Below are 144179 nucleotides of genomic sequence, written 5' to 3'. Positions count from 1 at the left end.
GAATAATAACAACACAATTATGTGAAAAATTTGAAGTTGGGGGAAGGGAAAAGAAAGTGGGGAAAGGTTATTGATTCCAAACCAAATAATCTATTTCCATCAGTATCAAAGCATCAGAAGATGCAAATACATTCACATGCTTTCCTTCTCAACTGTCACTGGTGATAGTCACACTATAATTTATGGATCTACAAATAGTATGCTAGGGCTATAATTGTGAAAGCTGTATTTTCTAAGCTATAAATTGGGATACACCTTGAGGGTATCTGGCAGCAGAAGATACTTGATGCCAACCTCAGTAAATTCAAAAGTAACTAAAGCAGTCTTTCCAAAAGTACTCCTTAATGGTCATTCAGACCAGGTAGCCCTTGAGGGTTTTCTTGTTCCTACTACTGGAATTTTTAATGCATCTCAGATCAGGGAAGAACATCTGAATCCTGATACCAAAAAATGTTTAGAGAGAAAGAGAGAGAGAGAGAGAGAGAGAGAGAGAGAGAGAGAGAGAAACTACTCAGGAAAAAGGAAAGAGTTAAAACAGTGTTTATACCATAATCTTTCCATTTATTGACTGTGTGGAAATGAAAATTTTTCTTTCTTTACAGAATTGCTTTCTCATCTATAAATTGAGAATAATCCTGATTTGTCAGCACTGTTAGGAGAATCAGATGATGTACCAAAGAAATATGTATGAAAATGTAGTTCCTATCATAATAATTATAGTTGTTGTTAAGAATAAAAATTATATTCCATGCTTCTTCAAAAGTGCATGAACATTTTGCTGATTTCTTTGCAAAGAACCTTATTCATAAGTCTAAAATCTTCCACTAGTAGTTAATTGTTGGTGTAAATATAGATTACCACTTTCGTAGCTAATCCACTGATGAGATGATGCCCCAGAAATGTAACAGAAAGCATTACTTTCTGAAAAATAAAGGAGAGCTAACAAGATGTTTTCACCTGTTTTAAGCTAATTTTTTAAATACTTACGTGCCACAGCAGGATCGTTTCACTTCCAACAGCTCTTCAGATGCAACTACCAGCCAGGTTAAGAGTTTAGTGCATAGTTATTATGACATGATTTTTTGACAAGAGCAATCAGCTATTGTTAGCAAGTGAAAGTTGAAATGATTGGATTGGTCAAATAATAGCACTTTAGGCCAGGAATGCAATTGAGAAAAGGCAATAGTCAAAACACTGCCAGGGTGATTCATGATGTTGGAATGTCATCTGGATTGGGTCAGAGGAAATGGAGTGGTGTCTTGGTTTACAGCTCAACTTCAAATATAGATTCTGATAACCTCTTGGCTTAGAATTGTGATCAGAGTCAGTCTTCCCATCCCTGTTCCCCCATGTTTGACCTTGTCCTACTCTCAATAGGGAAATAAGATTGCAATGTGGACACCAACCCAGTCTTCCACATGAAGGACCCCTGCTTTCATGAAGCTCAGAGATGTGGGACATAGAAAAGAGAAACTTCTGGATTAGCCCACCAAAGGCAGGTCTTTTGTCCTAACCCAGATGTGATTTCCTTGTGTGTAGGAAAAAAGGAAGCCACACATATTCTGCCTGGCTAGAATATGTGTGGCTTCCTTTGATTTGATTGAAACAAATCAAACAGAGCCAGAAGGGCTAGAACAGACTTGTTCATGGCTGTTTACCACTCCATCTGGAAGGAAAAGGGATTAAATTCATTCTTTCCACTGCTATCTCCTCCTGATAAGCAAAGAGGAAGAAAAGAAAGTTTCCCCCTCCTTCTTTCTGTGCAAATGTCAAGAATGGGTTTGTAAGCATATCTTAACAATAATTTGGTTGGTTTGACGAACAGGATTGTATGAAGAATATGACAAGAAAAGTGTTGGTAGATATTCTAAATAGGAAATGAAAGCATCCAAAACTGGAGCATAGGACATGAAGAAGGATGGAAGCTAAGAAAGGGAAGAAGGAGAGGGCTCTGAGCATGGAAGACTAAGCAGATTCTCACATTCATGGTTCATAGCCTCAGGGATTTGGATTCAGCATGCTTGAAACAGCAGGGGCATGGGCATCATGGGATCTACTGGTTTAATGTTCCAGATAATGACCATGTAATTCTGATCTCTAAACCCTCAGTCAAAATCCTCCGGCTTCTGCGTGATGAGGAAACTCTAAAGAATTTAAAGCAAATTTAGAAGCAAGCATATAAAGCAAGGATTACAGTGGAAGAGAAAAGAACCTAATGCCACCCTCATTGTATCCTGCAAATTGAGGAACAACATCTTCATTTAGAAGTTTCCCTGAAACACATGATTGAGTACTGCACAGGAGGAAAATGGGCACTGATGGAGTTCATAAAATCTATGGGTGAGTTTCCCACTTGGTGCAGAGGAAGCACACAAGACCAACACTTACAGTGGTACAAATGAGACAGACTACACACAAGCACCCAAAGGAAAAAACATATAGAAACTGAAGTTCAGCCTCACTTTGCCCCTCCCTGGCATGATACTACCTCCAGAGTGGTGCCTCTTTCTTATTTGTCCATAGTTACATCTGGCCTAGAGGTGGCCCTTAGACCACCAGGCATCCAGGTGAGCCTCATTTACTGTTTAGGGCTTTACTCATTCTGGAACCTATCTTACATAAAAATAATTACATTGATAGAAAATTGCTTTCATTTAGTCTTCAGCACCCAGTTCTGTTAGATCAACAGTTTGGGGATAACGAGGAGGCATTCACTATTTTTTGCTACAGATAAGTAAAAGATGGTTTTGTCATTAAAGGAGTTTATAATCTAGCAGATTAGAAAAGGGGCACACAAATAACTAATCAAGACAGTGAACTTAAGGAAGCACAAAGTCTTTCATAAAAACTAGAAGGAGATTCCTTCTGATAGAGAAAACTAAAATAATCCAGGAAATAGTAATATTTAAGCAGCTGTTGCAAGGTGGACAGAATTTTAACAGCAGATGAGAGAGCTCTGTATATACCACAAACTCAGCCCAGAGGCAAGATGGTCAGCAAGCATGGAGACAGAGGGAAATCATTGTGCTTTCAGGGAGAGTGGAAAATTTTCAAGAAGAATGAGTAAAAGCAATGAGAAATAATACTGTCAAGCTATAATTAAAGGAGAAGGGCTATGTACTTCACACAATGTAGTCTTTTACGGAACTGGCTGCATGTCCACTCTGGCCTTTTCCAGTGAATGAACTCCACATTTATCTGTTTTACATAATCATGTCAGAAGCTAAAAAGAAATGTAAAATGAAGTCCACTCATCTAATATAACTTCATTATTCAGATGAAAAAATGATGCCAAGAAAGACACAGAAGGCCCAGCCAGCATCACAAAACAAATTAATGGCAGGCCTGAAATAGAACCCAAGGCTTTCACTCTTTACCAGCTCCTCATACTGGAATGCTAGTATACCCAGATACATAGGATGGCATACTAGAACATAAGTGCAGCTACAGAGTTAGCGTGGTACTAATCTTAGGACATGGATTTAATTCAATAGTGAGCAAGTGAAAGTATTTTCTTCTATAAAAATGAAATACACAAATTTTTAAACGTGCAAGCTATTACATTAGGTATTCCAGATTCCTGGAATATAGCATGACTCTTGCTGGCAATAGAGGTATTTGGATGGAACATTTTAAGAAGCACTTCATTATAATGAGCCTGGAAAAGGAGGTTGTTGCCAAATTTGGAGGTCCTTAAACATCACTTTCAGCAGTTGGATTCAATTCAATGGGCAGTGCATAACTCCCTAACTTTTTAAACTGTGGAAGAAAATTATTTGACCTAATTTATGTTTTAATTGCCTTACTTTAATGTTCCTATTGTTTGTGTCTTTTAACTGGCATGCAAGATTTCTCTTTGTCTTTGTGATTGATACTGTATACATGGAGCCAAATTGTCAGTTTAGGTAGCTGGCTTGGTTCTATTTTGCTTCGCGTGTTTTCCTAATTTATAGGTCCTTTGAAATTCTTTGGGAATTGATCTGAGACACAAGCACTAGAGCAGCACAGAACCTCCAAAGATTTCACCCCACCGAGTATAAAAAATAGAAAATATGATGGCTGAAGAAGGCACTCCTGTTGAACAGGTCTTTTGATTCCAGTTCTTATACTAGGGGTGGTTTACAGAATCAAGAATCCCTGAGAATAAATGAACCTGACTTGCCTTAGAAGGTTTAATAATGGTACATGGTACATGGTCCAGCACAGTGTATCTCACATTGGAATTTAAATTTAAAAAGTTTTTTAAGTCTCTGTTGCTGTTTCTAAGGAAACTTCCAAGTCCATGGTCTTCTTTACTTCAAAAAGCTAGATCAAAAAATTTTAAAATATCAGTCAGTTTTCTGTTTATAAGTCAGCAATGTCAGAATGCACACTAGAGCAAAGAAGTCAACACTACCTTTATTGCAGTTACGTAGCCCTTTGTTCTCCTGGATTATCTACCTTGTATATTTTCTCTCAGAAGCAAGGACAAAACCAAGAAACCCTAGCTGGAATTGAAAGTGATTTTTTAAATTCTTTTTAAAAGAAAACTTTACATATATATATATATATATATATATATATATTTTTTTTTTTTTTTTTTTTTTTTTTTTTTAAATATACCACAGTTTTAGTCAGCTTTTTCATCACTGTGACAAAAATACCTGACAAGAACAACTCAGAAGAGAGAAAGTTTATTGGGGGCTTATTGGTCCAGAAGTTTCAGGCAATAGATGACTAACTTTATTGCTCTGGGCCCAAGGTGATGCAGCACATCATGGGGGAAAGACCCAGCAGAGGAAAGCTTCTCCCCTCATGGCAACCAAAACACAGGGAAAGACAGAGAGAAAGATAAAAGAAGGGGCCACAGGAAGAACAACCTCTCCAAGAAACTCCCCCAGAGGCCCATTCCTCCAAACATATCCCACCTGCCTACAGTTACCACCCAGTCATTCCATTCAAACTCATGTTGACAGATTGGATTATAGCTCTCATAATATAATCATTCTACCTCCAAACATTCCTGCATTAACAGGAGTTTTGTAGAACACCTCATCTCTAAACCATAACAATCATAGTATGTACATTAGGACTGTGAACAGCAAGAAGTAACTTTTAGGGTTAGGTCATTGTTCAACATTAAATATTGTGTGATTGCAAGGAAATATAAGTTTAACTTACTTTATGAAATGCTTACAGTCTAAAATGTTTAAAATTTCTGGGAATCCATACAAATGGAATGCAAAGTTTGTTATTACAGTGCCAAAATCCAAAAGTCCTTTTACTCCATGAATTGTTTTTGAAAATACAGCATCTACTTTACAAAGCATGTTCTATTGCATCACTCAGGGTCACTTTCAACCAATGGATTTTTTTAAACATTATTAAAAACTCTAAATTTTTATTTCTCTTACTTTTCAAATGCCATTCATATTTGTGGTGCTTCTTTATTAATGCTATTGTTTTAAAATGAGGTCCAGAGACTCCTGATCTCAGCAAATAACTTGGTGAATATACTGTTGCTTTGGGGCAAGAATAACTTAATATTCATAACCCTTGGAATTGAAGAAGCAGAAAGTGAAAAGAATCATTGTGATTCCCAAGCTTTAGGTATTGGGGCTAAATAGCTGATGTGAACAACTTATCAGGGGATTGGCAACATTATTAAAGTATCATGTAAAAGCCAAGATCACTCTGAGTTTCAAAAATCTAGGGAAGGAAAAACTCCAGTACTAGTTGACATTTCAATAAAATGTGGCTAAGAAGAAAATGCCTCGTATCAAGAGATCTTGATGGGCTAGCTTTGAGCAAAACAATAAAGCAGAGACAAAGTAGTAATATACAAATATATCCTCATGATAACACACAAAATCTGAAAATCAATTAAGGCCATTTCAAAATAATATAGAATTAAGCAATTTTATGAGAAATTTAAATGAGAACCAAGTCAGTGAAATGGCTGTGTGTGCTAGTACTCTGCTAGCAGAGATGTACTGCTCTCTATTCACAGCATTACAAATGTCATTTCAAGCCCCTCAAAATGTTCAAACTTAATTTTTCTATTTCATGCAATTAATATTATATAGAATACATTCCAGTGTGTAGCAAAAGTAGAAAGTATAAAGAACTGTTAGATTTTTAGGGATATGAGTAATTTTATTTTTCTGGAGAAATCCAAAATTTTCCCTACTTTTAAGTAAGAATGTTTCACTGAAATCAAGAAATATAAAATGATATCATATATGTGATATCATATGTGTGTTTTTTGCTTCTATTCATTTATTGGTTTTGGTTCTTCCTTTTTTTGCATTTTAGGTAATATCCAATGGTTGAGTACCACTCTAAAAATTTATTCATATGCTATTTGTAAATTTATACACATACTATTTGTAAATTGCATATCAAAAATGTGACAAATAAATAGATGGGTTATGCTGGAAAACTGAATTCTGAAATGGATATATCAGTATTTATAGAAAAAGATAGCTTTAAATTTTCTAAGAATATTCCCTAGTACCATACAGCTTGCCCAAATTTTGAGAAATTTAGAATGAAATTGAATAGTCAGACAACCCAGGCTTTCAACTGGAGCTTAGAGGAAAAAAATTACCAAGTACCAGATAAAAGAGAAATAAACAATAGAGAATAAAGGATCTGATAGGGGGCCTTGTGTGAAGCATGCAAAAAAAAAAAAACTAGAAATAAATGGCATTGCAACTATTTAAAAAACCTGTATACAAGGAGAATGCTAGAAAAGAATAAGAAAATGAAAAATCCATTGTGGAAAGAAGCAATCTAACATCATAAGCAAATTTCCCATGAAGAACTGATTTCTCTTCTGAAGGAGATTCAGAGAAGCCAACTTGTGGAGTAAAATCCACTATGGCAGAACTAATAACTTAGACACTGTTATACACAACAAGAGACAAAATAGACACTATAAAAATATAAAACTATTAGGAAAAGGGGTATAGTTATGGTGACTGTACAAGAAGAAGAATACTGAGATTAGTGACTAGGGGGATAATAGGTAGAAATAAGGTGGGTTTTTTTTTAAGAAAATGATGCATCATAAAAGAAACAAGCAAAAAATCAATGTACCTAACTTAGGATGGTCAACAAAGACAATCAAAAAGAGGCCTCAAAGCACAGGCAAAATTAAAAAAAAAATTGGATTGCAGATCCAACAGATGTATTATAGTCTTAGAAAAAAATTTTTACTGAAATCTACACTAAGAAAAATCTTGATAAAGTTTTAAACTTTGAAGGATAAGGAAGAATTCTTCAATCAGAAAACAAAAAGTGAATTGTGTGGGTATGTATGTTTGTGCAGGTGTATAAATATATAAATAGTAAAAGGTGAAGTATCAGTCTAATCTCAGGCTTTTACTAAACCAGATTTAATGTCAGAGGACATAACAACACAAGGGAGCAAGTGTTTCAACATTCAGTTGGAAAGAGCAACTCAAGATTCCGGCATAAACCAAATAGTTACAAATATGAAAGCAACAGGAAGATAGTTTATAGAAGAAAAAGCGGCAACACCGAAAATTATTCAGGGAAAATCCAGCTCATGATACCTTCCTTCCTTAACAACAACAACAGAAAAAAAAAAAGGAAAGAAAATACTTAATGTTTAAAATCCACCAACTAATGATATGTGATTGGAGATGCTGGAGTGAAAGAAGAAAGACAGTTCAACACCCAAAGACATTGAAGCAATAATAACAAAGCAGTAAGGTAAGGAGGCGAAAGGAAAGAATGCTCAGCTACATCACCATCCAAGGATAAAAGCCAACACAAAGCCATCTCATTTTAGAAGAAGTGGCCACTTCCATGGAAACATAAAACAAACAAACAAAACTACTTAATGAAATCCTTTACCAAGAGACAAATGAATTCTTTTTAGGTTCAGAACTGAGAAAAAATTATAAAAGAACTGAAAGTGAGTTTTGAATCCACAAACATAAAAGCAAATAAACAAAAATGTAGAATTCAAAGGAAATTTATATTATGCACTGGGATAACTTGTGTACAAAAGTATGGCTTTAAAATACAGAGGGAATTGATGCTCTGGGAAACCGCAATCAAGCTAACCTGACAAGCGACTTCCCTGTATGAAAAAGGAATTTTCACTCACCACCCTCCCCAAACACCTTCCTATGCAGAAGTCATCAACACTGTATAGTTCAAAATAGGCTGTTGCTGGTTGTTAAATAAGTTATAGCCAGAAAGAAAATGTGGGAACACTTTGGGGTACTTATTACTCATCCTTTAGCAGAATTCACCCCAGAAGAGGAAAAAGTTGAAACATACTTTAAAATTTTATTTCATAATCTTATTGTTTTCATCATATTTTTCTTAACTTCAGGCAGATCTTTGGGAAATTATATTAATAGTGAAAATAAAATTTTATGTAAAGTTCAGAAATTCTATCAGTTTCATTTCATTTTTAAAATTCTTCATAAAGACAATCCAATTTAAAATCAATATTTTTAATTTAAAGATAGCACACTATTGTTATGAAATCATCTATTTATCCATCTTTCTACATATGCATATGCCCTATCTTCAACAATATTCAATTTTACTAAGAATTACTTCCAATGGATTTTGATTGAATGTCAATTTTGGCTGATTGCTGCATTTTTATTTTATTCTACTTGGTGTTGAACCCACACATACCCTACCACTGAGCTACAAGTTATGCCTCTCGAGAGACTGAAGCAGGAGGATTACAACTTCAAGACCAGTACTAGAAATTTAGTGAAACATGTGTCAAAAAAGAATAAAATTGGGTTCAATGCCCAGTACAAAAACAAAAACAACAACTAAGAAAAACAAATAACATAATTTTTAAAAATAAAAAAAATTGAAGTTTAAAATGTAATATTTCAAGTGGATAACATTATAATTGTTACCAAGTTACAAAAGACCATTATTTTCATTCTATAACTAAAATTGTTTAAAATTATTAACAATATATCATTTCTTAATAACAATATCTACAGTGAAACTTTTGGCTTCCTACATGTTTCAACTCATATGTAGGATTTTAAAGTCTTAAACATGAATATTTCATGTTTAAATCAGAGCTGTGACATCTAAACATTTATCAGACAGTAATTTCATTTGTCTGACACCAAATTCTTTTTCAATTAATAAAGTCACTCAAGATTTATTATTTTAATCTCACAACACTTGTTACTTGTTATTGACCTGAAATTTCATATTTTCAGCCTACTCTTTGAAAATTCAACAAATCTTATGCTCCCAACATCAAAACATGTCCTAAAAAAAAAAAAAATCTCATCTAGGATAAAAATGTTCTTGTCAGGTAAACTATGCTTTAGAGCACACCTGAAGTCCCCTGCCATTAGCATACAAATGTCAATTTCTTAAGTCTATCTCACACCAATCACTGGGTAGGAAAGAGAGTTTAGACACATAGAATAAGTTGCAGTCTGTATGTGACACCATGTAGACAAGGGCATGTACTCTGGAAACAGATTGCCTGGATTTGAACACTAGCTCTATGATTCACCAGCTTTGTACCTTGGGCAAGTGTTTTAGTCAGTTTTTTTTTTGCTACTGTAACTAAAGGACCCAACTAGAACAGCTAATAGGCAGGAATAGTTTATTTGTAGGCTTACGGTTTCAGAGTTCTCAAACCATAGACAGCAGACTATTCCTCAAGGCTCATGGAAGAAGAGTGTGGCAGAGGGAAGCACCTCACATGTTAAGCAGAAAGCAGAAAGAAGTCTCCACTTGCCAGATATCCCACAGGGGCTGGGGTTGTGACTGTGGCTCAGTGGTAGAGTGCTTGCCTAGCATGCGGGAGGCACTGGGTTTGATGCTCAGCACCACATGAAAATAAACAAATAAAATAAAGTCATTCTGTCCATCTACAAATATAAAAAATAAAAACAACAATATATATATATATATATATATATATATATATATATATATATATATATATTCCCCAAAGCCGTGCCCCCAGTGCCCACCTCCTCCAGCCACACCCTACCACTTCAATTCCCACTTGGTTAATCCCTATCAGAGGATTAATTCACTGATTGGGTTAAGAATCTCACAATCCAATCTTCTCTGAAGTTTCTTGCCTCACCCATGAGCTTTTGGGGGACATCTTACATCCAAACCATAACAGCAATTTCCTTAACTTTTCTGTGCCTTAGTTTTCTCATCTCTTCAATGAGAATGCTAATAATGCCCACATTACTAGCTCATTGTAAAGACTAAAGGAGTTAAAATAAATCACTTAGATACCACCCAACACATAATGAACATATACGTTAGTTTTTATCAGTATCACGGTAACAAATATCAAAGTATAAATTATTATTCCTTTTAAGATTTAAGAGCATATATACCATATATGATTATTGAAATACTGAATTCTTGAAAATCATTTTTGACATTCCAAGTGCAGCTTCTCTAACTAGAGAATAGACTTGAGGGCTGAGCATGCATTTGGATTGCACAGGACAATCTCAGTTTGCTGAAAATCAGTGTATGCTTTTTGTCCAAGCACATTTTTAATACCATTCCTTTTACTCTCAGAAATAAACCAGTTTGGATTATAAAAGTTATGGTTTTCCTGTAATTAAGAGGACAGAACTATGTTATTTGGATGGGCTAGCTCAAGGATAGAATGTAAACTTAGCTTTAAAATTAATTCTACCTATGAGAAGTTGAAATAAAAAGTCTCTTTTAGGATTAAAAAATACATTAGCAATTCATGATTCATTCCACAAATATTTATGGAATGCTTATTTTGAGGATATGGTTTTTAAATAGACGACAAACTCTCTACTCATGGAGCTTATCTTTTTTGAGGAAAAACATAGAATTAACAAGTCTCTAGAATAATATTTGACACATAGTAGGCATGCAATAATTTGTAATAATTTTTAAAAAATGAATTATAATTAACTTTAATAAATGCTCTGAGAAAGTGAAATGATAAGATGGAGTACCTCAATTTTTTTAAAACAATAAGATGGTCCCAAAATAGCCCTGAGTGTGCAGTCTGGTACCTGGATTTGCACAAGAGATCTAGGACCTGCCCCAACCCTCACTCTCTAGCTCTTCGAAGTACAGGGTCTGCCTCCAAATTCAGCTTCACAAGGAACCAGTCTCCTTCTCCACCTGGGCCCCAACATCTCTAGAGTCCAGGCTGTCTGATGTCCTTCATAAATAAAGTCACCCAAATGCCTGACCTATTAAAATGGATAGAAATGAGTGGGCAAGATTTGTCTACTACAGTAAGGATCCACACTGCTTTTTCAGCAGAGTTCCATGACTTAGCATCTCTCTCTCCAGGAAGCTCTGGGCGATGGAAGAGCCAGGTGGACCATGCCTTCTCTCTTGAAGAAGCTGACCTTGAACTTTAGTATTGTATCCTAAAGGTAATGAGAAACCAATGAAAACTTTAATGCCAGGAAATGAGATAGTCTGATTTGACTTAAGAAGATTAGACTCAAGATGATTATTCTTATGACTGTATGGACAGTGGATTGGAAAGGAACAAGAATAAATTTAGGAAGATAAGTTAATAAGTTACAGCCAGTGACTGAAAGAGTCAGTGCCACCTGGACCAGCAAAATGGCAGTGGAACCTGAAAGAGGTGGAATGATTTGAGATGTATTTTGCAAGACTTGTAGATGAATTAAAGGTCAAAGGTGGGAAGATGAGAAGAGTCCAAATAACTTCTGTTTTATTTTCTTGGAGTCGCTGAATAGAGAGGGTAATATTTCATGAAAAGAGTAGGTTACCTGGGTTAAATCAAGAGTTTTCTTCTGGATATATTATGTTGGAGATGCCTATTAGACATTCAAGTAAGAACAGTAAGGAGACAGAAATATAAGACTTAGGTGGAGAGCTCCTAGTCACGGTAGTGGATATAAAATGTAATACGGGGCTGATCCTTAGGAACCACAGGTACCCTGGAGGTTTGGACCTCTGGAGGCAGTGGTAAAAATCTGGAACATGAGGCAGGGTGGAATAAGTGCTAAGCATCTCCTATAAGAGGAGTGAACAAGCCAAGTTGTTTCCCCCACTAATCTATGATGGTCTAGGTCTTTTCCCCTTCTTGGGGCATTTACTGGTATGCAGGAGTGAGAGGAGATACCAATCTGGATGGTGCTTTGCCTTACAGTAGTTCGCCATTCAGTGGTAGTAATTATCCCATAAAACATAAATGGAAAGCTTTGGCAGAATTGGCATAAAAAAATGGGTTGGTAATATAGCTGAGAATTTGAATGTGAATGGTGGGAATATTGAAACCTAAGCTCCAGGATTAGGGCCACACAATGACCACATGGTCACCAGCATTCACTTTTTCAACAGGAACTGTGTCAGCAGAATTTCAAAACAGAAAAAAGAGTCTAGGCCATTGTTTCTGTTTATTTCATTATTCCTTGAGTCTTTTCTTATTTAATTCTAGCTTTTCTTATTCAATTTCCATAATACATAACCTAATTTTTGAATATTTTAATAAGAATTGTACGTCTCAAAGGTGTCCAACATGATGATTTAATATACACAGACATAGTAAAATAGTTACTAAAGTCAAGGATAATTGACATACCCATTGTCTTACATATTTACTCCTCTTTTTTATTTTTGATACTGACAATACCCAAAATCTCTTTAGCAAATTTCCAGCATACATAAAGCATCATGCCATACATGAGATCTCTATACAGTTCATACTACACAACTGCAACGAGACAACTTACTGCCTGCATTTTCCCAGTTTCCCCAGATAACCACTGTTATATTCTCTGTTTCTATATTTTCAATTCTTTTTGTTTCCACATGAAAGTAATGTCATGAAGTATTTTCCTTTTTATGTCTGGTTTAGTTCATTTCACCGGTTTTTAAAAATGATTCTTTGGTCTTTAAGTTCTTACGTAGTCACTAAACCTGTTTCTTCCTCCCAGGCAGTGTGAGATGATCCAGCTATGGGGAAAAGATTCACCCTTCAGGGAGAAGCATTTGGGCCTCAACTTCCTGAAGGCTTGTCTTATTAAAAGCAAACTCTCTCTTCTCCCCCAACATATTATATATAATCTATATGTTAATTTTTTTACATCTTTCCTAAGTATGATTTGACATGACAATTATTTGAATCTAAGATCAGACAGTTACTAGCAAGCTAAATGCTTTTATAACTTTCAAATATGATGCAATATTGGCAAAACATAATGAAGGACTTGAGGTAGAAAAGGGGGGCATTGCTTAAAAAACAGAATTCTGTAGATATTTATTTATTTTCCCCATTTGTTTCTCTACATTGCATTTGGTATCATTAAATGTGACATTTCACCTACTATCTTTTAAGCTTCTTCAGGGTAAAGAAAAAAAATACAGTAGATTTTCTCTTTAAGAGTAAAGGATGAATGTTACGTTGTTATGGTTACCAAAGCTGTAAAGTACTTAGAGAAAGGTAGTTCTTCAAAAGTTGCCATAACTTGGTAATAGTGTACAAAAAAATGCATTTATGTGAAATGCATTCATTGTTACAGTATTATAATTGTCCCCAGGATGCTCCAAAGGATTTTTGAAGAATGACTTCCTCAATGCCTTTTTAAAAATTAACAAGCCAAATATTTATTACTTTATTAAGAAAATTGTTCTCAGCATTTCTCTGAATTGTGTAATATTTAAATTCATACCTAAATGTATTTTACAGTAATTTATGCATGTCTAGAAACTTTTATTGAGAAAAGACATGAATCACTTACAGCTAGGCCAGGGTCTATAAAATATTTATCAGCTGTGCTTATACCTGTTAATTGAAAGAAGGGGAAATCAATATTTTAGGTGACTCTTACTCTATATTGCCTACTTAATATCACCAATATAGGATATAATTTTAATGGATAAAATTTAATTCATGTGTCACAATTACATATGCATGTTAATATTTAGCAGTCAATTACTCATTTCATTCTATTTCTAAATGTAATATAACAAGGCTAAACTTAGTCTTGTGATACTTATTTTTATGTTCTGTTTCTTTAGTATGCCTAAAACTTCTAACTACAGAATAGAGACAATATCACTATATGATATGGAGGTTTGATAGAAATATTTATACCTTTTCCCAATATTTGTTTCAAAACACCATGTAATATCCCAAAGACTAATTAAATTAGTTCTCAGGTGTACATATGGATCTTAGCTTCATAGTCCTATAGATCCTGATTGATCAGGTTTGGGATGATTTTCTGATATCTCTGTTTTTAAAATTCTAAAGGTGGCTCTATGTAGCATCAGGAGTTTTTGAGAGCCTTTGGATTAAAGAAAAGCATCTTTGTAAAGACTGAACATTGCAAAGAACCATGAAATTGGAACATGGAAGAACATTCTAAATTTTGTACTAGACCTTTATTATTTCTAAATTCTTAACAATACTTTAAATTAAACCTGAAACGGTATTGTCCATTCAGCAAAGTTTGTCAATAACTTTTGGCTGAAGGTTGCTCTGAGATCAGTGGGGCAAGATGATGACTTTAGCCAAATTGGATCTAAGCCTTGCTGTTTGGGTCTACCAGGTTTTGATTTTAATTGAGCTAAATGTTTTACAAATTTTTAGAGTTCAACTTTAACCGAGATATGCCTTGTAGAATCAGAAGTTCTGGCTACATGAACCCTACTTTTCTATCAGACAAAACTATGCTGCCCCTTCAGAAGCAGCTGTATGATCCAGGTTGCCATGGCCCCCATCTCTCAAATCCTGTGATGCTAGTGATGGTAATAGAGACAATACATATGTCCCTCTTTGCCAGAGCTGGCTTCCTGAGCGTGAGGCCTTTCTGAGCATGTGGTAGCAGGTTCTGCCACTCAAATCAGAGACTTACCTATTACGTCTACCCAATTTGGATTTGCACTTATCTACCCATCCTTTTCTTTTTCTACCTAACTCTTCATGATTCAGCTTAACTATTTACCCCCAGTAAATTCTATCAAAAACCTCCAAACTAATTCAAGTGTTTATTTTTCTGAGTTCCCAATACTCCAGATCTTTTTTTTTCCCTCTGAAACAAAATGCTCACATTATTCATGCTATTGAAATATGAGTGTACTTCCTGCCCCTAAAACCAAATGTAGGAGTGAGTTGCACATGTGAGCAGTATGTAGGAAAAGAAGGTGCTGAGAGCATTTAGCACGTAAGTCTTATGAGGGCAGGAGGGTGCCTTGTGACATTCATTTAGCCAGACATGCATGCACAAAAAGTCACATAAAGTTCCCACCCCTGACTGTATTACATCTGTGGAATTTCCTGAATATCACAAGGGTGATGGAGATAAAGTCCCTGACCTCAAAGAGCTTTCATGTTAGCTCCCGGAATACTAGGTATAATAGGATCAATAGTTATTTAATTCATCTCTTGAAATCCAAAGCAAAACGCCTGAAAGATGAGAATGTGTAATTCCTGTGTTTTGTTTTCCTTCCTGTTTCTATGAGCTCTCATCACCTAATTGTTTTCTAACTAGATGTGAAAAGTCCAAGGAAAATGTTAGGCAACAAATGGGATCTGAAAGGTGCCTCATTTAGGAGTGAGGAGAGCGACAGAGTGGAAGAGGAGAAAAGATGAATGAGAACATAACCACAATTAATGAGGAAGAAATAAGCCTGGAAGATTTGGGTGCAGAAATGGAGTACTAGAAGGGCATTGTCTGTATGAACTCCCTTAATATCCCCCAACAACCAGAGCAGCAACAAAGGATAAACACAAGAGGAAAGCATCACAGGTAAGGCAGGATGAAAGGTTAGTCAAAGTGATGACAACTTTCAAGCTTCTCCAAGAAATATATGTTGAGCTCTTCTTAGTTAAGATCACAGGAACAATCCCCTGTTTATTCACGCAGAGACAAAAATCTTGGAATGTGGAGTTTTTCTTTCTTTCTTTTTTTCTCCTTTCTTTTATTTTCAAAGAAATAAGGCAAAAAAAAAAAATACTTTAAAAATAAAAGTGGGTCAAGCAGAACTTTACCTGGAGCAGTTACTGTCTAAATAGAACCTATTTTCATTTTTAGAGCTATCCATCCCTGTGACAGCCACCAAAACAATTCTAAGGATAGATTTGCTTTTAGGGTGGTATTAATACTCCATAAAAATGCTAGTTTCAGAACTCTCCCTCTCTGGATGCTGGTTGCCTATATGCACATAATTAGGAGTACATCCGTGTTAGAAACACTTTTACCTATCTATCAGTTTGTTCCCAAAGAGATGCTCCAGTTATACCTGTTATTTTAAAATTCAGAAAAGTAAATTTGTAAGCTATAAGTTGAACCGTGAGCATTAATATATTTTCTTGGTTTAAATATGGTCCATACTCAATATAAAAATATGGCAGACAGAAGAAATGATGCAAATTCAACGTTTATTAATTCTATTCTGCTATCAAGAAAGTATCAAAATAGCTGTTCATATTTTGGTGTTTGGTTTTCCAGACTTTAATTGCAGAAGTTTTATAAATATTTTTTTTTCTTTTTAATATCTATTACTTATATCAACAACTTACAGTGCACAATTTCATTTTTTATATTAGATGATTTACCTAACCAATTCCTTACCCTTGAGTATTAGCCAGCTATAAATTTATCAATAATATAATAACCTGTCCTATGCATCTTTCTTTCTTTATGTGCAACTCTAAATATTTTGGGGAGATATTTTCATAGGAATCTACCTCTTTTCTGGGCTTGATTCAGTTTTTTCAATTTTTTTAGAGAAATTTGGATTTACAATCCACACCTTGAATGAGACAATTTTTTTTTTTTAAAGAGAGAGAGAGAGAGAATTTTTAATATTTTTTTGTTTTTAGTTTTCGGTGGACACAACATCTTTGTTTGTATGTGGTGCTGAGGATCGAACCCGAGCCGCACGCATGCCAGGCGAGTGCGCTACCGCTTGAGCCACATCCCCAGCCCCGAGACAACTTTTATCTACATATTTCAACCAACAATCAAAGAACATTGTTCTTTTTTATTGTGCACCATATATATAATTTTTATTCAAATAACAAATTTTGTAGCTTAAATTTATATTATTTTTAGTTATTACTGATATTGCCTTATGAAAAGCTGCTTATATTCATTTTGAATGTTTTTATTTATGCTTTTATCCATTTTCTATCATAGTGTTTGTTTTTTATATTATTTGGCAAGAATATCTTCAAAATAAACATTAATACTTTGTTATGTTTACTTTGTCCCAAGCTTGTCAAATTTCTATATGATAATTCTGAATTTCAGAAGATGGTGTTTGTTTTTAATATGGCTTAACATAATAATAGCATTTAATGAATAATTTCTGAGATCATACTCGCCTAAAGATTATAAGTACAAAAATGGTAAAATTCACACGATAATCTCATTAGACACTCTTATTATCTCCATTTATAAAGCAAAAACAAAGAGAAGAGGTAACAGAAGAAGGTGTTTTAGAATTCAAAAACTAGATCCATCAGGCTGGAAGGGTTACCCATGAGAGCTAAGACCATAGATAACAGGACGGCCCAGAGAAGCTGGAGCCCTGAAAGAGTGGGGCTGTGGAGCTGAGATGGGGGAGATAATGAATGTGTTGGAGGTGGCTCCTGCCATCTTTATTCAAGTACCTTCCAATCTCCTCCTGCTCATGTCTCCATTGGAAGATAGCTAATAGGAAAGGTGCAGAAGAGTGGAAAGGCAGAAAGAGGATACTGAGCCAATAGATGAATGATCAGCATACATGCATACTATCAAATATTAAGTCCCTCTGTTTGCACAGTCAGCTTTTTCACTGCTTTTACCAAAAGATCTGATGAAAAATTTCAGAGGAGGAAAAATTTACTTTGAGGTTCATGGTTTCAGAGGCCTCAGTTTATAGATGACAGGCTCCATTTTTCAGGGCTTCAGGTAAGGCAGACCATAGTGGCAGAAGAGTGTGGTTGGGAAAAGCAGATAAGAAGATGGCCACCAAGAAACAGAGAGAGAAACTCCACTTACCAGATACAAAATATATACTCCAAAGGCTTGCCCCCAAGGACCCACTTCCTCCAGCCACACCATACCTGCCTTCAGTTACCACTCAGTTAATCCCTATCAGGGGATTAATCCAAAACACTGTTACTGAATTTTTTTCTTGGGGTTGGGTGGTATTCTTGCCTTGGTACAATAATATTTAGTTGTTCTTGTTTTACATTTTAATATTAGTATATATTAAAGTTCTTCTATATTTTGTTGTTTTTCAAATTCATTCTTGGCAAAATCTGCCTATTTATTTTTCTAATGAAATCCAGAATCACTTTTTTCAAGGTCCTAAAAAACTTTTAATTAAATTCAAAGATTAAGTTCTGAAGAATAGGAACAATTTAGAAGGAAGAAGTATGGATAACGTACAGAACTCTATTAATAAGACTTAAATAAATTTCCCTGTATAAACAGAGTATAAAGATGTTGGTTCTAGCCAAGTTTATAAATTTAACACAACTCTAATTTTTTTAAGTTACCTTTGAAAATATTTCAAAATGATTCTGAAATTATGGAGGAAAATTACAGTTAAGACATTTTAAAAGAAAAAAATAATATAGACTTGAATTTCAATGTGTTAAGCTTAATTTAAAAACTATATTAAGGAAAATGATGTCAAAAGACCCCTTAATATTTTGCCCTGTTGCTTTTCATTGCTAAGGTGATTATGTCTATTCTTTATCATTTTAATTTCTAACATAAATACCTTACTCTTTTCACTATATTGTTTCTTATACTTTTATTTTTTTTCATGATTATTGGCAATTAATTTTTACTCCTTTTGATTTTATTTTGTCAAATTATATTTTTTGAGAAAAACAACAATTTTACTGAGATTTATCTTTATATAATTTTAGGAATTTAATTTTAAAAATCTCTTGCATGTCTGTGGTGTTATCACTCCATCTTATTCCTAAATTAGTTATATGCTAATAATTAAAATGCTTTTGTTTCAAGTAACAGAAAACTGAGCTCAAATCGACTTACTGAAAATTTAGTTAGATCTCACTTTAGGCATTACTGAATACAGGAACTCAAAATATGTATAGGAAAATTAACTTTCCCCATTCATATCTACAGCCTCTCTTTTACCTGCAGTTTCAATTATGTCTTATGTCTCATACATCCCACAAGATCAGATATTTCTGCATTTCTTCATAAGCTTGTCTTGATGATTGTCTTTGTTATTGCAGGATTTTTTTCATGGACTAAGTGCTTAGATTCACTTTAAAAACTTATTTTTCTCAAAAACATGAATTTCTGTGGTGTTTAACTTAATAATCTAAAGGTGTTTAGAATCACCAACTGAAGTTCCTTTTGGCATAACACAAGGTAGGTTTCAAAGTGAGACTAACAGTGTAATAGACATAGAATCTCTTCATTGAAATAGGGCCATGATGAGTCTAATGCAAATTATTTATGTAGGCATATATTAAATTATTTAGCGTTCAATTCGTCAACTAGAATTCTATGCCATTGTATATGCCTCTGTGTTTGGGATGAGACTTATATGTGCTAAACACTCCCCAGATTCTCCTTAGGAAAAAGAAAAAAAAATGAAGCAATTCTTAATGCTTTTCCTCAGGCATTTAATTTAACTAACAACAAGGATGCCCTTTTTGCCCAGGACAACATGTTGTTTTCATGGAAATAACAACATAAAAGTCCTAAATGGCACATGCTTTCTGAATAACTCTGACATAATTCTACTGAATATCTTGAGCGTTTTCTCTACATTATGTTGTCAAACATCCCTGTGTCTTGGTGTACTTTTGTACCCCCAAAGCTTGTATAACCACATTTCATTCTTCTGAGTAAAATGAAGTAATTGCAGAGCAGTATCGAGAAGTAAGCCACCAGGACACAGCTGGCCTTGCCTGGGAGTAAACGAGGAAGACTCAAGATGAAAAACCTTTCACTTCCCCGTGAGGTCTGACTGGAGCATGGAGGTTAATTTACAAAACAGCATGATAGCTGACCTGACACTGCTGCAGCTCATTAATCTTGTGTCTAAGTGGCAGATGTGGAAGACCTAGCCTCATCCACCTTATGCAAACACTCTACATAAACAAACATGAAGTAAAATTTAAAAATTAGATCCAACTGTCTGTCTGTACAGTGGGTAGGAGCAGAACTAGCAGAACCAGATTTCAGAGTTCAAGACTTCCCTCTGCTCTAAGGGGCTCTGGGACCTCCGGTAGTTTTTACCTCTCTATGCCTCAGTTTCTGCACTTGTAGAATGGGAATGATTAATAATAGCTACTTCATAAACTTACAAAGAAGACCGATTGAGTTCATGTGTCAAAAGTTCTTTCAACCACATCTGCTCAGAGTAAGGGCTGCCATGTTGTTTTCCTTTTCTAGGAAGGCTGCTTCCACGTGTTATGCATTTTTGACAGATGATTTGGGCCCCTGTGAAGTTATAATATATGATACCCGGATATTTAAAGCACTGAATCCTGGGTCTTGAAAGGACATTTATATGCCAATCAAAAAAAGCAAAAAAAAAAAAAAATGTGTTAGAGCATCTGTGAATTGGGCAACCCCTCTGGAGTCAAAGGAATGCATCAGAGATAACAATGGTTTGGTGACTGATCCCCCAGGGGTTCAGATTTTCTTAATCCTCTATAGCTAGAGAAGGTGACGCCCAAAAGCAATGAGCAGAAGTCTTGAGAGAATAGTGATTCCTGAGGGACCAGATTCCCAAGGGGACATGACTTCCTGGTCCAAGACAGATGCTGCACAGGCTATGGGATTCTTAGAACCACTACTCCGAATTCCTATCCTCTCCTGGTTTCTCTTACCCATGATCTCAGAGCTCTGATACTTTATCCTCTCAACACCAATGCACACTGGCTTCAGAGTAGCAGAACCATTCAGGCTAAACTTGCTGTTTTCTTGCCTATTATGTATGACAACTGAGCAATCCTGAAGAAGCATGCAACATAATCATGGACATGAATTCTTCAGCAAAAATCCTGAGAGCATAGAGTCCATGACTCTTCCACAACATCCAGAAAGAAAGCCTTGGAGTTTCTGTAGCACACTCTCTAGATATTTTCTCTGCTAAAAGCCCAAAAGCATCTGACTTCAAAGAAACATCTTTTTTTTTTTTTTTTTTGGTACTAGATATTAAACCAAGGGCAATTTCCCACTGAGCCTCATTCCCAGAGCTCCCTCACCCCCTTTTTTATATTTTATTTAGAGATAGAGTCTCACTAAGTTTCTTAGGGCCCGCTAAGTTGCTGAGGCTGATTTCAACTAGTAATACTCCTGCCTCAGCTTCCCCAGCTGCTGGGATTACAGGCGTGTGCCACTATGCCCAGCCAAAGAAACTTCACAGTTCAATCTTAACCTTCAGATTAGAGAGAGGCAAATCAGTGGCCAACAAGTTAAGATATTGGCACATTGCCAGATAGGTGACCAGTTTTCCATAAATTATAACTGTTGTTTTATCATCACTATAATGACTGAACAGATAGAGAAGGACAGAAGAAAGTAATTGCAGAGAATTTTTTAAATGCACTAGAGGAATCAAATATTAAAAATAGCACTATATATTATATTATTGAAAAAAATTGTTTGTACTTAAGGTGAATAAAACAACTCCATAAAATTGGACCACTTTGCATAGCAAGAAAAGATTTTCACTGTCTAGTCAATTCCTTAGATTCATTTCCACTTTTGACCTCAGTAACTTTGCTCCTTGACTTATGGGATTTCTCTTGTTGATAGTCGTAGTTCCAGCCCTACTTAGCTTAGAATCTTCACTCAAACCCTCATCTTATTCCATTTGGAATTTTGAACAAGGATCCAAATTGTCTGCTCAAAGAATAGGATATAAAGTACAAAGCACCCTACTACTGGAAATTGTCCCCAGTATTGCCTCCACAGACCTAAGCGGGTCCTTAGAATTCCACCACAATAAACTAAATATGGCATGGAGCGGGGGAATTGCATCTCTGTACTGCCAGTGTGGACATCCAAGTGAGGATTACCAATATCTGGGCAATTTATAATGCTGAGAATTCTATGTGGGCTCAAACAGAGATTCTGCTCTAGAAACAATGTACTCTGTTTTCAGCCGTCTCCATTCAGGGAGATTTAGATACATCATGAGAACCTCATTGTACGGTATTAACAATTGATAATTTTGAGTTCACTCATTCTAGTTGCTCTCAAAAGAGTCCAGAAGAATGACTTGAATTTGACTACTTCATTAGGAAGTATATGTGTAAAGCAGAAAATCAATGAAGCCAAATCCTTTACTTAATGCTACCAAACAAGAATTTTCAGTTGGTGAGATAATACACACCAAATAACAAGCCCTTTAGGAATCTAAGGTTACCCTCTACTGGCATGGCCCATTTTGGTGATTTTTACAAAATGGAAACCCATATCATCTAGAAAGCAAGAATCATGACTTACGATTACAATAGTTCCCCCTTATTGATAGGGACTACATTCCAACACCTCTGAGACAGCTGCTAGCATTCAATTCTATAGTTACTATGCCTTTGCATAGACATATACACCTATGACAAAGTTTAATTTATAAATTGGACATAGTAAGAAATTAACAAGAAGGATAAAAAAAGAACAATTATAACAAAGTACTATAATAGAAATCATGTGGTCTCTTGCGCTCTCTCTCTCTCTCTCTCTCTCCCCTCTACGAGAATGTGTTCTTTCAACCCTCTCTGTCCTGAGATGTGTGATGACACAGTGCTGCAGTTGACTGGGGATAACTGAAATGGAGGAAAGAGAAACCACAGAAAAGAGAGGACAACTGTGTTATTCTTATTATAGTGCGCATACCAAATTTTTTAGTGCAATATTAATTATTTCCTTCATGGTTTTCACAGTAACTTTTAGTTATCTTTTTACTTCATGCAATGTTTTTGTGCTCTGAAAGTTGGTTAGAACATAGACTCAATTTTCAACTTTAAATACAGAGCCAAGTACACAGAAAAGGCTGTGTTAACATTAGTTAAAAAAAATGAACCTGGTCCAATTCCTTCATGTTGCATTAACAGATGAGGAAATGAGGTTTAGTGGTCTCATTTGATGTACTGGAGACAGTGCTTTTGTTCAGTGGCAAAAAACAGAAGTGAATACTAACGTCCTTACTCTTAGGAGTTGTTATTTCCCCATCTACAACAATTTGTTTCTTTTAATAAGTTAAAAAAGTGATTCTCAGCCCTAAGTGCACATTAGAATCACCCAGGGAGGTTTACAAAATCCCAATACCCAGGCCATACTCTTCATCAATTATTCAGAATCCATATGCTTAGAGTTCTCTGGCAAACTCCAAAGTACACTAAAATTGGGAACTGTTGTGTATTTATGCGTGCACATACAGTTGTGCAAGAGAAGGTCCACAATTTAAAATTCATTGAAGAGCAAATTAAGAAGCAAAACCATGTTTTGAGAAGGTTTACTTGGCAGCAGTATGGTTTTTGCAGAGAGGTCATTTGATAATACAGAGACAAGTTATTTGTCCAGTTTCCTAAATAAGAGATAAGAAAGACCTTAAAGCAGGTGGTAGTAATGGTAATATCACTGGAAGCATAAGAAGGATGTATGAGATGCTTGCAGAAATAGCTCCACAAGATTTGGGAACTGATTGGATGTGAATGATACAGAGAGAAAAACACCAGGGCCTTGACAAGTGTGCCTAGCCTGATTCCAGGAATAATTTGTTACCCACATGTGGTAAATTAACACTTTGAATGACAGTGTACCAATTTGCAAATTACTTCTTTCAGGGCATTAATGACTGAAGAGTATAATCACCATGGCATTATTTTTATTGGCATTAGCATTAATAAATATTTCATGAACAACCAAAAATTATAGTGCCTATACTTTGAAGAATAGATATTGTTCCAAAATATGAAATCCAGACTTTACACTATTACCAGTGCCAAAATTTCTCTAAATATTTATAAATAAAATAACAATTCTTTTGAGTAGCAGATTAATTGAGATGGGTTGCAATTATGCTTAATGTTAAGTAGTTTTGTTTATGTAATTATAAATTGGAAGGCTTGAAGAATTGAGCAGCATGAATTCTAGCAATAATTCAACTATCATATTGGGGATTTCATAAATTCTCAAGGTCTCAGTTGCCTTATCTGCAAACTGTAGAAAATTATACTTTATCCACCTCACAGCAATGGTCTGAACCAGATAGTTCCCCTCCACTATAGGTCTCCGTGTTAAAAACATATAGAAAATGATAGAGTTTAGAAAGGGTGCTGAACAGGGAGTCTAATGTCTGACTATATTCCTCACCGTGTATATCATGCTCTGAATGTTGTGTCCTCAAAAAATTTGTGCTAAAATCCTAACTTCCAATGTTAGGATACCACACATTATTAGGCTGTGGTAATATCACTGGAAGCATAATCCCATAATCCCATTAAGGGAATGGGATTCATAAAAGAGGCCATAGTGAGCTCGTTTGTCATTTCCATCATGTGGGGACACAGCATTAAGGTGTCATATATGAAATCAGGAAACAGGCCTCATCAGACAATCTACCAGACTTCCCAGTCTCTAGAACTGATAGAAATAAATTTTGACCCAACATATATAGTATTTTGTTATAACCTCACAGACAATGTCCGAATTAAATTGGTAGTTTCTGATTTCCTCTCTAGCTCCAGAGTTCAACATTAAATATTACAGAATATAAGGCTTTCAGGAGGATGGGTGTAATGAGATATCAAAGAAAACTAACACGCTAAATTTCCAACAAAATGAGAAGATGATGGCCCCACTCTTGACGAAAAGAGGAGGAGTCCTAGAATTGCCCTTGGGCTTTTTCTTACTCACTGATTGCATGGAAGTCCCTGAAGCTTTGAGGTGCTAATGCAAGGCCTTTCTATACTGTTTTTAAAAAATATGTATTGATATGAGTGATTTTGTTACCATTTTAAAATTTGGTACTCCAGGCCTTTGATATGAATATTTTAGAGAATTTATAAGAGAAGTTGACTTTACTCAACTGTGAGGTATGCAGAGGAGAAGACACTTTATTTTGTGACATTTTGGCAGATCCCTTTCTCAACCTGCCTGCGTAGGCATACAAGTAAAATAAATTGATGATTTAGAAGGATTGAGTTGATGAAGTGCAGCAATAAAGACTGCCAGGTATAGGAATAATTCAGTCTTTTATTCTAATCCCCTCAAACGTTGTAGTCCCAGAGAAAAATAGTCACACCATCAGCAACTCCTAGTGAATGCCTTCACACCTCTGGAAAAGGGACTGCCAAATTTCTCAAGGAATTTTGAAGTGAACCAGACAAAATAAGCACATTCATTGAGCATCAGCAAGATGAGTAGGAGGAGCTGGTGAGCACCATTTCCCAGACATATGTCATTTTTAGGCAAGCAAGCCAGCGGTTTACATAGCATGCAAATGAAAATGACAAAATAGTAGCATCAAAACAACTGCCCTCAAAGGATGTATTTAAGACAAAAAAAAAAAAAAAATTCCTAAGGGCATGATACCAAGGTCTGGTAAAAATGACAAAGTTGTTTAATAGGACTAGTAGTAAGAACTGAAGTCATTCAATGTTCAGGAAATAAATAATTCCACAAATATTTATTGAGCCCGTACTATTTGCCTTGGTGGAGCCTACATGCTGGAGAAAGAAAAACACTACTAACATAGTAAACTATATAGTATGTTAGAAAGGACTATGCAGTGGATAAAAAAGAGAAATAGAAGGGTCCAAGGATTTCATTTTACTTAGAGGATGAAAGTGACATGTGAACAAGGACTTTAATGGGCATTGGCTCAGGAATAATGGGGAGGTACCTTCTAGGCAGAGGGAACAACTAGGGCAAAGGTCCTGAAATGAAAGTGAAGGGCTTGTTGAGGAATGACAAAGGGTATAGTGTGAATGCAGGATTGATAAGAGGAATTGAAAGCCTCCTTTGAGGTCAAAGATTGGAGTGGGTGTGAGCTGGAACTGGAAGCCATCTTGGAGAGGCCTGTGGCTTTTACTGAGGTGTCAGGCAATGGAGTGACATTATTGGCACAGACAAGTAGACAGTCTGTGTAGACAATAGACTGAAAGTGCAGAACACCAGCCTATTAGGAGGCTGTAGCACTATAGAAGAGGGCAGCATGACTCTGATGAAGAAGTGTTCTGATTTCACTATTTAACAAAGGGAAATGGGGTTTGTGGTATGTTATCTAGATTTGCTTCCCCGGGTTGAGTCATATCCAAGTGCAAAGATAATATGGTGGGTTTTGGAAGAGAAAATGAACAGCCAAGCCTGGAGATTTTGTTCTTTTCTGTTAAAATATCTCCTTCAAAAAGTCCATCCATTTCTTAAATTCAGGTATTTTCTTTACCCACTGACACTAAATTCTTATTGCTGTTCCCTTCCTCTAGCTTAAGCTGACATTCCTTGCCTCTAAATACCTGCCAGTTTCCACTTGGTCATGTGTTATTTCGCCAAGTCAGTATTTCCAAAATTTATCCTGTAGGCACCCAATTTAATTGTCTCAGTCATGAGTCCAGAAGTCTGTCAACCACTCTGGCTTGAAACCAGGAGCCTCTCTGATGCTTAGCTCTTTATCCCATATATATTGGCAATCTTTGAAATATTTTAATGATTCCTTCAAAACATCTCTTACACAAATTATGTCCTCTCTCTCTTGCCCCTACCAACTAAACAAAGTACCTCTCATCCTTATATTACTGGAATAGTTTACCAAGAATTTCCACTCCCACATCCTCTCCCAACTCACCTAAGACCCATAAACACTATTTTATTGACAGGTAAAACATTTCAAAGATTCATAGTGCATTAACTACTATCTAAAGAAAATGGATCATTAATTATGCAAATATTATTTATACTGTTTTAAAAAAGAAAAAAGTCCATAGTTTTGATTATATGAAAATTGACATTATGTTTATTAACATATAGTCACTCAAAGGACAATCAAACCTGGAAAAATGTACAATTGTTTTCAAATAAAGGTCCTTGTTGGAAAAATCATCTGTGATGACATTCATTGTCAGTGAAGTATTGATTGAAGATCCAATGAGCTGTCTTTTTGAAAAACAATCTGGTAAAACTTTTAATAAGTCTTGAAAATGTCCCTTTGGCAATATAATTTAAGCTTTATTTGTTGTCTTCAGGAAGGATGAATGCAGAGTTTACAAAATGTTTTTCAAAGAATTAGTAACAAAATAAAGATTGGGAAATTACCCAAATACTCAAAAATAGGTCTTTTATTAAAAATGTAATGTAACCAGTAATTGATTATTATAGAACCACTAAATACATAGTTTCTGAAGGATATTTAAAGCCATAGGAAAATACTTGTTTAAGATAATATTCATTAAACATAAAATTACAAATAATGTATATGTTAGATTCCTATTGCTGCTGTAACAAAATATCATATGCAGCCACTTATAACGATATTAATTTATTATCCAATTGTTCTGGGACTCAGGAGTCTGAAATGAGTCTCACTGGTTACAATCAAGGGGTTGGTAAGACTACATTTTTCTTTTTCTTTCTTTTTTTTGGGGGGGGAGATCTAAAGAAGAATATAGTTTTATGCCTTTTCAGGTTCCTTGGGACTGCCCATGTTCTTTTGTTCATACCCTCCTTCCTCTTCAAAAGCAGTGATGGCTTACTTAGTTTCTATGACATTTTATTATTGTCATAGTGAATTCTCTCTTTCAAATTTAAAGGGCCCTGTGATAATGTTGAGTAAACCCAAATAATCCAGGGTGATCCAAGTTATAACAATAACAAAAAATAATCTAAATAATCGAGGATAGTCACCTTATTTCCCAATCAGCTGACTAGCAAGAGGTACACCTGCATCCTTAGTTTCTCTGTGCCATGTACCATAGCCATATATAGCCCAACATATTCAGAGGTTCTAGTGATTAGACATAGACACCTTTAGGGGTCAATTTTTGGTTACCACAGCATAATTTAAAATTTTATAATCTATAGATACTTTTTGTACATATAAAATTATTTGAAGTAACAAAATATCAATGGTCAGTCCCTGTGGTTGGATAATAAGTACTTTTTAAAAAAAATACTCTGGGGCTGGGGATGTGGCTCAACCGATAACGCGCTTGCCTGGCATGCGCGGGGCGCTGGGTTCGATCCTCAGCACCACATAAAATAAAGATGTTGTGTCCACCGAAAAACTTAAAAATAAATATTAAAAAATTCTCTCTCTCTCTCTCCCCCCTTTCTCAAAAAATATTCTTTTGTATCTTCTATATTTAATGTAATGAATTTAATGGTAATTAAAAATAAAGGAATAAATGTTATTTAATGTCTTTATTTTTGCTATTAGATCAGTCTAAACTCCTTTCCATGATTTTCAAGGACAATATTTTCCAAGTCATTTCAATCTGTCACTGATACATTTGCACCTCTGATCTTGCCCTCCTGTTGTTCTTTTACCAGTTTCCCTTTACAAATACCAGCCATCCTTCAAGGCATACAGTGTTAAAAAAAACTCCTTCCTTGAATTATGATATCTCTTCCTCATCTAAAGTTGTACAACACAGTCTGTATCATGAAATTCAACCAACTGCTCACCACTTCGTTTTGGAAGCTAATATCTGATGCTGCTAAAGAAATGTGGCTTATGCTAGTAACACTAAGTCCTGGGTTGCTATCTTCTTCATTGTTCTTTGAGACTTGCTAAGAATATAGTGTGCGCTTAAAAACATTTGTTGAATTATTCTTCTAACATTTTAGAGTGCTATCTCTTTGTTTTTAAAATCAAATCGTTGCTCAAAGAAAATTATTTGCACATAAAAACATGTTTTTTACTTCCTGGCCACTAAATTCTTACAGCCATTACTTTTGTCCCTCTTAAACTCTCTCTTGTAATTTTCTTTCCCTCTTTTCTGACCCCATTCCCCAGATTATAAATGGGGTTAAGTCCCCTACAATAAAACAAACAAACAACAACACAAAACCACTCTGCATTCTCTTCCATCCATTTCTCTCTATCATTCTATTAACAACCAAGCACTGTAAACTCCATTTTCCCCTTTTTGGCTTCTTCTGCTTTCTCCCAGTTGTTTCTGTGGCCTTCAGCACTGCATGAAACCTCTTCTAACAGATGACCAAGGAGCTCTTTGACCAATGAGCCAAACAGGTGGTCTCCTTTTAATCTTCACCATATATAGCTGCTCAGCAGCACTTAACAATGGTGGTCATTACCTGCTGCCTGACCCTCTTCTTTGACTTCTAATGCCTTCTCACTGGACTCTAGTCTTTTTCTCATGCAATGTGTCCTCCATGCTTGCAGCCAGCATGCTCTTGCTAAAACATGGTTCTCAATGGTGCTTTCTACAATGGTGGGAAGATTTTGTATCTGCAATTAACAAAGGTACGACTAGACACATGATGGTTGGGAACATAAAAATATGTCTAGAGCAACAGAGAGATCAAACTTGTATCTATTTGATTTTCATTTAATAGCCACTTGTGGCTAAATCTTGGACATTACATTTCTAAAGCATACTTTATTTGATAGCCTCCTATTAACAAGAAGTTCTCTCACAAGCCTGAGGGTCATCTAAAAATCTTGTTAAAAATGTTGATTCCAGAGTTTTGTTTCATTTACTGGTTTATAAAGCCAAGGACTTGCTGACCTGATAGTGGTTTTTCTCTCAGAGATTAAAGGGGTTAGATATATGATCACTTTTCTTCTTCTTTACAGATGGACAGAGGTATAAGACAACAGAAATTATCTTGACCTAAGCTCAGAAGACTAGTTGACACTTGGTTGAGCCAACTACCACTAACCCCAAATTCAGAGGCTCATTGATTTATTTTAAACAAAGTGTTTTCTGGACTTTCTTGTTTCTAAAGTTTTAGATGTTAAAATTCAGATCTAGGAATGAAGATCCTTCCCTACTAATAATGTCAAGGGTAGAACTCAATATGACACATAATAAAAACAAATCATCAATTCTTTTGCATGAACTATTCTTTTAAGTCACATGGGTAGGCCAGATCTCTGCAAGTAGAGCCAGGTATGTGTATTCTAAATCTCAGGTGATTCTGATGGTACTTAAGCATTAAATTTAAAGTATAAATTCCTTGCCATGTTCTAGAAAAACTTGCTCTACTTTTCCAATTTCATCTTATGTACTGCAATCACATTCTCCTCACCATCATTTATCTTATTATGCCAAGCCATAATAAACTACTTGATACATAGAAAGTGTTCCTATTCCTTGAGAGCTTTTTATTTATTCATTTATTCATTTTTTTAATTTTAGTACTAAGAATTGAAACCAAAGATACTACATCCCTAAGCTACATTCCCAGCCTTTTTCATTATTATTATTATTATTATTATTATTATTTAATTAATTTATTTATTTATTTTGAGACAGGGTCTGGCCAAATTGCCCAGGTTGGCCTCAAACTTAACAATTTTCCTGCCTCTACCTCTCAAATTGCTGTCAAATTTCACCTGACCATTGAGAACTTCTTAGTTATCAGGCACCTGTCATGTGTCATGTCTTTGTTAATTTCATTTTTACACAACTTTTGAAGTAAGCATATTATCCACTCTTTCATTGATAAAGAAATTGAACCTTAGTTTAAGCAAATTACTCGCTGTAATATATCCAGTAATTTGTTTCTAGTAACCACGTTACTAGGAACTGCATGCAGGAGCTCTGGATTAGATATGCACAAAGAAACAGGACTAGTTACGAAAAATTGATCTAATCAGATCAAGTTTCCAATATACAGCATCATTCACTACATGGAAAAACGACATGCAAAAACTTCAATGAGACACATTTAACAGAAGATATGCCAAGATGACTGGGTGGGGAACGAGAATGGAGTATCTGCATGAAAGAATATAAATAAAGGAATAAAATGAAAGAGGGGCCTCGGTTCAGCCAATTATATGCTATGACCTGGAGAGACAAACACTAACATTGGAACATATTAATAAGCAATTGCAAATTGCCCTCCAATGTTTTTAAATATTAAACTAAATCACTTTGTGTACATTACTGAATGAAGACAGGAGGTGTCAGAAGTTGAGTTTTTAGAAACACCCCCCTTATTGCACATAAAAGCACTCATGTTTCACTAGAGAGCTGGGAGGGCAGTTTATTGTGTCAGTTCATGGTTGGCTCAATTTTTTTTTTTTTCCAGTTGTCTTAGTTGCCTCCTATGTGCTTATTTTTAAGCCTTGTTTCTCTTAGAATCAAAATACCTGAAAAGGAAAGTTGTCAGTACTGAATTTGTTTAGTACATTACTTAATTTTATTTATTGGACAAAAATCATGTCTGTATCTTTGTGTCCTAGACATATGCATCAGAAACTGTGTTAAGTTCTTTAATGAATATAAACTATTTCTGATAATTATGAAGTATGAAGTAGATGGCCTCCTATGGTCTGATTATTTACCATCAAAGCTTATCATGTTAGTATTGAATTTAGTCCTTATGTCTAGAGCAATCAAATTTATGTGGGCACATGCAGATTGTTTTAATTATAGAACCTCAGCCAGTCACTCCAGGAAAAACTATCAAAGAAAGATTAAGTTGTAGTGCTGTAGTGTCAGAAAATGACAACAGAATGATACTATATGTAAGATATTTTATCCATATTTGATTGTTCTTTAATATAATTGTCAATATTTTACTTTCCTTGGTGTTCCTCTCACTATATTTTTCTCACCAAAATGAAAGTCATGAGGAGAATATTTTAAAAGTAATATCTAGTACAGAAAAACCCACCATTCTTTTTCTCTGTTGTTGTTGACTGACTAAGTCTGGTTCTAATACTGAGTGGAATTTCCAAACATGACCCTGGGGCAAATCAGAAAGCATAAGTCAACATATTTCCCAAGGTATTAAAACTATCAGAAGGAAGTTCTAGTGTTTCCTTAAACACACACAATGCAAAATGAATCAAGATATGATGTCATGCTTTATTGAAGTATTTATTTTCATTACAATCCGCACAGTTCTTCAAGGTCAGAATGACACTGGTCTTACTAGAAAATATGGGATTCGAGTTACATAAATCCTTCTCTACTGTTTAGAAAACAAACCATGAATTTTCATGAATTTGGGACACAATTCTATGGACTAGATGGTATCAAAATTCAAAGATAAGTGACAATATTTCTTTTTTAAAGGCTTCATTGGAAAAAAAGTTAACTTTTGTGGTTATGTTGAAAAAAAAAATGCAAAGACCAGTACAGCCTATCCTTTTTTCTTTAGAAGTTGCAGAGGTCTTTTTTTCAGCAGTGTGATTCCCTGACATCCCCCTACTCTGCCATTCTACTAAATTCCCTCTCACATCTTCTATACAGCCCCCTCCCACATACACAGGACAGAAGTGGAACAAGTGGAGAAGAAAATGATGAGAGTAATGCCGAGGGAAGACAGCAGCGTGTTTAACATCACAAGATCAGAGGGAGCCCAGAAGCAGAACCTAGAAAAATCCTTTCACAGCATGCAATATAGAACAAAAATCCCCAGAAAACTCAAATACTACTATTATCATGTTTCAAAACAAGAAAGCTAAGAAAGGTGACAAAAGGACCCAAGAAAGGATAGCACATACTTTCAGCCACCTGTGTGTCAGGTGGAAAGTTTTCATCAGAAGGCTTTAATTCTTTCCTTTGATGTCTCAGCCCAATCAAGACAATAATATGTCCTTGAACCAAAATGATTCCTCTCTGATAGACTATACTCTGGGTGATAAACAAAGCTTTTAAAGACATAAACTAGCTCTGTAGGTGGCCTTCACTCACTCCAAGGAAGCTTTTGATTAAAATAAAAATGTATGTAGGAGCAAAGTTGAATGAAGGCATACAGAAAGTTTTATTTCATTTGGAAAAAAAAAATAAATAAACATGAAAATGAGACCTCTCCATACCTCTACAAGGGAAGACAAATTGATCAAACAAGCCAGTAGGAAAAAAGGAGAAAGAACATCTTCCCTTCAATGGCCTCTAGATTTTTACTTTTAGGAGAATAATCATCAAGTGTTGAACTACTCCTAAATAATTCTTTTCTACAATGTTCTCTACTTGCTCAACAACAAATACGGACATCCGTTCAATGGGCTTAGGTGAGAAGGCTGAAAATCAAACTCACTTAAAGGAAGCTTTGTGCTCCTGACCTAATGGTGGTCTATTTTGAGGCAGCCTCCTCAGATGAAGGGATGAATGCTGGGGCAAACCATGGGGAAAGAAGTCAAAAAGCAGGTGAGAAATGGAAGAACAAGGGGAAGTAAAGGGAAGAAAATGGGGCTGGATTTCAGCATGAAGAGAAGACATTCTAACAGAAAGGAATTTCTTCTGGCTCATAACTGCAGACAGCTGTGATAAAAATGGAATCTTGCTACCCAGTAAAAATTGAAATATGAAAGCATTAGTTATTGGGTAATTGACAAAGAAAAACAAGTATTATGAATTGCAAATGTATTCACTTAGAATATTCTGTTGGAACTGTAAATACATTTTTTTTTTTCGGAAGACAACTCTCACAAAGAGATTTCATGGGCACAATCACTAGAAGCACAATTCTTGGTTAGACTTCAGGGCTGAAATTTCTCCCTAAGAGAAATTCAGAATTGTACTATTTAATTTCTCAGAGTATCGGAGTACTAGAGGTACAAGATAGTGCCAGTCATTCACTTCAGTTTCTCCCAAAGAATATCTTTCAAACATCCACAGCTTTTCAGGGAAGAGAGGTTGAATTTGGTGAAATTTGTTTTCCTAGGAAAACTGAAAGAAATGAAAATCATACATATATTTTAATCTTCCTTATGTTCTGCTGGCAGATTTGACAGTTTGTAGAGCAAAACATGTTTGTGGAATTCACTGCAGAAGAAATAGAAAATAAGCTGCTTCCTTTTTCACCTTAAACTTAGCTCTTAATTTTTTAATTGTTAAAGTTTATAGAAATGTTGCCATGTAAATAAGACAAAATTTTTAAATTGAATTAAATTTTTCCTTCTTGTGTATCATCTTTCACTGAAATAAAAATGAATATAATAAAAAAACACACAAAAATAATTTATCCTTCTATGATTCAAACTATTGGGTCAATCCCTCAAATCATGTGCAATCAGAAATTAATAATTTTTGATTTATGTTAATAATAGGAGACTGGGAAAGCAAGAATAACTTACACCAATATTCATTAACACAAATTTATTTGAAACAATGGTTTTTATTTTTCTCATGTCAAATAATACTTATTTTTAAAATCAGTCCTTCTAGTAACCACAGACATATATAAGTACACTAACAAAATGGTATTCTGTGGTTTTGAAAGTTATATGTAATATACTCATTGTTGAAAGTGTTCTAAATGCTTGGGGTAAACATCCAAATATCTATAATTATTAATATCCATAAGATAACCATGCAATTAAGTTACCTAAACTGATTTATTTAAATAATTATAAAGGCTCTGGATGATTGAGTTTTGGTTTTACATAGGAAAGATATCAATCTAAATTAATCATTAATTTAAAAAATAGCTTTAAAAATATTTGACCTTGTAACATTTGTAGCAATTTGTTTTTTCCTGTCATAAAGTATAGAAATTTGGAAAATACAGATTATATAAACAACAAAAAGCATACTTAAAGTATCCCAATCTCACCAACTAAAACTTAGGTACTAGTGTATTTCCCTCAGAAGAAAAGAGAAAGCAAAAAAAATAGGAGAAACTTATAAAATTGGAGATTAATGATTTATTTAAAAAAGTAATGTTACTCTAATATGAAAGATATGCCTTAACTCTTGATATTTGTTGTAGCAATGTTTTCAGTTAATCACTTTGCTTTTTTGTGTTTTTGTGTTGTAGTCATTTAACACTTTACAAATTTACATGAATTACTCTTTCTTCTTAATGATTTCTTCCATTGCTTTGACACCTATAAAGTCCTTAATTATATAAAATGCAATGGCGTGATCAGAGACATTTATTTTCCTTTGGAGCACCAATTCTCAAATGAGAATTTCAGATTTGCTTTATGCTCTGAAAAAAATCAGTGAGAACTCCAAAAAGCTTTTGTTGTTACTGGTTATATCTGTCTATATAATTCCTCTATAAGAAGTCAAAGCCAAAAATTTTAAAAACTGCTCTTATTTACTCATTCAAAAATAAATATAATAAACTCATTATATTAACACCAATAGTATGTCTGGTGAAAAATAATGTTTTCCTAAACAAAAATGTTTAACAAGAAAAGTTTCATTATTTTATATTTTTTGCAAATTCTTTCATATCTGGCTTCATCAATCTAACATCTTTTTTGTCTTCAGTTTCTTGCATTATGTTGTTGCATTTGAAATACAGAAGAAAATAAGCTCCAAATGAATATATCAAAAGAAAAATAGTATTAAAATAGTCTTTTCAAGTAATTATGAATATTCTTTGATGCTCCAAACACAACGAAAAATTATACATTTTTCCTTAATTATTCATTACAACTAGGAATCTGAAACCATGTCTATAATTTGTTGTATACTGTTGCATTAAAATGCACTGACCTATTGTATTAGTCAGTTTTTCATCATGGTGATAAAATACAAGAGAAAAACAACTTAAAGGACAGAGGATTTAATTTGGCTAATGGGTTCAGAGATTTCAATCCAAAATCAGCTGGCTATATTGCTACAGGCCTGAGGTGACACCAAACACCATGGTGGGACGGTGTGGCAAAGGAAATCTGTTTACCTTATGGTAGCCTTGAAAAGGTGGGTGGATGGACCCGGGACAAAAAATGCCCTTGCAGGGCATGTACCCAGTAACCTACTCTCCAACTGGAGCCCTACATCCTACAGTTTCTACCACCTCCCAATAATGTCCTTGAATTATGAACCCTCCAACAGATTAATCCACTGACGAGGTTAGGGCCATCATGATCCAATCACCCTCTCAAACGCCCCAGTCTGAACACTGGTGCATTAGGAAACACGCCTTTGACACATGAGCCTTTGGACATCATTGCAGATTCAAACGATAACACTTCTAAGTGCTCTTTTACCTTTACATGGTTTTATAACATAATTGACTGGTCTTTTGGGAAACTTGGTTCTCAGAGTAATACAGATCTTCCAAATGTTGACACATTTCATTACACAATATTCTCTAAATTGCATTCATTGCTATCATTGCCAATTTTTTTCAAAGAGGATTTTGAGTAGTGGTTACAAGTTTTCAAAGATTCTAATTTTCACTTGAAAGCTCAATATTTATTATTTGCAATAAATACTGACAGTTGTTTTCCTTGAAGTGGCAAATTTACTTAAGCCATATTCAAGATAATGTCTGTCAAGTAACCAAGTCTGTATAACCACAGTTTGTCTATTAGCAATTCTTTTAAGTAAAAACGATACACCATGAAAAAAAGTAGCTTATTCAACTCACGATTCAACCACACATGTGTTTCTTTTGGAGACAGCCAATCAATTGCAGCATGCAGAAATGTTCTTCAACATCTATATAATGGAAAGTTTTGTGCCTAAGGATCAAGGCCAATATGCTGCTTCAGAAAAGATATTCATAAATGAAAGTGGCACTTTCTTTCAACACAAGCTTGGGCCAGTGCAGAAGACAATAGCTACTTGTGCAGTTGTGGTCCAATGTCCTGCTCTGTGCTAGGAAGTAGACATTTTTACTCATGTTGCTACTCTGCTAAAAATCCAGTTGTTATCTATGTCACCCAAAATTAAAGCAAAACTGCTTAAAATACCTACATAAACTGGCTGGACATAACGCTCTAATGTCATTTCCTGGTAACACTGCCTTCATTCACTTTACTCCAGCAATGCAGGGCTCTGGACTGCTTTTCTACTATATCAAAGCATGTGTCTGTCTCAGGGCCTTTGCACTTGCTTTTCCCTCTGCCAGGAAGAGAGCAGAATGATATGTTCCCTCACTTTCTTCAGGTTCCTCCTAATAGCAAGGCCTTCATCGACCACGATAAATAATCATCAACCATTTTACTCTGGCAGTCCTTATTCCATTTACTCAGCTTTATTTTCTTCCCCCTTTAATATCACCAGGTAACACATGTCCCCTCATTTGTTGTCTCTTCCTCCTAGAACATAATCTGAAAAGTTGAGACTTTGTTTCAACATAATGTCTTTTTTTAACATTATCTTTGATTAATTTTACCATGTGCATTAAAAAGTCTTTTAATTATATTAATTTAAACTACAGTTTAAATTGATATCATTAATATTAAAACATTAAAATAAAATAAGTATTAAAATAAAAACAGTTTTTTAAATGTATTTTCTTAGCAAAACAAAACAGTTGCAAATTCTATGTACATACTAAAAATTGTTTCTTGCTTTTTAACTGGTGTTCAGAAATCCAAAAGTTTGCTTTAAAATTTCTATGTACTATGAGATTCTAGAGAGATTCAGGAAAAAAAGGACTAAATACCTAAATTGATCTATATTTTAAGGGTTACCATCATTAATTTAAATATTACTAATATGAATTAACAGTTTGAATTTTATATCTTATAAAATTTATATCTTATAAAAATGTCTGTCAGTAACCTCAGTTATAAACACTCTCAATAAATCTTATCATCAGAAGGACATTGTTTTTATGCATGTGTGAAACACAAAAACAGTCTGGAAAGAGATTCTGGGACTTATTTCAAGATAAAGATTTAGCTAAAGGTATTTTTTAAATTTTTATATAATTTTTTTTGTATCTGAGTATGTTGGCCTGCCGTTTTTAAATACACACACACACACACACACACACACTCACACATATTCCTTATTCTAGTTCATAGTACCTGAGAAGCGACAATCTAAGTAAAAAGTACACAATATTAGAAAAGAAAGTCCTTCACAGTCTGATTGCATTGTCCTTCAGTAATTGTGCTTAACAATTTATTCAAACTTTGAAACCTTTTTTTAAAATCATGCTTTACATCATTTATAAATAAAAATAGAAAATTAAAGGCTATGTATGGTATTTGAGTGACTATTTCTTAAAAGACAAATGATTTTCTTTATAGGTTTCCAGAATTCTCAATGATAAAAAAAAAATTCATTGAATTTTGAACTGCATCTAAATGCTATTTTGTATTTTAGAATTATTGAAATTGAGATATACAGATAGTATGATTAGCCTGAAAAAATGTATTGAATTTTTAATATTAACAGACTGATACAATTAAAACTAACCTTATTGATTTCTGTCCTCCTGCTTCCACTGTCTAGGAATTGTGTCTGGATTCTGCCTAATTGTGACTCAGTAGACCTGGCAATACTATTTGCTATATGGCAAGTATGTAAGAATTTTAAAGTCATCAAAATGTTAGGGCATGAAAGAAAGTTCTGAGATTGGAAATACAGTGTATAGTTTCATAAAAGCAATATTACTTCCAAATAGAAATGAAGAACTCCATTGATCTAAACCAGCTCAAGACTAATTATAAACTTTAGGTGTCATTGTACTTCTTTGTGAAAGAATTTCATCCCATGAGTTTTAACAGTTCTGTTAAATTTGCTTTTATTATTTTATGTTTGCTTCTGGAGGAGGTAGCATTATAAGTCCATTCCTTGTGCTCCTCCTCTGATTTCAACACATAGCAATGTGGAAAACAAAATATGAGAGAGAGGGAGGAAGAGGAGAGTGAGATCTGATGTCAAAACAAGCTACATGACTCTGTGGAAGATGCTGGAACTCATATGCCAAATTGTAAATGAAAGTGAGACTGGGGGCTCACTGTCTTAAGACGCAGATCCAAGATGCAGGTCAGGATAGCAGAAAATTTGTTGTAAGGATTTCACATTATGTAGGGAACCTACCCAAGCTAACTTTATTTCTTTATTTTTCTGGTACTGGGGATTGAACCCAGGGGCACTTGACCAATGAGCCACATGCCCAGCCTTTTTTATTTTTTACTTTGAGACAGGGTCTCACTAAGTTTCTTAGGGCCTCAAAAATTGCTGAGGCTAGTTTCAAACTTGCAATCCTCCCGAGTCTAGCATTGCCCTCAAGAGCATAGGTCATGTTTGCTCCTCCACTAAGATGAAAGTAATATCTTCTTCATGGCAGAAGTATATCATGCTTGATTACTGCCAATAGAAAAGTTTCAGAATCCCAACTTGGCTAACAACATCTGCATTGGCAGACATTGTCTGTCTCTGTGTTTCCCCTATGGGAACTGGGGTTCAGGGAACTGGTACAAATGCTCATACTCCTGATATTGCTATTGCTGTTAGTAATTAAGTTCTTTCTCTCTAACACAAGAGTCTTGGGTCTTCTGCCAGCATCCATGAAATTGTGGTAGGTTAATTTGATTTTGCAAGTGAGTAAACTCTCATACCCTTTACAACTGTTAACATTGTTAAAACACTGAGGTGAGTCTCCATGAAATTATGCAGAAATATTTTTAAGACATACACTATTAAGGAAAAGAAATCTCAAAATAATATGTGTATATATGAATACATACATATGATTATACATATAATGTTTGTACACATTCATACGTATGTATGAATATATATAATATAAACCCATTTTTGACCCAGAGTACACAAATGAGCTTTTAAATAAGGCTGTGGAAATCTATAAAGCAAATAATTACAGATGATTACTTATCAATCTAAAGAGAAAAGTGATTGGACATTTGGATTAGGGGCATATGGGGGCAGTTAAAAGGCTATTACTGTGAGAACTTGGTTGGCCAGATGAAGTACAGTTTGACTGTTTGTGATAATAACACACTTTGAGTAGTTTTGGCCAATGAAGTATGAATTAAAAATGACCTTGCCTCTTCTCCTCCAAGGTGTACATTTCTGTGAAGTGTTATGCACCCTACTCAGCAGGTACTGATAGAATTGAGACCTACTGCCCAGATGTACAGCTCCAAAGACGCTCTCTTGGAAGAGTTTTCCCTCCCTGCCAATCTCCCTCAGTCCTGCTCACAGGACTCCGTTCACCTAACCTCCACATAAGTTTTTCCAAGTTGAAACAACTCTCAGATTTGCTTTTCTAATGCTAACTTTTTTTTTTTTTTTTTGAGATCCCATCCTGCATGTCACATTGTCTGAATAATTTAACTTCCACATTGAAAGGGGCCTGCATTCTTAGCACATTCCATTTATCTAATGTTCCTTATCTTAATTAATGACATTATCATGAGAGAATTCTTCAAGATAAAAAAAAAAAAAAAAAAAACTTTGGTGTCATCCTTGACTCTTTCCTTTCTCCTGCTCATATCCTATTACTATGTCCTATTGATCATTACTTCATCTCCTAAATGTTGCATTCCCCCCCGCCTCCCCTTCTCAAGCCTCACTGCCACATCCTTGGTAGCCTTGGGGTCTAGACTGTCGCTTCCTACTCTACTGTAACAGCCATCTCTGGTCTGACTTTCTGCCTTCTATCTTCCTCATTTCTGATATCTTTTACTCTATTTGCCTAAATGATCCCTCTGAAATACAAATCTGAAACGTCACTTCCTCCTTTAAATTACTGTATGAGGAATACTTGGTATAATATCAGAAAACCAACAAAAACAAAAATTAAACTTCCACAGTTTATATTTTCAGTACCTTCTTCCACGTTTCACCCTCCCTCCTGAGCAGATGTTTACCAGCCACATGGAACACTCCGTAGTCTTAGGACCTACCATACTTGTGGCCACTGTGTGGATTTGTGGATGCTCTCCTTCTGCCCGAATGGCCCTCTCTCCTTTCTCTTGTCCTCCTTAAATCATCTTTCAAGAATCTTCTCAAATGACTTTTCTATTATAATTCTTGTTCTTCCAAAGGCTTGCTCTTCTGCAATCCTATTCCATTTCCCCTTTTCTCAAGTGGTCTCACAATGTTGTGTAGTGATTCAGTTTTTATCTCCCTATGTGTGCTCCATGAATGCAGGAGGTAATTCTAATTTTGTTTTCCCAGTGCCTAGAAAACACTGGCCAATTATAACGTTTGTGGCCAAGCTGAATTAATTGGTCCTAAGGATATCAAAAAGGAAGCAGATGTTGAACAAAGGCATAGGAAAGAGAAGGTGATGGATAGAGGAAATCATATTTATAAACAGGTAATTCAGGAAAAGTTAAGAGTGATGAATAAAATATGGAACTCAAATCTAACAGCAAAGCCAGAATCAGAAGAAGAAAAATATTCATAGACAGAATGCAAAGAGAAGGGTAATACAGATGATATGGACGTATGTTCAAGTTCACGGATGTTGCTAGGACTAAAATAAATAAATAAATAAAAAGAAAATGGTGTTCCATGTTGATTAGTGGTGAATTTCCAAAGGACTGCTGCTGTTTCTCCAAACCACTGCATTCTCACGATAAATTTGATTCAATATTTCAATTTGTTCTCTAAAACTTATTGTGAAAATAAAGGCAACATGTACACAATGTTCTGTGATTTAAATGTTATTCTATATTTTAGGAGTGTTTTATAAACTGCCATTTCCCTTTGGAGAAGATTGGTGCTCTGGTTTTGTATCTCAGGAAGAACGTTGAACTTCAGTTTCTGAGTTTCTCATATTTTACCTGATTGAAAAGCCAGAGGTGGAGCCCCATGACTAGTGGAATTAGGCTGCCAAAAAGTCTCTGAAACTTTCACAAATAAAAACTCAACATGCTTCATCACACAAGTAACTTCAGAGGAAATAGTTTTGATTTGTACTGTTAATTCCTTTTGCCAAACTATAGTAGGCAAATAGAAAAGATTTGAAATCCTTTTTCATTTTAATGTGAAAGGTATTTTGGAGAGGTACTAGGCTTGTTATGATGTCCTAGCTTCCTGAATTCATATGAGAAAGGATTCCCATAGTTCCAATAAAAAGAATATTTCCCCAATAGTGAAGTCCTGAATGTAGTGTTTCTTTTTGTTCCTTTTTGGGCTTTTCTGCATTGATATGATATTCTGTTGTGCCATAATTTTATGCTGTATGAATACTTCTTTTTCCTATACACTGCCAATTGTCTCTACTAATGTTTGCTTATGCAGCACAATTATATTTATCTGTTATTTACCTGTCAATGTTTTCTGTTTGAGTTATTTTTCCATGGATCTCTTCTCTTAGGAAGAGACAACTAGAATTCTCATGTCAATATAATCAGAGTTTGCTACAGAAATGTCAGCAAACTTCTTCAACATCAGTTATAGGTAGTTATAATCAAACATACTTGCAAAAACACAACCTACACACACACACACACACACATCTGTAGTTTACCAGAATTTCATAGAAATCTCTATCTCCAACTGAGTTACGAGTAACTGGAAGATACACAATGCAAATTGGAAACTGACCTGAATTTAATTTTTAGATCAAGTGAATAATAATGTTGCCATGTTGCAAATCTCTTAGAAAGTGGTTGTAGAATTTTTACTCTTATTCCTTGATGAAGTTCAATATATGATATTAATATTTCTTTTGTTAGTATATACATATACTATATGGATACACACACACACACACACACACACACACACACACACACACACCACTTTCTCCCATTACCTTGTAGGAGTTCCTGGACCATAAACTATTCCTGAGAATTGATTCCACACTCTCTCAAATATAACTTTTCATAAGCCAAGTCCTTTAAAAATACAACATTTCATATATTTCTCAGACTACATGTCAAATCAGTCTCATGCAAACATAATACTTTTACTACTTTCTTAGAGCAAGGTGTTGAGAGGGAAAAAATTTAATATATCTGTGCGACATCTACATTAATGCAATGGTGGAATATTGAAACTGCTTTTATCTGCCATATTTCTCAAATGAAAGCGGCAGCTAATTTTTATGGTAGTTAAACTGTGAACCCTGCTCACAATCTTGCCTGTGTGGATGTGCCCCTTTGGTATTATTAAGGCAGTAGTCTTTATTCCGCATCTTAGACTTTAAAAGTTGCTATGGATATAAGAAGCCTATCATGTGGTCATGTCTACACCGTAAAATCTTTCCAAAGTGTGCAGCAAATTCTTGATAGAACTCACAGGACTTTCAAGAAATTACAGTTAAATTTCTTGGCATTTCCAATGCATACGATGGAGGCGACTCTGTACTAGCTAGGCTCCCAAAGATACTGGAAATGAAACTGTGAGTGGTTTCTGAGTGAGTGTGCAACAATCTGCCTGTTGTTTGCATCTCCTGCTGTCTATATTATCATACCTTTGTACCTCAAACACAAGGAAAGCATAAATTTTACTATTTGAACAAAGGCTGTAATTCAGCATTTTTAGGCAAATACCACAAAGAGTTAGGCTAAATATTTCAGAGAAGTTTACCATTAGCCGCAAAAGGGCTGCAGATAAGTAACTTCTCATGTGAATATATTTAAGTGGCTTGGAAAAGGATTATGTTTTAAATATCCTTATACTTTTATGTAAATTGAGTGTGCTAGAATCCTTGCTGTGATGCTGATAAACTCCTTGTATCACCCACAGTCAACAATATCTTTTCTTTAGCTGTCCTGATTAAATGAATGGCATTTGCTATTGGTAAATCCCCTACAGAGTAACTTGAGCTCACATGTGCCTAGCCACAATACCAGTAATGACATGATCCTGAGGGGATTTGAAACCCTACCTCAACAAATTTATTTCTGTTTTTCAACATATATTCAAAGCGATACTTTGGCATTGTAATGTGATTCTTGACAGGGCTAAGGTAAATTCATCATGCTAAACTGAAATGTTTCTGGCAGATGTCTACTCTGTAACAATCAAATTGTGTGTACTGTAATACATGATAACTACAGTGCTACTTTCTAGTTGTAAAACTTACAAGTCTGATACTTTATTAATGCACACCTGGAATGTAATAATGGGTTACCCCACCTTATTTTTTTTATTTAAGAAAACTTTCTGAAGCCAGTTTGCCAACAATGGAAAATTTTAATGAATATAGAAAAAAATATAACCCCCTTTTTTTTTTGCTACAAAGATATTCAGTTATTTTGATACTCTTCAAAATTATCTGCCTGTTGAAATTTAAGAAAGCCTAAAAGTGAAATATTTCCTTTTATCAATTATTAACTGTCTTCCCCGTGAAAAAAGCCATTTGTCCTAGGTGAATGCTTCTTTAAAGAAGAAATGATTGAAATATCAACAGTAAGCCTGAAATATTTTTTTAAATCATGTTTGTGATAACTTCTGCCTAAGTATCTTCATCTGTATATTTTGGTACAATTTATAATATTCTAGGTCTAAAACTTAAAAAAAAAAGTTTTGCTTGAAAGAAAATGTAATCCAAATGAATGGTAACTTCTTAACTTCCTAATAAATGGAAAACCACAGCACGTGACTTCTACTCTATGATATACCAAAACCAAACACTCATGGAATCCAGAGACATAGGTTCTTAGGAATCAGGCAGATTTAAACTTTCATATTATGGTGTGGATTCCCATTGCTTTGCCTTTCATACTTTCAATAATTATTTCGAAATAAATATTTGCAAGAACAAATAAAAGCCCTCAGCTTCTATGTGATGATCCAATTGCCAGATGTAAATGGAATTTCTGCCCAGGGATCAGCATTCCAATTGCCTTCAAGTCAGTTTCTCCCATTAGGGACAGAAAGAACCCAAGTGGCTGGGCTTTTGCCCTGGTGTCTCTCTTATTATTCTAGGTAATATTCTTTAAAGGCCTGCTTAAAATTCCATTGGCATCTTCAATGTGTATTTAAATATTTACATTTGAATGTAATTATTTAAAAAAAAAACAGATTTTTATTCCATGACCCTTTTGCAACTTATTATGAAAATAGTTAAAAGAGATTTGGGTTATATTATTAGGACTGAGGAAACAATGTGTGATGCTCAGAACTAAAATCAAATTATACAACCTCTCAGGGCTAGTAAACACCCTCCTGGGCTAATACAAAAATTGGAGCATGCCCAGTTGAAGATTTGAATCAGGTTGTGCAAAATGACAAAGGTTGGCAAGAATGTAACTTTAGGAATTTTACTTAGTAATTTCAGAGTTGCTGGAGGCCAACGGAAGAGTTTGAGTCATATAGTACCTAAGACTTTGGACTGAAACTAGATTTATTCATTAAGACAGTTACAAAATTACTCATTTAACTGATCAATTAGCAACCAAGAAATGGTTAGTGATTTGTTGATTTAGTTTAAAAAGGGTAAGCCAGAGGGTGTCTATAACCCTGTAATTTTTTCCCTCTCTTCTTTATTAAGCTTGCCTCAACCTGTGTGGTCCCTAGTACTACATATCCCATTATTGATCCATCTGCATATATTCATTAATGCATTCATTTAAAGATCAATGAACATGTACTTGAACATGTCTTACCTGCAGGCACTCTGCATATCTTCTGTGCATATTCCCCTGATTCTTGCCTTCCTTTCACTTCTCCCTGTTCACACTGCCCTTATCCACCCTGGTTCATATGCAGTACTAGCAGACTAATACAGTTGGATTTTACTCCGGATCACCTATTTTACTGGTTCTCCCACTGGAAAACACATAGTACCCTTCCCACCATCTAAACTCAAGTAGATATTACAATGATGTTTCCTAATACTGGTGAAACTGCTTACAAAGCACTTTCAAAACCACTGTCATGCTTAAGAAAACCAAGACATTCGTGGCTTAAAACCTAAATGTTCTTTAAAACTCCTGTGAACTTTGCTTTTATTAAACATTTCACATTTGTACAGTTGCGTTTGGCTATAAACACTGTGCGCATTTGCCCTGTCCATTCACTGAAGGCAATCTTTGTCTTCCAGAAATGTGTCCAACTCATTTCGCTCTGCCCCATCTGTCCTTAGCCAATGGCTTAGCTCAGGCCCTCACCATGTTTTGCACATATGTTGTGGTTTAGCTGTGGTGTATCCCCAAAACTCATATGGGAGACAATATAAGAAGGTTTGGAGGAGAAATTATTTCAGTTATAGCCTTAATCTAATCGGTAAATTAATCCCTGATGGGATTAAATAAGTGGTAAGTGGAGGCGGGTGGGGTATGGCTGGAGGAAGTTGTTTATTTGGGGTGTGGTTATGGGGTACATATTTTGTATTTGGAGAGTGGAGTCTCTCTGTTTTCTGATCACGTGAGCTATTTGTTTCTGCCATACTCTTCTACCATGATGTTCAGCCTCAACTCAAGCCCCAAGGAATGGAGCCTACTGTCTATGGATTGAGACCTCTGAAACTGTGAGCTCTTAAATAAAATTTTCCTCCTCTACAGTTGCTCTGGTTGGGTCCTTTCATTACAGCAGTGAAAAAGGCTGACTAAAATAATATATAAATGAATTCACCATCTTTCCACTGACTATCCACATTCATTCTTCTCCCCCTCCAGCCCATCATCCATATGGCTGCCCTGATGAAACATAAATTTGCTCTCACCATGTCCTTTATTACAATCTTAGAAGGCTTCACATTTCCTTAGGGCAGTTGAGGAGACTTGGGAAAGACATTGAAGCAAGGCACTGACTCAGTTCTCTTCTCATCTGGCCTCTTCTCATCAGCTCTTGCTCTCCATCCATCCCCAAATCACCGCAACTTCACAATGTACCCATGTTTACTTTCTCTAAATTCCAATTTACATGCTTCTTCTGCAAAAACTTTCTGACTCTCCAAGGGAAACTTATTACTCATAAGAGCTATACCTTTCTCTATTCTAACTCTAATTTTGTAAAATTAATGTGCATTCTGTCTCTTGAAACTGAGACTTTGCTGACCAACACCATTTCATGTTTACTCATACCACAGGGTCTGGATACAAATGTGACCAATAAAGGGGCTGGGATTGTGGCTCAGTGGTAGAGCACTTGCCTATCACAGGTGAGGCACTGGGTTTGATCCTCAGCACCACATAAGAATGAATAAATAAAATAAAGATGTGTATATAAAAAAAAGGATGACCAGTAGATGCTCCTTGGCTAACTGGATGAATATTTGAGGCATCTATTAAGCTGTTATGGGTTGACTACCTTGGGGTTGATTTAATGCCTATGGCTTGATAAGGACCTGCTTTACCTTAGATGTGTTTGTCACTAAAGGCATACAGATGTCATTATTAATTTGTTTCATTACCACTGGGTACCATTATACAGTATCCATAATAGGACATTTCTGTAGAGATTAATTTCCAGGCTAGGATTTCTGCCATGGGTCTGTTTGTGTTGATGGAGATATTGAGTCATTTCAAGTTGTAGGGAACAAAGGAAAACATCATCGTCTCTGAGGATCTTACATCTTTCTATGTAAACTCAGTCATAATCCCTGAATCTTTCATGGCAATGACACCCTCTTAATTTTTCTTTCCCACCACAGCTTGTTATGGTGTCAAATGATTTCAAGGGAGGTGGATGGTCACTGAAACAAAATCATGGAGGAAATTTCTGGAGTGTCCAGTGTAGTTCTTGATGTATTTTATTTGACACTAACTGCCCATGTTAAAGTGACACAAACATCTAGGAGACCTGAAGTATTTACATTGTTTTGATAAATCTTAGAAATACACAATAACAAGATTGGATTCAGACAACCTGTGCATTTGCACACACAGAAACTAACTCTTCCTTACTACCTCATTAGTCAGAATACTGGCACTAAACAGATGGCTCACTCAGAGGGCTTAATTGAAGGGAGTTTAATAAAAGAGACTGTTTGCAAAAGAACAATCAGTTGTAAGGAAACCAGCAAGGGAGTTTGAAGTGTCAGGAACTAGCAACAGTGGGAAACCATTACTTGCCCAGGCCCAAATAGGCAGGGGAGAGGGCAGCGGCTGTGGGAGAGAAACTACCTACCACACAGGAACCCCATATTCAGAGGCACCAGGCAACTGGTAAACCACTACACAGCAGTCAGGGGATCATGGAGCAGGGTGGAAATTTTATCTTGACCTCTCTTTTCTCCTACCCTCTGAGTTTCCTCTGGTGCCTATCATGAAGTGAAGCCTACTGAAAATCAGAAAGGAAAGCACAGGAAAGGTAGCAGAAGCAGGAAGCAGATCTAAAGGGGCAAGTGGTAAATGAGTTGCATGTTGTCTTACAAAGAATTAAAGGACATTAGTGATAAATAGTAACATATTGTGGGTTGACTGAGTTTGGGATCAATGTATATATCATGAAAGATAAGTAGCAAAAGTAGCTGCAATTTTCAATTTTTCCTAAGAGTCCAAGCCAGGACACCCATTTTAAGTAAGAAAGGCACAAGACAAGAAATGGGGTAGGCAAGATTTCATATTCCCATGTCCCTGTCCCTGCTTCAAGTAGAACAGTTGTGATTATACCAATTTATTATATTAAGTAATAGATAAGATTTCATAAGAAATGGACGTACCTGAAGGAAAAGATCCAGGAATAGAAATTGGGTTTCCTAGTTCTATCGGTAACTAACAATGTTGCTTTAGTAAGTACACTTAAGTAATTTGTCCCAGTTTTTTCATCTGTAAAATGGAAGTGAAAAGTATATCCTCGAAGAGTCATAGTGTTTGTGAAGATCAAATGAGAGAATGGATATGGATCCCTTTTGAAAAGTTAAACAAGCTCTGCAAATGTCAGGCCCTATCACTTTTGGATGCTATCTTATAAAGCTTGTCCCTGGGTATGTGCTTGCCAATCATCGCATCCACTCTTTTTGACTATCTTTCCTCTACACATGGAGCATTTCAGTCAACTTCAACTTAAACATCACATACAAAGGAAAGATAAGCAGTAAGAAAATCCAAATGCGTAGGCAACACCACTGCATGTTAAAAAGAAAGAACTAGATTCACGTTGAACTTCATTTTCGTGGTGCATAACTCCCCTTTCCATAGGTCCTATTAACTTCAAAGGGAGCTCTGTGCATGTAAATGATTATATTTATTGGATGCGCCAACTCCTTCTTATCCTCCGGGCACAATTAGAAATATCATAGAAAAATGAATGTCAGAGACTAGGATCCATATTTGATATTCTATGGGAAATTTCCCATAGTTACAGATGTTAAAAATCCTGCCCAATGGTCCCGCTATGAATTTGTAGCATTTCCTCTTCTATATCCTTGGAATATTTTTTCTCTGATTTTAGAATATTCTTATATTAAAGGAAAAATATTCTCTTTAGATCTAGTAAACTAGATCTAGGCTTTTATATAACCTGGTATAATAAAAATCTCGACTATATAACCTCCCTCTTTGAAGGAACTGTTAGTACTTTCCTAAGATTATCCCATTAAAACTTATATAGCAACCCTGTTCCTACTTCAAGTTCACTAAGGGAACTGCGATTAGAAACAGTGTCTAGGAACTAAATTCCTGGATGCTCATTTTATTATTATATCAACTAAACCACACTGTAATTTCAGGATTCATTGAAAATTCAGGCCTTTATCAATATTCTTTCTAGGTAGTTAGATTTCTCCTGTTGAAATGTCCACAATCATTGAAATTATGTGGTAGGTATACAAAACCATGAACTTTTATACCAATGTGTTGTTTACTAACAGTAACAAACCACTTGCTATCCCCACTCTGTGCTATTAGTATGTATAAAGGCCTTGCAAGTGTTAGACATGGCACCTCAGCAATAGTGAGTGTGGGTATGTGTGTGTGTGCATGTGCGGGCGCGGTACGTGTGCTTATGTTTATTAATCCACCTATTAGGGCATGTTAACTCTTTAACTGCATGTTTTTTGAAGTGACAATCTGGGGAAAAAAGGAAGAAAATCTCAAATTAAGTATTTAGAATTATTATGAGAGAGATGTTATAATTAAATGATAAAAACCTTTATGGATACATATCAACACGCAATGGGAGGTTTAAAAGGTACAAACAATTTCACTAATGTTGTGATGAGCAATTTTTTAAAAAAATATTCATTCCAACTAGTATTATAGACAAATAAAACCAAACCAAAGTCATTTGGATCTATTTTGAATTATTCGTAGGAGGTAAATAAGTAAGGCAGGCTAATTTTAGTAAATATTTATAGAGCAAAACAAACCAAAGTATATATAACAATCAAATTTCTAGTGAAAATGTGTGTAAGTAGGTTTATTTTGAAAGGAAAAGTCCTACTCCCAGTGTCATAACCAATTAAATTCTCCAGGTAATGACCCCATTTGCATAGTGAGCAGAACCCACAAGTGGGAATTTTAATGGGTACACCACCTGAGTACAGTAATTGAGAGTGACACAACTTGAACTAGTTTTGTGCTTACCCCACTGAAAATTCTACTCATATTATTTTTAATGTCAAGCTACAAGTCAAATTTCAAGATGATGGATTTGTTCTTTTTTAAGCACCGAGTTTGAATAAAAGAAATGCTTTAATTCTGTTATGCATTGCATATATTTGCTTTAACTAATCTGTAGTTCTGATTCTCACCATTTCTTCATTTTCTTCAGTGATTGGAATTTAATTTTATTCATTAATTTGTGAATAATTAGATAAAAAATAATGTCCTCAGCAGCTAAATTGCTTTTGGATTGCAATTTAATGTACTTTTATCAGAATATGTATTATAGTTAAGCGGGCATAATAGTTTACTAAAATGTAATTGTGTAAATATGTCCAATTATTCTTTCTGATGATCTAACAAAGTCTAATATGTATTCTTTAGTATTTCACTCTTCCTTCACTCCAGCACCAATGAAACAGTTTCTGCAGAGCTGATCAGAGATACCTTGTCATCTGAAGGTGTTACTTTTAAAAGATACTCTCCTTATCTCTCAGGCACTATTCATGTTCTTAAAAGAAAGGTGCATTCTGATTAAGGGATCATACAATGTCCAAATTAAATTATATAATAAAGGCGATTTCAAAACTTTAAGAGTCAGACACACATGATGAACTGTGCTCTCTAGGTTTTGAGGTGACATTTCAAAACTTCTTTTGTTTCACTCTAAGATTGCTTGCAATACTAACTGTTTGTAGGTGTTTGACACCACTCTGCCACATCTGTAATTGGCATAGCATCCAGCAGACAGGCTCTGTACATCTTTACGCTGCAACCTACCAAGTTAAGAAATGTATTGGTTCAATATAAAACAGCAGGCTGTTTTTAGACATAGTTACTAGTGCACAAGCTTTAATATGGCTTGGCTTCATCCTATAATGAGATCTTTTGGTTCCCTGCTCAACAGGCTTTTATTCCTTTGCAAAAGGCTATGAACTATGTCAAGTGGATCAGCTGCTTTTGTACACCCTCTTTCTTGGCTTTGGAATGTAATTCCTTTGCTTCTACCCCTTTATGCATCAGACAGAACTTAAGAACCTTTTCAGTTTTTCAAGCTAGACTTGGAATTTGTTTGAATTTGCTTTGCACCACTTTCTTAATAATTACGTTTTCAACTAAACCTCACAAAAAGACCTGCCTGCAAGTGAGCACCTAATTGCAGAGCTATTCTTTGTCTTTAACACATATATCTATACCCCATGTTGGCAATGTGTCAAAAGACAGTTTCCTAAAGTGATTTCTTCACAGTCACCTCACAACTAAATTAATGACTCTTTTTTAGCAAGCCCTAAGAGGGATGAGGTTAAGGATCTAAGGTATAAATAACGGACAAACAAACAATAGAACCAGAACTACTAGTCACAGTTCAATGTGAAGGCAGGAAAGTACTTATATTGACATCTGGCTGCTTCAGAGCTATACTCATGGCCCTAGTGGAAAATGTCATGCTCTGTCCCAGCTGGATGGAGAATAGGGTGGTGCAGATTTCAGCGTGAATGGAGACTACTTTCCTGGTGGGGCTTAGCCATAGCTTTGCTTATAATACTTTTCACCTCCTGATTGCCTATTATCTTCCTTAAAATCTGATTACATTTTGAATCACAGTCTTTTAAAATAAAGACAGCAGTCAGTGTTCTTTGGGAATTTTGCAATGGAAAAAAAATATATGGTGGATTTAGTTACCAATGACAGTTTTTGCAAACTGCCCCCTTGCCCCCCCCAATCAGAGCTACATCACAAAGCTATGCCCTCTCAAGGACCCAATCCATCTTAAACAAAACTTCTGAATGTAATCTTAACTAAGGGAACAGCAGTAGTTCACTGTTGGAGCTAAACAGTTTCTGGCTGGCAGGTGGTGGTGAAGGGAGTTTGCAAAGTTCTATCTTGGACTGAAATTTCCCGAGGGCTATGCGACTTCCTTGAGGGGCCTACTAGTGAACCAAGCAGAGAAAACACTGTAAATTTATTGCTTATAGGGACACACACAGAGAAGACTGATGAAAGACCTTCCTTGAAATACCCAAGGCTTGATGGAAAACACAAACAGTAATTGTGCAATAAACCCTATGAAAAGATGAACCAGTGTTTAAAACACAATGGTATGTTCTACTGCATTGGTGTAAATGGAAGAGAAAAATGGGCATGACAGTATTTGTTGAAATTTTATTTTGCCTCTCAGATTAGATGCATTATGCAGTAACTATATAGCCTACAAATCACAAGTGAATAGATGGACCATAGAGCTTTTAAATAATTTGAAAAATAACCTTATCAATTAATGAACTATTCATTAGGGAGATGGGTAACCTAAGCATTTAACTTGCATTCAATAAGGCAAAATACAGAGTCACTGGACTTGAATCACAGTTATGTTACGCAGTGACATTTAATAACATCACAATCTAGGGCAGTGATAGTGTTTATATGGATGAAGAATAGAAAGTTATTACATAAGGTTGCCTTGGTTACTCCTTGAACTGCTCAAAAAATACTAACTTCTCAGGTAGGGAAGATGGATAGAGCTGATATGCTATAAGAACACAAAAATAAAATGTATTACTGTGCTAAATAAAAATCCTTCTCCTAAATGACATTATCTTGTCTTAGTTAAATACTAACTCTAAAACATTTTTAAAAATCGTGCCACTAAAAAAATCTTAAATGAAAATACTTTTGATGATATATTTTTATGTGAAATTCATATATCTTACAGGAAATTCCATAAATCTATTGAGTATCTTTAGTTTGCTCTTCAATTTCAGCATCTATTAAAATAATCCTTAATTTTATAGGTTGAGATATAATTCCCAAAGTAAACAAATTATATTAATCTGCTAAAAAAGTACAAATTTTGTTTTTGATGTGAATTTTGAAAAGACCACTATTTTGATATTATATATCTAACTATGACTTGCAATATAAAATGTTCTCTATCTTCCATGGCTCATTTATGGGCATGAATCATGTGATTTACATAAGGAGATGAGGCAATCTTCTGAAAGGGATGTAACAAGATGAAATGAAGCTTCAGGCTTAAATTATAATTGAATTCATTCAAATATAAACCAATTAATACATTAATTAGATATGAAAGTATTCTATAGAACAATAAAGAAGTCATTTTTTTAATTTTAAAATATTATATTCAGGATAGTACAGGTCCAGTTTAAAAATATTTAAGATTAAGTTTTCACACTTAAAAAGAAACCAATCTATAACTATAAAATACAGGACTTAGTCATGATAGTCATACAATTAAACAAAACATTTTACATACGGAAATTCTAAAATATATTGAAACTATTTTCACATTTTCCTGCTATTCTTTTTTTATGTTTTTTTTTTAAATTTTAATTGTATAAGATAATTTATGGAATGACTGCCTGGCATAGAGAACTGAGGAAAAGTACTACACACATAGTTAGGAAAATAAAATTCTGGTATCCATTCATGTTCTCTGTTACAGAGAAACATTATTTGAAATTTGCTAATATTCCATCACAAATAGTAGCAGGACATAGTTAAGTAGCAGATTCAAAACACTTGTTTGAAAAATTTTGCTGCATAAAAATCAAATGTTCAAACAATTCCAGATCATTAAGAGGCTTTATATATTTACAAACAGATGCTATTCTTACATCCTAATATATAAGCCTAAGTTAATTTGGGTATATGTAAATATTCCGATTCTGATTATATTTGATGTAACAAATGTAAGACACTCTTTAGAAGAGGAAGAAGAAGATAGCTATTTAAGAATTATATTTAAACCCGCCAAATGTAAAGGGTTTGTGTTTGCATGTGTGTGTAAATGGCACTAAAAGGAAGAGTTTGCTAATGCATTTTTAAGCCCTTTAATAATAATATAATTAGAAATTAGGTTTCATCTCAAAGGAAAACCATAGGTGACATTTCTGAGCTTCAGGTTAAAAACTCTCTTATAAAAGTCCTAGGTTTGCTGAAAGCTTCCTAAAAATATGCTCTTGTGGTTACTATCAATGTGATGCTCAGTCAGAAGTACTGACAGTAACTGGTAATCCCAAAGTACAATTTCCAAAACTTCCACAAGGAATTATATTGAATTAAACTCAACTACAAATTTTGGGCAGATCAAGCTCTTAGGAAAGCACATAGTATGAAAATTCACTCTCCTTCTCATCTGAGCTGCTCAGACTCCTCCTGGTCAATAACTGCACAAAGAGTCTTTGTTTCTTTACACATAGAGATCCTTATAACCTTCCATAAATCCTGAAATTTGGTCACAGTAGTGTGTGTTCAGGTTCCTCTCACATTGGAAAGAATGGTTTGGCATCTAAAATGAACTGTGAACTATAAAACTGGTTAAGAAATAAATGGAAAGAGAACCCCCCCCCCCCCCCCCCCCGCCGTCCAAAAGACATAAGGCTCTCAAAAGAAAACCTTTGAATAAATCAATGTCACATGTTGAGATTTTAGTAATAAAAAAATCTTCTAACTTAAATGAAATTAGTTCAGGGTTTCTTTTTTTGTAAAATATTGCTATTTTAATAAGGTATTGTTTTTATCAGAATTTTATCATAACATTTAAATTATGGGTAAGAATATGCATACTTTTAGTTCATTTAAATTTTATAGTTTAAAAAAAGCTATATCCCTACAACTAAGAAGAAAGTGCTAACGGCATTTTGTTTTCTTTTAACTGATTAAGGACACACACAGTTCAGACTGTCCACCTAAAACTTTGTCCTCAATCAAAATAACTCATTCAAGTAGCAGAAGAATCACTCATCGACAGAGGTGTCCTCAAATTCCACATCCTCTTTAAAGCTTTGCCCAATCTTTGGGTAGTTCTTTTCTGTTTATTCCTATGGTCTTTTGCAGTTTCTCTCTCACAATCCCCTCTTCAGTACACCTTATGGTATGGCTCATTTCTTACAGGTCTTTTTCCTTTGCTATACTGCACACTGCTGTGGACAAGAGTGGAATAACATCCACCCTGTGAGGACCAGAGGACAGCAGCCACAGCCAGTGCTGGACATCTAAGGAACAAGTGGGGCCGGGGAAGCTGAGCATGTAAGTCACCACTAGGTCCCAGGTGTTGTGCAGGTGTCTCTCCCAAAGTTTACTATAAAGTAAAGATACTTACTTTTAACCTCTAAAGGATAAACATTAAAAATAAGTGGTCCAGTTTAAATAGGCACTGTAAAAGCATTATCCCTAGAATGATTGGGAAAAAACAGAAAAATTGACAAAAACAAGGAGACATTTAATGTGTGTGTGTGTGTATACGTGTGTGTGTGTGTGTATACGTGTGTGTGTGTGTGTGTGTTTCTCAAACTGTCCCTCTGTTATTGAAACATTAAGAATTTTCAAAAACTAGTTAAAGTAGTTGAAATTTCACATATTAAACCATGTGGATTTGGTGAGAGAAAAGGCCTTTCAGAGAATATGTAAAATATGGAGTTAACAGTGTAAGTACTGAGCTGTTTTATGAGAATCTTACCACGTGTTTTCCTTCCCCCTTCCAAAGAAAAGTTTTAAAAAGTTCTCCAGTTTTAACACAAACAAAAGATAAATATTTATGAAGGAAAACAAATTCCACAGCATTCCATACAGATTTCCAAACAGTCCGAGGATTCACAACAGGCGTCCATGATGCCACAATCCATGTCGCAAGGGCAGTTACAGTCCTCCCCCATTTCATCGCCACAGCAGCAGCAGCAGGCTTCCGAGGTGCAGATGCCACATGAAGCTTGTCCCAGGACAATGTTGCAGAGGGTCAGGAATTCACAGAACAAGCATGCCAGGATACAGTGGACACAGCAATCTTCATTTCCAGTCATGAGGAGACCACATAGTGGAGAAAAAGAAGGAACACAAAATAGACATGTCATGAAGAGACTGAATAAGAATCCATCAAAGTTATTGTCCCAAATGACATGTGGCCCTTGACATTTCTTGTGATCTGGAAGCTCATACAGGGGCTAAAACCTAAATTCCAGATGAGAGGTCTTTAGATGTAGATTCCAATTAGTAAAAAAACAAACAAACAAACAAAAAAAAAAAACAGCAATAACAAAAACCTTGGCGTTGTGCGTATGTTTGTGTCACTTGTGTTATTACCATGGCACATAGTGCAGTGGCCTTTGGTCCTACCTACCACTTCTCTATACTTCTTCCCCGCTGTCCACAGAATACTGGACTGAAACAGTGCCAAGACACTAAGTAGAAGTTTCCTTCAACTGCTCCACGTACATGCTTCAAAATTAGAAAAGAAGCTGGACATAGTGGCACATGCCCATAATTCCAGAAATTTGGGAGGCTGAGGCAGGAGGTTTGCAAGTTTGAGACCAGCCTCAGAAACTTAGTAAGGCCCTAAGCAACTTAGCGAGACCCTGTCCCAAAATTTAAAACAAAGCAGGAATGTGGCTCAGTAGGTGGTGAAGCACCCCTGAATTAAATCCCTAGTACCAAAAAAAAAAAAAGGGAAAAATAAATATTGGTTATGTTATTAAATAATAATTTAATCATTAAATCAGAATCCATTAGCCTGGATTAACATGTTTTACTTTCCAACAGACTCAAGACACAACTTCAGATTTTTTTTTTAATTGCAAATGAATTTGAAAAAAAAAATATTGAGAGTCTCTAGTTGGGTCCAATCATTGTTACTGAAATAGTTCTGCCTATTTCTAACAAAGGGTTGCAAAAGTGTGAATAATGACATAGTAACTTTTCTTTCCCACCTCACTGGGTGGCAAAATACTTTACAAATCTAGTATTTCCTGATGCCTCTCTGAATAACAATGTTTACCAAATTTCATAAACTGATGAAAGTGAGAAATCAAACAAAACTCAATCTAATAAGTTTAATATAGCATATTCTAAAATTTCTTTCTTTAATGTTTTGGAGCAATTGGGAGGAAATTAAGTGAAGGAAATTTCTATTTCTGGAGACCTTTTAACACAGATAATAAAATCAGATTATGCTAAGCGAAACTAGCCAATCCTTAAAAAACAAATGCCAAATGTCTTCTTTGATATAAAGAGAGCAACTAAGAACAGAACAGGGAGGAAGAGCATGAGGAAAATATTAACATTAAACAGAGACGAGTGGGGGGAGAGAAAGGGAGAGAGAAGGGAAAGCATATGGAAATGGTAGGAGACCCTCAATGTAACACAAAATTACATATAAGAGGTTGTGAGGGGAAGCGGGGGGGGGGAACAAGGGAGAGAACTGAACAACAGCAGATGAGGTAGAGAGGGAAGATGGGAGGGGAGGGGAGGGGAGGGGGGATAGTAGGGGATAGGAAAGGCAGCAGAATACAACAGTCACTAATATGGCATTATGTAAAAATTGTGAATGTGTAACTGATGTGATTCAGCAATTTGTATTTGGGGTAAAAAGGGGAGTTCATAACTCACTTGAATCAAATGTATGAAAGATGATATGTCATGAGCTTTGTAATGTTTTGAACAACCAATAAAAAAATAAAATAAAATTGGGAAGAGAAAAAAAAAAGAACAATGGTTAAGACATTTGTCCAATATCAGAAACATTTGTGAATTTTTTCCAGGATTATTTCCAGTGTATTTTGTGGATATTTCTAAATATGGGGACCCCTTGTCCTACAACAGCAACAAAATACAACCACCTTACCTTCATCACACTCTCACAAGCCCTTTGTGTTTCTGAAACTGGCATTAAAATTGTGTGGCTTCGATGGAGTTTCAGAAAATTGTGTGAAAACCAAAAAATAAAGGAAAGAAACAAAGTCAACAACAAACCACCTTGTTGCGTTAGTAGCTCTGCCATGATTGGGAAACGTGCTGCTCTCTCTGTAATGTCCCCAACTTCTGCAAGGAGATGGTGGAACCCCTTCAGCATCACTGCTATATGTGTTTTAGGTAAGGAAAGCCATTACTGAAGCACCTGTGGCAGTTTCCACCTCCACAGGCCTGCTCCTAGCCATCCCCCATAAGTCCCCAACTCCTTGAACATCCCCAGTTTCTGTGCAGCCTCTACCTCTGTTGGGAATTCAGAGGGTGGAAGGAAAAAAAAAATGGAAAAGTAGTCCTACTCTATATGTTAAATGGCAAAAAGTGGAGTGTCAAGAACTCTGAAGGGAAACTCCAGAGGTGCTTGTGAAATTAAATGCTAAAAGAACACTCTGATCTTTCCTTTCATTCTTCTTGGTGCCCCGCCCTCTCTCCTATATGATGGTCCATGCAGTTACAAAGATTGCAGAGTCGTGAGGGTCTTTGGGTCTCTCCATCTTTCCCCAGTGCTGATTTCTGTCAGTATCCATTCATTTCAGAAGAACCCTGAAATCCACTAACATGATGCTAAAGTTCATTGATTTGCAAAGTTCTAGGTTTCTAGAAAATGTTGGTGGTTTCCCTCTGACTATATTCTTTCTATAAATATTTCATGTCAATATCTGTTTGCTTTTTCTCTGTTCAGTTGAGCTTTTCCAGGATTATATTTTCCATCATGGTTTGTAAAATATTTGAAATGTTATAAAGAACTACTTTATAGATATTAAGAAAATAGTATTTAGCAGCATGCCAGTTCTATTCAATGTGTCTTCATACAAATACTCCTATGAACTGATTCCAACAATATTTCCTTGAGACATTAACTTTCTATTTCACTGTAGTATGCTTAAATTACAAGACTGAGAGAGGGAATCTATAAACATTCACTTGACATTGAAAAACCTTCAACTGCATATTCTTAAAACACTAGTAATAGTTATTGAGCATGTACAGTCCATATAGTAATCATAAAACACACCATACAGAGAACTATATGTAAAGGATCTATCCATTTAAAGGGGAAAGAATGTCCCACTCGACCTTAGAAATAAAGGGTTATAATATACATTTCTACACAATCTATCAAAATAGATAAAGGGTTATAATATACATTTCTATACAATGTATCAAAATAGAAATCAAACTGTATAAATTCCTTGAAGTAGCAAATTTTTCTCAATGTCATGTAGTTGGGATTGACCCATGCTGATTCATGTAGCTGTGGATCATTCATTTTCTAGGTGTACAGAACCTCATTGAATTAATATTCATCAATTGATTTGTCTGTTTTATTATTATAAATATTGTGACTGTTTTCCATGTTCTTGCTGTTTCAAACATTGCTTTTTAAAACAAATTATCTAGTATCCTAGAATACACTTGCTAAATAACTAGCAGAATTATTGGTTCACAGTATTGCATGTTTAATCTTATTGGGTAATACCAAATTTGTTCCCAAAGTGATTGCTCCAGAATTTACTCCCACCAAGTCTCAGATTGCTTATTACTCCACAGTCCTTGAAACCATCACATTTTAATATATGCCAATTTGTTCAGTATGAAATGGCATCTCATGGTAGTTTCACATTGCATTTCTTTGTTTGTTAATGCATTGACTATGCAACATCTTTCCATGTCTGTTTCTGGCCACTCAAGTTTCCTGTTCTTTGAAATGAGTGTTATTTTATTTTGAGACAAGATCTTGCTAAGTTACTGAGTGCCTTGCTAAGTTGTTGAGGCTGATTTTGAACTTGACTACCTCCTGCCTCAGTCTCCAGTGCCCCCTTGGAGTACAGGCACTGCTACCACACCAAGCAGTATTATCTCTTCTTTATCAATGCAGAGACTGACCTACAGAAAAGATGGGAGATTTTATAAAGGTAACAGAAGCAGTAAGCAGCAGAGCCAGGATCAGGAGCCAGGCATTTCATCCTGGGTTGGTGGTCATTTCTAACCTTGGGTAATATTCTTGGAGAAAGATCAGTTATGAATCCCAAACTTCCTACTGATTTTTTTGTTTATCATTTACCTGTTTTTAGCCTTAATTCATGTTCCTTTTCCTTTCTAAAGATTGTTGTGAATTTTAGCTTTAATAAAGAATTGGTAGTATATGTTAACCTTCAACAAGTCAGAGCAAAGTCATTGCTGAGCTGGAGAACTGATAAGCTGCCAGTCACATTCTTGAAATAGATAGAAGAGGTTAGGCAGCCTAGAGAGAGATGATGTCTCAACTAAAAAAAAAAAAAAAAAAAAAAAAAAACAAATATGGAACTCCAAAACATAGAAATCAAGACCCGTGATTATATGAAAAAGAGCAGTTGCAGGCATTACATAGGAACTCTAGCAGTGAAACATATGATAGGCGAGACCTTGAAAGATTAAGCTCTTTACGTAAATATTAAAATTTACAAAAATTAGATATCATCTCAAAACATAGATCTTTAGTGATTTGCTAGAAAAACACTTTGGGCTACTTGGAAAAGCCAAATCTATTAACAAGCATTTCAAGAAGCCACAAACCAAAATGCATTTTAAAGATTGTAGAGATAATAGACAAGATGTATTGTCACACATTCATTTTTCTCTATAAGTGGAGAATTAAGAAACAAAAAATGAATTCCTAAATTCTATTCAATCAATTACACTATATACACAGTCTTGATTTTTATTATTTGTTAAGAAAGCTTTGTTATTGTTGTTGTTGTTGTTTTCTTTTTTCTTTTCAAAGTTGAGTTCCATAAATGTGCTTAGATTGTGACTCAGGGTAATTATCAGGCTAAAATAACTAAGAAATAGCTGTTACAGTTTCTACCCTCACTACAGCCAAGAGGCATCAAGGATCATAAAAAGCATTAAAAAAATGGTGGTTTTATTTGAAGCAAAGAGAAATTATAAAAATGATCATGCTCAGGAAAATTTGAGAAACAAACTTTTAAAAGATGGGTCCACTTGTATCCATTGTGGTTCACTGTAAGAAACAATTCTTTTTCCCTCTATTCTAGAGGCTTTCAGTTTTTATGATTTTCTTCGGTCATGACTTGCTATTTTTGCCAAAAGTGTTTAACCTTTGAGAAGCCAACTGGGTTCTGGGAAGGATGCCTGCCCTAAACTGGGCCAAGCAAGAATTGCACAATTCAGCCTACTGAGAGGAGAACTCAGCACAAGACTGACAGCTACTGTAAATTTAGGAAAAATAAAGGAACACACCAGCAACTAAGCAGCTAGAAAGAAAGCATAAAAGGAAATCTTCAGCACAACATTTGACTTATAAAGCAAACAAAACAAAACAAAACAAAAAAGGGAACTGTTATGAATATTGCAGACACAACCCCAAACAGAACCTTAGAGCCCCATGAAAAGGTGTCACTGTTAAGCCCACGAAGCTGGCATATCTGCAGAGCTGATCACTCTCAATGCCACTCAGGTGACAACCGAAACTGACTTACATAGCATCTTAGATGACTGCTGAGAAAAGCTGTGACTGATCTAAGGAGCTCTGTTCTCTTTAAAATGAAACTGAAGGCACGTTCTTATGAGAACAGTTTACAATGAAATTGTCCAAAATTTATTTACCACTCAGTATGGAGCCAAAAATATAGCAGGAAATTTTGCAAATGCAAAAAGAGTCCTGATTAAGAGCCATCAAGAAATTACTCCCATATATGATTTTGGTCAAATTATATTGTTATACTGAGTGCATATGTAACAACAAATCCCATCATTAGGTACAATGCACCAATAAAAAATGTGCAAAGAGAAGAAAAAAAGAAACTATTCATACAATAAACTCAGCTCTGATGTAAACAAGTCTTTTTAATTTCTTTAGTTTCTTTCTTTTAAGATGTGGTGTGACAGGTGCTCTGAGTTTCTTGGAACAAAGATACCAAACAGTTGAAGTGGAATACAGGAAAGGACAGGGCAGTGAATTCTGAGAACAACCCACAACCCATTTTCAAGCGAATGCAGATTTGTGTGTTTCTTATCTTGACTAATCTCTAATAAACTTTCCTATGACTTAAAATGCTTGAAAATACTTTCTAAATCTAATTTCCACTACCAAAGCCATGTACTGAGAAATAGAGGCTCCTTAACATTCAACAGGCCAAAAATATGTCAAAAAGCCAATATGGATTAGAACTTTAGAAGAGCTACATGTGATGAGTGATCAAGTGCTTTGAGATCAGGCCTGACTCTGTATCTTTACCATCAGAGGTACAGAGCACCCAGGGCTGTTCCTCACTCTTCAGCTGCTCAGAGGCATATTTGCCCAGGGGTGGTAAGACACCACCAATTGTGCAGGGGCACATCTGGGTGGGGGCATTCCTGTTCTCAGATACTGCTTTACTGTTACTGTTGTTACTAAATACAGGATCAAAAGGCAGGCTGCAAGTGGGTTTGGCTATTCACAATCACAGCCAAGATGGCTGAGTGTCTAGTCTCTGTGAAAATCCAGCTGTGAGGGAGGAGACACAGACATCTCTAGGGAGTCTTGCTCCTCAAGTGTGTGGGGGCGGGAAATACTTACTAATGCTTCACGGTAGCTTAGTCTCAAGTAGCTCCATGTCTCCAAGACAGGGGACACGCAGCATTTTTGGCCCACGGCCCTGGACTGACCTCTTGCCTGAATAAACTAGCCTGAAGTGTGCCTCCTACACAACTGTCCCCAGAGGCCCTGAGCCGTCACCAGAACATTTTCCTAGTGGGGAGGAAACTGAGGTAGGTCAGGAGGTAAAAAGAAAGCTAGGGAAGAGCTATATTTTCCACTGCAGCACAAAGAAGAGCATACTTTTGCATGCTGAACAATAATCTTTACGACTATCTTTCCTCTCAACGAATTCAAAAGAACCTTGGAAAAAAAACAGTCCCATCCTGCCGCACCCTGTGAAGGGATTTCTCAATAACTTTCCTACTACAAGTCCAAATCCTGAATCCATCCCCATCCTATGGGAGACGCGTTTGCATTTTAAATTACAGAAAATGAACAGCCCAGTTTTTTTGTTTCTCTTCCCCATTTGTCCTGTTACCTGATCTGTGGTTGACACATTTAGTATTCCAAGGTCTCAGAGAGATTTGGTCCAGTACTTGGTTGTGATTTAACTGTAGCACAGGTTCAAGGAGTCTTGTCTAAAGAAGCACATTTTACAAAGTCTAGGATGATAACACATATATGAGCAGAGGTTTCGTTTCCCTGAAATCTTAAGGCAGAAACCCAAAAAGGGGAAACAGTTTTTTTGGTTTGTTTGTAGCAGGGATTGAACCCAGTGGCATGCAACCATCGGGGCACATGTCTTAGCCTTTTTTAATTGAGAGACAGGGACTTACTATGTTGTTTAGGGCCTCGCTAATTTGCTGAAGTTGGCTTGAACTTGCGATCCTCCTGCCTCAGCCTCCTGCGCCACCATGCCCACCAACAATGTAATTATCAAAGGTGCTCATTTAAAATGTTTTCCAGATAAAGTACATGGGCAAAGAGAAGCAAAAGAAAGGATAAATAATATTGATGATGTAAATAATACTTGCATTTGTTTACTGAATTTTGCAACCTTATAATATCACAAATGTGATAGCCAAGAAGAACATTACTGCTCTCATAGGGTTATAATAAAAAATAAAAACAGATAATGCAAAACAAGTGCTGAATAAAGGATTTATCAGGTAAGTTCCTACTAAAGATAGTCACTGTGATGGCAATGATGAGCACGGAAAAGTACTATTCTGGGAAGAACGTACCTCTCCTTCTACCTGGGTCCGTTCACCTGATAACCACAGCAACACAGGGCCATTCTACTGTAACTGCTGGTTTATAAAAAGCTCCATTTATAGCTTGAACACAAGACAAGAAAAAGAAGCAAGAAGCAACTGTAAAAGACAGAATTAGCAGAAGAGTGAAGCAGAAATCTGCCAGGAAAAATTTAGTAATCTTGTGTTTGGTCACAGCAGAAGACTTAAAAATACCAATCTATTTTTCCATATTTCAATTATTATCCATTTATTTTCTCCAGAAGCTAGAAAGCAAAAACAGAATAAGACCATACTATACTTGAACCTATTCAGTGCTATTTTAAGTTGGCCCGTTGAAATATCTCTAGTGCAAGTATAATTAGGAACAAGGTTGAATATAAATTTTGGAAAATAAAATTTACTTTAGATCTTAAAAGCTTTTTCCTAGAAAGAGTCAGTGTCCAACAGTCTCCTCAAGTTGGTAACAATATCCTTCATGACTAGGGCAAAATATATGAAAGTAAGATCCTTTACTTTTAATAAAAATGTGTATTTGAAAAAAAAAATGACTAAAAAAAATCTTCACCAAGTGCTTGATATTTTTCCTAATTTTATTTTCCCAGCTGTTTATTTCACTTTTTATTTGTCCTTGGTTTAAACATTGTGCAAATTATATTATGAAAATAAATTATTCTTTTTTAAAACCCTAACACATCCACTGAGTGATTCTGTAAGACTTTACAATGAAGAGGAGAAGAGAGGCAGGCCATACCCTGGCCTCCTCTGATGCTTCTAGTCACTGATATCAGCTTATTACAGAGACCTAGGAGGTTGGCAGGGTCATCTGTGACCCAAAGTCTTCATGGCAGAGGGAGTAAACAAACACACCAAGAGGGGGCTGATAGCCCTTTGGGTGACAGTTTCACAGAATGGGATCCTGTGCAGCAATTCTCCTGGAACTTGACCAATCTGGCTCAGCAAGAGTCCAAAGGCACCTTTGAAATCCAAAGAGCTGAAAGGTCCCCAGCATGACTGTTCCTGCAGTCCCCAAAGGAGGCAGGGGCAGCATCATGGCAGGAGGTCCACCACAGGAGAAGCCTCACCTAAAGACAGCTCAGGATGTGCTCCCTAGCCCTAACAGAAGAGACAGGCCCCAACCAAAGAAGCACAGCAGTCTCCCCCACTCACCAGGCAAGATGAAGAGGAACAAGCAGAGTAAAATGTTACAGCGAAATGAGACACCAAAGCACCTTTCAAAGCAGAGCGCAGGAGGCAAATCCTATTATTTATGGAATTAATTTGTAAATCAAAGATGGCATTGTTACACTTTCCACTCCCCCCCCATCCATGTTACATTTGATTTTTTTAAGGCACTATCACAAGCCTTAAATGAATGGGATGGCATGACATTGAAATTTTAAGGTATAAATATTTCCAACTTAAATTAGTGTACAATCAAAACAAAACAACAAAAAAAATGTGTAAGCATGCTTGCAAATAATCTAAAAATGACCAAAGCAGATAAACCTGGTTTTCTCATATAGTAAAATTTTGCAAGTCTGCGTATTACTTTAAATAGTAGAAATGATAAAAATTAAAACCCTCTTACTGAGCTGCTTCCCATCTTCTGCCCTCATCCAGGCTACACCCAGCTGAGAGTCTTCTGAGTCACATGTAATGACATGTAATGACCTACCAGGACCATGTAGGCAGGCAAATGCCAAAGTACAAAAGAAATACTACAAGTGCCCACAGTTCTTATCTCTGTCTGTGTTGGGTTTAAATGCAGTTATTTGGCATCAGGAAAAATAGCACATTTAGGGACACAAAAACAAAGGTGTTTCAATTAATGATCATCTTTCCATCTAATCAGGGGCACTGACAGTCAGTTGTTACCCTAGTTATGAGGACTGTGATACTGGGAAATTAAAACCCGGTTTTCTAGTCTTGGCTCTGTCACATTAATTGGCTGAGTAATCTTGAACAAGTCATTTCATTGAGTATTGGTTTGCGTACAATGGAGGGGAAAATGGTCTCTATGTTCTTTTCAAGTACCAAAATTCCAGAAAGATATAATCTACTATTATTTATAGCCAGTAGATTGTTAAGTCTAGCTCACAGTCTTGGCCTTGAGGAAAGTCATTATTGAGCTCAATGCACTATTCAAAGCACACAGAAAGTTAATTAATGCTGAATGCAACTTGACTGTAAACTGGCTAAGCCCCAGGAGCAGATGGTCATACTGTGCAGGAACCATCAGGCCACAGCCCAGAGAGTCTTGCTGCAGATACTGAATGTGGGCCCAGAAAGCAGGCTCTGTGTAAGCAATGGGCAATGGTCAAAGTATGAATGGTGCACTCCGGTCCCTAGGAGAGGTTAGAATCACATGTATTAGCCACAGAAGACTTTTTAAAAACGGTGAGGTAATAGGAAATGAGGAAACAAAGTGAATGAATAAATACAATGTTCATTCTTGAGCAGCACAGGAATCAAGAGACAAGGCCTTGGTGGTTAAATGTTTATTCAAGAAAACTTTGTAAGCATTTACCTACATGACAGACTCGACCTTAGCTGCACAGATGAAAATCAAATAACACAATATGCTACTAAATAAAATCATAGTTACGATGTAGTGTGTTAACTGCTGGGACTCTGATAAACCGAAGATGCTAGTGGAATAGGAATGACCAGAGCTGAGCTGATACCTCCTAGGCATCATCTCTTCTTCATAGAGAACCTCATAAGATGCATTTTGATCATTTTATAGACTAGAAAACTGAGATTCAAAAAGTTTGTGTAACTGGCTCAAGGTTCAAGATACTAAAAGGAAGATACAGGATTTAAATACAGGTCTATGGGATTCCAAAGGCTGTTTCTCATCACCAACATAAATTATCTCCATGTTTTATTTTATTCATTGCCAACCATTTACATAGTGCTTGCTATTTTTACAGGCACGATACAAGTGGCTATAAGTATTTGGTCATTCAACTCTCATAACAATTTTATAAGATAGATGCTATTATTAACCTCATTTTACAGATAAGGAAACAGAGGCACAAATGAATGGAATATTCCATGTTCAATTCAGATTTATAAAATGGAGTTTAAGGGGTGGAAGTATAAAGTACAGAGCAGAGGGAGGAAGTCAGGGTAATCCCTGTGCTGTCTTGAAGAATGTTTAGCACATGTTAGGTGAGACAAATTAAAAAAAAAAAAAAAGAGAGAGAGAGAAAGAAAAAGAAAGGTTGTTCTAACTAGTAGAAAGGCATAGAAACAAGAATATGACCGTTTGAGAGATGCATGTGGCTCAATATTGTTGAAACTGTAGAAAACAAAATACCTCCAATTTTTCCATATTAGAAATGAGAAGATAATCTTGCAGGGTCAGTGGGGTCAGGCAGGTGATTTTAAGGAACTATAAGGATAGAGTTAACCTGAGTTGACAAGACACGGTTGAGGCACAGAAGGGAAGAGAAGAGTCAAGTGTAACTCCTGATTTCTGGAACCATTAGCTAGGAAAAAAAATCTAGGCGTAAAAAAACAGTTTGGTTTAAAATTGTACCATATATATTGGTGTTGACTGTGAGGTATGTTAAGCCTGAAGATACTCAAATGGAGATGTTTAAAAAGTGGCTGGGGACTGTCCCGGAGTGTGGGAGGTAGATTGGTCAGTCTGAGACGGAAAGTGAGAGCAGGTTGGTGCATTCATAGTCATTATTGTCATTATTCAATTAGCCAGGGACCAGGTGCAGGATAAAGGAGGTGAAAGGGAACAACAGCATATGAGGAAAAGACAGAAGAAGAGCTGGCAAAGGAGGAAAAACTGGAAAAGGGGATTCAAGCAAGCAAAATAAATAAATAAATAAACAAACTAACAAACAAACTCTTTGCCTAGAGAAATTTCAGTGATGTAGCAGAAATACAAGGGAAGAGCTGGGAGACAAAAAGTAACCAGAAGGCAAGGAGGCAGAGACCACGCATGCAGACATCCTTTCAAGAACTCTGTCAAGGGAAGGGAGAAACCTAAGGAAAACTTCAAAGGGGTGCAGAATCCAGACAGGGACACACACACACACACACACACACACACACACACACACTTCTGCACGCTCAACACTCACAGGTTTTCAGATAGGAAAGATGTGCATGTGTTTACCATTCCCTGGAAGACAGTCTGAACATTATGGAAAGGGTTCTCAATGGAGTAAGGGCATGGGGGCTCTCCATGTTTGAAATGGAGGTAAAATCAAGCCAGGGTCTAGGTTGGCTTGTAGGTGGTGGAGCCCAGGGTCAAAGACCCTGAGGAAAAGCTAAGGGTCTTTTCTGCCCCTGGAGAGCAAGGGAGGCTGCAAAGAGCTTCTTCAACAGGAAAACAAACAAAATGTGATAGTGATTGTGGAAAATGGGAGCAAGCAGGCTGTGTCTGATCATCTTTTGAGTTCACTGCTTGACTCTGGAACCTAGAAGAGTTTCCACCTCAGAGCACATGCTCAGAACAACATGTTGGGTGACATAAGGACACAGTGAAGCTCTGTGAGGGATTCAGAGACTCCCTTTGAGACCCAAGAACACACAGGTATAGTGACGGCAATTTTTATGTTGGTCAAGTAGTGTCTGTCACTTTCTGATAGAGACATAGATTGAAAAACAATTTAAATTTCTGGTTCTGAAAGCAGGTGTACTAAAATGCAAGGGTCACAAGCAAGTCAGGAATTTCACCAAGAGATCCAAATCTGGATAAGAAAAAAGTATCTATGGGAGGCCAGTTTTATATAGACAGAGTTAGACATAGATATAGATATCTTTGTTTTTATGCTCAATTGGAGTTCAAGAGCCACTAGGCTCATACTTGTATTTTTTAAAAGCAACATAAAAAAAGTAAAAGGTACATGATTAAAAGATAAAACCAAAAAAAAAAAAAAAATCCAATTATACCACTCCTAGGTGAGCATAACACAGTATACATACTTGACCATGTTTATAGCAGCACAATTCACAATAGCCTAGTTGTAGAATCAGCCTAGATGCCCATCAAAAAATGAATGGATAAAGAAAACGTGGTATATATATACAATGGAATTTTATTCAGTTGTAAAGAAGAATAATTTATGTAATTTGCAGGAAAATGGGTAGAACTGTAAAGGATCATGTTATGTGAAATAAGCCAGACACAGAAAGCCACTTCCTTCTTATTTATGGAAGCTAGAGGGAAAGGGAAAGGGTAAAAGAGGGTGTCATGAAAGTAGAAGGGAAGCCATTATGATAGAGAAGAGGAGCAAGGAGAGGGAGAAGGGGAGGGTAAAGGCAGGTATTGGGAGTAATATTGGCCAAATTATACTACATGTGTACGTAACCATGCCACAATGAAATCCATTATTCTGTATAATTAATATGCACAAATAAATACATATGAAAAAATAAGATAAGGTTTCTCCATAGACTAGCACACAGGCCAGGATATGTGCCAAAACCTTAATAAATATCTGTTGAATTGATGAGATTCATTTGTATGGCCTGAGGTAAAGAGATGGCTTCCGCCTTTACTTTGACGTTTCCTGTCACTCCATAAAACACATTTTCTAGGAGATATCTACCATAGTTATTGAAATGTTCTTTCTAAAATAACTACTCTTCTGTCATTCCAAAATGCAATTTCTGCATCCTTCACTGAGCATAATTATTAGGAAAAAAATAAACTTCAACTTCTAGTGTCAACTTTAAATTATGTTATGCTATGGGGATATTATTCCCCAAGAGGTCCAGTTCCTCCCATTTGATTTCCCAAGAGAAGTCACAGAAGAACTTTAGGCAGATTTAATATGTCTTTGGAAAACTAGTATATTAATCCATTTTGCTCTTTTCTTTCAATTATCTTCACATTCCCCCTAAACTCTGGATTTCTCAATCTTCTAAAGCACAACTACTATTTACGTGTATGAATATTTTTCTTCCTTCAAAATGGGGAGGAAGATTAATTTCCCTGAGCAAACTCTTTTATAATTATTCTATTTTATTCTTTTAATTGCCTCCTACATCCACTTGAGAGGATGCCTACCACCTTCCATTTTCCCTTCGGTCAAGTTTACAAGAAGAAGGGAAGCCAGTACAAATTACCAGAGCCCTGTAGTTGGAAGGGAGCCCCAGGCCACACTATGTTGCATATCAATTCAAATCCCATCAGAAGATTTGCCCAAGAGCCCTGGGGGAAAAAAAAAATGTATCAGCAGGTTGTTGATTTGAAGAGTTTGCTCTGTTTTCTTGCGCTTATTTATGGAGAGTTATATAAAGATAACCCAATTGTGTCATACAAAAACCACCAAGTCATTTTTTTCCATTCTTCTGTATATCCTAGCATTGCTAACTATACATAGGTAAAAGTACAGCATTAAAATGTAAATACAAAATTGAAAATTACTTAGGAATCTTCTAGTTGGTGTAGTTTTTTTTTAAAGTGCAAATTCAGATATTTCCTTTATTATCATTTCAATGTAGAGTGAACAAAAAAGGGCTATCCAACAAATAATCTGTGTTCTCTGCATTGTTAAAACTACACAGAAATGTAAATTTTTCAAATAAGTATGTTATAAAAGGGATTATTTTCACTATAAAGGATGTTTAAGATGCAAAAGGACAAGAGCAGGTATTTTTGGACTTTTTGGTGTGCTGTTGACACAAATGTTTTTAAATTTGTAAAATAAAATACACAGGATACTTAAGGTAACCAATATGTCAAAAATAGTTTTAAGAGTTCAGATTCAGGGCTGAGGTGGTGGCTCAGTGGTTGAGTGCTTGTCTTGCATGTGTGAGGCACAGGGTTTGATCCTCAGCACCACATAAAAAAATAAAATAAAGATATTGTGTCCATCTACAACTAAAATAAAATATTAAAAAAAGAATTCAGATTCAATAAATACATGATTCTTTTTAAATACTCTAATAGCAAGAGCTAATATTAATCTGATAACTAATAAAAATTTAATGATTAACAAACAATATTTCATGTTTTCTATAACTGAAATATGATATGAAAATATTAGAGACAAAGTCATAGGTACTACTAATGTTACAACGGTTTAGTCACTGTAGGTATAATAGATGGAAGTACTAAATTTCATTTAAGGTTTAATTGTTGGTGAAATTAAGTAGGTTTCCCCCCCACACACACACACACCCATAGACATCCTACTACCACCACTACCACCACCCTTGAGCTAGAAGGTCATAGTGAATCTTTCAAATCGCTTCCTACCATGCTTGACTTAAATCTTATATATAGAAAAACAAACATACACACACACACACACACACACACGCACACACACACACACACGCACGCACACACACACACAAGTAAATTCACCTTGCTACTGTGAGTTCCCCTTTATCCTATTTCACACTGTACCAGTTGAGGATTATATAGCCTAATTATAAGAGGTTCTCAAAACTATAATGGTTTAACACTATAAGTATTTTAAAAAGTGAAAACATTTAAAAGAGAGCCTTGTACTTCTAGTATTTCAAGATTTCTGTTACTTCGATTAGCTTTGGGAGTCAGGTAGGATCATTTGGGAATGTAATTAAAAAAAAAACTTAGAATAGCTAAGTAACCATGTATTTTTGAAAGGAAAAAAATCAATTCAAAAGGCCTAAGAATCTAATTCAATAGAGAAAAAAAATATTGTTGAAAAGCCTTGAATCTTAGATAGGGATTTTGAGAACTATTCTTTCAGGCTTTGTACCCATACTCAGAAATACACAAGCTAAGAATGAAACTATCTGAAACAAGTATTAGCACACTATAATGGAAAATGTCATGAATCACTGCCTTTTGGATTCCTACAAATTATGATAAATAACTAAGTAAAATCATGAAAAAATTCAATTGAAACAGGTAAAGAGAAAGGGGAGAGCAAAAGTAAGAAAAAGAAAAAAAAAGAAAGGAGGGTGAGATGACGAAGAGAAGTGGGTAAATACAGACAGAGATACAGAAGGTACATCCTGGTCTAACAACCCAAACTGTGGCATGGCAGACCAGGCTTCCATAGATAGATGCTCCTCTTACCATAAACCAAAACATTCTGCACACAATGACATGTTTACTTCTCTTCCTTCAAAGTCATCTTTTTAAAAAATTCCATGTTCAAACTTAATTATTGTCCAATATTAAATTCTCAATTTTTTAACATTTTATTGTCTATTTAGCCAAGAAAATACCAGGTCTTTTATAGAGAGAGAAAGAGGTATGCTGGGGGTGGGATGCACAGAAAAAAGGAATTTAAAGAATATAGTAATAAAATTCTGATGGGAAAAATAGGAAACTTATGAAGATGCAAAAGACAATGATAATTTTAAAATACACAATATAATAAATATGATATCATAAAGAGAATTTTCAGTTTAAAAAAAGGAACATGAAGAAGTTCACAAGTTACAATTTTTTTCCCTATAGAGTACCAATAGGCAGACCACATGGTCTTTAGACATGAATGAAGGTATGAGTTACACATCAGTCTATTTCTTTACTTCAACAGATGATTTAAATATACTTAATCCTTCTACCCACAAAAATGCAACTAATTTTTAAGGTAAAATGCATTAGGATAGTGACAAATTTTAAGCTAAAAAAAAAAATACAAAATCGTTTTGATCCTGAGTATTTGAGAGAGTTTTAGATGGTTACCTCAAATATTTGAAGGCAAAAATTGTATTCAATGAACAATACTCTGACACTGTTTTTCTCTAGGTATATTCTTTATAAGCTATAAGACACTTATGAGTCATCAGCCAGTTTTTGTTGGAAAACATCCTACACATCTGTATCTTTTCCTGAAAGCTTCCTCCTTTGAATTGTGATGTTATGCAGTGTCTAGTGCCATTGTTGTAACTAAGAAATATCTTTCTGAAATACTTCTACAATGAATGGAAACTTTTAGCATGTTCAACATCATTCCAAATGGTATAATATTTGCTTGGGGTGAGGGTCTCTAAAATTTAAATCTACTATGCCAAATCCTGCCAGTCATTTGAAAGATTTTCTTTTCAATTAAATAAATGGGAAGTGCCTCATCTGTGCTGAACTAAAGTAGGAGATAATGTTCTCAAAACATGACCCTTTTCATGTAGTAACATAAACTGAGAGGGATAACGTCTCCACTGCTTTCTCTCTCTCACACACACACAGGCACACACACACACACAGGCACACTCACAATGGTTTGTAACAAACACCCTCCCCTCTTATGTACTCAATGTCATCATTCTGCATCCTCAACATCTCCCCTTTCATTACCAACAACACTCAATCAGTAAATCCAATTTCTAAATTTAAATCCCATTCCTCTTTACTTCCTAGCCCCTCTATTATTCCCCTTCAGGAACACATTGAATGGAGTAACCTAGACTTGCCATCTTCAATTGAATCAGATTCTGTCCCCATCATAGAGCAAAAATATGAAAGTCACTAGTGACCTCCACATGTTGACTTCAGTAACCACTTCTCGTTCATCTCCTTGAACTTCTCACTTGTACTTGACCCATGATCTCTGTCTCCACTTTAAAACTTTCTTTGTTTGGTTTCCAAGCTGCCACTTTCTACTCCTTTTTGATCACTACCTATTTTCATGACTCCTCTCCATTTGCTGACTTCCACATAATTGTCACAAGGCTCAGTTCTTGGAATCCTTCTATATTTTATTGAGTTCCTTGGCAATAGTTCTTAACTGTGTACTCATATTAGAATTATACGGGAAATTGTTTAAAGGTGTGATTCCTTGGAGAGTCTCCATTCCAAGACAATCAAAATCATAATCTCCGAAGACCAAGACCACAATTTTACTTTACTCTCTACTCCCTTTTCCCTAAAACAATTATCCCCAGCACCCAGAAGCCAGGGTTAAAAACCCTAGCCCCAAGTGATCCCAGCCCCTATACATTCTGTACCGTGATGATTCACAAGACAGGTCAGACTGCAGACCTCTCCTGTGAACTCCAACCTCCCTAGCCACCTATCCCACATCACCAACTGTATAGATAAAGGCAGCTCAAATCCAACTTCAAAACCAAACCTGATCTTCTCCCTAGAACCAAAACCTGTTCTACCCATAGTCTAACATCTTAGTTAATGGCAACTCAATTCTTTCTCAGGCCAAATAAATGAGAATCATTCTTTATTCCTCTGTTTCTCTTAGAATAAAATCCACTTCTTTAGCAAATCCTGTTCCACCTTCAATAATTACCCATATGTAGCAGCATCTCCTCACCTTCACTGCTGCCACCCTGACCCAGTCCTGTCACCTCCCTCCTGATTTATTACTTTACTTGTAGAATAGGTTGCCCTTCCTTGGTCTTCTCTCTGGACAAATGACAAGAGGATGTTTAAAACTGGTGAGCTAGAGTATGCCAGCCATCTACTCAAAACCTGCACTAGCCTTCTTATCTCAAAATCAAAAACCTTACAGAGGTTCATTAGGCACTTGTTAACTGATCACTTCTTTGAAACATTTGATTCCTTCGATCTGAAAGCACCCAATCTCTTTAGTTAACTTCTAAAAATAAAACAGGTGCTAACAACATTTTCTTTCCTTTCTTAAAAACTTGGGAAACTGTGTAATCCCCAGTGCAACCAGGCTCAGAGATGAAGCTTTTAGGCAATGACCGGGGCTCTGACCTTATCAATGCATTAATTCATTTATAGGATTAAATACAATGATAGCTGAATGAACTGTGGGTGATAACTGTAGGTAAATGGGACATGGCTTGAAGAAACAGGGGTATGCCCTTGGGGACTACATCTTGTTTCTGGCTCCTTGCACACTATCCCTCTCTCTTCTTCCTGCCCATCATGAATTCAGCAGCTCTCCTCAGCCATGCCCTTCCATGATGTTCTGTCTCACCTCAGGCCCAGAGAACAGAGTTGGTCAATCTGACAGAGATCTCTGAAATTGTGAGCCAAAATAAATCTTTCTTCCTTTAATTTGCTCTTATCATACATTTTGATCACAGCAAGAAAAAGCTGGCTAAAATAGGTTCCTTACTCATTGTTTCTATACTTTCATAATCCTATGTGTTTACCTATTAATGTTCTATTTCTGATACTACATTATATACAAAAGCTCTGAGTGAATTCAACTGAGGACTTTATGAATGTAAAAAGTATAAGAAGCTATCAACATCTATCGATTTGTGGTCCAAAACACAAAACTCAAAAATGAGGAACTTGAGAATCATAAGGCCCTGTCAATGCCTTCCATTCAAAGGCAATTAATGCTCCTGGAATGAGGTGGGAGTAGGGACTTGAGAGCAGCTCTTTAATCCCCAAAGGTTACATTTCCTCATACCAAGTCATTCCATAGAAATTACTCAGAAGTCTTCTAAGATTAACCAACCATAACAATCCATACAGAGCAGAGCAGAGCCACTGAGGTCAACAACTCAGCAAATGCTTCTCTCGTGGCTCAGCTCTGCACATTCACCATAGTTCAGTGTACAGAACTTGAGGTCTAAACTCTAAAGGACCTGTAAGCTGGCTTGTCGAAAAGGTCTCATTATTTCTCTCAACCTTTTTCTCTCTCCTGGATCTTTTCCATCCAAATGTAAACACGCACAAATCTTTCCCATCTTGAAACAAAAATACTATAAACAAACAACAAGAATAACAGCAATGTTAAAAAAAAAAAAAATCAACCTAACACAAGCTCCCTCACTTCTGCCCTGGAATTTGGCATTTCTAGAAGTGTTGTCATCAACGTGTTTCCTGACATTCAATAACCCACGTCATTCTGGCTTCTCCAAGAAAATGGTTCTTAATAAGTACACTAAGTGATGGCCATGATGTTAAATACAACAGAATTATTTCAGAGCTAATCTTACTGAACCTGTCAACAATATCTTGTGCACTTTAGCACTGTCCCCTTCCTTTCCTTAAAACCTTTTTCCCAAGCCTCCCTGACACCATGCTCAGGTTTGCTTCTCTTTTTACCTTTCTTACTGTTTCCTCTCAGCCAAATAATCTTCCTCCTCTCTTTGCACCCTGACCTCTTCCCAAGGATACCCTGTCGGTGTGGTCTTACTTAGATTTACTTTCTGTCTGACCTCACCTCCTGAGAAAAGCCTGAACTTTATATGTGATTGCCTTCCAAGCCTGCATGTGGGGCCCATTCTCCTATCCCACCAAACTGGCTGCCCTCCAGTGACCCCTGAGTCACTCAGATCTCAGCCACTTGACCTTTTCTCTTAAATATCTATTTGAGAAATCTTAAGATGTATCATTTAAAATATTTCCTCTTTGAGAACAAATATCAATAAGTATGCTTGGTTCTGAAACTTCTCCCAAGGTCTAATAGTATATTTCCAAATGTATTTTGGAGCACTCTTCTTAGACTGTGTTGATCATTTGAAATTGAATGATTCTAAAGCAACTCATGATCAGCTACCAATTTCCTTCAGCTGTTCCTCCTGATTTCTTAATTTCCAGTCACTTTCCCACCTAATTTAACTGGAATATTAATAATAGTCTTACTCAATATGCATATCTGACTACTCTTCCAGTTTTGTCTAGAATTCATGCTGGGCCAGACCCCTCATTCAATTTTCAGGTCCACTACCGCCAGTAGGTAGCAACACTTTGGGGGACTGAAAGTCAACTTGCTGCTGTACCTACATAGTGCTGTTTCACATTAAAAAAAAAAAAAAAAGCTACAGTTTCCATCACCACTGCATTAAAAAATAGGGTCACAGATTTACTCAATTCTTTCCATTTAGCTTATTATTATTCCCTGATTCTAAACAGTCTCTTCACTGAAGCACCCCACACCCTAAAGCTCCTGGCCAATCTATCTGTATCGCCATTGTTTAATTTCCTCCCCACCCATCCCGTGAGTGAATGTTAAGTTAATTCAAACCATTAGAGAAATAGTCTATGACAGCTTGCCTACAAAACCAAAAATCAAAAGTGCAGCAGGTGGAGTCCATACATAGCTGAACAGCTTCCATCTCTTAAGATGGTCTGCAAAGCCCTTGGCTGTTATAAGAAAAAACGTCTGAGAGTTGAGGCATATTTTGATTATCTTTATGTTTCAACATTAAATTATATACATTTCAGAATCCTGTCAATCTTTTCTTTGCTCTTCATCAAATGGATGAGTATGAAAGTCCAAATTACATCATTAAACTATTTTCCTAAACACTAAAGGAAGTGTATTTAAATGTTTACTTTCGGCTCTATAGAAACACTTGTGATTTGTAAATACTCCTGATAATTGCTTTAATTTTTTAGGAAAGCTGATTAAATATTTCAAGCAAACAAAAAGCGAAGACTTGCATGTGCAGAATGATTTATACTTTGACATTGTCTACTTTGCTTATGTGTACTTCTACACACACACACACACACAAACTTGTTGAATTTCTGCCATTCCATCTAGTATGTTGGCTGAACAGTGAACTTTGTTAAAATCTTATTTTCCACAGGACTGGCAAATATTGCATTGGAAAGTATAATTCTCAGCCTTTCTCCCACACCATTATTCTTATGGAATGGAAGACACTGTGCCTGAGAAAACAGAACAGAAAAAAACAAAATATCATCCAGACAAATGAACTATTTGGAGGAATGCATTGATACATCTTGCCAAAGTCACTGAAAATTTGCTTTTGAAAGCCTTGATGATAATACTCTGATCATATATGGAGTCCTACTCTACTTCCACTAAAATACTAGTATTTCTGCAATCATACGCAAAACTGAGGCTTCTTTTTTTTTAATGGGGCAAAAAAATGAATATAAGATTCTGCTGAAACTAAGGACCACTCAATTTTATACCTTTCTAACTTTGTTTCCCCTGGTTTTATGACTCAAGAATGTGTAGTTGTCTGAATAAAAAGAATAAAGAGATAATCTGACTGGTCAGTGACAGTGTCTACAGGATCATGGCTGCACCCCTCCTACTGGCCCTAATTCTGGTTCACTGTGGAAAACTGCCTGAATGCAAGGAGACATGCACTGAGAGGGGAGGAGGAGGGGCCTAAATAGGAGATGAAATAGAAGAAAGGTCATAGAGGTGAGAAACTAAGAGCAGTGTAGAGAAAAGACAGCAGAAAGAACCAGTAGAGCAAGGACTGGGCTTCAGTCCACCCATAGGTCCATATGCCTCCAGAAGAGCTTGATAGCTCTCCAAGTTCAGCAAGTCTAAGCCCAAGTCCTCATTTTACTTATGGTAACAGTTTGTTACTAAAGTACAAGAAGACTGTCAAGGCCATCAGAGTGCAGGTGTTAATAAACCATAGTTTTTTTGCTACAAGGAAGAAGGCACCTGGGGTTCTATATAACTGCAATTGTTCTATATGGAATTGTTCTATTATAACTAGAATTGTTATTCTAGTTATTCTATATAACTGGAATTGTTCTATTATGAAGAGAAAAAGACAACATAGTTTCTCAAACCAGTGTGTGAGGATATAAAATGATGTCCTTCAGAGAAATCATGCAGGCCTTGGCTGTCGCTTCAAAACAACAGGGCTTCCCTGGATGCTTATGGACTGACCTTCCTTTCCAAGTCTCATCTCTCCTAATTCAATTTCTCAGCAATAGCAAACTATTTTAATGGTTTTCCAAAACAAAACATTAATTCTTCAAGCTCTTTTACCCTTGAACACTTATCTCTACCCTCCACTCCCTATCATAAGCCCTCCTTATTTTTCTGGTCCCCATCTGGGCACTGCCTTTTCCAGGAAGCTCACATTTCTGCCCCCTCTCGGCTTCTTAATAATGATGATCATAACAGCAGCCAAGACTTAATGAATACTTCAGCTGGGTGAGCATGTGTTCCAAGCACTGCACAGCCTCAACCCAACTCCTCTTCATAACAACACTATGAGGGAGGTAGGGAAGATATTCCCATGTTACAGATAAGACACTGAGGCACAGAGAGTTGAATTAAGTAGCCTTCCAGGGACACATCACTGATCTGTAAAGTCAATATGTGAATCTAAGCAGACTGGTTCTAGAATCTGTGTTTTAGGGACTAGACCACAGCCTCTATATGACTAAAAATGAGATGACCCCAATCACTGCTACATATAGGGAGCTCTTCACTGTCTAGTTCAGAATTTATGGTCAGCAATATGTTAAAACTGGATACATATTTCTCTTTAAATACTAAATATAGACTACCACGTATGGAGAATAAACTATCAGGGATTCCTGAAAAGTACAAAATCTCTTTGAAAAATATTTTTGTTGAAAGCTAATTTTTACAAAACTATATAGCTATAAATGGCACGCCTAAAACGTATTAGAATTTACCATTTTTATGATAAGAAAAATGTCTTAGAGTCTAATGAAAACCCTTGGCAATTTGAATATTATATGATACTAAATTATACTATAATTATTTCAAAGGTCAAGAATCTTACACATTTAGTCTTAAAACTCTCCACCTGGGTGATGCAATCAGAAAATTTAAGTATGCATTAAAATATTTAATTATACAAAACAAGTAGAGATCTACTAATTTAATAACCTTTTAGTAAAATGTGCAGTATTTTCCCACATGAGTATTTTTTTCCTCTAGTGCAAAAAAGAAACTTTAAAAAAAAAATCAGTGAATATGAGCACATATTTCATTTTCCAGTTCTGATTTCAAGGAAGAACAGGATAAAGTGGTCTGGAATACAGTATTATATTACTTGTTAACTCATAGGAAACTCTGTGAAGCTATTATACTTGGTGCCACTTTGAAATTAAAAAAAAAAAAAAAAAAAAAAACGGACTCAGAGACCCAATTCAACATTTTCAGGAATAGACAGTCTAGAAGGGAAGAAAAACAAGAGAGAATGCAGGTGTGATAGTTGTTTTTCAAATATTCAGAAGAAGAGCTTCAAGAAGGCAGACACAGGGGTTGGGGAAGTAGCTCAGTGGTAAAGTGCTTTCCTCAAATGCATAAGGCCCTGGGTTCAATCTCCAGTATCACACACACACAAAAAAGAAGGCAAACATATATACACAGTGGCTCCCTTCCTGGTCCACAGCTATATCACCAGTAACATCTGATATGACCTTGCCATGGCCAGTACTTTACCTTTTCTCAGACAACTTTAGTAAACCAAATATCATAATGTTTAGGAGCATGGGCTATGGAGACAGAATGTCTGCTTTTAAATCACAGTTTTACCTTGTACTACTTGACTTCAGTGGCTTCCATGAAGCCCTCTGTGCCTCAGTTTCCTCACTTATACTTTGATACTTACATGCAGTTCACAGAATGGCAGTGCTATTGGGAGGATTAATTGATTCCATATGAGCAAGGCAGGTGGAACCATTTCTGGTACATAGATGCCATTTTCTTACTACACGGACCAACACAGCTTCCAGAGTCTAACCAAAGGCAAGCATGTTGGCACCCAGGCCTTAGGTAACCCACAAAGACATATTAAAATATCTCAACAGCTTACACACTCAATTATGTGGCTTCTTCAATCCTTCCCTGTATACAAACAATAGGCCCACACCCTAATAGGGCTTTCCACACTTAGTCAGGGAGGCCACTCTGTTCTTAATGAATCACTTTGAAAGAATTAAATAAGTTTATTCCATCCTCTGAACAAGAAAGATGGCCCTCAAATGGTCAATATTTTTATATGCAACACAAAATTCATAAGTACCATGTGACCAAAAATAAAATATATTATCAAAGTGGACCTGATTGGTGGGCCACGTTTGATATTCTCAGTTAATATTATTTTGCAATTTGTTTGCTTACTTGCTTCAAAACAGCAGGAACAGATGATGAAGACTTAAGGAAAAAGTGAAACAGGAAAACACAAAACTGTGAAATGTCTAGCCATTAAATCTTCCCATTGTCATTACATTTTAAAAGGACAGAGACCCAATTCAACATTTTCATTTTCATACATGCAACAAATCAAGCCTGTTCACGACATCCTATTCAGACCCACAGGCCTCCTGAAATCAGGTACCATTCCAGTTCATCAAAACTGTCTCTGCCATTGCCCCTATCTGCACTGCATGTCTTAGATGGTTTCTCATCTAGGGACTGAATATTCTGTAGAGCAAGAGACCTGTCCCGAGAGCGAAGCACTTTTGCTGTGAAAGAAAAATCACAAAATCCCCAAGCCAAACTTAATTTTAAAACTTATCTAATCAAAACCCTTTGTTTTGTAGAAAAAGCAGGCCCTGAAGAACCAAGTCCCCCACAGCTACTTAGTGATGTGTTTCCTTTTAATATGTCATCTATCAGCCCAGCGAATTATTTATTTATTTGATTACTTTGTTATTATAGCACATTGACAGAGAACAAATTTTAACTTCAAAATTGAAATTCAAAAGAAATAACAAAAATTTAAAGCATAACCTTAAAAATGGCAAAAATCATGAAGATATTTAACTTTGAGAAAATATGAAACAGGCCAATAGAATTTTAGTTGAGATTCAGGTAATCGCAAAATAAACTTATAACTGACTAAATTCTATACCCAAACAGTAAAGACCTGGTTTGGACTTTATACAATATATTTAGACACCTTCATTTCTTTTTTCATACTCCTTATGCCCCAACTCAATCTGGAATGTTCTTTTGTGATAAGAGCAGATCACAAAGGACTCTCCTTAACCAGATCTTTGTGGTCAGTCATAAGTAAGAGTGAGGGTCAGAGAAAAGGAGAAGAGGGCAAGATGGAGGGTATGGGTCAAAAGAGGGAGAGGGAAAGAAAGAGTAGAACTGTATTTTGTTTCTATAATGTTGATTTTCATCCTCCTTCATGTGTTACTTACGAAGCTGCATTCTTACATTAGAAATAAATTCAGACATGATATTAAAAGCAAGCAATAATGAAAAATTCCATAACCCATTTCAAGTTGGACTGATATGCAAATGTTATCATTCTTTAATACTAAAATAAGTAAATATCAAATGGAAAAATAAGAGGCTAGGGAGGTAATAAGTAAATTCAAATGTATAAAACAAGTAGATTTCAATTGCATTCAATTATTTCACCCAATCACTGAGAAGTGAAGATCCTCTAAAGAAAATTGCATCGCCTTTCCAACTCCTCGGAGAGCCAGTTTAGTTAACAGCCTACCTATACTTCAGAGATGACCATGCGGCTTACATGTCAAACTCATTTTAAAATGTCAATCATGTCCCTTTCAATCTAATTAGTTTGGAAAGTAGTGTCACTGACCTGGAACTATGCAGACCATTTATTATCATATCATTTGATCAATCTAACACTTTGCCTCAGTTGAGTTTAAGACACCTGTAGCCAAAATGTAATATCCTTTTCTCCCACTTATTACAGGTGACTCTCAATACAATTTTCTATTTACAACTCAATTTATCTCCATGAAAAGGCATGGCCAACTTCACAGAGGAATCTCATAGAATTCTCTTTATTTTGAATTTCATGGCAATTAAAATAAAAAGGTATAGGGAATAAGCATGAACACACCAAAAGGTGCAATGCACATGTGCTCAGACACAGACACACATATACATGTATGCCAAATATATATGACAGATTCAAGGTTTTAGATTCCCAAGAACCACTAACGGGAGAAAGGAAGAAAAGCACAGGACCATGGATAACCTGGGAGAAATTTGGTATCTTAATATGGAGAACTTTCTTTGATATGATACAATGAACCATATAAAAAGTGTGTGCAGGTTAATCGTCTTCGTATGAATTTGTTCTATAGTAAAGAAAAACTCTCTCAGGTACATAGTATTTAACATGACTTTAACTCAGCCAACGGCAGGATGAGGTAAAACCAGAGAAGTAATAACTAGCTCTGCAGACCAACAAAAGTGTATCTGTATCAGGCATCAAAGAGCACAGCCCAAGTATGTAAAAGGGAGGAACTAAGGGAGGAGCACAGTGAGGTTGAATGGGGCAGGGAAAGGAGAGGGAGGGGTGTAGGCAGGGTGATAGCAGCAGGGAGACTGAAGACAGTCAGCAAGGGACATAGATCAGCTGGTCTTCTCCCTGAGAAGGGCAAGAAATTACCCCAACTTTTTCTCATTTCAGCTTTGCATATTTAAGAACCGATTTGCAAGACAAAAATACAGGCAGGTAATCTTATCTGTACAGTACAGAATAACATATTGCATCAAGAACGGAAAAAGATACTCACACACACTTATATATGCCACCAAAATGTTATATTCATATTTTTAAATGTGGCATTAAAAAAAGATAGCAGTTATAGTTAAAATAATGACTACTCGCTCTAGAAGATGATAGTCTAAAAGCAGGGTTTCAGCTTTCCATTCTTCCTTGTATCCTGTACTTTCCTTTGAAGAACTGAAGTAGCATCTTACCAAATTTGTTGTTTGAGGAATAGACAAGAATTTTTAATCATGATTGCTTGATCAAATAAGTACCAGTGAATATGATTTACATGGGGTCAAATGCAGTATGCATCTTTCTCACACTTACCTTCAGGTGAAGAACCTGTCTTTTGGGAAAAGACAGCGTTTACTTTACTCTTCTTACTGATATCATTGTTTACAGACAAGCTGGATTGAATTTTTCTATGCACTTTTTGGGAAACAGGAGCTGAAAGTTTGTGATTATCTGCAGATGCATGTTTGGCCCCATGGTGAATTCCATTTCCGTTGCTCAGACTCGTGTGGCCTCCGTTCTTCATATTGACTATTTCCTCCTCTCTAGGTTCCTGTGCTGAAGTCTGCAGCTGGGGCAAGCGTTGAGGTTGGGCTAAATTAAAACACAGGAAAAGTGTATCTATATCAGAAAAGAAATTACTATTTTACAATCACAAACATGCATTCCCTCATCAAGATTTGAGGTTTTACTCATGATACTAAAACTAAAAACCAAAGAGAGAGAGAGAGAGAGAGAGAGAGAGAGAGAGAGAGAGAGAGGGAGAAGAAAGAAAGATCAAAAAAGGAAAAGTGGGAGCACTTTATACAAGGATATAAAAAGTCAAGCAGAAAAACCATATTGTTGTTGGTATTTCTAGAAGATATTTAAGAAGTCAAAACTATGAAAAAGTAAATCAGGATTCATTCAGCAAAAGTTGAACCTTTTCTAAATGTAGGACCCTCTTTGGGCACTGTAGACACATTGGTATTATCCAGATACTCCTAATAATGATAAACTATTCAATTATCTTTTGAAATGAATGGAACAATGAATTCAGGATGTGAACCTGAACAATAAAAAGAGGAATATATTCTTCATTTTTTAATTCTAAAACCTTGAGAAGAAAATCTTTTCTATATTTATTCATTAATTTGATTTTAAAATAAACAGTTTATGAAAAGTAAGGAAAACAAGAGAAATCCTTTAAACTGAAACAACATTGGCAATTAGAAATACTGTGATTCAGGTCAGCACCCAGCTAAGAATGCCCACTCACCCCTCCTAGGCAACAGGGCACTGAATTCCCTGCATAAGCAATCAATAAGGGTGGGGGGGGAATAGGTCTGCATTCTGGAAAGGAAGAAACAATATTGTGGAGATGTGCACAGACTCAAATGTTCTGGAATATTCTTTAAAAACTATACTTTCAAAAAAATTAAGAATTTAGCCAGATTTATGCAGGATGTAGGATCAACCACATAAAAATCAACAATGTTTCAATACGCCAACAGTAGCCAATCAAGAAATATACAAGAAAATTTACTCTTTACCCTGGCAATAGAAAAAAGAAAGAAAAAAAGATCCTCCCCTTCCCCCCCACAAAAAAAGTAAGCCTGTTACATGTCTATAATTACACTAAGAAAAAGTGGGCAGAGATTTTTATGGTAAAAAAATGACAAAACATTACTGAAAAGCATAAAATAGACTCAAATAAAAGGAGTGAGTATAAGTATGTGAATTCTATTGATATGTTAATTCTTCCCAGTTTATTTAGTTAATGAAATTCCTATTAACATTCCTAACAAGTTTGTTTAGGGAAATGGAAAAGCTTATCCAAAAATAAAGAAGAGGAGTCAAGAACCACCAGTAAATTTTAAGGAAGACAAAGAGGATAGTGGAACTTAATTATTAGATATGACATCTTGGTATGAAATCATGGTGTGGCGTTTGACCAGGCACAGACAGATAAACCAATGGAACAGTCAACTCCAAACATGCAGGTAGATGCACATTCATGTGCATTGTGCCTCATACACAAAAATTCCAGATACAGTAAATACCAACATATGAAAAGCAGAACATTTATAGTGAAAATATCAGAGACCGTTTTAATAACATGACACTTAGAAGGACAAGTGAATTTACTTCTTTGAATAATGAAAATGAAACAAAAATGGTGAATATCTGTTTGTGCTACCAGCATTACTGAACATACAGATTTTGGTAAATTCCTGTGTCGCATTCCATGACACCTCAGTAGCTACAGGCAGATATACGAGCTGCTACGCTTGCATTCAGAAAGTTACCAATGCAAGGTGTCAGCCACACGAGGGAAGTGGAGACCCTCCAGTCATTGGAGAGGCAGAGTTTTTTGGCCTTGGCAGTGGGGTGCAGGCTCTGGTGTTCACTTCCTAAAAGACCAGTGCAACTGCTAGAAGAAAATGTAGGTCCAACACTCCAACAGGTTGGCTCAGGAAATGACTTCCTTAACAAGACTCCTAAAGTACAAGAAGTAAAATAAAAAATAAATAAGTGATATAGCGTTGAATTAGAAAGTTCTTCTTCATAGCAAAGGAAACAATCAAGAGCTCTGAAGAGAGAGCCTACAGAATGAGAAAATGTCTTTGCCTCCTGCTCCTCACATAGGGCACTAATATCCAGGATATACAAAGAACTCAAAAACCTTAACACCCCCCAAACAAGTAACCATCAATAAATAGGCAAAGGAACTAAATAGACACTTCTCAAAGAAAATACAAATGGTCAACAAATATATGACAAAATATTCAACATCTCTAGCAATTAAACAAATGCAAATTAAAACTACACTGAGATTTCATCTGGCTCCAGTCAGAATGGTGATTATCAAGAATACAAGTAGCAATAAATGTTGGCGAGGATGTGGGGGAAAAGATATACTCATACATTGCTGTTGGGTACAACCACTCCAGAAAGTAGTATGCATATTCCTCAGAAAACTAGGAATGGAACCATAATTTGACCTAGCTCTCCTATTCCTTGGTATGTGTGTGTGTATATATATATATATATATATATATATATATATATATATATATTCAAATATTCAAAAGATTTAAAATCAGCATACTACAGTGACGCAATGACATCAATGTTTATAGCAGTACAATTCACAGTAGCTAAACTGTGGAGGTGTCCTAGGTGCTCTTTAACAAATGATTAGATAAATAAGATGTGGTATATATACACAATGGAGTATTACTCAGCCATAAAGAATAGCATTTTGGCATTTGTAGGTAAATGGGTAGAAGAGGAGTCTATTATGCTAAGTGAAATAAGCCAGTCCCAAAAAGTCAAATTCAAATGTTTTCTCTGATATGTAGAAACTAATCCAAAATAACATTGTGGGATATAAAAAAAGAGAATAGAGGAAAGATCAGTGGAGTAGACAAAGGGGAATTAAAGGAAGGAAGGAAGGATGGAATGGAGGAAGGCAGTGGAATGAATCTGATCTAACTTTCTTATGTACATATATGAATATACCACAGGAAATCTTTACATTACAAGACACTAATTTAAAAAACTATAAATAAGTAGCAGAAAGATCAGCAAACTAGAGGAAAGGGACTAGGGGAGGGAGGAGAGAAGGGAAAGAGGAAATACCAGGGAAAGATATTGATGAAAAGTTATTATGTTGTGTGCATATACAAATATGTAGCAGCAAATCTCACCATTACATATAATTGTAATGCACCAATTACAAATATAGAAAAAATCAACCTGTAATTTGATTGAGTAGATCTTAAGCAAAGTCATAAATCACAGCTTTTCAACAACAACAACAACAAAAATCAGTAAGAACAAAAATATTCAATGTCAACATTTATTATTCCATAATTTCTGGGTATTCCAAAATCCAAAGCTGCTTTTTGAATTAGACTGCTTATGATAATGAACAATTATGAAATGTAAATCACATGTGACAACAAAGAACTACTCAAGTTAGAAAAAATATCACATGCAAAGCTATCTGATTATTGTCCCGACTAGCTAAGACTTGGTACATATTTTTTGACACACAAAAGAAGTATGTACTTGAGTGAGTCTTTGGCACACCATTTTTCCCTTCAGTACTTATTCACATATCCTAAGTCTTCATCCTACCCTGAAGAAAAGCGTTTTAACATATCAAAATACTCTACTCACAAATGTGCAATACTTCCAGAAAAAAAAATCATTGTTGTTTAGCCAGAAAAAGCACGCTTTCATACCAAGCCTATTAACCTTAATACCTGATTTATAAAACTAATATATGAAATCCTCTTATAGTTTTTCAGTTCTATTTTGATAAACAAGGGGAATAATTGTGTAAAAAAGTAAATATTTGAGAATACTCAAAGTAATGGTCATAAAAGATACCAAAATACTTTTCTCCTAAAATGGAATGAAAAGAAACAGAAGAAAAGCTTGCTCTCTGTTAAGCAGCTGCATGATCCTTCTCATGACCAAAATCTGCAATCAAGCCTTCTAAAACAGGAGCTCTGTTTCTTACGGATGTGCAATTGTTTGATTTAGAGATTAATTTGCTACTGCTGTAACTTCTTGTATCAACCGGAATGACATCCTAATGACTGCTATTGAACCTAAAGCTAGTTATGCATATGTATTTAAAAGGATGCCAAAGAAGGCATTTAAACCTCATTTGGTGTTCTTTTTAGAGCACTTTCTAGTAATCTCCCCAAATATATGAAATGTTTCAGGCCATTTTTTTTTCCCCTCAGAAGAATAATTTAAGTAATCTGAGAACTTGGCTAAATTGAAATGTCATTGGTCAATGCTAGGGAGAGTCCTCATCAATCAAAACTGTCCCATCATATTCCATAATCCAAGATAACTCAGAATTATTAGTGTAAGAGTTAAACATTCTCCATAAATAAAAATAAAAGTGGTAAAAGGCAACGGTGTCTTGCCACCAAATTTTAAAATTGACAAATTTGACCTTTTTCTACTATCAAAATAGACTCCTTGCAAATTACTGAGTATGGCTGAAGTGATATCCTTAATTATTTACCTACATTTCAATCTTGAAAACAACCTCTATTTCTGTTGGCAGATAAATGATAGTACATAATTTCTGTTTCACTGTCACCTAATTGCTTTTAGTGTGGTTTATCTTATGATAAGGTACCCAAAATTACCTCCTTACTCCATTTTTTTAACATTAAAACATTTTTTTAGTTGAATAATTTTGCCAGATGTGTGTAGTAAGTGAAATGGAAACTGGATAAATCCTAGTTATATTAGTTGTCTCAACAGACATTAAATTAACTTGGTTGATCATTTTTCATGGTATGATTTCAAGGTAACAGTAAAATTACAATTACAACCATGTAGGAAACATGCTTTCATTTTCAAATAAAGAACAAAACCGTCTGAGCAATTAAACCACAACTATTTGGTTTGAAACAGATTTCTTTTCCTTATTTGTGTAGAAGTTGTGTATGGCTTTAAAAAAAAAAGAAAGAAAGAGAAAAAGCACGTTAATATGGGAATGACACAATGCTTCTTAAAACACAAGTGATGCCTAGGGACCCTCGCTCTCCCTTTAATGATCCACTGCTCTCATTCAGCTGTCTTTCTTTTTTCAAATCTTTACATATGTGACAGCTCTCAAAAGTAGACCATAGACCATCTGGCATTTTCAGAGGTGTAACTTGTGCAAATTCAGCTCTATTGGGAGCGCCTTGCTATCTTCTGCCTGCGTTATAAAGGGACAATAGAATGTAGAACTTATGAGTTGTTTTGAATTATTCATTTTTTTTGCCTGTATATTCAAGAAATTTTACAAACTCTGCATTTTGTACTACATAATCACATGCGTTAAAGGTACAAAGAAACTTTTTGACACCTCTTTTCTACAGAAAGCCAGCATTTTGTTTGATATGTGAACATTCAGCATCTGTTATATCACTCTAAACAGGACGGGTGCTTCTACAAAAGACCCCATTTCAAATTTACTCTATACGAGGGAAAAATGTATTCTTGATATTCAGTAACGAATGCAATAACATCAAAATTTCAAATACCAGTTATAAGAACATTCAGCATCTTCAAACCTGGAGAGCATTGGTCACCCGCTTCCCATATGTGTAAAGAGTTTTTTTAAAAAATCATTGCTCACACAATGCAGTATGATTGTAATTTTAATATCCATGATGAATAGTTACAAATGTCTTAAGAAATGCTGTGCTTTCTAGATTCAAATGTTTTCAATCAGGAAGGAGACCAATAGAATTAGGTCTGGTGATTTTCAATAAGAAGAATAAATATGAGAGTAAATGAGTCAATAGCATGAATTTCTTTTGATATATTTTTTTTTAAATACAGGTGATATTCTAACTAGTAATAACTATACTTGAAACTACAGCCACTGGTATAGCAACACAAAGCAACATTTTGCTTTGGCATATAATCTATTAACCTGTGCAAATCATCTTCAGTCACTAGTCTCTTTATAAAAGTCAGATTTAATAAAATTACAAAAGGATTCTCATGCCACTTTGTAAGCTTAAGTGGTTGATGTACACATAGGAAAAATAAAACTAAATGCTTAGGATTTAAAATTGTCATCAAGAGAATGGACAATATAGAAAATGAAGGGGGAGATGATTTGGAGTAAGTCTAAATTACTTTTCCCAGTTACTGAGTTTTTACTGGGTGCCCAGTATTATGTTATTATATGATTGCTATGGGACAAGCACACATACATATATACATCGCATGCACATATACTCCCCACACTCAGAAGAAAGGTAGACATTATATATAAACATATATATGAATGTATATGTAAAAATAGCATCTCACATATACAATATAGCATATTAAATTTGATATACATTAAAATATGCATGTATATACAACAGCTTTAAAAAGATAAAACATTACTCCAATAGGACTCTTATGATAAAACTACATTAGCTTTTTATTGCTCCATAAAGTAAATTTAGGCTAAAATCAACTAATATAAATGTGCTAATGCCCCACTTTTTCATCAGTTGGATGCCCAAGGTGAACTTCTAGGCTATTACTTAACACAGTCTGCAGGCACCTGGTATTTACTATAATGTCTCCTTTGTTCCCCTCCCAGGGTCTTCTAAAATTTTTCACTTAACTCTTGAGCTTTTGCACTCTCGTCATATATCCCATTTTCCATCTTCCTTTTATTTAATGGGTATATTTAACATATTAAAATATATTCCGGAATTCTGAGCTTTTCTGCAACAGTAATCAATTTGAAGATCCCAATCAATTCCTGAGAAACAAATCCTCATAGAATGGAGGGAATTTTTCAAGATTTTATCACATCTTACGTCATCCTTAACATGAATTCAGTTTACACTATTATCAAAGAAATCACCAAGTGGCAATGGGAGGTACTACTATCTCAGACAAAAAGAGAGAATGTTAAAAGTTGTTTGGAGAGGCAATCGTTTTTCTGCATTTCATAAAAAAAAAAAAAAAAAAAAAAAAAAAAAAAAAAAAAAAAAAAAATTAGAAAATTCTTAAGCGTATTTAAATTATGCCTGCAGGAGGAGACTGGCAAGCTTTTACCAAAATCCATTTCCCCCGTTGTCCAGTGCAGATGGCTAATCCTATTTTCCAGTCTTGACATTAGCTTCATGTACCCATGTTCCCACTGAAGGAATGAGAAACTTATTTCTGCCACTTCTGGGCCTGGGCCTTAAGGTTTGGGTGTGCCTTCTCCATGGCTTTCTTTTTTGTATTTGGCAGCAACCCAGCTTTGACCACAGCTAAGGCAAATTTCTTAAGGGAGGTTGAAGAGACCAAACAGAAGGATCTGTATAGCAGCAGGGAGCAGAGCCTCCCACTGACCCAGAATGCTCATCTCCCATAGTTACATAAAAAGTTAACTCTCATCCTACTGAAGTGACAGTGAACACTGGGATGCCTTATAAAACATTAGCAGCTTCTACTAAGGCCTGTTAACAGTATGTACAATGAATATCTGTGTAATATATATAAATGGTCCATAGCTCAAATGACTCCAAACACACCAGTTTTTCACAATGAAGAAATCTTTAAGTGAAGGTCTGCTCGGAATAGAAATAATCTATCAGTAGCTGTAGAAAGACCCTGTTCAACACATCCCCTGTGACTAATCTTAAAAAAGCAATGTTTACAATACAACATGGGACTATTGCTAAGATACAGTAATGTGATCATGTAGTTCTATAGGAAAAGTAGCCATCTCAGTCTTAGTTTGCCATTTGAAGACAATTACATCAAATCCCATCACATTTTTATAAGGAAGGATGATCAGCCATTCCAGTTTGCACAGGACTAAGAGATGTCTTGGAAAAAGGAAATCAGTTTTAAAACCAGATCAGTCCCAGGATACCTGAGATAAGTTGGTCTCTTTTATGGAAGGGCTAATGTTCATGACTGCTAGAGGTTCCCTAAAATAAGATCCTGGTAAAAACAGATCATGGGACATGTATAGACTTCAAACATGACAAACTAGAGTTTGACTTCCAGAGTCAGAATTTTCTAGTTCTTTGGTCTTAAGAGAGTAACTTCACTCCTTAGGGGCATTCTGACCTTCACTTACAAAGTGAGAGAGAGTGATAGATCCTGGTGGGTCTTTGGAGAGGCCTGACTTTCCAATCTCAGACCCTTGTTTTTCCCTTCCCTACATAATTTCTTCCCATTTCTTTCTGGTTTACTATTTGGCTTTATTTTTTAAGTCTATGTTACTGTGTTTCTAATTCTTCATTTTCCTATAAATCAACCTCAAACCTCTTTGCAAATAAAGATGTTTCAAATAAATATGTAACGTTATTTTGCATTTTTCTGAAAAACCACAACTTGATAGAAGAAATTTAAAAATAACAATTTTTAAAGAATACATTGGCATTTCCTTTAAAATGTGTATGTATTACTAAAAATGCCACAGACCCTACATCAATGAAGATCAAAAACCTCTACTATATTGGCTCTTAGCATAGTTTTATCCCTAATGCTTGCTTTTATCTTCAAATGAATGACAAATTTGGCCTTATGATCTATCATGGTTTCTAGCTAACTTATCTGGATAATATGAGTCCATCACTCATGGATTTGAGAACAGAATATATTCAGTTTAAGTATCAGGTTTCATATGGATAGTCATCTACCAGATATATGTGTGTGTGTGTGTGTGTGTGTGTATGCACATGCGTTTGTATGCGTGCTAAGAAAGAGAGAGAGAGAGAATCTCAAAACATATCATACTGTTTCTCATATAATCTCATGGTAAGACAGTATTAGGTTCTGTTATCTCATTGCTCTCTGACTCAGAAGGTATTTCCATCATTCGAGTCAACTGATAAAAATGATCTCTGCCTGTAATTACTTGTAATTGTATAATGAATATAACTAAATAAATAAATTCAGATGTGTTTATAAGTATTTTTCAGAAGAAATAGCCTAGTGTTTCTGTATCATAAAAAAATTAATTCAATAAAAAATTGGCATTAAGTGTATGATCTTTCTAAAATCCATTTCACATACAGAATTTTTATAAGACATAAGCTTTACAGGGAATAATGCCTTCATTTGGTTATAAGACTCACTGCTGAGTTTTCTAATAGGTCATAATGGGAATATTCAGGACAAATACATCTGTGATTGTTAAAGAAAATGATTTTAAAAAGGATATCTCTTTGGTTTCTTAAAGAATCGATTCATGGACAAGCGGAAGTTTGAAAAGCCCTACTATTGTTTGAATATGTCTCAATAAACAGAAGTTTTAATCTGAATTATAAAAGCAAGAGCAAGGCCATAAGTACAGAACAGCTAGCTACTACTTTATTTGGTCTCCAGACTATCTGAAAAACATTTCTTCAATTTTTTTTATGTTTCACCATAAAGATTTTTTAATCACTATTTGTATTTATTTTTAAATAATAATTTTAAGAAGTCCCTGGAAGTCTATCACAATGGGATATGATTATTCAAATATTATAATCTTAAATAACAATTCAGAAATACTTTTTTTTAAACCAAATTCAGCATCTACAAACATCAAGAGATATACCTTTCAGTAAAATCCGAGCAGATAATAGTTGAAATTGGTGGGAACGATAAAGTATAAACCAAAAACTTCACATATATAAAACTTCAGGATGTACCTGGAGGATTTCCATGCTGATCATGGCATGCAAGGTCCACAACAAACGTAAGAAGACCTGCCATCAGGAAGCATGCAGCACATAGGTGTCAATGTTGACATTTGGACCATGCAGAATTGCCTTGTGATCTAGGTCCTAGACCCAGCCCATTTTGGGGTCTCTTTATCTTCTTTATGCTATGCAGACCCCCAGACAAGGCAAGGATACAAGCCAAAATACTTGAAACTAAGAACTCTGAACCAACATCAAAATCTGCATTAAGAGTATATTGTTGAAATGTGAAGTCAGCTAAGAAAAGGCAAGAATGGGGGCAGAAAGAGATCCCTCCATCCTGGCTGAATAATCAATAGTCAATTCCAAATAGTACTAAAGTAGTAGCTGCCATTGGTTCTTAGGATGCAGATCTTGTGTATGTTGAAGATAGAATGTAAGGGTACTTTGCAGAAAATGGCTCATGGACTGGTATACTGGACTTCTTACAACCTTCAGTAATCATAACAATAAAACAAAAAACTCTTAATTGTCCAAGGTGAAAGGCAACTAGCAAAAACAGGCAACTTTATTAAAAGATGTTTCACCTGTAAGCAACACAGCTATTGCTAATGACATGCAAATAAGTTTGTTACTGTGTAAATCGAAAACAGCACATCCTTCTACATAGACAAATTTCAAAAATCCACCCAAGCCAGAGTACAAACTCTGGTGAGTTCAGACCCAAAATGCTTCTGTGCAATTCACAGATGTACAACCTCCAGCAACAGTCCTGGCAGCTCACAATCTGAGATGGCTAAAATTCAGATAATCATGTATGTTAGCTAAACACCAGCAAATTATTTGCTACTGTCTCAATTTAGGTGTGCTAATGAAAGTGCTGTAAAATGGAATAGGGATGTTAGGGAGGAGAAAGAACTGTGGGATCCTAGAACTCCAGGCTGTCTTAAATCTCTCCCTAATCCCTTGCAGATCACTCAGAAGACACAAAGCCCAGGGAAGAATAACACCAGGGAAAAGCCTCACCACCCACAGAAACAGAGCAGATAACAAGATAACAGGAAACCATTCAATGGGGACTGAGGGAGTTGGGAGAATCCAGAATTCCAAAGTGGCAAGGCAAGGTATAGGAGTCAAAGATCATTAGGGACTCCTTTGGTGACAGTTATCAGAAAATGGAGTCTCTTCCACTGACACCTCCAAAAAAAAAAGCAACTGATAAACAAGCAACAAAAACATTAAAGAAATTATACTAAAGACATGTGATTATTCTACCCTGAGATAATGCCTAAGCCTAAATCCTTGTTACCTACTAGAGGAGAACTGTGGAGGCTCTTTCAAGGGACTCTTCCTTTTCTCAAAGGTGGTCATGAAGGACATCAAACAAGGGAAAGCTTCTTAGCAGAAAGTCCTGCAGACAACAAATCTGCTGGCCACAGAACTCAGGCCAAGATCAGGGAAGAAATTCAACAATGAGAGCATAGGCTAGACCCTGATCATACCGTCTTCCACACCATCCCTAACCAGCAGAATATTGTATATTCCCTAAATGAGCACTTACTTTAGGTTTACACTGTGGTTCTCTTATTACACTATTATACAGATATGCTTTAAGACATATGTTGCAGGAACATGAGGAGTGACATCCAGATATGATCTAGGGTAGATTTCTGAGTCATTTCAGAGGAGAAATAATACATCACTTAGAGGTCTGTGGAACAACATGACACTGTCTCTATATGCATCATCTGGATATGGCTTTGAGTTGTCTCTTACTGGGGAAATACAAAGTACATCTATGTTTGTGAGAGAGGTAACTGAATCTCATTAGGTAAAAACAATGTGAACTCTCATGTATGGAGAAAAACATCCACTTGTCTACACAAGAATAAACATGTGCTGGTAAGTCAAGGACAGGACCAGATTTATCACCTATGCTTGGTCTATCCAACAGTCCTTTCTCCTGGTGGCAATATAGATATTAATGAGAATGCTGTCTTAATTTACTGACAAGAAACGTTTGCAAAAATAAAGAGTTTTTAGTTACAGACATTTTGTACACAGAGCTTGACAACACCATGTATTTGCTGACTTGCCTAATTCATAGCACAGAGAGTTCCTTAAGGACAAGATTCCATATTCTTAGAATTCCATCAACCTTATCAGGCACATACATGCTGACAAAGAGCCTTGTATGATGTTTAGCACCCAGTGGACACCCAGTGAAAATTAACTGATGATGATGAATTATACTAGCTTTTAAGCTGTCACTTGATCCCAGCATATAACAACCTTCCTGAATAAATCAAGCAACAGTTTGGTATTCAGTACCATTATAAACTTCATCCTTCACCTCCATGAGTCTAGGGAATTGCTGTAAAAGCATAATATGAGGATGGTGGAACTGTAGCAAGAATTCAAGAAATTCTTTCTGTTATAACAAGGGAATTAAAGATTCAGTTACTGATATTGTGGGATGTGTAGAGAAATGCATCAAAAAAATAGTTAAGTAACCTTTTTGAAAACAGTATAAGAAAAGTCAGAGCCAAATTATATACCTAAAAGTGATTTTTCTCCTCCTATAATAAAAGCTAATTCAACTTAATGTACAAGCAAAAATGGTGTGTCTTTGAGATTAGGGCAGTAGAAATGCAAATGAAGTTCTAGTTAGGAGAATTGCAATTTGGTAAAGGAAACTACACATTTTTAACTGAACAATTAAGAAGTACACTTTATTTCTGGTGGCTTCCACAAAATAAATCGGGAGAAAAGCAAATTCCATTATTATGAACTCTCCAAAATTTTTAATAGAGCTTGAAACTCTTTAAGTTCATTGGTGAGTAGGGGCTAGTAGGAGATCCTCAATAGAATTGCTTAAAACATGGTCCGAGAAAAGGAAAGCTTTGGGCTTTATTTCGAACAACAGTCTCATTATAGATAATGTTTTCTCTGATACAATTTGAAAATTTAGGACTGAAAGTAGAGTTCTAAGAACTGACTCAAAGACCAGCAAAGTCCTAATCCTGCCCAGCCCCTGCAGAAGATCCTGGCAAGTTTCCTTCATAAAGAGGTGATGAACCAGCTGTTTGTTCCACATAGCCTAACAACAACATCCCGAAAAACAGTGCAATGAAGTTTCTCAGACTTGTAGAAGCAGATTCAGGTTTATGAATTCTAACTTCTCTTTAGCAGATTCTAGCATAAATGTAATAAAAAAATTCAATATGTAAATGAAGAAATAAAAATATAACTATTTCCTTATTATTTTCATCTCATCTCCTGAGATTAAAGTCTTACATCCTTTATAGGGCTGCTTTCAATTGGGGGAGTGGCTGATTTAGGGGGGCCTGCATCTTAATTTTAGCTTCACATCTTTATCAATATATTGAGAGAATGTTTAATCACTGGATACTCAAAACATTAGCATTAGCAATTGGCTAATACACAGAGTAACAAACTAATTGAACATGTTTAAAGATTCACATTGTTGAGAACATTTACACAGATGTTTATTTCTCTAATTTTGTCATTCAAAAATCACTTATTATGTCAAGGTGAAAACTGGCTATAATAAGCAACTTTAACATATTCATCCTTAAATATTATGGTGCCAGGCACTGTTCCAGGGACAAGGGCTATTACAGGGGACAAACGTACAATGAAAGACCTGTTCTCATAGAGTTTAGGGACATTTATCATCTCAAATAACAAGACAGGGGAGTTCCAGTATTATTAATTTCACAGTTTAATATCACTAAAGTCAAGGTTCCAAAGATACGGAAAATAACTATGCTAAAACGGCATCACTCAGTTTGTTTCCCCGCCCCCCCCCCCCCCCCCCCCCCGCTAAGACATCAAAATGAGCACAATGCGAGTGAACCCTCCCAATCAAACCAGAGACAATGACACATTACATTTCAGCACAGCCAAGACCAGTAGCACTCAAAAATCACCTCTTAGTTTGGGGAATTTACTTTGAAATACAGAACACTAACATTATCTATGACATTTTGAAGAACTAATTTTGTTGCAACCAATAACTAATATATGAAACTGAATTTATTTTCTAACTTTGTTCAAAAGATTGTTTTCATTTATAAAATTCTGGAATTTTATCATCCCTTATTTTCAGTGACTCAGTAACATCTGGTGAAGGTGTAAAACACGAAAGTAACTTTCGATAAATCTACAGACTTTGATCTTAAAACATTCTCTTTAAGTAAAGCATCCTTTCAGAGCATGCTTATAGAAAAAAAATATTATATGAAGCAACCTTGTACAGAGGTATGTTCTTCTTGGAAAAAGTTTTAATGAAAATACTCTAAGGGAAAAATAAAAGCAAAACTAAATGTGAAAAAGAAAGGATAAACTGGTGGGAGGGGACAATAAAATAGGAGAAGATACAACAGAATGAGAGATCAAGAAAAGACAATGTGTGTGAAAGAGAAAGAGAACACATCTGAAAGACAACCTCAGATTACAAATTTTGTTCTTCTCTGCTCATCCCAAACCACCTGTCACCTACTGACTCAGTAAGCCCTTCTGCTGTGCGCCTCCCAAATGACAATTGTGCTCCCTATCCCTCCTCCCTCCCCCATCTCCCTGGCCAGCAATGGTTTTAAATTTTTGTTATATCTTACCTGGGTTACCATAGCTCCTAAACAGAGCTTTCTGTCTCTAGATATTCTCCTCCAGCCCATCTTACCCATCACTATACAAAATAGTTTTTCTAAAAAATAAAACAAAAGTAGTCTATCTCTTTATATTAATGTCTTATATGAAAGTTTTACTACTTATTTAAGCTCCAGGATAAAATCACAACTTCACTAAACCCTTTGGAATATTGTCTCCATCTCACATCTCATCATTTTCTCATATTCCCCATGCTAGCTATATACAATTTCTCCTACAATTTGCATCCTTCAAAGCTGCACAACCATCCCATATGTGTTTTGTATCTTGTAAGCCTTACTATGATTTCTAATTCAAATGAACTAGAAAAACAAAGTGTCAAATTTATTCATCACCAGGAACTTCATATTAATTTTCATCAATATTAGCATATCACTGTGTATTTCAAGAGTAGACAAGACACAATAAATAATAACTGGAGCCAATAACAAAACTGAAACCACAAAGATGTTTTAGCCAGAATGAAAAAGAAAATGGGGAGAAAAAAAAAGGAGAGGGAATTCCTTCAAAATACTGGAAAGATCAACAGAGTAGATGAAGGGGGTTGAGGAAAGGAAGAAAGGATTGGAAAAGGAAAAAACAACAGAATGAATCTGACCAAATTTCTGTATGTACATACATGAGTATAGGACGATGAATCCCAACATCAAGTATATCCGCATAACACTAACTTAAAAAAAAACACTATAAATAAATTTCAGAATTGTCAGTAGAGAGAAAGAGAGGAGTACGAGGAAGTAGGAGGGGGTGAGGGGGTGAGGGAACTGAATAAGGCAAATTCTATTGCATATTTTTTTGACTATATCAGAATATATCTTAATGTTATACTTAACTAAAAAGAACCAACAAAAAAAATTTAAAAAAGATAAACACAGAGTGGAAATGCCCATTATAAGCAGAATTGTGTTTTCTTTATGCTATGAAATAATACTTAATTGTATATCTACTATATACCAAAGTTAAACAGAGGTGAAAAAAATACATTGAATATGTAAATAAATAATGAATAAAATATACAGCTTAAAATTATGATAACTGCTACAAAGGAAAAGTGGTACTGGTAGAAAGAATAACAAGGAAATATATTTTAGTTTGAGGAGCTGCAAGTGGCATTCCAACAGAGACCGGAAGGGGAAGGGACCTCATAAAGCAAAGAAGTAAGGGTTTCAAGCAGAATAAGAGCACAGGCAGTGCCCTGAAGCACAACAGACCTCCCTTGGCACCTTTGCACCCCTGAATGGAGCCAGTGTTGCTAAGGAAATCACATACTGTCCTTGAGAGTGGATACTTATTGATTTCTTCAAATTTTAAACATTAAAAAATATACTTGAAAAAAATCATAGAATGTGTTTCCATAAACCTTCCTGGCAATATTCTTCCAGATATTGTGCTCCTTTACCATATAAGCCATTTCCATAATAAATTATTCATTTACAAGACCAATCTCAGTGTAACTGACCAGAAGTCAGCTTAAATACTTAACTTTGATTTGATTCAAGGCACTCCCAATAAAAGCATTCTTATGAAATGACATAAAATGACCATCAGCTGTATATAAATATAAAATACAACTATAATTTGGAATATTAGGAAACATTTATAGAAATCTTATACTTTAAGTACTTTCCAAGAAAGAGAAATGTATCCATTTCTCTGAAATGGATAAACATTTACAATGAAATTCAGTAAAAAAAAAAAAAAAAATGTTCTTAGGCTAGAAAGAGGAGCATGAATGATCTGAGGTTCTTTAGTGGTGAAGAAAAGTTATAAGGGAATCATGCTTCTGCTCTTAGGAATCTGCTTAAATTTTAGAAATGAGATGATTACTCTGATTTGTATGCATCTTCATATTTTATTCTAATTTCCTAAGTCAGGTTCCTTTACTCAGTTAAAACATATAAATCTCTAGAAGTAATTTTCTACTTTTTTTCCAACTCCACAGAGTTTATTTGAGCAACATATTTGTTAATATCTTGTGTGATTTGAAAAAATACACTTCTTCTCCAGGGATTCTCTTATCTCTTACCTTGAGCACTCCATTGGAGAATCATAATTCTAACACTGGAACCATAGATGGTTAGGATGCTGACCAAGAGTGATTTTTATCATAAAGTCAAACACTCAGGGGGGAATGAATGAGCAATTTGACAGTGAATTGAATAAGTTTGTCTACCTGGGGTCTTAAAAATTCCTATTAATTTCTAGTAATTATTTTCTATTTATATAGCCTTTCAAATCCCACATTGTGGTTTACAAATTGGAAGTGGTTAATATATATTCTCATTGATAATCAAAGATCATTTTCAAGAATTACACCTCTGGTTCTGGGTGTACCTGGGTATTCTCAGACAAATTCCTTACCTCATTTAGCCTCAGTTTGTCTGTCAGCTGATTGAGAAACACATCTTGAACACTCTGATCTTTAAGGCATCTTTCCTATCTTTAATGTTACAAGTGTATGTCTATGGTTAACATGTAGGTGAACAGTATGTATATGACATATTATCTAGAAAGCACTCTGGAAGGAATGCATGTTAGGACCCACTTCAGTAGGTCTTTGTAATTTAGATTCTAAGTTATCTAAATAATACCTATTAATATGTTATTAATAGTTTTTTTTTTCTTTTTTTAAAAAAAAAGAAAGGGGAAAGGCATGTCATCTTAAATAGAAATAGTCTCAGTGAACAAGAATAACTTGCAGTAATGATTGAGCACTTTTCTAACTATGTACCACCAACAGTTACTCACTAAACAAGTACCATACCCTCTTTGCTCTTAGTTGGGTGATAGGAGCTAAAGGTTGTACTAGTGGTGATGGTGACCAACAGGAGGGATGATTAAATCTCTGCCATTTTTTTTTTTCCATTTGGAAGACTTTTAAACAAGAGAGAATATAAAAATAAACATTTTATCTATATGGTTTATGCTGTTTCTTGACCATTCATGCTTTAGAAGGAAAGGAATTCAGGACTCTGCCCTTGTCATGAGGAGAAGGGAGGGCATCTCATCATTCAGGTAGCTGATTTTACTGAGCACTTGTGTTCTGAATAAGCCTGTCCCCTGAGCTGCTTTGCCTAATGCTCTGAGATAGGTGGGGGTGATGCAGAGAAGAATCCAATGGTCTCAATCCTGGACAGGCTTCATCTCAGAAAAGGCATAATTTTGTTTTTGCATTACAATTCTTATTACATATACAGCACAATTTTTCATATCTCTGGTTGTATATAAAGTATGTTGACACCAATTCATGTCTTCATATGTGTACTTTGGATAATGATGTCTATCACATTCCACCATCCTTGCTAACCCCCTGCCCCCTACCTTTCCCTCCCACTCCTCTGCCCTATCTAGAGTTCGTTTATTCCACCCATGCTCCCCTTCCCTACCCCACTATGAATCAGCCTTGAAAAGGCACAAATTTCATCCCAGTTCACAAGAACCCTGCCACCTCCAAATCTTAAATCTTCAGGGTCAGATTGATATTTAGGTGCTGACTTCTCAGTGCTAACAACTCAGTTATTATTTCTCTCTTTACTATTTTTCAGAAAGTTCTTGACATATCTGATCCACCAATGCATCCTAGTCTATTCTCTCTCTCTCCTTAAATGTACGCCTGTCTTTAAATGATCAGTAATAGACCATCATTTAAGTGGAATTTCCCCAAAGAAAGAAGTATGTTTAACTTACCATGTTGAACATAACATGTATTATTTCTTCAAAAAAGCAAGCAAACAAACAAAAAACCTTTCGGTGAAAGGTTAAGCCTTCGATTAATCCTTATTAAATCTGAGTGGCTGGTACATTGGTGTTTGCAATATCCTTTTGTTTATTTTTCTACTTGATTGAGAAATTTTATGATATTTAAAACTAAAAATTAGTCTTAGGGTAAAGAAGCCTCCATTGAATGCAGAGGCTCATTTCCTCACACTTGTGATAACCTGGTCAATATATGTTTTGTAGTATTTTTAAAGATCATATAAAGAGGCCATATATGCCTTCTGGTCTCTTCCCCCAACTCCTGGATAATCAGTGAGAGAATCCAGAGATCATGATCCACTTTTCTCTCCTGGTTCTCTGCTTAGCATCTCTGGATGGGCCTGAAAACACAGTACGAAGGAGGTTCTATTCTTGCTATGGCATAGCTTGAAATGCCCCTATACATCTTCCTTTAACCCAGTTACTGGCTGTTCTTGTCATTATGTATAATTAATGCCCATCTAGACTTACAAGCTTAACAAAATATTTCCATTTAGCTTTTCATGTTTGTCCCTTCTCCAACTGCAAGAGGCAGTGAGGGTAGGGATTTTTTCTGAGTATATTTCAAAGATGCAGAAACTGAAGCTGAAAGTCAAAATGGTTTCCCCAATATCCCATAACAAATGAGTTTTATCCAGGAATCCATCTTCATATGACCCCATACCTCATCTTTTCAAGTACACACAGTTTCTCTCCATATACTGATGCTATGTGCTGCCACCCCTTTACCAAATGACACTCCTATCAAAAATAGGGCTGGCTGACAAGTCAGACCATTATTTCATTTTCACTTTTCCTCCATATGATGTTCTGTGATTAGTACCATTTTGTCTGTTTAGAATATGGGAGTCAAGCTCATTGGATTACAGAATGCATACCTTCCCTCTTTTAAAAAAATCCCATGCTGTGTTTGTATCTGTCATTAGTGATACCTCCAGTTCTTCTAAAGTCTTCATACACACTCATTGGCAGTATGTGAGATTCTAGAAGTTAGTTCTCAAGACACATTGGAGTGGATGCCCCAGGACAGGATAGCTGGAAACTCTTAAGCAGCACTTGAAAAGACTTATAAGATTAAGTCCTCTGGATAGAGAAACTTCTTTGTGACATTTTCCAAAAGATTGAGTTTAATGCTGTGTACTAAAAAATTATGATAAGGATATGTTTAGGATGGAGAAGCACATGGTAATGAGCCTCTCTTCCAAAGAGACTACTCACAAATATTGTCATTTTTGTATTACTATGCAAAGAGATGAAATTTTACTGTACCTTCAATCAAGAGTGGGGAGAATAAAACCATCTCCAAATGATTTTAAATCATCTTTGTCCCCTGAGAAATGCTTTTCTAGGACAATAAACTACCCATTTTTCAATTTACTATAATTTAGTGTTTCGCACACTAAAGCAGACACTAAAATCTGTCATTATTACTGACCAGGCTGTAATTGCAGTCCTCAGTCATGCCAAAGCTGAAGATTCTGACTCTGAGAGCTTAGTTATTCAATTTGTTTTTTAGGCACAAGAAGTAGTGGTTGGACTTGTTTATTTGTTTTTAGTTTAAAAAAAAATTAACTGCAGAAAATGAACATGCTCCCACACAGAGGTGCTTTTTGCACATTAGGTACTTACTCTACAAACTGTAGTGTTTAAATATTTCTACTTCAACACCATAGATGTCATCAGAAAAACAAACTAAATTGAGGACTTCTTCCCAGGCAGTGTCACAACAAACCCCTCATTTTCTTTAGGCTGGATAAGGTTGAGGCACTGATCATAAACCCAAGGTTTGTCAAAATAAGCAAACCTGAAATGATGCTCATCCTCATCTAAGTGATGGGCTCCATTTCTCAAGAAAAAAAAAAGAGCTTTGAGCATATTTAAGACAATGATGATAGCCCATACCAATTTCATAGTTCAGACTCTGTAGAGTTGTACAGTGGATGAGAAGGTACAAATTTAGTTGGTGTGTCTCAAAAAAAAAAAAAAAAAAAAAAGACACAGTCAACTGTGCTTCCACATGGTCTTTTCTCTTTATAATGTATATCTCATAGCCTAACTTATTTCTAAGGTCAAGGTCAAATCAAAACCTTTGAAGGAACGTCCTCCAGGTAAAAATGACCAGAGAGTCTACATTGAAAAAACAATTTAGTTTAGAATATTTATTCCTGGTAGCAAAACAGTTCCTTTCATAGAGGCCATTTCTTCACCCTTTCTTAATAAAATCAGCTTTTTATAAGTTCTATTCCTCTTCTCTCCCTAAATATATTTATTTCACCATTTAAGTTTTCTTACACTGCAAGTGCCAATTTTTCTGCAGTACATCCATTGTTCACTTTTATAAAAGAGTAATTCTTAATAATTAAATGCCCAAGCCTTACTTAATGCTTAAATATTGTAATACAGATTATTCACACACAAGGAAATGATTATTGTTAGTTTATTGGCTACAAACAATGGTGCCAGAAGTTGTACAGAAGTAATGTTTTCCCAACAGGACTATAAATATTTGCCATTATCATTGTTTTAGTAACTATCCTAAATAAGCAAACTATGAACTTTCATATAATAAGAATGGTTTAAAACTACCCCTAATAAATCTTCTCGGTCTTATGTTATATTTCCATACCATTAAAAGAAATAGCTGATATTGCACAAAGTTTTGAAACACACTGTTCTCCAAAGTATATGCTTCATCAGCAATTTATTTTAACATCCACATCTCCCTCTCAAAGGGAATTGAAACTAATTATGTATTGTCCCAAATGCCTAGATACCACTGATACCATATGAATTCATATATTATTCAAAAAGCTGATCTTTTTTTTTACTTATTAATATGACTCTTAGGTAAACTGTATCTCTATTATAAGAGACTTTGCTTTACTCCAAGAATAAACTCCAGCTATAATAGTTAGGGAGATATTCTTTCCAGTATACCTACACACACTTGATAAAAAGGACGCTTATTCCAGAAATTTTTAACTGAAAGAGAAAGCTTACTGCAATTCAAGACAGAGTATCAAAGGAAGATGAAAGAAGCAGGTATGTGTAATTCTTCAGAAAAATAGATGGAATAGTTTTCATCCTTAAAAACTGTACTCATATATAAGATAAACTTTGATTTTAGTTTAATACATCAAGAATCCTAAGATAATCAAATAATTCCTTATGACTATATCTAAAAGATTCTGAATCCTTTCATTGTGCCATTTAACCAGGAAACACGTGCAAATTAAATTGTTCCTTTCCAATATCATAAAAATTAGATTAAAGTGCTGCATAGTGAAACTAAAAGTAAGAAACACATCTGAACAATGTTAACATCTCTTGAGAAAACAGCTTTGTCAAAGCGCTAAAGACTAAAACAAGAGGCCACTGTGTGGGCTCTCCCAGACAGGCAGCCACACCTAGCAGTTCCTATGGGGTGTCTAGCATATCTACACAAAACTACTTTCAAAAAAACAAAAAAGGGCCTTCAAATGTTTAAATGAGGTAACCAACATTCAGATTATTCTACAAATTGTCTGTTCTAGGGTAGTGTATTCAATAGAAAACCTTAATGGTTCCCAGTCTGTGCTTGTGCTGTACCTACACTGGAATTAACTTGGGAGCTTATAGATGCCTAAGCTCTATTCCCAAGTGATCCTGAATTAATTGGTCTGGGGTGGGTCCCGAATATCAGTAGGATTTTTGAGCTAATGTGAAGAGTGGGGAACCAATGGTTTTCTGCAAAGGGATATAATTATAAATTCATATTCCTGTCCCACCCTGTATCTTCAGTTCTGGTCATCACAATTTCTTCTTGCTGTAGATGAAAAACACCTATCTTCATGCCACAAAAAGAATTGCATGTGTTAAATTCTCTATCTCATGAAATGTGATCAAGTTCTAGAGGCAATAAATAGACAGTTCTGGAAACCAAGGAAGCCCTTTTTCTAAGATGTCAAGTTTACATGAAACCCAGGATTGACTTGAATTTATCACCATTTTATCAGAGATGAAATTCTGAAGGAGTATATTTCAATTTTTTCAACATCTTTTCCTGACCCATTGCAAAGGCAGGATTTAGTCACATGAGTGGTAAAACAGAGCAATAATTTTCAATGAGGGAAGTAGACCAGAATTTGAGACATGGGATAAGTTTATAATCAGGAAGAGCTGTATCTCTTCCCCAGTAATTTTAATGCAATCTCTAGTGGACCCTAAAGATGACAACACCCTAGACTTCCCTCTGATCCACATCCCATTAAGAATGACTTTATTGAGGAATTTGGAGCCCGACCCCACCGACTGTAGATGGTAGCCAACTTTCTCTTCTATCAGACGGCGCGTCTCTGATTTGATATCAAGCTCCTTGATCCATTTTGAATTAACTTTTGTGCATGGCGAGAGAAAGGGATTCAGTTTCATTTTGTTGCATATGGATTTCCAGTTTTCCCAGCACCATTTGTTGAAGATGCTATCCTTCCTCCATTGCATGCTTTTAGCCCCTTTATCAAATATAAGATAGTTGTAGTTTTGTGGATTGGTTTCTGTGTCCTCTATTCTGTACCATTGGTCCACCCGCCTGTTTTGGTACCAGTACCATGCTGTTTTTGTTACTATTGCTCTGTAATATAGTTTGAAGTCTGGTATCGCTATACCGCCTGATTCACACTTCCTGCTTAGCATTGTTTTTGCTATTCTGGGTCTTTTATTTTTCCATATGAATTTCATGATTGCTTTCTCTATTTCTACAAGAAATGCCGTTGGGATTTTGATTGGCATTGCATTAAACCTATAGAGAACTTTTGGTAATATCGCCATTTTGATGATGTTAGTTCTGCCTATCCATGAACAGGGTATATTTTTCCATCTTCTAAGATCTTCTTCTATTTCTCTCTTTAGGGTTCTGTAGTTTTCATTGTATAAGTCTTTCACCTCTTTTGTTAGGTTGATTCCCAAGTATTTTATTTTTTTTGAAGATATTGTGAATGGAGTGGTTGTCCTCATTTCCATTTCAGAGGATTTGTCGCTGATATACAGGAATGCCTTTGATTTATGCGTGTTGATTTTATATCCTGCCACTTTGCTGAATTCATTTATTAGCTCTAATAGTTTCTTTGTAGACCCTTTTGGGTCTGCTAGGTATAGAATCATGTCATCTGCAAATAGTGATAATTTAAGTTCTTCTTTTCCTATTTTGATGCCTTTAATTTCTTTCGTCTGTCTAATTGCTCCGGCCAGTGTTTCGAGAACTATGTTGAACAGAAGTGGTGAGAGAGGGCATCCCTGTCTTGTTCCAGATTTTAGAGGGAATGCCTTCAATTTTTCTCCATTCAGAATGATGCTAGCCTGAGGCTTAGCATAGATTGCTTTTACAATATTGAGGTATGTTCCTGTTATCCCTAGTTTTTCTAGAGTTTTGAACATAAAGGGATGCTGTACTTTGTCGAATGCTTTTTCCGCATCTATCGAGATGATCATATGGTTCTTATTTTTAAGTCTATTGATGTGGTGAATAACATTTATTGATTTCCTTATATTGAACCAGCCTTGCATCCCAGGGATGAATCCTACTTGATCATGGTGCACAATTTTTCTGATGTGCCTTTGTATCCGAGTGGCCAGAATTTTATTGAGGATTTTTGCATCTAGGTTCATTAGAGATATTGGTCTGTAGTTTTCTTTCTTTGAAGTGTCTTTGTCTGGTTTAGGTATCAGGGTGATGTTGGCCTCGTAGAATGAATTTGGAAGTTCTCCCTCTTTTTCTATTTCCCGAAGTAGCTTGAAAAGTATTGGTATTAGTTCCTCTTTAAAGGTTTTGTAAAACTCTGCTGTATACCCATCCGGTCCTGGGCTTTTCTTAGTTGGTAGTCTTTTGATGGTTTCTTCTATTTCCTCAATTGATATTGGTCTGTTTAGGTTGTCTATATCCTCCTGACTCAATCTGGGCAGATCATATGACTTAAGAAATTTATCTATGCCTTCACTATCTTCTAATTTATTGGAGTATAAGGATTCAAAATAATTTTTGATTATCTTCTGTATTTCTGAAGTGTCTGTTGTGATATTGCCTCTTTCATCCCGTATGTTAGTGATTTGAGATCTCTCTCTTCAAGTTAATAACTAGAATCAACAAATGGGACTTACTCAAACTAAAAAGTTTTTTCTCAGCAAAAGATACAATAAGAGAGGTAAATAGAGAGCCTACATCCTGGGTACAAATCTTTACTCCTCACACCTCAGATAGAGCCCTAATATCCAGAGTATACAAAGAGCTCAAAAAATTAGACAATAAGAGAACAAACAACCCAATCAACAAATGGGCCAAGGACCTGAACAGACACTTCTCAGAGGAGGACATACAGTCAATCAACAAGTACATGAAAAAATGCTCACCATCTCTAGCAGTCAGAGAAATGCAAATCAAAACCACCCTAAGATACCATCTCACTCCAGTTAGATTGGCAGCCATTATGAAGTCAAACAACAACAAGTGCTGGCGAGGATGTGGGGAAAAGGGTACACTTGTACATTGCTGGTGGGACTGCAAATTGGTGCAGCCAATTTGGAAAGCAGTATGGAGATTTCTTGGAAAGCTGGGAATGGAGCCACCATTTGACCCAGCTATTCCCCTTCTCGGTCTATTCCCTAAAGACCTAAAAAGAGCATGCTACAGGGACACTGCTACATCGATGTTCATAGCAGCACAATTCACAATAGCTAGACTGTGGAACCAACCTAGATGCCCTTCAATGGATGAATGGATAAAAAAAATGTGGCATTTATACACAATGGAGTATTACTCTGCATTAAAAAATGACAAAATCATAGAATTTACAGGGAAATGGATGGCATTAGAGCAGATTATGCTAAGTGAAGCTAGCCAATCCCTAAAAAACAAATGTCTAATGTCTTCTTTGATATAAGGAGAGTAGCTAAGAACAGAGTAGGGTCGAAGAGCATGAGAAGAAGATTAACATTAAACAGGGATGAGAGGTGGGAGGGAAAGGGAGAGAGAAGGGAAAATGCATGGAAATGGAAGGAGACCCTCAGAGGTATACAAAAGTACATACAAGAGGAAGTGAGGGGAAGGGGAAAAATAATACAAGGGGGACAAACGAATGTCAGTAAAGGGGGCAGAGAGAGAAGAGGGGAGGGGAGGGGAGGGGAGGGGAGGGGGGATAGTAGAGGATAGGAAAGACAGCAGAATACAACAGACACTAGTATGGCAATATGTAAATCAATGGATGTGTAACTGACGTGATTCTGCAATCTGTATATGGGGTAAAAATGGGAGCTCATAACCCACTTGAATCAAATTGTGAAATATGATATATCAAGAACTATGTAATGTTTTGAACAGCCAACAATAAAAAATTAAAAAAAAAAAAAAAGAATGACTTTAAAGTTTAAGTTGTATAACAGAAATCAAAATGTTAGCCGCAGACCTCTGCGCCAACTGCTTGACTTTTCTGAGATCAGTCTTATCTCTAGATAATAATATTTACCCTCCCTCCCTGCAAAAGTTGCTGATAGGCCAAATTAGATCACCAAAATGAAGGAAAGTCATTAACTGTACAAAGCTGTGGTAATAACATTAATATTACAAATAAAAAACATCCTTTAATATGCAAGAACTGTAGACTGAGAAATTTCACTCTTTAAGAGAGTCAATCTACATTTTAAGACAAATTACTACAGTTTAACTAATTCAAAGCTGTCAGTCTCCTACAGAGAAGCTAAATGTCCTCCAAAGGTAAAGACTTTCATTTATTTGACAATTAACACAGAAGTACTGGAAACAAACTCTGTGCAGGGCCCTGGGCTAAACACTGCAATGGCTACGAAACTGAATGAGAGGCCAACTCTGCCCTTAATGAGTCTTCAGTCCAAAGATGGAAAAGAGGGTCATGCACAAATGGACTGCAATTTTGAAATCAAGGAGTCCTTTAGGGGAGATGCAGATAAACTGTCCTGATGAGAGGGCAATCGCATTAGAATTGCTTGCTGGTGGAGATATGGGGAGGTAATGCAGGGAGAAGGAAAACACTAGGCATGTAGAGAGAATAGCTGGTGACATATTTTGGCTATGGCAAAAGGTCATGAAAGGAAGTAGTGGGATAAAAAGCAAAATTTGTTTTTTTCCTAGACTCTATCATCCATTCACTGAAAGTTTATTGTGTTCCTGGAATTATACTAATTGCTGGGGATGTAACTTAGAGCCAGCAGACATTAGACATGTAATTGCACAAATAAATTACAAATGTGGCAGTGGCTAAAAAGGAAAGGGTGCTGGATTGAATAGGAAAGCCCATTTTAGATGGGGAGGTCTCCAAAGGCTTCAGAACTGACAATTATGCCAGAAGGAAGACCTGGTGTGCAAAAGCCCAAAGGCAGAAAGGAACCCAAAGGCATCAGAGTGAAGAAAAGAAAGCCAGTGTGACAAACAGAGAGAAAGTCAGGAGAAAGACTGGGAGAATCTCACGCAGGAAACATATTCTTACCATAGAACTTACCATGAAATTCTATGGTAAGAATATGGACTGAGAAGAGGCTACTAGACGAATTGAGAAAAGTGATCAATCAATACCAAAAGAACTTGTTAGTAGGAATTATTTAACCCTTTCAGGACACAAACCAAGATTGGGTTAAGGCATCACTCAGCAGACCAGAAATATAAGAGCTGGTTTGAATATAAGCGCTGGTGTTTAGCTAAAACCTAAAATGTGCCAGTGCTGAACTAGGATATTATCTGAGTCATGACAAAACAGAAAATATAGAAAATCAACCAGCAGAAACAGATCAAAAATGGAAATTAACTAGAAACTGACAAGCAAATACACATCAATTGAAATTATGATACATGCATTCAATATGAGACATTCCATGACATTACGCACATCTTCTATGATCCACAGTCCTTAAAACCTGATGTAAGAATACTGATTGTGTCAGCATAAGGCTGGCAGACATGCCACAGGGTCATGGAATTTAAGGGGATAATAAAGAGATCATTTGCAAGTTCCAGCTGCCCAAGAAACAATCAGGTAAAGTAAAAGAGGAGATGAGATACTACAGAAGAAAAGAAATAGCAGGTAAGCATAATTAATTTTAAGGTAAAGAGTAGGGAGAAATGGGAAAATAATAAATTTCTGATTTCAAAATGTTAGATGGAAACAGATTTTGGTGATAATGAAGTCCATGGTGTGTTCATATTTGTAAGTATGCTAAAGAGAAATAGATAAGGTTATCAAGTTAAAGAAGTCAAAAACTGACATTATTTCAAAGAAATTAGAAGCAGCTCTAGATCTTTCAAATACTAGAAAATCATGGCCTAGAAGGTCAAATAAGATAATAGTTGAGGATCACACAGGCTGAGCCAGACACAGAGCAGAAGATATGGATAGCCATAGTCATATGGCACTTAATGATATACTAAGCTTCTGCCACTTGAATTTCAGTGCGTAACATGGAAATCCTTTACATGAACTGTTCAAGGACCAGTTAGACAACAAGACTCAAATTAAATACATAGAAATATAAAGGTTTTATAGCCTTAAATTGTTCAATCTGCTTGAGTTAGCCCAATTTGGACTTCACAGCAAAAGTCAGTATTATTCAAACTCTTTTTAAAAGGAGATGTTTATGATTATACATTTTTATTTCAGTAGGGCATCATTCTTGAAATTTGGTGATTTAAAATGGATTTCGTAGGGTAGTAGAATGAATTGGACATTAATACTCTATGTGCATATATAACTGCATGATGGTTGTGATTCTACATCATGTACAATCAGAAAAATGAGAAGTTATACTTCATTTATGTATGATGTGTCAAAGTGCATTCCACTATCATGAATGACTAATTAGAATAAATTTTTAAAAATGGTAATTAAAAAAGAAATTGGTTTTATTATTTAAGAATTAAAAGGTAAATTCTATACATTTAAGTAAAGCAGAGAGAGACTTTGTTCTGTTTCTTTAAAAAATGCAGAGCCAAACCAAAACTCAGCCACCTTCATTTTGCTGAAATATTAAAAACCTAAATATGTAAGAATATGAGTTTAATTTGATAATTCTGATAGTAAATATTTGTTTACAGAGTTATTTGTCTGATAAGACTTTAAAAAATTAGCTGGTTATGGGAGAATATAAGAGCAAATACAAGAGCCTACCTCACAAGGAATGGTAGAAAAAAGATAATTGCTCCTAATCACACAATTAGTTGGGTGTGTTTGCTGTCACTCACCTTTGTGCTCATGACAGCACCTTTGTAATTCTGAAGGAATGCTGTGAAAATAATCTACAAAGACAGGCCTCCACATAAATGATACATTCATATCTTTTTCATGAAGACAAGTTATGATGGGCAGCCACAGATATAAGATGTATGGTCTTATGATCACACTGGCATGAATCAATTATTCATGACAATTTGAGATGGTGGGAATCTTTTTTCTTTTCTTAAATGTTTTCAATCCAAGTTCTCACAAGTTCTTAAGAACCATGTAAAATGTATTTAATTACATAATGTTCCAAAGCAGAACAAATTTCCCCACCCACTCTCTCCATGTTTCACTTAATGTAATTTCACCCTCTGACACCATCATCTCAGTGTTTTAAAAGAGCTTTCCCTTGGCTTTTGTGTATCTTGTTGTAGAACCCAAGAAACCTGGGAAGAATCCAGCTTTTGATAGAGAACTAGCTAAAAGAAACATGGGACAAATTGCAGTACGGACTCCTAGCTATGCACAGAGGAAACTGAGCTCCTGAGAGGGGTAGGGAGGGACTTCCACCAATCCCCATTATTCTGAAACACCCCTCACCCTCTATACTGAGTCATGGATAAAGCTGGAAGCAGCCCTTCTCCAGGCTGTGGCTGAAAGGCTGAGACCACTGCCTTACATAGCTTGCTCAAGGCACTTGCTCCTTACAATACAATTTCTCATGCCTTTGACTAAGATCAACTGATTTGTGCAAGCCCAGAAAAATTCCTTCATCCTGAATTTCAGGAACTTGCTGTGAAAAAATATAAAATTAGTATATGGTATAATTTCATGTTTGTCACTTCTTTAAGGCCTCCAGCCAGACCCATCTTCATTGACTTGTGACCTGTATAGTCTCAGAAAAGCCCAGGACTTACGAGGGCCCAACATTGGGTTTAATACCATGACACTGTTCTACTGAAATTCACAATAATTATTGAATAAGAGATCCTATGTTCTCCTTTTTCACTGCTCTCCACCTCCAAATATTATAACTGGTCCTTCCTTTTGAAGAACCTGAAGGAAGCCAAATCTCCTGGCCTACCTGTAAATTGATGCATGTCCTACAGGTGACAGGGCTCTAAAGCAGCTTTGGAAGGTGGGACCTTCACCCTGATATTTAGCTATAGGGGAGAATTTTCTTTTTAAAATGTTATTGCTGTTAATATAATAAAATAATTCATTGAGAATGAAATCAGCAATGAAGAAGAGAATACATAGACTATTATAGTGGAAATCCTCTTAACCCACATGTCCACATTCAATTTCATATAACTCCCTGAAGGAAACCACTGGAAAGAGATGGATGTAAATCTAGCAGTAAGCAAAAACTAAACACACACAAGCAGTTTGAGATACACACGCACACACACACACACATACACACACACATATATTCGGGTGTATCTTTTCCAATCCTAAGTTTATATATTTACTGGATGAAAAAAATCACTTAGAGATGAAAAAGATCACTTAGAGTCCTACAATATTGAAGACCATCAGCTCCTAATAATTTGTATTATTTTTCACTCATTTCAGGGACTTCAGGTATGAAAATATCAAATTAAAAACAGACTTTAGGAAAAAACTATAAAGAACCTGAGAAACCAACTGGCTGCAACAACCAAAAACATTTAGGTTCAAAGAGGGACTCAGGAGAAATGTCCAAAATAGATAAAACCCCTGTTTTGCTACTTACTGGAATGTTGATTAGAACAAACACCTGGATCTCTGCTTCCCCACCTGTTTCATAGGACAACTTGTACCAAGTCTCCAAAGCCTCTTCCAAACCCAGCACTGTTGGTTTGGGAGTAACTAATTCGGTCACCCAAACTCATGACCACACTTCAGGCCTTGACCCCACAGAGATTATTCCACCTCAGAAATCTAAAATTCATATTTTCCATTATCATATTTCATCTTCTCTTTCCACATTTCCTATTCAGTTCCAACATCTATTCCATTAGTTTTTTTTTTTTTTCTTAAACACTAAAAACCTTCAAGGACTATTAACCCCTTTGTATTTTCTTATTTGTCTTTACTTCTTTCCCTTCTATCTATAGCCTATCATTTCAAGCCCTCTTTGAACAAAGTCCCTAAATCTTTTGCCCCATTATCCTTTTTTCACGTCTGTCATTTGTCCAAACTAAAATCCCTGGCTGCATTCCCAGCCCCTGTCATTCTCCCACCTACATGTCTTATGATTCCACTCCATAAAAAGATAAATCCACCTTCTTGTGTCTTACCTGCCATCACCCCAGTCCAAACCACCTTCCTTTCTCAGCTGGATTAACACAACAAAACAGTCTGCCACAGTATTTTCCAAACTGCAAAAGTAATCCTCCTAAAATATACCCAAATTAAAACACAAACCCAAGTAGGTCCTTACTCCTTCAATATCCTCCATCTTCATTTAACCATTTAACAAATTCTTGCCCTCTCATCTCTCTCCACACCTCATCTCATATTTTTAAACCAACTTAAGCAAAACTTCAGCTTTCCTTAGCCTGGCCATGTCCTCTCCTACCTCTAGATCTGCAAGGTTTTGGAACACTCTGAACTCATCTTCTCCCACAACCTGCTTCAGTGGCTGACCTCCTTCAGGTCATCATAGATATCACTTCCTCTAGAAAGTTCTCTCTTACCCCCTCTCTATGTGAGAATTTGTGCTTCTCCCCTGGGAACACACAACCTGCCCTTCCCCTGGAGCCCTCATGACACACATTCTAATTTCAAGATAAATTCCTGTCTCTCCAACAAGAATGCAAACTTTGAATGCAGAGAACTAAGCTGTATTATTTAACACTGTTTCACCAACAGTATCAGTAAACTGTAAGCATTCAATCTCAATGAAATTGACATTTTAGTCAGTTTTTCAAAATTATGTTTTGATTCTCATCTCAGAAATTCAATATAAAAACATACAAAAATAATTTATGTATAAGCTCACAGAGTGTTCAGATCCAGGAAGTCTGAGGTCTGAGAACTAAAATTATCTAGACCACAGCATCTGTGGTCTTGATCACTGAATATTATTTATTTCTTCAGTGGTTACATTTTTTAAATAATTTCTAAGCTAGTTCCCAGGATTCTGCTCCTCTCCGAAACTTGAAGAACTGGCAAATGAGAAAAAAGTTAGGGGCCCTCAATGAATCCTCCTCATCTACCACCTGGGCGTCAGCAACATCTATTCTCTCCCAGTGAAGATTAAGGGAGTTTAGTGATATCAGGAAGAAATTGAAAATAATGTAAGGGAAAAAAAAAAAAGCAGGATACAGATTAAAGATCAAATGTAATGGTATGTGATAAGAGTGAAGAGTCGAGTAATAGAATAATATTAATAGTAATAATAATTACAACAATAACAACAAATATATTGCATTTTATGATATACAAAGCACTTTAAATGTACTCTCAATCTTCACGAAAAACAATTCTAATCACTTATCCAGGTGCTATAACGATCTAGAAAAAAGTAAGAAATAAAACCCTTTTGTTTGTAGGAGAGAGAAAGAGGTATATGTAGAAACATCAATTTCTATAAGTGCTAAGCAATGTCTCTTTTCACTTTATGAAAAAAATGGTTTATGTACTTCTTGTCACTTCAAACCCACTGAAATTCATAACCAACTTGAGCCCAACACATGTGGGCTTAATTTATGTGGACATAAATACTAAGGATCTCAGCAAAACCTTCATCTACATACGCCTGCCCTTCTGGGCATGCAGTCTAATGGAACCATGATGACTAAGAAAAATGAAGTCTTAACATTGATTCCTGAGCTGAAGGATAATATTAATGAAAACCAACAAACTCATTGAGTATTTACTGATTTAGCTCTGTGTGACTTAAGCATGCCATACACATTTTCTTATAAAATCCTCAAAATGACACCATAGGGTAATTAGTGCTAACATCTCTACTTTAAAAATGAAAAACTAGGCCAGGCATTGTGGCCCATATCTAATAATCCCATTACCTTGGGAGGATGAGCAGGAGGATCCTGAGTTCAAAGCCAGCCTGACCAACTTAATGAGGTCCTAAGCAAATTAGCAAGACACTATCTCACAATAAAATATTTAAAAAGGATGGTGGGATGTGATTAAGTGTCACTGGGTTCAATCCTTGGTACATAAATAAATTATAAAATTTAAAAATCAATAAAAATGAGAAATTAGAGTTCATGGAAGTTGGGTAAATTACCCAACCACAATAGTGATCTAAACCTGGAAACTGGTTTCCACTGGCCACCCAACCCCTGACCTTAGGATGCTCAAAATAAAAGATGGAGGGTGGTTCCCCCAGGTTCTTGGACAGAACGCAGGTGAGCATGGATTGATGCATCCCGAGGAGGAATCCATCAGGAAACTTCGTATCTGCTCCTGAACACAGCCTAATGTGTGCCACTGACCAAGAGACTAATACAGTAGACCATTAACAATGACCACTGATTACCCACCAAACTGAAATCAAGCCTTTATTTTGATTTTGGGATAATTGACAGTTAAATATTTCTCTTTTAGAGCAATAATCAAAGTATATGAACTATAGCATATGGTCAGCATCTTGAAAACAAAGAATTTTTCTGAAAGCCAAATAGAGGAGGAAAAGACACTAGCAAGGCAAAAGTCAGAATGCTTTATTCCTGCAACTGTCCCCAAAAGCAATGAGCATGAAAACTTAGAAGAAAAATATCCCAGATTACCTGAGAAACTCACATCTACCAGTCTTTGCTGGGTAGTACTTACCTGTGAGCTTGTTTATGGCTTTTTTTTTTTTTTTTTTTTTGAGGTGGGGGGAGAAATTGAGCCCAAGGATGCTTAACCACTGAGCCACATCCTCAGCCCTTTTCACTTTTTATTTTGAACAAGGCCTTGCTAAATTGCAGCAGCTGGCTTTGAACTCACAATCCTCCTGCCTCAGCCTCCCAAGGTGCTGGGATTACAAGCATGCGCCCATGCACTCCGCTTATGGTCCTTTTTATATAAAGTAAATTTTAAAGAAAATGCCTGTTGAAATGTACATTTAAACAAGAAAGCCGTGGGAGAAATTTAAATCTGAACCTCTCTCACTGTTTTTTCTGCAACATCTAAGCAAGAAATGCTCTAAGTATATAATTGTACACCTGAGTATCTGCTTTCTTCTCCGAGTTTTACATAAAGGGCGCCTTCCCCCAAGTATTCAGTAAAGGGTGATCAGCGGTGAGTTGGCAAAGGCTGGGAAAAGAGATAATGGAGTTCCTAATAGCAGAGCCTGTTGATGTGGAGAGGAAATTCAGAGGATGCCAAGAGGAAGGTTTCAAGTGGCAGGATGAGTGAAAAGACAGGATACGGCAGCTCCATGAGAGTGGGCACGTGTGAACCAGGGAACGGCTGGCATTCCACTGCCAATTAAGTGCTTACTATTATGAGAGCTAAAAACTCTTCAAAATGAATAAATGGGTTAAACAGAATGGGGATTACCATTTAAGTAGAGCATTCTAACTTTACTTCAGATCATGGGAATTCTGTAAAATCACAAAGGAGAGAATTAGCTGAACAAAATAAGTTTAATGGGAAATTTATTTCAGAAGAGAAGCTAAGGAAAATTTCTGGAATTAAGTAATGACATTTAGAATTAGGAGACATTTATGTAAAAGCAATGTCCAAGGATAAAGTTAAGTAATAAGAATTTTCAGAAAGACCTAGAAAATATCTGAGATAGAGACCTGAGGCACTTTATAAAGAGGAACAAAGAAAAGTGTAAGCTCTTTCTAGGAAATAATTAGGATGTAGAATTTGACCTAAATTAAAGCAAAATATTAAATATGCTGGAGTATGTGCACAGGTGTGTGCGGGTACACAGGTGTGTGAGGGTACACAGGTGTGTGCGGGTACACATGCATGCATACACATAGTCCTTTCTACCCCTAAAGACTGAGATCAAAATGTTACTTCAGTTCCCTTTCAAGTCTAACTAGACATAAAAAGTTGTCTATTGCCTGTTATCAGTTTATGCGTATTCTGGGTTAAAGAGAAAAATTAATATTAATTAGAGGTGTCACTTCATTGAAACGTTTATTTTACCAAGTCAGAGGAAGAGTGTTTGTTAAAACAAGATACAGCTTCAAATGATGTAAAGTATCATATATACTAATATACTAATCTGAAAGGAAATGTCAAAACCTTAGCTAGTTCTCTCATACAAAGAAGTTTTTTTTTAAAACTTCAAAATTTAAGCTCCATTCCAAAAATTAAATTACATACCAAAATATTTTCTCACAATATGAAAGCCTTTCAAACTGTAAAAGAATGAAAAATCATAAAAGAAATTTTTCAATTATACAATTTCCTCCCAAAACCTCCATTGTGTTTTTAATTCTTAACTAATTTGACTATTTTTTTTTTTTAATTTAACAAACTTAAGTGGCTGGAATTGTCCTGTTTTAATTTGAATTTCATAAGAAAGAGAATCACAAGGCACATTCCCTCACCATATTGTGTGTGGCCTATTTATTCAAAACATTTGATTCCATATGGATTTCTTCTCTTTTATTTATTACTTCCAGAAAGGATTGTCTCTAATAAGTTAGCAACTCAGGGGCAACCAACTTGAATTCCAAACCCTAAAAGACCACTGTACCCCAGGTCTGCCACCTGCAATATTTTCTAGAAGGACCAGGGAAGACAAAGTGCAAGCTTTTGTGTGGAATGTGAGCCAACCATGAGCTGCTAGCAGGTGGTCTACAGAGGTCAAGGTTAAAGTTCACAGAATAATTTGGAAATTATTCTCAGCTTGGATCTCGTTTATGAAGCCTGAGAATACACCCTTTAATTAGAATGCAATTTCCAAAGTAGCCACTCCCTTGACTTTCCAGAGCTCAGTTATTCTCAGCAAAGTAAAAACAGCTTCAGCACACTGACAGCGAACAGTCCCCTATAAATTACGCCTTAAATGTCCAACCAAGAAGGCAGCAGGCATCCAGGCCAACAGAGATGTAAGTTGCCAAGCCTTGGTAACCACTCTTCAGAAGAGATAAAGAAAAAGCAGTCATATTCAACAGTGACTCTCCTTTGCTTCTTGCTTAGCAGCTGAGCTGTCCCATGGAAGCTTGGCAAAAAGAGTGGGTTGTGCATTTGAAAATGTTCCCACACCCCAGCCGGCCTCATTTTTCTGATGATCCCTCCATCCAACCAACCTCTCACTACAGTGGGAACACTAACATCAATTCCGTGAGAGCCAGCTGTCCGCCTCCTCCATGGTGCTCAGGGAGCCACACAGGACTCCTGGAACAGGAGCCAGCCCGTCCTGACTCACCACAGATGTTCTCCTCCTCCCGCATGGAGCTCTGAGCCAGAGTCTCCTTTTCCAGGGCCTATTGTTATTACAAAAGATTTACTGGGCCTCAAAAATGTGCTAGAAGCTGAAGCAAGAAGAAAACACACATCTCCCCTAACCTCAAGGTAAATGAAGGCAGACATTAAATTAGACAGAGATGGTCAGGGACTCTGTGGGGAAGGCCAAAGAGGGAAAGTCAGGCAGCTACTTAGACTTCAGTGTCATGGAGTTGGAATAGCAAGCACTATCATAATACTAAACTTTGAAATGCTGTCCAGAATAGAGTAAGGTTTAAAGATGATATAAAATATTCCACTCTGCAAATCCAGATATCTTTTTTTTTTTCCTATAGATGCAGCAAAATAGCCTTTTTCTAGAAAAGTGTAACTGGGGAAATAACAGAAATGAGAGTTTTTGAAATCTGTAATTCAAATTCAGAGTCAGATGTCACCCACAAATATTTGGAAATGCTTGCCAGCTCATGTTTCCAGCTGAAGTGGCATTACTGTCTTTGGTCATTATCTTTTGTGTATCCATTCATCTGTCAGTTTTCCCAGCAGCCCCCTCAGAGGGGGTGATAAATCTCCCTATCTCTACATTCTTTCAGTGCATATTAGTGGGAAACTAAATATTTGTTCCCAAATGCTCCAGTATCCCAAGGCACTGATTGCATCATTATCTCAATAAACTATTTCCTGCAGTATTTTTGATCAGTGTCCACTTAAATCAGTATAGACAATAGAGTAATGCATTTCAAATCCAATCTCTTCTCATTTGTTTGTTTGTTTTTGCAGTGCTGGGGGTCCAACCCAGGGCCTCCTGCTTGCCAGGCAAGCATTCTACCACCAAGTTTCATCCTAGCCCCAAATCCATTCTCTTTAATGGTTTGAATTCTGTGACTAAAACAAGCTTCACCAAAAAGCACAAACAAATTTAACACATTAACACAATTCTCCACATCCTTATGCAACACTATTTGTATTTTATTTTTGTTCTAAGAGATCTTAGTCACATTTTCCTATTGTGGGCCTTTCCTAAGAAAGGAGATTAAGTGAAACAAATCAATTAAATGAAACACAAACTTAAAATTCTGTCATCTGTTACTATCAAAAAAAGAGAGAAAGAAAGAGAGATTAAAAAAAAAAATTCATATTTCCCAACAAGTGAAGTTAAAATTGTCTCTCAGACCTCTTCTAGTTCCAACTCTGGTTACTAGAAAATCACAAATAATATATGGCAGTATCTCACAAAAAGTAAGGTTTCACAACAGTACAATTAATATTTAGATAAAAGGGGAACAATATATGTTTGGGAATAAATGTTTATTTGAAATAATGTTTATTTGATTCTTTGCAAAAATCTATATAAATCATGTTCTTCACTGATTTCTGAGTCTCATTTCCTTCCTTCCTACTCTCTCCTCCAAACAAAAGTGTATAAAAACCAAAACAGTTCTAAAATTAAACTCCAATACACTCATTTTTAGAGCTTTTGTTCGAAAAGTGGAAATTCCCTTCTTTGACATTTTTAGTGTTACTGTTTGTTTTCTGCAAAGTTGGTCTCTCTGGGTTTTTTGTTTGTTTGCTTATTTGTTGTTTCTGCTTTATTCTGTTTGCCAGTTATGGCCAGGCATTAGCCATTCTAGAGAAGAGAGAAATGTCCCAAGTTTCAGAGTAAAGGCAAAGGGCAGCACAAGAATCTCTATATTATGAAGTTGGATAAACAGATAATTTACATAAAATAAAACAGTACATGATTCCCTGAAATGAATTCTCCTGTACACCTTGAAAAACTGAGACAGAGAAATGAATAAGAATTTCAAAAGATTTACTCCTATGCGCTTCCAAGTGTGGCACAATGTTGATCTTTACAGCTACATAGAATCACTCATTTCATGGCAACTTCATCTGCATCCCACCTGGGAGAACTCAGTGACCAGAACATAAGCTCCAAAGGATGGGATACAGAACTTCTTACAGAATCAGCATTCTAAAGAGCACCCAAAAGAAGGTGGCATTTCAGGGCATTCCCAGAGTACAACAAAAATATACCAATGCCTCTGTATATATTCTACAGAGTGATTTCGGGGCAAGAGTATCAAAACAAAACACACAAATAATGATAGAATATTAATTGTAAAAAATGTTTGGATCCAGGCTTATGGCTCATGCCTGTAATCCTAGCGACTGGGGAGGCTGAGGCAGGAGGATCATGAGTTCCTAGCCAGTCTCAGCAAAAGCGAGGCACTAAGCAATTCAGTGAGACCCTATCTTTAAATAAAATACAAAATAGGGCTGGGGATGGGGCTCAGTGGTCAAGTGCCTTTGAGTTCAATCCCCAGTACCAAAAAAAAAAAAAAAAAGGGAATCATTTGGCCAGAAACAGGGACTGTCATGGCATTATCAAGATATGACTTGTCCTTCAACGCCATCTTTCTTTTTTTAGTCTCACAGTCCACATTTACTTAGGGTTGTCTGATTTTCAGTGTGTGGAAATGATTCCAGAAGGAATAAAGTTTTCACTAAACCTCTGAATCCAGTATTTACAAGTCAATTCTTCCTTTCTAAAGAAAAAATGAAAAATGACAGCATTATTTATATGCCCATTTTAGCTCTGCAATTTAAAATACTAACGGAAACACTTTCTGATAAACTTTGCTTGCTGACGTACAGATTCATAGCAGAATTATATGGGAAATTTAATGGAGACCATATTATCATAGACATATCCCAAACTCAAATTTTCTCCACAGAATACTTACTTCTGATAAGTTCACCACCTGAAGGAGTCCCCCAAATGGTCTGGTCTTGCGTCTCTCCATGTGTGAAGCCATTGGTAGCTTGAGTTACATCTTTTTCAATATTGTCTTTATTACATTTTTCTGAATTAAAAAAAAGAATATACATTTGTTATCATTGAACATTACATGTTTTTCTCTAATTTCTTAGTTAACAGATTTTTATTAATGTCTCCAAGTCTGTCATAATTTTAAAAAAGTAAAAGATATAGACCTCTATTGGCTACTACATCTTACTGATTCACTAACATTTATTGAGCACCTACTATCTGCTCACAGATAATAAAGATGTTCATAGTTAAGAATAATCTATTAAATTTATAAAAAAAACAAATAATTTTAACATAGCAAGTGATCTGCCATGATAGAAAAATGTGGAAGTTAGATCAAAGATGAAAGTGAGTCCACACAGGTAAGGTGCATCAAAGGAGAAGAGACTCTAATAAATGGTGGAGATGAAAGTTAGCCTACAGTTGCGAGAAGTGACTGAGGAGTACAGAGGCACACAGTTCCTCCTGTAGAAAACTTAGGGGGAAAAGTCATGTATAAGGCATCCTCAGAGAAGAAGGGTATTGGGGATATGGGAGGTTCATATGCAGGTTCAGAAACTCTCAAGGAAAAGCCAATATGTAAGGAAATGTAAAGTCTTGTGAGGAACACATGTCAAAGAAACTGCAACCTATAACACAAGGTAAAATGTGAAAAGGTTCAGAGAACTCAAAGAATTTCAAAAGAAGGAAAAAAAACTCAACTGAATACAGAGATCAATAAAGATGTTATAGAAAAGGGTGCGTGTTGGATGGTCTTTAAAAAATTAGAAGGGTTTCATAAAGTCCAGATAGGATAAAGAACAGCATAGGCAAACTCTAAAAGCAGACACCTGGACAAAGATTTTGACTCTCTGAACTATATGGTGTTTTCAGGGAGGCGTTAGGAGGTAAGACTACAAAGTTTCGATTAGAAACATAGATATTTAAAGGCCAAGATGAGATATCTGTATTTAATTCAAAAACAAGATAAATAAAGCCTAAGTAACCAGTTAAACTTCTAAGCAAAGTCACATATTAGGAAGATGAACAAATCTGTGCACACCAGTGGTTCTCAATACCAGCTGCACTTTAATTAACTTAGAAAGCTTTTATTTTTTCAAGCAGATCTGTGGGCCCCACGACCAATAATTCTTTTTCAATTAAAGGAGAATGGACTTCACTCAGATGATTCCAGTGCACTGTGTCCTTAAGACTCCCTGGAGAATGGATACATCTAAGAGGGGGAAAAGAGTAAGGGAAACTCAGCAAAGTTCATATAGAAGTTAGTGAGCACGTAATTAATAGAATAACAAGATGGAAAGAAGGATAAATATGAGAAAGTAACTGGAAGTTTGCATAGATACCAAAGATGGAGTTTGATATGCTCAAATTCTTAGTATGGATTTCATTGGGGAAACCTGGAGATTAGAAAAATGATTTATTCATTTATAAGTGTTTATGTGTGTGCGTGCACGTGCACATATATGCAATACATAGCAGATATTTAGGCATTGTGTTAGGTGAAGGGAATACAATGAATTATGAGACCTAGCCCCGACCTGCATCGAGAGGTTACAATCTAGCAGATGAGTTCATCACTGGGTATTTGAATTTGCAAGCCAGAAAAACAAAAGGCATAGTTTAAAAACAATCATCTTCCTAAACTAGATTGCTGAAGCCTTTCAAATTAACCTTTTCAAATTAACCTCACCAAAAGAGTGACTCTACTAGAAGAGTACCAAGAACAGACTATGCAGTTAGGAAGTTAGAGAAACAGGATGATGTCAAGCCATGGAAGCAAAGAAAGGAAAGAGACTCAAACAGAAGTTGTTAGTCAACCGTGTTAACATTTCCAGTGGAAGGAAAAAATTTCTGCACATGCAAAAATTTCTCATGTACCACAGGGATTTCACAACAATTGAAAAGTTCTGCCATGAAACACATTTCAACACATGAAAATAGATGGACATGAACTTAGGACTAAATCCAGAGTCTGAGATCTGTGTAAAAAAAAATAGGGTCTTCAATACTAAGTATTTTTAGAAAGTGAAACCATATTCAAACAGCAGTAAAATATAAATTAAAAGCATGCTAAACCAATATGTTCTAGATTTACGTAACATTTACTTAGCATTATCATAGGGAAAATGTAATCTTCATGAGATGTGTTAGTTTCAATTAAAATCTTTACTCTTTTAAACAACACCAGAAATCTTCCACTGCTACAGTCAACCCAAGGCCTCTCTGAGATTATCAATAAAAGAGATTTTTACACAAACTCAGTAGCACACATGAACTAGCTCCTCAGCAGAGTCTCATATGCTCCCTGCTACTGTCATGTAGCCGACTGCCGCCAGGTGTCATGCTAGTAGGCTTGATTCAATTAGTAACTTTAATTGAAGCTGAATGAAATTAATTATATAATTTTGAGCTGTTCAAGTTTAATTCCATTAAAATTAATTCATGAAACCAAGGCATTATGAAGCATTGCTGAGTAAAAGAAAATAGGTATGAATAGAGCCTCTAGACACACTTGACTCATATTTGAATCTTGTCCAATATTCGAGTGCTGAACACAGACCCTCTCGACTTGCCACTGAATAAATGAAAATGCCATGTGGTCCATATACACATGAATTTACAATTATGAAACCTCCTACTACAGGGGAAACAAAGTTCTTCCCATTCTAAATATTTCTTAAGGATGGTTTATCACACTTTTTTTTTTTTAAGTTTCTTTATCTGAGTAATTCTAGAATTAGATGATCCCCAGTGTCCTTTCGAGGAAAGGACACGCTTCAAAAAGGAAAAGAAAAGCTATCATTCTCTTTCTCATGATATTCAAGAATAATAAATTATATGCAACTACTATTACATCATAATGATCTGTCTATCCAACATTGCCTCCTTTGAAAACTAAATGTCTTGGCACAAAAATTAGTCTCTGTTTTTTGCTGTGATCCACAGCACCCAGCCCAAAGCAAAGCTCAGAAAAGGTTCCCAGTAAAATGCTTAAATTAACCTTTACCAATTCTCTATTTGCATAAACTGAACCATTGTGAGCACTTGACTGTTCTATGAGTTTCTCATGTATGCATATCATTTATCAATATTTTTTAAATATTTTATTCATTTTCATGTAATACCTATATGGCAGCCCCTATGTGTTGGGTATTTACATAACCCATTGAAGAAATGCACTAGAGAATAGGATTTAATTGGTGAACAGGTATAAGATGAACCATGATATTCAAACACAGAACCAACTTTAGTATAATTTTTAACTGGGTGGGTAAGCCATTAGTCATTATGATGATAGAATGTCAGTTTCTAACAACAGATTTCTTGTAACAACATAGGTTTGCTGTGTCGTTTCTGAATCGAGAAACAGAGGGCACAGTCTTAGTCGAATCAATTCCATTCTAGAGATCTGTAGTTGCAATTCAACTACTCTGTGGGCAGTTAGGCGATTTCAGCCATGTACCTTTTGTACCATTTGTAGCTTTTTCTGTATGCATCTGACAGGTACTCCAACCCAATATAGCAATTTTCTCTTTAAAAGCAACCTTCATCATCTCAACAATGCTCTTCTTCTAACCAAGGGTTCTTTACTTTGGCTCTGAGCCAGAACCACCTGTAGCACTCTTTAAGCATACGCAGATTCACAGGCCCCAATCTCCCCCAATCTCCCAGGTCCCAGTTCAGGTGGTAGGCTGCTGGAAGAGTAATGTTGTCATGGCATATGGCCAGGTTTGAAGGACACTGTTCTAAGCAAGCTCTTCTCTTACACTATACAACTATTTAGGGGAAAAAAAAAAACTTAGAAGAGCATACTAAATACTCAGATACATATCTTGCTACTCATCACCTTGTCACAGGATTCCAAGTAATCAGAAAATGAAATTTTATCTAATCATCTAATTAATATAGAGCTATTTAGTTCTGTCTCCATGTCAGGACAACCATGAGAATACAAAACCTGAATTATTTATAATACTAATCAGTTCTGCTAATAGATGGGATGAAAAGAAATATGTTTTACATATTAAGATAAAAATTGAAGACACTTTAAAAATGGTACTGAGCAAAGGTTGTCATGCAGCACTGGAACCTGCCTCCAAAAGCCTCACAAGTGGACATTCCAGTGTGCCTAGTCTGGAAACAGAAATGGGGAAAGATGTTTGGATGAGGAAAAAAGCTGGGTCCTGACAGCTCATCTTCCAGCTTGGGAGACCAAACACTCATACATGAAATAATCAAGCAGCTACAAAACAAAAGCTAATGGAAACTTCCCAGGGTCATAATTCTGGCTCAAAGACTGACCAGCTGTGCAGACACTGACTGGGCCTCGCTGCCTTCATCCTCTTCATCGGGAAATGAAGGTTGAGCAGCATGGTTGCAGAGGCCTTTCTGACCCTCAAATTCTATAAGTCAGACTCTGCACAAGGCTAAACAATAGAGCCCAAATCTCCTATACACACTGAAGTGTGTTTAGAATGGAGGAGAGCAAATCATAGCAAAGCCTTTGTAAGGCATTGGATTTGAGTTAATTCTCAAAGAAAGTGACAAGCATGAATTAGGCAAAAAAAAAAAAAAGTCAAAAGAAAAATATAAAGATTCTAAATGATCAATTTAAATACAATATATCCTAGTCAGAAATGACTCTCTATCTTACAAAATCAATAGCTACTTTTTGCTATTTTTCTAAAGAAGAATAGGAATGGTATCAGTCCTCTCCAATCTTGATTACTCTTGCTGAGGAAGAATGAAAAGATTCAAGTAAACAGAATTTTCACTTAATTTAAAGTTCTATAATATTTTACCTAGCTGGCATTATCCAAATTTAAAACTTTGGTAGTATCACTTAAACAATAGGGGAATCAAGTAATTGAATGGTGATTAACAAGAAAGAAAAATCTTTAAGAGCCTTAAATAAACTGGATAATAATTTATGTAATATAAATATATATAGTTTGTAATATGTATAATACAAAATAATTTATGTAATATAACATACATATGTGTGTGTGTGTATACCACAGAAGAGCCACACAGTTGGTATGTAGTTGTCACATAAATTCTTTCACTGAAAGAAAAGAAATAATTTTTACAATTACAGTACTGTCTTAGAAGTTTTCCAAGGACTTGGATATACAGATTTATTTGATCTTCAGAACCATTAATGATATAATGAGGATAAAAGCATTAGCTCAATTTTATTGATGAGAAAACAGAGTAAGTCCTAGTCAGATATCTGGTTGGAAATAAGATGATAAAATACAGAGATGGAAAGGATCTGTAGCTCAGTTAATTTCGTATCCCACCCAGCAGAGAAAACCTGAATACAACACTCAGACCTTCTCCAACATTTTAAGGAATGGCACCTCACAAAGGAACACATTCTATTCTTGGTCCGTTCAGTGCATGAGTAAGTTATTCTTTATTTTGCACATAAATCTGCCTTTGGCTAATCTATAACTGGTACTAGTTCTGTCTTTTGTAGGCACAAATGGTAAATTTAACCTTTTCTATACGACAACTGCTCAACTATTGAAGACGGATTTTTTTTTATCAATTTATAGTAAAGCAAATATATTATCTCAATAGCTGAACGCTTTTAACAAATAAAAGTAATGGAAGAACCTAGGAATGTTGCTTCAGGATAAAATGCACTTGTCAAAGTTATTACATGTAAGTGTTTGACTGAACTTTAAAACAGGTAAGTTCTGAACATGCCATAGTTTTCCAAGAAATAGGGACAATATTGCAATTTAAAAGCTCAAATATGTGAATTCTTCCAGATGAATAAAATAAATTCTCATTAGAGTCTCTGAGGCAGAAATGCTACCCCTAAGTCCTTCTCTGCACAGGGTCTGAAATCAAGGAGCTTGGGCCACCACTAAGGATATGAATTCTGGGCAAGTTAATCTTTCACTTCAAAATGGGAATTACAACAGTATTTACCTCGTAAGGTCGACGTAGAAATGACCCTAACCCTAGAAAGCAGAATGAGCAAGGTCTCATTCACAGTGGCTATTATTATTACATTAAATATTATGACATACAGCATATTTTAAAAACCTGCTAAAAACAAATCACAGGGAGGCTGTTGAGGGAAGTATACATTTAGTAATCCCTATATGAAAAACCATTGCAAATGATCTCTTTGCAGACTGCACAAAAAATGTTCTGTTTTCTCTGAAAATGTGTGCTATTTTATTTTCCTGGTAGACAATGTAAGTCTAGATATAAAAATATTACTTTCTTTTTAACTCAAATTTATAAACAAAATTGAATCTATATCTCTACCTTCTGATTTTTTTCCCAAGCTTAGATCTCCTAGGATACCCACATTTTCCATTATTCTGTTTTAATCTTTTCTTTAAATGTACTCTCATAAGCCACCTCAAATATTCTACTGAACTAGGCAAAGGTGTGTATAAGCTCACAAACCAATCATCAAATACATTTTCTACTTGTTATCCATATTTTATTTGCTTACTTAGTAAAAGAGTATATAAATGAGGATAGTTGGCAGAAATCATTACAAAGCCTCATAAAACTTAATCAGTATAAATCTATTTTACAGAAAGGAATATAAGAAACTCTCTTTCTGCATAAATTTGGGGATTTCTGCTTGTTAGGTCTCATACTCTTCAATTAAATATTTGATAATAATCTATGACAGATCATTTATAATCTGCAAAATACATATATTGCTACTGTTCAAAACTCTATACTTCCTTTCTCTATAAACAAATTTGCTTTGAACAATTTTATTTTTACTCTTCCATCCAAACACCAGCATTATTACAATCTATGTGCATTCTAGTTTATGGAATCTCAAGTAATCTGAGACTACAATCTCTCAGAAAAGTAAAAAACTGAGTTTGGATTTTCCCAGAGGCTCAAAAATGTGGAAATTCTAAAATGCTCCCCAAATGTAACCTTTAAAAAACCAAAGATAAGGCAGTTTTCAGGAAGGCCCTTAGGCTTTGGAATTTTACTTCTTTACTGATCCAAAAAAAAAAAACCTTGAGTCCCATGACCTTTAAGGAACAAAGCAAAACTAACCTATTTTGTCTAATGTTCTAAAATGGATTAAAATCTCAAAATCTCAATGCCTAAAGCATTTTTAACAAATGATTGAGCATGGCCAGAACATTCCATAATCTTGTAAACACAAAAAAGTTATTATGCAATTACAGATATATTATAAATGTTTGTTGAATGGTTAAATGCTTCAATCAACTTAATTTAATGAATTCATTGCTACCAGTATTTTGAAAAGTGGTTAGAGTTCTGAGCAAGACTTAAAATGTATTCCTTCAAAGGGCTTCTTATCAATTTAGAAGTTTAGGGTGTGATTCAAAAGAATGTGGAGGGGAGGAGACATTGACTTTATCAGTTTATGGATTTGAGGAAAAGGAAGGCATATACATAAGGAAAGTATAAAACAATTACAAAATAAACAGAACATACAATATAATATAAATGTACAAGAATAGGTACAAAATGTTACAATTGTAAAAAATATATCAGAATAAATCAGGGCTCTATATAAGTGAGGGGAGGAGTAGAAATTCTGCAACTTCCACTTAAAAAAGAAGAAAGAAAGAAAGAAAAAGTAAGGGAAGTTAGATAACATGATTCAGGGGACCAGAACACATTATCTCAGTCATCTTAATCGCCAGTACTTTTTAAGTTGAAACTAAGTTCCTTATGCTAAGAATATATTTTCAGGATGACTGACCCACAGACACAGAAACTCCTACCTCCTTAAATCCAGGTTCAATTATGTTTACTCAGCCAATAAGTATGCTCATGCTAGAGCCAAACATTCATAGGCTTCTGGAATTTGGAGTTATGCTCTCTGTGGTCCCTGGAATAACCCGATGACATGAATTTAGCACCCAGCAGCCCAAAGAAGAGCAGACTCACGTTAGGGGTAGGGAAATAGCCTCAGAAGAAATAGCTTACTCCACTTTAATTATTCAGAGACCTTCCTCACATTTGGCTAAAATCCACTTCCCTGTCATTTTCACTGATTCATCATATTTTGCCTTTGGAAAAACCAAACAAAGTAAACAAATCAAAAAAGCGAGGGCTCACCCTCACTTCATGTGACAGCGCTGTGTTCTTCTACCTTCCTTGTGTTAAACAACCTCAATTGGATGGTTTTTCAGATGTTTTACATTTAATTTACTCTTAAAGGCAGGAGAATCTTCCTGATCTTATCTAGAAAGCTATCACAATAGAGTTTGTATAACTGGTGGCTGAATTCCAGACACCAAGTCTCTGCAGCTCCCTTAATTAGCAGTCTATGTGCCTCATTCTACATCTTCCCCTTTTAAACATGAGGAAACACCCATCTTTAGTCTTTCATGGAGTCATTCTTATAAGTGCTGCTGTTTAAAAAGCATTTCTGTTAACTCTCAAAGAGTTATCTGATCAGGAACACTTTCTCTCTCTGGCTTTCTGGTTAGGCGCAGAAACCATCCTTATTTGGTTTTATTACAAGAATGATGGCCAGTGAAAATCAAAAGCAAATCAAAGGGGCTGCTTTAATCCGTAAAGGAATTTCAAAGCTATGGAGATTAAACTTGAAGTAAATAAATAACAGAGGTCGGAGAGGATGGTTTCCAAGAGGTAAAGGCATAAATAAGATAATAATGAGTAAACTAGTATTGTATTAAAATTGATTTCTTAGATTTGAGAATGATAGATATGGATTTGGTTTTAAGTCCCTTCTTAATTCTCATATATGCCCAATCCAGAAGCTTCTCATTTAATTCAGAAGCCAGGCCTTACATCTTCTCGACCTTGTCCTCCCTGGCTTTGACTCTGCTAGCATTCTCTGGATTCTCCTTTAAGCCCACTAGAAAGCTATCTTTTCGTGATACCGTCTTTGCAATCTCAGTAACTCCACATTTCAGTTCCTCCAGCATGAGAACATGTAGATCCACTATCCTGGATAGATATATCCTATGTGGAGGTACCATCTTTAGCCACTGAAATTCAACACTCCCCACAATTTGTCACTATGCTTTTCTCCCTGCCTGGTCCTCCGACTATGGCTTGCATCTCAGTCCATGATAGTTACAGAATCAGCATTAACTGTATTTCCCCCTTAATTCCTGTTGCAACATTAATCAAGTACTAGATCCTGCTACATACACCTTCCAAATTTCTCCCAAATCTGTACTTTTATCTCCATGTCCCTGCCAATGTCTCAATTTCTTTCCTCTCCAATCAGAATTACTTTCACATCAGAAAGACTGAATATATTGCTCCTTAGATCAAGAATTACACTCATTTGCACATTGATGGTTATTCTCACATAGTACATATTTTATATTGTAAACTCCTGTGCTTGATAATTTCACCTTCTATTTCAAAGACAAACAGTAAAGCCCTTCCAAAATCCTGCATGTTCCTTGGGTGATGAAAGAAATAAGAACAAAGTAGGTCTATGTTCATAGAGACCCCAGAGATCAGAAGGGCATCCATCATGAAAAAAGAGCAGGAGTGTGCATTTGAGAAAAGATAGGAAAGAGAGGGGGCTGGTTCCTTCATACTCTGCCACTTAGCCTTGAGTGCCTGTCACGTACTCAACCACATGTTGCATTATTTTTAGTGCTCAACTCTGCACAATTAAAAAAAAAAACTACAGTCTGAGTATTTTTCAGCTGAGTTCACTAGATGCTCCAAGCCCAGCAAAAACTAACTCCTTCACATCCTGAGATTCTCTCCCAACCTCTAAGTGTATTAGCTCCAGAATGATGTCAGCAGTTTGTTGGCAACTGGTCATCAACTAATTTGTCATATGTTCTTGTTGTAATCTTGAATTGATATTTAAATAAGGGATTGCAATTTAATTTGCTAGAGATTCATATTTCATCCTCTCTCAACTAGTTTAGAAATTCCTTCAGTGCACAACAATGTATTGTACATTCATAATCTTCACAGGACCCTGGACATAGTAGATGTACATAGTAAACACAAAATATATTTGTAGACAGGGTTTTCCCTTTCAAATGTCTTAACTGGAAAACGTTTGTGTTACCATAAACATCAATTTCAGACTTTATTCCTTGGACTCCTTTAAAAAAACAGACAGAAAGGCACATGTATATGAATCATCTTACTTCAGATCATGTGGGTGTGAATCTGAAAACAGAAGTAGACTGGGAGTAGAAACCACAAACAAAACTGAATTCATGTTACACTCTTTCATAGTTCCTACTCAGGGAACCCAAAGTGATCAGAATGAGCCTACACAATGGAACGCATAACTCAGTTTCAAAGACTTAAGGTTCAAAAGCTTTCCTCATTCAGGACATGCATGCTAATGAGAAAAGAAGTTATTAAGAGTTTAAGTAACTTCAGGAAAGTGTTACCGGCAAGACAGAGAGGGAGAAGAGAGAGAGACATCTGAAACACTGACTCATATACAGCACTGAGAGAAAAAGGCTACACCATCTTCGATTTGCTCCAATGAATCACCAACATTACACTCTCCAAAATCTAGAATCTAGACAGTCCAGAATCAGTGTGCTCTTAATAAAAACTGAATAAAGTCTTTTAGAAGTAGAAACAGAAATCAGTTGATTTATCTTCTGCCTTTATCACAGGGGAATACTTACATTATCTCAGAAAAACAATTTGATTGAATCTTCCTCTGTTGTTTGTTATTGTTCTAAGTAATCTTCCATTTGCAAATGGCATAACATTAGATTGGGTCAATTTATGTTTCCTTATTTTCCCCCAGTCTTTTATGACTATAAAAATATAATACTAGTAAAATAACTGCATTCTGTTATTCGGCTTTCTTTCCATGAAATCACCTCAACAAGAACCAGGAAATAGGGTTCAAAGAAACAGGAAAAGCCCTTACACACCCAAAAATTCCATGCCTTCCCTAGCAGCCCTGTAAAGGTCACTGGATCATATATATTAAATTTTTGTCCATAGACTGACCAAACTAAGCAAACAAGCATAATCTTCCCTGACCATAAATTTTAGCTTGCCATTTGCATCCCTGGGCTCTCTGGCTCCTCTACCCTGCCTGGAAAACAAGGTCAGTTAGTACAAACAAAGTCTTCCCACACATGCATGATATCTGTCCCTTGTCCTCACATTGTTTCCACACTGCCAACATCCAACCCTGTGCTAATTTCAAAATCCATTCTCTCTGCTTCTGTTCCCAAGCTCCCATGTGCTGTTTCTGAGAAAGGCAATCAACCATGATAACCCATATCCACTGGAATTCATGCCATTCATTCTTAGGTAAGCCCCAAGTGTTACTAAGCAGCTCTGTTTGCCCCCAAGTGACTCCCTCTTGAATTCTTCACTCTTCCAAATCTTCTCCACATATCTCCAATCTCTCCATTCATCCTAACCTCCCTTGCTTTCAGCAAATGTTACCATCTACTTCACTGAGAAGATAGAGGCCTTCAGTAGTCTCCTTCTCTTTTTTAGATCAGATTTTTTCTGGATTATCACCAATCACTCTCTCCCAGCACCATCTCAAAAGGATACATTGCTCTCTTTCCAAAAACTGGTAAAGAATTCCTTCAAGAATTTTACTCTTTCAGTTACAAAAACCCACAGTAACATCCTTCCATCCCTCTCCCTGTCACCTTTGGCCTACTTCTAGATCCCTTGGCTTTCCTCCCATTCATGTGGAGGGAGAGTGTTCACTCCATCCACTCAACAGAGGCCTTCCTTACATCTGTTTCTCTTTAACGACAACTTTTATTATATTCCATAACCACCAAATGTCCAACACTTCTGTGAGGAATCATTAGGAACTCTTTTTGTAGTTTGGTTGTTGTTGTTGTTATTTTCACTATTCCTCCCTAGAGCACATCCATTCCTAAACTTCAGTCTTCAGTCCTTTCCCTCGCTCTTGTGCCCACTCATCAGCAACGTGATGGTAAATTCTTGGCCTCAGAGTCTAACCCTCACCACTGTCCTAGTTACAAATTCTCATTTCCAGCTGCCTATTGGCCCTCATGATTAAGGACAAGTTCCCTGGAATCAGCCTAGTCAAAAGACTCAAGTGGGGTGCAGTGGTGCATACCTATAATCCCAGAAGCTTGGGAGGCTGAGGGAAAAGGACTGAAAGTTCAAAGCCAGCCTCAGCAACTTAGTGAGGCCCTAAGCAACTCAGCAAGACCCTGTCTCTAAATAAAATACAAAAAAGGGTTGGAGATGTGGTTCAGTGGTTGAGTACCCCTGGATTCAATCCCCAAAACCAAAAAATAAAAATTAAAATTAAAAAAAAAAGGACTCAACAGCTCCTGATGTTTCTACTCAGGCTACAAAGCAAACCTATGTATTACCTTAAGTTTCCAGCTTTCCCCCATCTCCCATATTAAATATTTTACCCAATCATATGAATTCAGTTCATCAAAATGTGAGCAATGTGAATCTCAGGAGACTCAAAGATGATCAAGTTAAAATTGATGTCCAAGAAGGCATTTGACACTAGCTAGAGCTCTATTCTGCTTCTGTTGTTGTTCCTAAATCTATTTCCTCTGTTCCTCTTTGACAGAGGCTGCCCTAGGTCCACTACTTTTTTGGCAGCCCACTGAAATGGACTCCTCGAAGATTGCCATTTCTACCCTTGCCCCTTTCTCCAAGTGTCACCAGATTTATTTTCCTAAAAACACGTATCAGGTCTGATACTTCCCCCTTCTCAAGAACCTTCAATGGCTCACCACTGCCGACAAGAAAAATGTTCCTTTATACATAAAAAATACCATTTCCTCAGCAGGAGAACCAAGTTTCCTGAAACTGACTTTCCCCTATCTTTGCACTCATTCTCTGTTCCTCCATATGGACCATAAAATGTTCTTGGTGCAGTACCCAACATTCCATGTCTTGCTTTCTACCATCCATCTCCACAACACTGAGGCCTACAACCAGCCTAGTTAGAATTAAAACTTCTTCTTGAGGCTTTTCCAAATCCCCCTCTAATGGTGCTTTCTCTCTCCAAAGTTCTATCCTCACACTTTCTTTGTGCCTCTATTATAGTACCTGTTTCTACACACGCCAACCACAAGCTCAGGTCTCACCATGTTATCCCTTAGAACATTTCTGCACAGTCATCACTTCAAACAGCTCAACCTCTCCAAATGTTCTCTTAAATTTAATCCCTTCCTTCCTATCTCCCTTCCCACCTCCCTCCTTCCTCTTATTAGTTTTTCCCAAGTTACATTCTTCTCTTCTTCATGTGATTCTTTTTCTTCAGGAATAGAAAATGAATTTGCCATTCTGATAAGCCTTGCACTTCTAGAACTAAAATTATAAAATGAACATTAGTTCCTTTACAAACAAAAAAGTTGTAAGGTGCTTGAAAATGCTCCTGAATCCTCTTCCAAATCCAGACAAGTCACCTTCTATTTTTCTAATTAAGCCCGTCCTTTCATAATCATTCATATTCAGAAAGTGTTTTAAACCAGCTTCTATTCACTTTAATTTTGTTCTTGGTTATTTATACGTGGCTGTCAGAGTTGCAATACTAATTTCTCTGGGATTTACCATTATAGACATAAAAATTTAATAAAATATAATTCCAACAATCTTTTGAGATTTATTATGGAGCTAAATATAATTTATCACTGTTTCTATGAAAAAACATAATCCAGGTTCCAAAAGTCTAAATTGCAAATGAACACAACTCATGTGGATATTCAGGACCATTACATGCTGGGATCTCCAAAGTGTAGGATAGCGGGACAAGAATATCTACTGAAGTCGTGAAAGAAAGTATTAAAATCCCATTTACTTACTATCTCATACTTTTTAACTTTTACTTTGTACTTCTCTTACCATGTTCAAAATATATTTTATTTTAGTACATATTGTTTTGAAAACAAATCAGTTTTTACAGGATGAATTCTCTGAAGTACTTTGTGTATGAACTGGTATACGTGATAAAAATTTGAAGAGAATCAGCAGAGTGTTTACTTGGAGTGATATGATTTAAATTTTGGAAGCTGAAAGGAAATTATTTTAGAGCTTTTTGAAGACTTTCCCCTCCAAAAATTAACATAAAAAGGAGATTATCCTGTTCATAAAATCCCTCAACACAACATGTCTTTTTACAAGTGCCTCCAAATTAACAATTCTCAGCTAGAATTAGAGAACTCCTGGAGCTTGTTTGAATGCAGATTCTTTGGTCCCACACCCTGAGAATCTGATTTTGTAAGGCCAGTGTAAAGTAACAGATGTCAGTAAACAGAGAAAGAGAGGGAGAGAGGGTTAGGGTTAGGATTTCTCCAGCTGAACACTGCTCACTGATGACATTTGGAGCCGGATCATTCTTGGGTGTGGGGTTGTCCTAACCTGTGCACTGAGGATGCTGAGCAGCATTACTGGTCCCTTCTTAATAGGAACACACACTCCACTGCATAAGGACCACCAGAGGTGTCTCCAGAGAGAGGCAAATGTCTCCTGGAGGGCAAAATCATCCCCAGCTGAGGACCAGGGATAGAAACTGTCCAAAGATAACACGTTTTGGGAAATGTCATCCTTAAAAGGATAAAACAATATGACAAAAGTATAAGAATACTGATGTGCATAAGCATACTTTATATAAATTGAAATAAACAGGCTTCCCAAAAAGGAAATCTGATTAGCCACTATAAACTCCTGACAACTCAGCTAAGCTTCTAAGTCAAAGCTCTTCTTATGTAATTTCAACTTGAAGATTCTCTCCCTAGCTTCTATTTTAGATTATTTTTAATTAACTTCACTGGCATTTTGCATCCTGCTATGAAAAGTCCGCCTAATAGTCTCAGAGGACTCTCCCAAGAGAGAAGAGTGCATTAAATCACACATTATCACATTAAAGTATATTCCAGCACTCAAGAGTCCAACAGTCTACATCTTGGCAAATGCAATGTGGTGGGGGTGGGGACAGAAACAGGCTCAAGTGATTCACAATATCCAAAGCCTATTAACTCTGATGCATCTGCCCCAGATGAAAAAGTTGTATTGATTCTCTATTTCAACCACATTCATCACAATGACATATATTTTACAGTGTGTGCGTCTACCTAATCTCTTACTTCTGTGTATGGGACCTTGGTCAAGTCACTTAAATACTTTGGATGCCCTTTCCTTCACCTAAAAAAATGAACACCTTCTACTAAATTCTTTCTCAAGATCCCTCTAGTTTACAAGTCACAAATGCATGAATGAAGCAATTAATTACAAGTCTCTTTCAATTATACAAATTCTAGTAACTACTGCACCAAAGCTCAAACACTTAGATTTTCAATGTTGTTTCATAACACAATGACGTTTAAAGTGCTTCTTAAAAAAGAAAACAAAAATGACAATTGGAGGAACCATATGTAAGACTCATTCTGTCTCAGAATCCAATGTGGTCCAAATTGTTCTTCACCTCTCAAGGAATTTGTACTGAATCTTCACATAAGAAGACAGCCCAATATTTTAAAAGTTAGTCATAAGGCAAACACCTATAATCCCAGCAGCTCTGCAGGCTGAGACATGAGGATCACAAGTTCAAAACCAGCCTCAGATTCTTAGAGAAGCCCTAAGCAACTCAGTGAGAACTTGTCTCAAAATATAAAAGGGCTGGGTATGTGGTTCAGTGGTTATGCACGTCTGGGTTCAACCCCTGGTACAAAACAAAATAAAACAAACAAACCAAAAGAAAACTTAGTCACAAATAGGGAAATCATTTTATATGTCCCGTTTACCTGTTTATTTTCTAATTTCAGTAATATAGGTAACAAATCACTCCTGACAGGTCACATACCCTGCAGGTGTAGTTTTGTTTGAACTGCACAAAAATTAGACTTAGTAATTTCTAAAACTTGCAAGTTTTAGAAATGGAGAAATAACACATAAAAATCCAACTTCCAGTATCTCCTGAAATATCAGAAGTTATTAACTCACATCGCAATGATTGGTTAAAGCTAAAGAGTGTGGCCGCCTGGCCCATGAGCTCTCCAGTTCTCTGAAATCCCATTGTTTCCTATTGTCTGACACCTGTCCTGGTTCCTTCTTACAGCCTGTAGCATGTGAGCTCTTGTCCTTGCTCTATAACAATCTTTGAAATACACAGGAGAGATTTCCATGCTCTCTAATGTTTTTAAAGTAATAGTAAATCCCTCAGAATCACAACAAAAATGCAGAATATTTTAAGAAACAGAACTGTGCTCTCAATAAGGACACCTTTTCTAATTCCTAAATCTAAAAAGTAGAAGGAACTATACTGTAGGATTCTCAGCACCACCTGAAAGGATATAGAATGGAATGCTTTATTTGTTGGGGAGTACAGACTTGTGGATCTTTAAATTACTTCCAATTTTAAGGTCTTATGCCTTGGGATACAGTATGGATATCTCTTTGCAAAAATACTAGATATGTAAAAAACATCTATGTTTAAGTTCATACTTGCAAATTTGCTTAATTTTTCATGGGAAGATTTAGTTCACTTCCTTCTTCATTAAATGTCATTTTCTGTTAACTTTCTTAAAACATTTTTCTCACTTACCTACTCACTCCAAAATAAAGTTTTTAAAATACACGTTACAAAAACCTACCTGTTCAAAATACAATAGTTTAGTAGATACTGAAGATTTTCTTTAAAAAAAAATCAACCTTACATCTATAATTAAATAGATCTCTATTCTTTAAAGTTTTCAGAATTAAATGAATTAAAAGAAAAAAAAAAAAAGCAGTGTATGACAATGTTCCTCTTGAAGCTAAGGTAATTTTCTGATATATACATTACTAGTTTCCAGTCTGAGAGCCTGTGTGTTACATACAGCAAAGGTTCTACTTCAGGCCCTTTTAGATGCCCTGCTTCTTAAAGTCAGATCACATGACACCAGGCAGCTTTGCATAACACAGGTGCATTAAGTACTATTGCAGATTCTTCCAGCTGATTTTAAAAATGCATACTAATAAAGTTGAATATCACACATATTAACTATTTCCAAATCAAATTGTTTTCCTTGGGTGTTTGATGTTGATTTTTGACATAAGCATTGTTTAACAATAGTGATTAACAGCTCAAGTGGGAGCATAAACAGCCCATCAATGAGTAGATATGACTACTGAGGACATGCCTAATGACAGGAAAATGATTGTGTTGACAATACAATGTGTAGAACATGGGTTGCTTCTGGGAAAACATATGTTTATCATTCGAGTTCTCTGCTTTTCTGCAGCTAATCATTTTTATTTTTTCTGTTTAGAAAAAAAATGAGTCACTCTTTCAAAGCAAATGATAAATGTAATTCAATTTAACAGCCCTGGATGCCAGAACATTTTAATTTAACCATGGATGTTTCCTGCTTTTATCTAGTGTGGCTTGAACATTAACTTCTTTTCCATCTTTTGGTAGTTTAAAAAAAGAAAAAGCAAAAAACCAAGAAACTCATTACATTATTATGGGGGTAGGAGGTAGCTATCAGATATGCTTAAAGTCAAGACTGTTTGGTATATTTTAGAGTCCTGGAAAATTATTTCGTGTTTATCAGTCTCAGAATCCTTTACATTAAAATGGTCCTTAAAGAAAAATGTATGAAAAAATGTAAGACCCAATGAAAACATTAAGGATATTACCTCCAAGAGAAGAAAGATGTTGTCTAACTTTGTTAAAAGCTTGTTATGGAAGTTCCCAAGAAACAGTAGTATTTTCTCTTTGGAAGAACACAAAGGATCTAATTCATTCTTGGAAAACGTTTCTTTTAAAATACTTGTTTATTTCAAAGCAAAACAATTATTGAAAACATACGCAGGAGTCATTCCAAAGTAATTGGTCACAGAAACCTGGATTATCAACCGGACTGCAGAGTACCCACAAGGAACAGATGAAAAGGAGAGCGCACACATGTTCGTTGGGGAGCTGGAGGCCATCCTGAATCTGAGGGCACCAGGACTGAGGACACCTAGGGAAATGCTTCCCAGCCCATACCTCTGAGTCTTAGGCCCAGAAATGCACATGCTTAAGGAAGAAGCAATCCTGTCATCCTGTTTCTCCGCAACCAAAGGAAGGGGGAGTGGAGGGACCAGCCCATCCCGCCCTCCTATCCGGTTGTTGATCTAAGGCAAGAATCCTGGGCGAACTCGCTTGAGTAACGCGAACTGTGCAAAAGTTCACAACTACAAGATGGGAATGGGTCCTCAGAGCACCAAACCACCCTCCCCATCAGTACACCGGGGACCCAACTTTAAAACGCAACAATGAAAAAGAAGCTCACAAGTTGCGAGCGCGCACTCACCCTGGGCGGGGGAGCCCAGCCGGCCGCCGCCCGCCTCGGCCGCGCGCTGCGGCCCCGCGGGCCCGGGAGCCAGGGCTTCGCCCGCGCTGGACATGGGCCGCTGCACCGAGCCCGCCGCGCCGCCGCCTAGCTCGCCGCCCCGCGGGGCGCACGGAGGAAGGCCTGCTAGGTGTCGAGTGCAGGGAACCGACTGCTTCTGACGAAAAAAAAAAAAAAAAAAAAATGTTTTTAGAGAAGAGCACACTCCGCCTGCGGGACATTCCCTCCCCCTCCGCTTCCCTCCCTCAAACTCCTCCCCGGGGAAGTTTTGATATGAAACCTGCGAGGAAAACTGCTCAGAGTACAGTTGACAGCGGCCGAGCCCGGGGGTGTTGGGAGGGGGCTGTAGGAAGAGAGATCGGGCTGAGGAGAAGCTGGAGGAGGAGGTCAGACCCCCCCCCCCCGGTCCCGGCCGGGTGCCACCACCTACCTCGGCCACCTACCTCTGCATCCCCCCAGTCGCTCAAAGCCCCTTCCTCCGCCTCCTCTTCCGCCCCGGAAAGTTAGCGAGGCTCTGGCAGCGGCCGCATCTCGCCCTGGTGGCCTGACGACGGCGGCGGCCGCCCCTGCGCGTCCCTCCCGCCTCCCTAGGGTTCAGCCCAGACGTCGCAGTGGCGGCAACTGCGGCAGCGGCGGCGGCGGCTCTGACTCCGCGCACTCCGCCCCCTCTTTCCAGCCAGCTCACTCTGGCCAGCTCTTCTCCGACGAGGACTTTTGCCCCCCTCTGTCTCTCTTTCCCGCCTTCCACCACTCCTACACTCCTCTCAAACACTTCTCCCTCTGTTGCTCCTTTTCATCACATCCGGATCGGGGAGGACTCGAACTCTTGGCAGCGGGCCCTGGGCTCTGCCGCGCGCTCCCTCGCGCTGGGAGCTGTCTGGGTCAGGAGGCCAAAGCCGGACAGGGCTGGCGCGTGCTCCTCACTCCAGCGCTGCGCCCACCCGAGCTGGGAAAAAAGGAGGAAATGAGCAGTTTTCTACCTGACCAGTCGTCCCCTCTACCCTACCAGGAATGTCACCCAACTCTGTTCCAATCCTGACCCCAGACCACAATCTAAAGGAGTGCCCTCAGGGGAAGTTGAAACCTTTAAGATGGACTAGGGAAAACGGCAGGGTCGGGGGAACCCACATATCTAACTTTCCTGGTGGGACAGGGAACACGTGAATTTGAAAGCTTGGCTCCAGCTGAGCGTTTAACCTCAGCCTTATTTTTCATTTATTCATTTCGGTCAAACAGGATCCATATCAGGTAAAACCGGTTGCGGTTGCATGAGTCCAGTGCAGACATCTAGGCAAGCAAGATAGACACCCTTGAGGACAAGCTGGCACAGATCCCCAGTCTGACCTGTTGCAGAATGCATTCCTCTCTGGACCACTGATGTCTGTGGGGAGATAAAATGTAGTTGGGAGTAAAAACATGATCAGCGTTCTGAATGTAGCTCAACCTGATGAGCCAATAATAACAGGTGTAAAGTAATTTGCAGAAATAAAATATTTGAATAATATATTCAGATAATTTTTGTTCCTTATGTCGTCGTGAGATAAATGCAAAATTTAGTTGACAAAACCTCGACCAAACAAACTCAATTCTTTTTTGACCCTAAGACTAGAGAGGAATCAGTAATGTTATCAAAATTGAAGAAAATGTACATTGGATTCACCTTCTTTCTATAAGTATCATGAATAGAAGTATCCCAGGAATTTTATTTCTTCAAAAATTAGATTTTATTCCAATTGATTGAAAAGAGCCATCCCTTACCTTTAAAGAGTCAGTGCATTTAAATTTGATTTCAATTGTCCTGAAAACACTGGCCTTTGAAGATTCTTTAGGACTATGTTCTCCAAAACACATTTTGGTAAATGATCTATAATTTACAATCCCCCTCCCTCTTTTTTTTTTTTTTTTTAACTTGGAGGTTTCAGATATGGTGTCATAAAGTGCCTTTACTCTCCTAAAAACTTGTAAAGGCCTGGACTATTTGGAATCTGTTGGAAGCAGATCAACTTGGACAAAGACTGTGTTAGTATTGAGAAATGTATGGGAAGACTCTCTGTCTACTGCAACACACTCTGTACTCAAAGGAATTGGCTACAAAGAAGCTGCTCCAGAAAATTCTGTTTTATCCCTTTATATCTCCTTGCCCAACTTTCTTAATTGTCTCACAAACATGCTACAGTCCAGGGATATCAGAAGTGGGTTCTAGAAAGTCATAGTCAGTGGTGAATATTTGTTGATTTAATTTCATATTATGCTTAATGATGCCCATGTGCTGGGTAGTTCAGCAAATACTCCTTCAATTAAATTTAACCATCTTACTCTTTAATGGGGAAGAAACAAAATAAAAATACAAATTTTAGGAACAAATGAGAAGCTGTGTTGTAGAATCACCAAGATGGTCAAACGCTTTATCTTGCTCTTGTATGACTTTGAGCAAGTTAGTAAATCTTTCTATGTTTTGGTTGCCTCATAAAATAATAAGAGAAACTCTCAATAGTGTTTCTTTATAAGACTTAATACAGTAATTTCATAGGATTTGGAAGAATGTCAGATTATGTGGGAAATATTTTAAAAAATATTAATTGTTGGGCTGAGGATGTAGCTCTAGGGCAAAGCACTTGCCTAGCATGTATAAGATCCTTAATTTTATCCTCAGCACCACAAGAACAAATAAATAAATGAACACACACACACACAAACACACACACACACACACACACACACACACATCTCAACTACTGTTTTAAAGAAGAGAGTACAACAGTGCTTACCAGATGCTAGGAAAGGTAGATGGAAGAAGGGATGAAGAGAGAATGGTTGAGGGATACAGAGGTACAGCTGGATAGGAGAAATAACTTCTAATATTCTATCACAGTGAATAACTACGGTTGACAACAAGAATTATATATTTAAAAGAGCTAGTGTAGAGGATTTTGAATGTTTCCAACACAATGTAATGATAAATGATTGAGGTGATGGATATGCAATCTGATTATATACATTGTATACACAAACTGAAATATCATACTGTATACAATATGTACAATTATATTAATTAAAAATAAAAATAGTATTCAAAATATTACCTATTATCACAAAAACAGCAGGAGCATTTTGATGGGTAAGGATAAGTATGGCATAATGATTCTATCACAAGGTCCATATCAAAATACCAGGTAATCTGGCTGTTTTAGTCAGCTTTTTCACTGCTGTGACTATAGGATCTGACCAGAACAACAGTAATAGAGGAGGAGTTTATTTGAGGGCTCACAGTTTCATCTGGCCAGCTCCATTCCTTAGGGCTTGAAGTGAGGCTGAATATCATGGTGGAGTGTGTGGCAGAGGGAAGCAGTTCACATCATGGTGATCAAGAAACAGAGAGAGAAACTCCACTCTCCAGATACAAATATATACCCAAAGCCAGGTCCCAATTCCCACCTCCTCCAACCACACTCTATCACTTTAGTTAATCTCATCAAGAATCAACTCACTGATTAGGCTAAGGCTATAACTCAATCATTTCTCCTCCAAACTTTCTTGAAATGTCTCACATATGAGCTTTCTGGGGATGCCTCATATCCAAACCATAACACTTGCCATGTACTTTACACAAACTGTATTAATGAATTGTTCCATCAACCCTATAAGCAAATTGCTAGAATTGCAGTGCTAGAAGAAAAGTTCAAGTTTGTCTAACTTCAAGGCTATCCTGCTTCTCTAGGTAAACTCAGGTCTTTCTAGGGAAAATCTAGGTGTTCGTGAACCTGGTGTCTGTTATACCAAGTGTTACTCTTGGGCACCTGGGAGTTACCCAGGCTGTCTCTGTCCCCATCCCTTGCTTCATTTGCTCATTCTAACTGATCACTTAACTTGGTTCCTAATGAGAACTACAGTGCCCACATCTCATTTGTTCACTGGATGTCACTTAGTGAACATTTATGTTCACCTAAAATTTGTATGT

At 36.1% G+C, this 144179-nt stretch overlaps 1 protein-coding gene across 3 annotated transcripts; it reads right to left on the bottom strand.

Annotated features, from left to right (window-relative positions):
* Window positions 1–52413: 52413 nt before the first annotated feature.
* Mdfic (MyoD family inhibitor domain containing) lies at window positions 52414–141011 on the bottom strand. 3 transcript variants are annotated; one of them, XM_027926499.2, is made up of 6 exons: window positions 140665–141011; window positions 140502–140564; window positions 140183–140378; window positions 121846–121965; window positions 83239–83517; window positions 52414–56071 (listed from the first exon to the last, which is right to left on the bottom strand). In XM_027926499.2, the coding sequence occupies exons 3-6, from the start codon at window positions 140274–140276 to the stop codon at window positions 55824–55826; spliced, it is 741 nt and encodes a 246-aa protein (XP_027782300.2). In that variant the 5' UTR covers window positions 140277–140378; window positions 140502–140564; window positions 140665–141011; the 3' UTR covers window positions 52414–55823. The 3 variants fall into 3 exon arrangements, with proteins under 3 accessions (XP_027782300.2, XP_071468822.1, XP_071468816.1); XM_071612721.1 differs by lacking the exon at window positions 140502–140564 and having other exon boundaries at window positions 140665–140815; XM_071612715.1 differs by lacking the exon at window positions 140502–140564 and having other exon boundaries at window positions 140652–140713.
* Between the last annotated feature and the right edge of the window lie 3168 nt (window positions 141012–144179).

This window comes from Marmota flaviventris, chromosome 1, assembly GCF_047511675.1.
Source record: "Marmota flaviventris isolate mMarFla1 chromosome 1, mMarFla1.hap1, whole genome shotgun sequence".
Classification (NCBI taxonomy): Eukaryota; Metazoa; Chordata; class Mammalia; order Rodentia; family Sciuridae; genus Marmota; species Marmota flaviventris.
This window is presented reverse-complemented; position numbering and strand designations above follow the sequence as displayed.

Coding starts and splice junctions, on each gene's coding strand:
- Mdfic (XM_027926499.2), bottom strand. CDS start 140,276: ATGTCCAGCGCGGGCGAAGCCCTGGCTCCCGGGCCCGCGGGGCCGCAG. Junction 83,518..121,845: donor AGGTGGTGAACTTATCAGAA/GTAAGTATTCTG, acceptor GTTTTAATTTAG/CCCAACCTCAACGCTTGCCC. Junction 56,072..83,238: donor GACAGGTTCTTCACCTGAAG/GTAAGTGTGAGA, acceptor CTGGAAATGAAG/ATTGCTGTGTCCACTGTATC.